This window comes from Rhinolophus sinicus, linkage group LG02 (genome assembly GCF_036562045.2).
Source record: "Rhinolophus sinicus isolate RSC01 linkage group LG02, ASM3656204v1, whole genome shotgun sequence".
In the NCBI taxonomy this organism is placed as follows: domain Eukaryota; kingdom Metazoa; phylum Chordata; class Mammalia; order Chiroptera; family Rhinolophidae; genus Rhinolophus; species Rhinolophus sinicus.
Genome location: NC_133752.1, coordinates 174776194 through 174895742, shown reverse-complemented (window position 1 = coordinate 174895742; position 119549 = coordinate 174776194). Strand labels below are relative to the sequence as shown.

The window sequence follows — 119549 nt, the reverse complement described above, 5'->3', positions numbered from 1 at the left end:
ACTTATTTAATCTAAGTAAGTGTATGAAGAATTATGTTTAACCTTCACAATTCAAAGAATTCATTTTAAGAATTTATTTTTAAAGGCTGGCTTAAACATCAAATATAATACATAATTATGACTTTATTAATTAACAAAAATCTAGAAATAACTGTTCTTTGTCATGATTCCTCTGGGATTTTACCCTAAATGTTTTTATTTTCAAACTCAATTATGTATGTGTATATACACTTGAGTAATTTTCCACAGGCAAGAACTTAAAAGGTTTAAGAAAATTTTTACCCTGAATTACTTAAATAAAGATACCAATGTTCTTTTTTATTAGCTTATTAATTATACCTCAGTTGCATCACATCTAGCATCTGTAATCTCCCACTACATAGGATGAGCCAGTAGAGAGACAGGAGAGTAGAGACACATACCTTCTTTAGGCCTGAAAGGTGAGCATCCTTTCGTGGGAGACCACGTTACTCTTGTAAACAAACAATATCTGTGGTCTTCACAGGCAGCCCAGGGAAAGCTCAGAGTGAAGCAAGGTGGAAAAAGTAGATTTCTCATTAATGTGTCACTTAAAGTTTGAACAGGAAATCCTTACCCTTGGGGTATTATGAAGACAGTTTATCTCTTCACACACCTCCAGAATATAGGATACTTTGGGTTGGTAGTGTGTCATGTAGTTTGCCCATTGGCAAGTGCCTCTGCGAAATTATTTTCTTATTTTAAAAGATTTCTGGGGACAAAAATCTTGACCACCCATGCAGTTAACTTGCTTCCATCTTAATCACAAACACTAACAATTTAGGCCTTATTAAGGGTATCTTAGATATTTAAATTCTGCTCTTCTGCAGGGTTGCCAAATTCTGGCATTACATACTTTTCCTTATACTCTCAGTATAGCCTCCAGTGAGACTATAGTGGTATGACTCCCCTATGGCTCCTTGGGTGTTCCTTTTTGGCCTAGCCACATCCTCCATTCTTATGTGGGGAGCGGAACTAGAGGCCCCGCAGGCCGCCCCGCATGACACACTATCTGACTTTTTTGTAAAATAGTAGACTTTTAAAACACAATAAAATGACACATGAGCAATAAAAGAAAATAAACTTTACAGCATGATGGTTTGATTCACATATATTCTGAAATGATTATCACTATAGATTCAGCTAACATCCTCCTTCTCGTATTGAAACATTAAAAAGAAAACAAAGACAAAAAGAATAAATGAAAAAAAATTCTCGAGGGGAGAACTCAGATTTACTCCCTTTACAACTTGACTATATATAGTTCCCCCTTATCCACAGCTTTGCTTTCCATGGTTTCATTTAAAAAATGATCAAACAGTCCCAAAGTATTAAATGAAAAAAAGAATAAATAATTTATTAATTTTAAATTGTTTGTGTTCTGCGTTACATGATGAAATCTCACACCATCCTACTCAGCTGGACCCAGGACTCGAATCATCTCTTTTTCTAGCATATCCACACTGTGTTTGCTACCCCCCCTGTCCATCACATAGAAGCCGTTTTGGTTATTAAGGAGACTGCTGTGGTTCGCAGTGCTTGTGTTCCAATAACCCTTATTTTATAAAAATCATGGAATAAGATCATTAGATGGAATGCAGGCTTCAAGTCACCTATATAAACACCAAAGGATTACAACCTCTAGAACAATACTTTGATGAGTTTAAAAGACAAAGAAACTTCCACTTACACAATGATTGTCGTGCGGGAGACCCTGCTCGCTGCGCCATTTGTAGTGCGGGAGACCCTGCTCGCTGCGCCATTTGTCGTGTGAGGAGGCCTTCTCGCCGCGCCATCTTTCAGGCGGGGCAGCCTGCGGGGTCTCTGCTCCCGCTCCCCACACAAGAACGCAGGATATGGTGAGGCTGAAAAGGAACACCCACGGAGCCACAGGTAGGGGAGCCATACCACCACGGTCTCACTGGAGGCTGGGCCCACCGGACGCTGACCTGCCATCCGCTTTTCCGCCAACTGACCGACGACTCTTCTCCACTCTCTCCTCTGTTCCTCTCTCTTGGCTCTCCTCTTCCGCTCTCCTCGGCTCTGCTCAGCTCTGTTCAGCTCCTCGGCAATCCTTCGTAGCCACAGCAGTTATACCAGCGGCCAATTGGCTAACCGGCCACAGCTGACGGCCAATCAGCCACAGCCGACGGCCATTCACCACCCGAGCCAGTACCCCTTCACGTGAGGCCGAGAGCCTGTAAACTACTCTCTGGGGCTCTGTCCCCACAATGATCTTCTGAAAACATTCAGCAAAAAAACTTTCAACTATCGAAGATCCCTAACCGTTTACATTGTCTGCTCCTGCCATCCAACCATCGACACGGTCATGGCTTGATGATCCAGCATCATTCTAAGCAGATGATCCTTTTTCTGATGTATGACAGAAGGTCAATAGTAGCCTAATGCTATGTCACAAAACCGACATGGTTCGCCTCACTTCATGTCATCATGTAGGCATTTTATTATCTCCCATCATCACAAGAAATAGGAGAGTGACTAGTGTACAATAAGGTATGTTGAGAGACAGTGCCCACATTCACAAAACTTTAGTACAGTATATTATAATAATTGTTCTATTTTATTATTAGTTATTGCTCTTATTCTCCTACTGTGCCTAATTTATAAGTTAAACTTCATCTTAGGTATGTAATTGTGGGAAAATAATACATAGTATATATAGGGTTCAGCAGTATTCATCGTATCAGGAGTACACTGGGGTCTTGTAAAGTATCTCCTGCAGAAATGGGGAACTACTGTATATAATACATCAATGTCAGCAACAGTCATTATGTTGTACACTACTTTCTAGCATTTACTTATTTTACAGCTGGGATTTGTACTTTTTGACCACCTTCTTCCAATCCCCAACTAATCCTCCACATATGGTAACCACAAGTCTGATTAGTGTTTTATGAGTTTCTTCTTTGTTGTTGCTGTTTTTATTAGGTTGGTGGAAAAGTAATTTCGGTTTTTGCAGCTATTTTTAACCTTTTGAACCGCAATACTTTTGCACCAACCTAATAGATTCTGCATATGAGATCATACGGTATCGATGACTATAGATTTGTAGGATAGCTTGAAATCAAAAAGTGTGATACCACCTGCTTTGTTCTTTATTTCTCAGATTTCTTTGGCTATTAAAGCTCTTTTGTGGTTCCACGTAAGTTTCGGAGTATTTTGTTGTACTTCATTAAATGCCATTGGAATCTTGATAAGGATTGCATTGAATCTATAGATGGCTTTTGGTAGTGTTGACAACTTAGCAATATTAATTCTTCCAATGTGTGAACATGGGATACCTTTCCATTTATTTTTGTCTTCAATTTCTTTCATCAATGTCTTGCAGTTTTCACTGTAGAGAGCTTTCACCTCCTTAGTTAAACTTATTTCTAATGTTTTTGTTCTCCATGCTATAGTAAGAGAATCGATTTCTTTATTTGTTTTTCAGAAGTTCTGTTGTTAGGATATAGAAATGCTACTGGATTTTGTATGTTGATTTTATACCCTGCAACTTTACTGAATGCATTTGTTAGATCTTATATTTCTTGTTGGAGTCTAAGGTTTTCTACATGTAAAATCATGCCATCTGCAAATAGAGACATTTTTACTTCTTCCTTTCCAATTCTGCTATTTTTTACTTTGTTTTCTAGCCTGATTGTTCTAACTGAAAATCCGATACTATTGTGAAAAGAAGTGATGAGAGTGGGCATCCTAGTCATCCTCCTAATCTTAGACAAAACACTCTCATCCTTTTACCTCTGAATATGATGTTAGCTGTGAACTTGTCATTTACTGCCTATATTGACATCTATTTCCTTGATACCATGGCAATTGTTCAATTTTGTCAAACGCTTTTTTTCATTTATTGACATAATCATATATTTTTTCTTTCATTCTATTAATGTGACGTATCATATTGATTGATTTGCATATGTTGAACCATCCTTGTATCTCAAGAATAAATCCCACTTGATCATGGTGAATGAACCCTTTAATGTGCTGCTGAATTGAGTTTGTTAGTGTTTATTGAGACTTTTTTTTTTTTAATTTTATTTTATTAAATTTATTGGGGGGGTGACAATTGTTAGTAAAATTACATAGATTTCAGGTGTACAATTCTGTATTACATCATCTATAAATCCCATTGTGTGTTCATCACCCAGAGTCAGTTCTCCTTCCATCACCATATATTCGATCCCCCTATTGAGACTTTTTTTGCATCTATGTTTATCAGGGATGTTGGTCTGTGGTTTTCTTTTCTAGTAGTGACCTTTTCTGGTTTTGCTGTCAGGATAATGCTGTTCATAAAATGAGTTTGGAAGTGTTCACTTCTCTTCAATTTTTTGGAAGAGTTTGAGAATGATTAGTGTTAATTCTTTAAATATTTGGTAAAATTTTCAGGTGAAGTCATATAGTCTTGGGATTTTCTTCTTTGGTATTTTTGATTTCTGATTCACTCTCCTTACTAGTAATAGTTTTATTCAAAGATTTTATTTCTTCCTGATTAAGTTTTGTAAGCAATCTGTTTTTACAATAGTCCCATTTCTTTTAAGTTGTTTGGCATATATCGTAGTTGTACATAGCAGTCTTTTATGATCTTTAAATTTCTGTGATTTCGGTTGTAGTATCTTTTTCTTATTTATAATTTTGTTGATTTGGGTCCTATCTCTTTCTTCCTTGGTTATTCTAGCTAGCAGTTTCTCAATTTTGTTTATTTTTTTCAAAGAACCAATTTTTACTTCAGCTAATCTTTTCTGTTGTTTTTCAGTGCTCTATTTCATATTCTTCTGCTCTAATCTTATTATTTCCTTTCTTCTGCTAATTTGAGCTCAGTTTGTTCTTCTTTTTCTAGTTCTTTAAGCTATAGATTTAGGTTGTTTATTTGGGATCTTTCTTTCTTCTTAATGTAGGTGTTTATTGCCATAAACTTCCCTTTTACAACTGCTTTTGCTGCATCCCATATATTCTGGTATGTTGTGTTTCCAATTTCATTTATCTCAAGAAACTTATATATTTTCATAAATGAATTTATTAACCTTTTCCATTACCACATTATAGAATTATAACAAGTCATTTGTTAATGATGCTAAATAATGTAAATTTCCCTAATATTGTCTTTTTTAAATTGATACACTTATCCCTATCGCCATCCACTTTGATGTTCTCAGTTAAACAATGTTATATTTATATTATGTCCTTTGTTACATGTAAAAATATGGGATTTTTTCTGGAATTTAACTTACAGGAAAACTATATTAAGACAATATAAACCACAATAAAAATTACTCTAAATAACGAGTTGTTAGAATTTACTGTTTATGATGTAAATATATATCATAAAAATGCATTTTTCTACACACACACATATATTTCTATTAACAGTAATACCTAGTGACCTCAGAGAGATACGCAAATTGGAATTCAATAGCAAGTAAAAGTATCCTTTTGATATGATGGCAAAAGGCAGTCATCTTCCAGGGATTTTTTAAATGGAGAGAATTATTAACTGACTCTAACTAAGGAAAATATTTAAGAGTCTTCTAAAGATAAAACAATTATTCTAGATGAAACTTGAATATACAGAAACAATAAAAGAGTTTTGAGTAAGAAATGTATGTTGTAAAATATAGAACACTAACAGAAGAATATTTAACGCATATTAAATTAACAAGTTTTTATAGAGTAAAGCAAAAATAAAATATTTATTTTGAAAGATAAAAAAAGGAAAGAAAAGGTAGAGTTCAAAGAAACGGTAGTGTTTATTCAAATTGAATGATACCTATATCATACTTAATATTAATTGTAATCATATACTTACACATATAAATTGAATATTTAAATAATACTTATATAATAATTATTATATTAAATGTAAATAGAATAATTTTCTATTTAAATTCCAAGTATGTTTATATTTAAAATAACTGTTTGCTATCTTAATGAGACACTTTTTTAACATAAGCATAAAAGTTAGATGAAAGTAAAATGATGAAAAAATAAGCCACATAACACAAATCTATAGTAAATCCACTATAGTTTATGTACTGTTACAATATAAGGTAAGAACCATTGTTGGAAATGAGGAAGCATGTTTCATAAGAACAGACTGAGTGTCTTAACAATTAGCAATGTCTTTTGAAAACCTCTATATATACCTAATAATATAAGTTCAACATATGTAAAAAAGTGAAGTAAATAATTATAAATGGAGCTTTAAATAATTCTTCCTCACTGATTATCAGAGATGCAGACATATCAGAAATACTACAGAATGTCAAACAAGACAATTAACCAATACACACACATATGCAAACACACACACACACAGTATAGTAGTATAAAATACTCATATTTCTAAGTTCACATGATAGTATTTAAAAATACAGTTTACTCTATTTCCAAGAATATTAATATAAAATATACAGCACTATGGTGTTACTATAGTACCCACCAGCCAAGTTTGGCTGGTGGGCACTTGAAATGTGTCTATTAAAATTAAAATTTTAATTAATACAAAATAAGTAAAATTTTAAGATTGGTCTCTCAGTCACAGTAGCTATATTTAAATAGAGCTATAGATTCCATTTTAACAGAACAATCTCTAACTAGAGTTTACCAAAAATAAGAGTCAATGATCAAAAATATAAAAATCCCTATATGGTTTTAAATTCAGTAATACATTTCTAGATAATATATGGCCCAAAGAAGCAATCACAATGAACAACCACAATTTTTATATGAATTACTAGGAAAATATAACAGCAAAACTCTGTCCTGTAAAATATTAATTGCCTTAAATACATATCTTACAAATAAAGGATAAAAGAAATACAAACATGCATCTCAAGAAACTAAAAATAGAAAAGATAAAATTATGTGAAATTAGATGCAAATGAAGAAGAAAACACAGAAAAAAATACAACATCAAGACAAAGAACAAAATTCCAATAGAGAGGCTCAACAATGTTAAAGTTATTCTCATTGAAAACACTTAATAAAATTGATAAATGACTATTGGAAAAAATTTAGAGGATACAGATCTCTTATACCTAGAATAAACTCAGGAATAGACATCATTTATACAGATATTATGGATATAATAAAGTCATATTATGAATACATTTTAATATCTGTAAGATATAGAAAATTATGAAAATACAGTACAACAAAGAGAAACCTCAGTAAAAGTTGCATGTACTAGAGAAATTGAGTTCACTTTATAAATTTTCCTAAAAAAAAATAATTCTTCAACTTCAGATTGGATCAGTGGTGAAAAATAACATAAAAAATATGTCAGTTCTCTTATTAAAGGCTTCCAGATAATAGGAAAAGGGGGGTGCATCCTCATATAGCCTTGATATTAAAACCAGTCTAGTACATAACAAATAAAAACTCATTATAGTGTCTTTGTGAATATGGATGAAAAAAAACAGGTTAATCTAAGTGTAATATATTCATTGATTTTTAAAGGACAATACAGAATGATCACTGTAGTTTTATTTTAGAAGTGCAAGATTGGTTTAACATTTGAAAGAAATAAGGGTAATTACCTCATGAACATTATACAAAGAAAACATTTATCACTCCAATTGATACACAAACAATAAAAATGAAATACTGATTAATTCTAAACTGTCAGAAAAAATAGCAATATTATGGAGTTGCATTTATATCTGAAAGGTATGATGAAAGAACTTTAAAACAAACCTCAAACCTATAGATGAAATATTTAAATATTTTCTCCTAAAAAAGGGAAGGATAACATAGAACCTTTTTGTCCTTTCTATTCAACACTGGAAATAAAACCCTAGCATGTGAAAATAAGGCAAGGGAAAAAAGTAATTGCCCAGGGAAAAATAAATTAAAATTTGATTATTTACAAATGAAACAGTTGTTTAAAAAATTCAGAAGAATATATATTTGAAATGATAGAATTAATGCAATTAGTGAAGACATTCAATATAAGATCAACATGTAAACCTCAATTGCATTTCTTTGTAAAGCAGTAAAAATTACTAAAGAAAACTCACACATAAGAATGCTATTTACAAAATCATGACTGTGAAAAACCCATGTTTCTGTAAAACTTCAATATAGAAAATTGAAAAAGATTGTAGTGAAATTAAAGGAAACCTAATACATGGAAGGGTAAAGCATGATATTGATTGAAAGAGTCAATATTGTAAAATGACTAATCTTTATAAATAATGTAAAGTTTAAATGCAGTCCAAAACATAAAACCAAGTGTCTTTAACAGTTTTATTGAGGTATAATTTATGCATAAAATGCATCCATTTACAGTGTATAAATCAGCAATCTTTAGTATATTCACAGAGCTTGCAACCATCACCTCTATCAAAATTTTGAAAGTTTTCCAGGGGTTAGGAAGTGGTACAAGAGAATAAAGGGGGTCAAATATATGGTGATGGAGGGAGAACTGACTCTGGGTGATGAACACACAATGCACTATATAGATGATGTATTATAGAATTGTAAACTTGAAACCTATGTCAGTTTACTAACCAATGTCATTCCAATAAATTTAATAAAAATTAATTATTTTTTAAAAAGCAGAAAAAAAGAGACAGTGTACCAATTAGCAGTCATTTCCTATGCTTAACACCCTCAGCCCTTGGCAACCAAGAATCCACTTTCTCCTCATGGATGTCCCTATTCTTGGTATTTACTATAAACTGACTCATACAACTTGACCTTTTAGAAAGATTGAATGCCACAAATATATGTTGAACAATTAAAGTCATACGCTAAAAGTAATGATATCTGTACTTTTGGATATCTATATTATTTTCCAATAATTATTATGAAAAACTATTTCATTATTAGAACAAGTAATATAATTAATTTAAATTGTTTGCAGTCTTTATATTATTTCCATTTTCTGAAAAATAAAGTTACCCAACAGAATCCCAACTGAAGTATTTTAACTCTAAAGCATATATTTGCAAAGATACATGTATGGAGACCCACAAGTATCTGTTATGAGGCCAGATGAGAGTAATGTAACACAGTTATATTTACTAGATGATGATTCTTTTGTCCTGTAATGGAGAAAAATTCATATTCTGTTGTTATATCATATGGACAATCCATGAAACAATATAATTTTCCATGTAGCTATAATATAAGAATATTTTCAAAATGGGTAATGACATTTTTCATATAATACTAAAAAAGAGTTGGTTGTTAGGAAATCTGGACAGTCATTCTTTAACGTTCATATCAACATTTCATTACCTTTGACCATCATTCTTCATGTTTATAATTCAGCTTCAACAAATGCATTAAAGCTACTCTTCTGAATTTTTCTTTTTTTTAATTTTTCTTCTATATAGCATTTAAAAACAACTTACTTTAGTTTGCAAGGTGAACCATTTATCAACATCCAACGACGATCACTGCTGTTACAGAAGACTCCAATCCATGATGCAGGTGATATGGAACTCAGAAATTGCTACCCTCCAAAAAAAGAAACTTTATTTAAATAATCATTATGAAAGTTTATATTATTTTTTAAAAACGCAAGTAGTGTTTTCTGTCATAGGATCCTTCATTGCAGAACAAATTAAGTGTGTTGAATCCTAATCTGACACGAACAATATATGTTAAAGGCAAAACCCACGTTTGTATTGCGAAAATTTTAAGCGATATTTCTACTTTCATGTAAAATTCTGATTCATGTAATTTAGTAGTTACCCGTGTTGACAAAACTAACATAACAAGCCTTTAAATAAGTTTCCAAATACTTATTGAATGTATTTGATACTGTGACAAAATCAATGCAGTTTTCTATGTTTCCAAGAGTTCAGGTTTTAGAAAAAATGAAAGGATTATAATTAATGAACTAAATGACATGGAAGCCAAAAGTTTAGTTTTCTGCGCCCCACACTGTTCTTTACAGATAAGCCCTGTTTCTGTGTTCGTGGAATCCAATGGTCCATACAAGGTGTCACAAACTCATTTCTCTGACACTCCTTGCTAAGTACAACTATAAATTCCACAATTAATGAAAGATACAAGGAAGAAGAACGCAGAAAAGGTGGAAGCAAGGGAAAACTGTTTAGTACCCAGAATTGGGAACAACAGAGTGACAGAGTATCTTATATCCCCACCCAATAGAAGAAAGTGACCTAGCCTGCTGCTGCCTAACACCCAACCTAGCAATAGGGGAGGCTCAAGGAAGGCATTCCTCCTCTGCTTTGAAGAGAGAATCCTGCCCAGCAACTTCCTCAGGCAGGTCTGTGTGGTGATCCATCAGGACACCTGCTAAGAGAAGCAGCCAGAGGAAGTGCTTCTCCTTCCCCCACCAGGGTAGGGGGCTTGGAGGTGGGACCAGCAAAGGGGATCCTATGACTAAAGCACTGGGCCCAGGAAGCCTGTTTATCCTTGAGAGCATGAGACTCACATCCCCGTCCAAAGACATTAGAGAGAATGGATTTAAAAATGTTGCATTTACATAATCAGCATTAGATATGAACAAAATGCAGACAAATACAATAATACGGATAAATTACAAAATTATCATATGGAATTGAAAAAGACAGGATAATAAAAGAGCATATGGTATGATTCCATTTATATGAAGTTCAAAAACAAACTGACATCCCATCATATGAAAAGTCAGGAGAGTGTTTAAATAAGGAGGGAGGAAAAGTGATGAGAGAATAAACAGGAGCATGGCTGCTGAGGGCTGAAAACTACTATTTTGTAAGCTGATTAATAATTACGTGATTCTATTTACTTGATAAGCAATCTGCACAATTATGATATGCTTAGTGTCTTTGATGTATGATAAAATTAAATAGCAAAGTTTATTTCAGAAAAAAGTGTTTATAGAAACCTGGTTTCCTATGATTAGCATGAACTGGAAATTATCAGATGTGCATTAGTGGTATAAAACATAAATAGAATATTAGAGAGTCAAACAATGACTGTTAACAGACTTTAAAATAAAAATAAAAAATATGCACAAACTATGTATGAACTCTGCTAATACAATATCAGCTAAAATAAGCTTTTGATAAATTCTTTAAAACATTTAAAATGTTATCTCTTCTTCATTATCTATAAGAAGTAAATTAGAGTTCTTGGAAGCACAGGCCATCTAACACTCAGTTCATGTTTTACGTTCATTACTAATGTAACAGCAATTGTTGGAATATGTAAACCACTCCTTTGGACGACGACCACAATGATGGGCTGAGAAAGATTATGAATTATTATACAATAAGAATTAACATATTAAAAAGCAAACATTAATCTATATACATGCATAGTTATAACATATATGTGCATATCGTATCTATGCATCCTCAAAGGCTGGCGCATATAAAACAAAACACACTAACACACTCACAGAGAAGGGTCACCTCGCCTTCCCTAATTTACATGCTCATATAGAACAAACATATAAGCAAATATATCCATCTTTAATGTTCTGAAAGTCAATGAATGAATTCACTTGTTTAGAATGACAATGGAATTCTCTCATCTTATTAAAGCAGTAGGAAATTTGAGCGAACTGGCAACAATAGGTATGGTGTTTTTAAATGAAGACTTGTTCATATTTTTGCATAAGAAGGAACACTCAAAATCATTATTTATGAACAATGATTGCCCATTTTATAATTGTGTTCGCCCCCAAAAAATCTGTTATATTTTTGCATTTTTTGAAATAGAGAAAAATGTAAATTGTACTAATATCAGAACTTTGAAAATCATAATGAACCTTTCTCGATCCCTGTTATTGGGGATGAATTGCTCTGCTCTGATATTACAATAGCTAGAAAAAAATAATTCTTATAAAAAATTAATTTTTGTCAAAGTAAATCATAATTTTAGGTTGTTAGTTTGAAGTTTAGTGTATTGTTCAAGTTTAGAAAAATCTGAAACAAAATTGATTTTACCAAGAAAATAACATAATGACCATTTGGGAGAAGAATATTTCAAAAGCCTATAGAATCAAACGTCACCATTTCTTCAGGAATTGAGTTAACTGATATCAAGAATTAGTTTCTATTTCTCCATAAGTTCTTTTAGTCTCTTAAAGAATGTCTTTGAGTTATGATATCTGAATATATAGCTCTAGAATCATTTTGTTATTTACACTTTTGACAAATTCAGAACAACATTCCACATTGAGTCGAAATGCAGACTTTAAAATAAGTGTTCTATTCCATAATATTATGAAATGTTTAGAGGCACTGATGATCATTAAAGTGAAAAGTTCCCTTATAATCTTTCAAAAATGTCCTTACTGGGAATAAAATGTATCATTCTAACTACACTATACAACAAGACAAGACAAAAGACTCCCAGAATCCCACCAATGAGCTTCTCTGGAGGTGATTCTGAATCTGCAGGAAGAGAAATAAAAACAATGAGAAAGAGAGATGGAGACAATTGTTCAGACATTTTAACACAGTGAATTATATACACAGAGGATGCCAAGAGATGTATACACACATTAAGAAAGGAAAAAACTGTATTAAAATTACACTGATGGTAGCCACTTCGAGCACCTCTTGTAATTGCAGAAGTCAAACATAACTTGTATTCATTTTTATTATTTGTATGTACTGAGTATTACAATTTTAATACAGTTTCTTTTCTTTCTTAAAATGTGTATACGTTTTTGGCACCATATTTATATATAAACTTGAACCCCAAACCCATATCTACCGTTGTAATCTTTCCTTCAGAATATGCCATTGCATTTTCAAGAAATACAATGCTCCATGAATTGTTGGTCAAAGACTGAACCCTACCACGATGCCTGTATAACTTAGTCTTCAGATTTCATGTTAGAATATTGTATTCCAACTTCAACCTCTGATCCTTAATAATTAAAAATATGTGAGCTTATTCCCTACTGTTTCTCCACATCTCTACACCCAGCTGCACATCCTAGAACAGTTACACTCAGGGTCTATTTAATGCTTTACCTTTGCAGTTGTCATTCTTGTCATCCCCTTGATGATCCTCAGAAGCTTTTGAAGGTTTAATTCCTCATATGATATTTACTGTCCAGTTAGTAAAATGGAGCTTTTCATGCCCTTACCTTTTGGTTGCTGTCTCCTTGAGTCCTTAGCCAGATTCCGTTCTGAGTAGTTTTCTGATTGGATATCCATCTCTGCAGCTGAGTAATGTCAGGTATGGTGCCTGTGGTAACTTTACTTTAGTTAATAAATGGTGTGAATAATGGCAAGATTCCTAGAATAGTCAATGTGGGTAGAGTGTGAGATAAGTAACAGTGCTCATTTTACAGTGTACCAATGTGAGGTCGTATTCTAGTTGTCTTAGAACTTTAAATATGTGTTTCATGACAGAAGAATAGTTTTTAAAATGACATTCTATGTTTGACATGATATTATTGGTTAAAGCAATGAAAAGTAATAAATTAGGGATAAAGAAATTCATGACTCATATCTTTATTAATCTAAAGACAGATTCTACTTAAACATTTAACACCATAAGAATGTCTGTATGCAAATTAAATTGTTGTATAGAAAAGAAAGTGATACACCAATATTTATGACAATTTTTAAATCCACTTTGGGTTAAAAATTGAGTGTTCTAAAGTTGGGGGAATAGTAGTGCTAACGTATATAGTAATTTCCTGCACTAAATTATTTTCATTTAGTCACTTATATTTATGTACTAAAAAGGCAGATGAGGTATAATCAATGGTATTGTAGTTTGAATAACTGGAATTCTGAGATATTATTAAAATGCTAAAGAAATTTTTATATGGTAAAAACTGTTACACGACATTAAAGTTATCCAAACTTAATAAATAATAAAAATAATACAATATAAAAAGATTTAAAAAACACTTATTTTACACAAATAATTTGTAATTTATTTAATGGCTAAGGTTTGAAATCATAACATGATAAATAATTGTGTAGATCATTGATGGAGGAACAGTTTGGGTGCAAACTTCCGAAAGGTCTTATGGCTGTCAAAGTCAGTGAGGGTAGCTTTAGTCGTGTAAGCAAGTGTAATAAACCAAAAATCATAATATAATAATTCAGTCAATAGGCACTGCCTTGAATGAGATCTAGAATAAATTCAGCTTTGAAACTTACAAGGTATGACCTTTAAAACTTACCTAGCATCTAGCAACCTAGTTTACTACTCTAAATTGGGAATAAAAATATGTAAGATATAATGCATGTATAAAACAATATTCAATCGCATTTATAAACTTCAGTGATATGTTCCATATTTTAATTATTACTTTAATACATTTGCCATGTTACTATTTCTGATTCATGTCAGTTAGACAATGTAACGTAATTAATTAGACATTATGACCACTGTGAATTCTGGTTTTCAATGTTTTGTTCAATTTTTTAAAAGTCTTTCGATTGTTTAAAATAAAATTTAAATAAGGACTTTATGCATGATACCTCATCCTATTTTTATCGCAATTCAAACTGCTTTTATTTAATCAAAGTACATCTATGAGGAATTAAGTTTGACCTTCATGATATGATGAATTCATTTTAAGAATCTACTTTTAAAGGCTGACTAAATATAAAATAACATACAGATATAACTGTGCCTATTAATTACAAAATCCAAAGTAAACTGTTCCACGTCAGCATGCTTATAAGATTTCACATTAAGTTACATTGATTTATAAACCCAATTATGCATGTGTATTAAGTCATTAGTAATTTTCTACAAGCCTATATTTATTTGAAGATTCCTCCAACGAATTTCACATTTTATTCTCATTTTTAGACTGAATTGTACAAATTGGGATACCAATTTTTTCCTCGATTTCATTGTGGATTAATTATATCTTAGTTACATCACATCTAGCATTTGTAATCTCCCACTTCATGAGATGAGGTAACAGAGAGACAGGAGAGTAGAGACACACGTTTTTTAGGCCAGAAAGTCATGGGTTCTTTAGTGGAAGAACATGTTACTCCTGTAACAAACAATATCTGTGGCCTTATAACTTTAAATAGTGTTTAAAGCTCTAAACACTTGTGTGCATGTGAAGACAGAGCAAAGCAAACGTGGACAGAGTAGATATTGCACCACTATGTCACTTAAAGTTTGAATAGGAAATTCTTACACTTTGTCTATTTTGAAGACAGTTTATCTTTTCACACACCTTCACAATATAGAAGACTCTGAGTTTGTGCATTGGTAAACGCCTCTGGGAAGTTGTTTGCATATTCTAAAAGATTTCTGGGGACAACAGACTTGACGACTCATGCTGTTGATTCCATCTTAATCACAAACACTGAAAACTTTGGCTTTGTTAAGAGGATCTTAGATGTTTAAGTTCTACTCTTAGACAACGAGCTAAATACAGGCATTACCCACTTTTTTATATTGTGTCATTTCCATTACAATGAAAAAATCTAAAATCATAACCCAATTAAATGGGTATTTAATAATATTTGTTACTGTTCTGAAGAATTACCACATTTTCAACTTTATTTTAACTGTTGCAATTATCAATACCCGAACCTGTCTTCTCAATTTCTCTGCCCAAGTTTTTTAAATTGTTGCATTTAATTATATTATTTATGTGCAAGTTATTTAGGTTCCCCTTGATAAAAATTAATGTCTCTGTGAAGAACAAAAACATTAAAGAATATTTAACTATATCACAATGTAAGAGATAGAAACATTAAATTACTACTCATTGTATTATTCACTGACTCATCTATCAATCATAATTAGTTGTCAGTATATTAATAGATATATTTGTTGTAAATGAAAAAAACTCAAGTTTAACTATGTAGGGGGAAAATAAAGATAATTTTTAAAAATTTCACTTAACCAAAAATGAGGATATCAGAAAAAGTAGACTTTGAAAACACAAGTTAAATGAGACATTAATATCAAAAGAAATAAAACATCAACTATTTGTCGAATGGAAATCTTTTCATCCTCCCCGTATTATATCAAGAAAAGAGACATTGTTTATCCATCATTCCTAAGTAAATTAAAACCGGAAATAACATGTGACCCAGCAATTCCATTTGTGAGTATATATACAAAGAAAATGACACAAATATCTCAAAGAAATATCTGTATTCCCATGTTTACTGCAGCATTATATACAGTAACTAAGGCATGGAAGCAACTGAAGTTTCTTCAATGGATGACTAGATAAAAAAGTTATATATATTATATATATGAATATACATATACACATACATATTATATTATATTATATTTATTATATATACAGGTGTATATATTCCAATGAGTATATATATATAATAATCCAATGAGTGTATATATGTTATGTATTTTTTTCATTTTAATAATACCAATTTTTAAAAATTATTTTAAAACAATTTTTATTGTTCTATTACAGTTGACATGCAATGTTATATTAGTTTCACGTGTACAACATTGTGATTATCCATTTACATATTTTACCAATCGATCACCCAGGTAAATCTAGTACCCATATGACAGAGTTATTACAATATTATTGACTATATTCTATAGGCTATACTTTACATCCGCATGATTATTTTGTAGCTACCACTTTGTACTTCTTAACTCCTTCAGTTTTTTCCCCCATACCCCTACACCCCTCCCGTTTGTCAACCATTAAAATGTTCTCTCTATGTATGAGTTTGTTTCTGTTTTGTTTGTTTATTCATTTTGTTCTTTAGTTTTCACAAGTAAGTGAAATCATATGGTATTTGTCTTTCTCTGCCTGATCTCCTCCATCAGCAAAATACCCTCCAGGACCATCCATGTTGTACGAGATGGCAAGATTTCATTAATGTTTATGGCTAATATTCCACTGTATATACGTACTACCTCTTTTTTATCTATTCATCCACTGATGGACAGCCAGGTTTCCTCCATACCTTTACTATTGTAAATAATGTTGCAATGAGCAGATGGATGCATATGTCTTTTCAAAGTAGTGTTTTGTGTTTCTTAATATCAATACCCAGAAGTGGGATTACAGGGTCATTTTTTGTCTCTTGTTATAGTGTATGTTTTAAAGTTTATTTTGTCTGGTGTAAGCTTCACATAAACTATGGATTTTAACTGATTATGATGCATCGATGTAGGTTCATTCTCAGTAGCAAATGTATCATTTTGGTGAGTGATGTTGTCATGGGGGAAGCTCTGCATGTGTAGGGATGGGAGGAATATGGGAAATCTCAGTACCTATATTAATTTTGTTGTGAATGTAAAGCTGTCCTCAAAATTGTAGCATAAGAAATAATTCAAAGAAAATTATTGTGTGGTCTTTAAATAAATTAAAAATATGTTCTCTAGCATTACACCAACTTTAGATAAGCCTAAGTTTCTGGTGCTTACAAACATAATGTTTTGTTTGTAAACAGGATTCAGATAAAAGCTGGTGTGACTCAAACAGCACAAATGTACAATTCTCGCTCATCTCTGAAGATATTGGGAACCTGAAATACAGAGAATAATATATCATTAATCTGGTAATACATGACCTAATACTTTGATTAATAAATAATTTACTTAGTCTAATACTTATATACCTATATCTGAACAGTCCTTGTATTATTTTGTATGGAAATACTTAAATAATAGTCTTCATATAATTGTTCACATACTGCTTTATCTTTCTAAGATTAATTACTTCAAGGCATATAATATAAGAGTTCTCATGAAACTTACAGTTTGGAAGAGAAAGTTGAGCCATTTTGCCTCACCCATAAACTGTTATTGGTACTGTTTGAGAGTCCAATCCATGAAAGAAAACAGAAGTGGCTCAAAAAATTCTAGTAGGAAACAAATTTTATGAGATGTCAGATAAAAGCTTTTATAGCACCATGAATTTTTAATAGAATATAGAGTTAATTCTTTCTATTTCATACTGTCTTTCAATTTACATTATATACATTTGTTACATTGTTATATATTTACACTCTGAACACATTAGGAAAATGTATTATTATTACTGAAGAGGTAATTTGACACAAATAATTTCAAGGCTGCGACAATTTACCAAAGACTAACAATAACTTGTGATTTATTATTGGAAAAGCTCCTAGAAATTAAAGTAAGAACAGAGTACATTTCTAGTCTTCTTGTCTAGGACTGCTCCCGCGTCGCCTCCCAGCCCCACCTCAAGTCAGTGAGTAAGAACAATTGTCGTTTTTGTAATTTGGTGAAGGCTGCACAAATCACTTGTGTTGTTGTCACATGAGAAACTTTTTTTTTTAATTAAAGTTTATTGGGGTGACAATTGTTAGTAAAGTTACATAGATTTCAGGTGTACAATTCTGTGTTACATCATCTATAAATCCCATTGTGTGTTCACCACCCAGAGTCAGTTCTTCCATCACCATATATTTGATCTCTTTTACCCTCCTCTACCATCCCCCTATCCCCTTACCCTCTGGTAACCACGAAACTATTGTCTGTGTCTATGAGTTTTTGTTTCTCATTTGTTTGTCTTGTTCTTTTATTGTTTTTGGTTTTATATACCATATATCAGTCAAACCATATGGTTCTCTGCTTTTTCTGACTTATTTCGCGTAGCATTATATCCTCAAGATCCATCCATGTTGTCACAAATGGTCCTATTTCATCTTTTCTTACCGCCGAATAGTATTCCATTCTGTATATATACCACAACGTCTTTATCCATTCATCTATTGAAGGACATTTTGGTTGTTTCCATGTCTTGGCCACCGTAAATAAAGCTGCAATGAACATTGGTGCACAAGTGTCTTTATGGATAAATGTTTTCAGATTTTTTGGGTAGATGCCTAGGAGTGGGATTGCTGGGTCATATGGTAATTCTATTTGTTATTTTTTGAGGAACCTCCACACTGCCTTCCATAACGGCTGCACCAGTCTGCATTCCCACCAATAGTGTATGAGGGTTCGTTTTTCTCCACAGCCTCTCCAACACTTGTTACTATTTGTCTTGTTGATGATAGCCATTCTGACTGGGGTGAGGTGATATCTCATTGTGGGTTTTATTTGCATTTCTCCGATGATTAGTGATGTTGAGCATTTTTTCATATGTCTATTTAGCATTTGTATATCCTCTTTGGAGAAATGTCTCTTCAGGTCCGCTGCCCATTTTTCAATTGGGTTGCTTGTTTGTTTGTTTTTTGTTGAGTTGCATGAGTTCCTTGTATATTTTGGATATTAGCCCCTTATCAGAGGGACTGTTTGCAAAATCTTCTCCCATTCACTTGGTTGCCTCTTTATTTTGTCGATGGTTTTTTTTTTGCTGTGCAGAAACTTTTAAGTTGATATTGTCCCATTCATTTATTTTAGCTTTTACTTCCCTTGCCTTTGGAGTCAAATTCATAAAATGTTCTTTGTACCCAAGGTCCATGAGTTTAGTACCTATGTTTTCTTCTATGCAGCTTATTGTTTCAGGTCTTGTGCTTTAGTCTTTGATCCATTTTGAATTAATTTTGGTACATGGTGACAGATAGCTGTCCAGTTTCATTCTTTTGTACGTGGCTATCCAATTCTCCCAGCACCATTTATTGAAGAGGCTGTCTTTTCTCCATTGCATGTTTTTGGCTTCTTTGTCAAAAATTATCTTTGCATATTTATGGGGGTTTATTTCTGGGTTCTCAATTCTATTCCATTGGTCTGTGTGTCTGTTTTTCTGCCAATACCATGCTGTTTTGATTATTGTTGCCCACATGGGGAAACTTAATTAGCAGTAGGAAAGGTGGTACTAAATTACTCACAACTTTTTCAACTCTGAAGTGTTGAATTTCCAAGGTTAAAAAGATAGAAACCCACCCTTTTTCTAGTGCGAGGTTTTAGTCTCCTTTGTGTCCAGCACAGTGCCAGCCACAAAAATAATAGAGAGGAAATAAAAGGGAGAGTTCCCCTGAAGAGAAGACATTAGCTCTCTACACGTTCTTGGCTAATGAAATAAATATGCATTTGTGCACAGGAGATAAAGATGATCCCAGTAAAAAATAAAGCCGAAGTGGACTTGAAAACGAATTGCAAAGTTATGAACTCTTCCCAGTACACACGTACACATACAAGCACATCAAATAACAGAGGGTGGAAGCCCCATTGACTGGAGGTATTTGAATACATTAAAAATATATAATTGTTTGTTGTCAACTGAGTTATGCATGCACAAGGGGGATCCCTAGGAAGCCAGGCTAAAAAGAAATAAACAATAAGAGTTTTAACTGTTGAAAAGAGATATAAGCATGCACACTCTAAGGAGAAGATTCTGCAGTAAAAATTTCGCTAGTTTCAAAAAATAATAATAAATTAAAGACAGAGGAAGCAGAATCCCTGTTTACTACACAATATTGTCAAACGTGTCTAATCATAAAAGATTAGAAAACATACAAAAAAATGCCTTCTCTACTCAGGGAAAACAATCAGTCAAAGAATCTTTTCTTGAGATAAGATGTTAGATTTATTAGAAAAAAATAGTTTAGAGTAATTACTATAAATATATGTTCAGATAACTATATTTGAATGTGATGGCAGTGAAAAAACATGTACCAAACAGAGAAATAAAAACTACATAAATTAACCGTGGCATTACAAGAATCCATGGCATTACAAGAAGATAAAATAATTATAAACATACGACCACCTAACAGCAGAACTCTCAACACATGAAGTAGAAACTGACAAAATTAAAGGGAGATATAAATAATTCAATGATTATAGTTGGAGATGTAAATGCTCCAATGTTGCTCCAATATCACCGCAATATAAAAATTAAAATTTTTGTTTCTTCATTTATTGTCTTGTTGCTTTGTTGTTTTCAGTTTTGTATACCATATGTCATTGATCATATGGTTCTCAACTTTTTCTGTCTGACTTATTTTGCTTAGCACAATAATCTCAAGATCCATCCATGTTTTCCCAAATAGCACTACTTCATCTTTTCTTATGGCTGAATAGTATCCCATTGTATATACATATATTGGGAATAAGACTTCTTGTTCTGGAAAGATGGAAGTGAATGCTCTTTATTTCTCCTTCTAAATAGTCATAGAACTATTGTCCCTCCTACATAAAAAGATTCAAAAAGGTGATGAAAAAGATGACAGAAGTGGGAACTCAGGACCTGATGAGTGAGATGGCAGTAACCTCTCTGGAATTTCTTTTTACCTCATTTATCTCAGACTGGATGCTGGTGACGCCAGCAAACCACAAACACCCATGGGTACAAACAAAAGTCCCGAGAAAAGCCTTTCTCTCTAGTCAAAGGACCAAGAATGGAACAAGCTAGAAAGACAGCAAACTTTTAGACACTAACTGCCTCATTCCAACCAAAAACCATAGAAAAGTCCAGCGAATATACCACTCAAGAATGAAGGGGAAATAAAGACATTTTCAGATAAAGAAAAACAAAGAAAACACATCACCACCAGGCCCACTCTAATAAATAGCTAAAGGAAATTATCTAAGCAGAAATTAAATGATAAAAGAAGGACTCTTGGATCATCAGGAAGGAAAAGAAAACAAAGAATAAAACTCTTACTAGACATATATACTATGCATCTCCTCTTCTGTTTTCTAAATTGTTCGATAGTTGAGGCAAAATTATAAGTTGAAGCAAATTGTAACGTTCTGTCATGTGATTCTCAATGTATATTGATAAAATATTTAAGACAATTATATTATAAATGGACACAGTAAAGGGACAAAAAAGGAGATAATGTTACACAAATTGCTGTAGACTGTGCAGACTGTGATTTACATACAGTAGTGCCCTCTTATCTGTGGTGTCCATTACCTGCTTTTCAGATACCCACAGTCAGTCTTTCTCCCAAAGCATTAAAAGGAAAATTCCAAAATTAAAAAATTGAAGTGTAAGTTCTGTGTAATTCTAAGTAACGTGATGAAACTCCCCATCCCACTCCCTTCTGCCCGGGATATAAAGCATCCCTGGTCCATCATATATCTACGCTGTATATGCTCCCCATCCCTTAATGTTATCACATGGTTATCAGATGCACTGATGCAGCATCTCAGAGCTTGTGTTCAAGTCACCTTTATTTTACTTAATAATGGTCTAATATGAGACTAATTTTACTGGCAATCAAATTTGCCGGAGAGGCTGTAAAGTGCTTCCTTTAAGTGACATGATGAAAGTTCGCGATTTAATAAGGAAAGACAAAAAATCTTCTGCAGAAATCACTAAAATCTACACTAAGAAATAATGCTGCATCTGTGAAATTGTGAAGGAAGAAGAATCTGTGCTAGTTTTGCTGTCATACCTCAAACTTGACGGGTATAGTAAAATAATGTATTTTGAGAGAGGAATGAGACAGACCACATTTATATAACTTTCATTACAGTATATTTTTATAATTGTTCTATTTTATTATTAGTTAGTGTTCTGAATCTCTCACTGTGCCTAACTTATAAATTAAACTTTATCATAGGTATTGATGTATAAGACAAAACATTGTATATATAAGGTTCAGTACTATCAGTGATTTCAGGCATCCACTGGGGTCTTGGAACATACCCCCCACAGAGAAGGGGAAAACTACTGTGTGTGTGTGTATGTATATGTACATATAATATTATATACATTATCATCTAAATAAATATATACATAATACATATTATCTACATAAAGTATATTTGTGCATATATGTATATAGAGAATTTTACATGCATATATAGTTATTTATGAAAAGATAATCTTTGCTATAAATTATGATCCATTAGTTAGACAATAATAAAGGAAAACAATAAAACATAGAGAGTAATGTAAGAGATTATCTTCATGAATCTTGACTGATTTCACAAGTAGGTCCAAAGTGATCGCTAAAACCCAAAATGATATAGTAGACTCTGCTAACATTAATAAATTCTGGTCATTAAAAGACTCCAACATGAGAATAGGAATGTAAGTCACAGGGTCAAAAAAGCTATTTGTATCTCCTAAATTCAAAAATGAGCTTATATCCAAAATATAACAAGTACTGCTAGGAAGGAAAATGACAGGCAACATATAGGAGAAATGGGCAAGAGACTTGACAGGTACTTGTCATTCTCACAGAAGAGAATGTCATGAGTAGTATTCTAAAAGGACATGTTCAATTTAATAGTAATCAAGAAAAACCTATTAATGTCATCATCATACTTTTCTATAATGACAAGAAATTATAACATTAAAATTCCTCATAGTACTAAGTTTTAGATCAAAGGCCTATTTGGTAAAATGTATCTTTACTCAATAAACCAAAAAGGTGCTATAATAATTTAATATATTTGACATAAACATATATTTATGACCCTGCAATTTTATTCTGAGACATACAAGACAATATATTATAATTATATCCATATACAATTTTAATAATATAATTTTATTTATAAACACATTTATAAACAAGTACATGTTATGTAGAATATGTTGTATTTATACACAATGTACATAAGCACAATTTATATAAATACAATGTATTTAATACATTTAGTACATAAGTACAATTTATATAAATACAATCTGTTTATATAAATACAATATTTATATAAATACAATATAGTCTACATAACATGCATATATAATATGTAAATTATAAATATATTATAATCTTTGGAAAAAGATGTACACAAGGATTTTCATAAAATATTATATATAATACCCGCATTAAAAAAACTGTATTATGAATAGTATAGATTAAAAATGTTATATACATATAATACAGCAGCAAAAATTAACTACAGACAAATGCAATAGTGTGGATGAATTGCAAAAATATCATATGGAAATGAAAGGAGACATAAAATGCGTACTGAATGATCCCTATTATATGAAGCTTAAATTTAAGCAAAGACAATTTGGAATATTAAAAATCAGAAGAGTGGTTAAGTAGGGGGGAGGGAAAGTTGTGAGAGAATGCAGAGGAGTGAGCTATTGTGAACTGAAAATTTCTATTTCATGATCTGATTTGTGATTACATGGGTCCTTTCACTGTATATCAATCTGCACAATCCTGATATGTTTATTTTCCTTGCTACAATTTAAAGTTATGTAGCAAAATTAAATAGCAAAACTTATTTTAGACAAAAAGCATGTATACACGCATGGCTGTCTATGGAAAATAACAACTGGAAACTATTAAATATACATTAATGGCATGAAATATATATAACATATTAAAGAGTTAATAGAATATTAACAGACTTTAAAATAAACTACAAATGTATACAAAAATGTGAATGACTACTACAAATCTAATGCAGACCAAAATAATCTTTCAATAAAATGTTGGAAACATTTAAAATCTTACCATTTCTTCTTCATTATCTCTATAAAACAGGCTAGAGTTCTTGGAAGCACAGGCCGTCTGACTCTCAGTCCATGTTATACTTTTGGTGCTAATGTAATAGCAGTTGTTGGAATATGTAAACCATTCCTTTGGACAACAACCACGACGACATGCTGAGGAAATTATTATTCAAAAACAATTTGAATTATCAAAGTAAAAATAATTTACATATTTGCAATTAAAATACATAATATACATAACTGTAAACATATGTGTGCATAACATGTCTATGTACCCGAACTGACTGGTACATATCAAACAAAACACAATCACACACACTCACAGGAAGGGTCAGCCTCTCACCCCCTAATTTTTGTGCCCAAATAAATAAAACACACAAACATAAATATCCACTTTAACACATGCCATGAAAGTCGATGAACAAAACCATATTTTTGGAATAGCAAAATTATTTGTCTCAAAATATTTTGTCTGATGGTTAAATACATTTTTTAAGGGTGAAATGTAAGCCAATTGGCAATAAAGGATATGATGATTTGAAATGAACATTTCTTCATATTCTTCCATAAAATTATTTAATTATTTTAAAATTATTATTTGTGAACATTTATTGCCCAATGTTATAATTTATATACTGCCCAAAAAAACCCTATTATTATTTTTGCCTACCCTCAGTCACAAACTATAAACTGTATTAATATCAGAACTCTGAAAATTATTCTGTACCTTCCTGGATTCTTGTTGTGAAGGGGGAATTATTCTGCTCTGATTTTTCAGCTAGAAAAAAAAAGTGATTTTTATTAAAAATTAATATTGATCTAAATAAATCATAATACTTTTTGTTTCTTACTTTGAAATTTTGTGTAATGTTTATGATTAGAATAATCTGAAATAAAATTAAATTTACAAGAAAAATTAATGAATTAAAAGATTTGAGGAAAAATATTATAAAAGGCTAAAGTATCAAACTGCACTATAGTATTTGATTTAACCAATCTCAATAATTAGTTTGTATTTCTCAGTAAGCTCTTTTACTCTCCTAAAGCAAGGCTTGAGTTATGAAATCAGAGTTTATATGTACATATATTTGTAAAATGCTCTCTACAATCATTCTGATATTTAGTCTTCGACAAATTCAGTCAACTCTTTCACCTTTAATCTAAAGTCATAAGTTAAAATTAGAGGTCTATTCCATAATATTATGAAACATTACAGGCACTGAAAAATCAATCATCGAAGTGAAAAGTTCCCTTATAATCTTTCAAAAATTGACTTACAGGAAGTAACAGCTATCGTTACCACAGTGGACAGCAAGACAACACAGATGACTCCCAACATCCTAGCAAAGAGCTTCTCTGGAGGTGATGGGAAATCTACAGGGAGAGAAAGGGCAATACTGAGGAATGAGATGGAGATAATTGTTTACACAGTTTACACACAGAGAACGTTCCTGAACAGAGAATCATATACATAAACTTGGAGCCCAGACCCATATCTATCATTGCAATCTTTTTCTCAGAATGTACCATTGCATTGTCAGGAAATACAATGCTCCATGAGGTACTAGTCAAAGACTACAACAATACAATGACACCCAAATAAAATCAGTCCTCACATTTCATATTAGAATGCTGTATTCCAACTTCAAGCTCTGATCCCAACAAATAAAAAGTGTTTCTCCACATATTCTCTACTGCTTCCCCACATCTCTGCACCCCAACTGCATGTCCTAGAACAGTTATACTGTGTATCTATTAAATTTTTTACCTTTGCAGTGGTAGCTCTTGTCATTCCCTTGAAGATCATGAGAAGCATTTTGAAGATTTAATTCTGCATAGTTTATTTCCTGCTCTGTTACTGAAATGGAACTCTTAGTGCCCTTAGGTTTTATTTGCTGTCTCCTGGAGTCCTTAGCCCGATTCAGTTCTGCATAGGTTACTCTTTCGTTATTCATCTCTGCAGCTAAGTGGTGTCAGAGACTGTGCTCTAAGGTAAGTGTACTTAAGAAAGAATGAAAAAAAAAAAAAAGAATGGTATTAATATATGCAATGATGAGATCTCTTACAGTAAAATTGGGTGGGGTAGAGGGTGAGCTAGGCTCATTTTCAGTAAAGGAATCTAAAGATCTTGTTTTAAATACTTTAGAGCATTAAATAAGTGTCAGATGTTTAAATACATTTTTAAGATATTCTATATTTGAAAATGTATTTTTGGTTGAAGCAATGAAAAGTGATGTTAGTGAAGAAAAAAGAAGTTCATAAATAAAAATATCCTCCATTTAAGTCAGATGACAGAGAATTATTTTTAACACTATTATAATGTCTGTATTAAAAGTTAAAATTCTGTATTAGAAAAAAGTGACACAATATTTATGACAATTTTGAAATACAATAAGGTTAAAGGCTAACTGCTCAAAGATGGGGAATTAGTAGTGTTGGCATATATAATAATTCCCTGCACTAAATCAATTTCATTTAGTGACTTACATTTATTTATTAAAGGGAATTAGTTGTTATCAAATGATCTTTTATTTTGAATGATTGTGAAGTTATGAGAAATTATTACCATTTTAAAGAAATATTTCCATCACCTCATATTTGATCCCACAGAATTATACACTTAAGACCTATGAAATTTTACTAACTTTAATTTAACTTTTGAAAAAGAAAAAGAAATATTTTATATGTTGAAAACTGTTACAGACAGAGTAAACCTATTCAAAACCTAATAAATACTGAGAACAAAACAACAACAAACTTTTTAAAATACTTAATGTAACACAATAAATTTGGATTTAATGGTAAAGATACACAATTATAAAATGATAAATATGTGTCTGGATCATTTATAGAAGAACACTGCTGTTTTTAACTTCCAAAAAATTCCTATAGCTATCAAAGTCAATAAGAGTAGCTTTAGTTTTGAAAGCAAAGAAATGAATCAAATTATGTAATTAAAAAATTCAGTCAATGGGCTTTGTGGTCAGTGAATTCTAGAATTAAATCTGGCTCAAAAATTTATGATATATAACCTTTAAATAGTTCCTTAGTGTCTAGCAACCTAGACTACTAATGGAAATTAGATATACAAATATGTAGATACTATGCAGGTAAAACACTTACTATTCAATCTGGCTTTATAAACTCTCAAGAATATGTTAGTTATGCTAATTATTTTAACAGGTTTAACATGTTATTATTTCTAATTTATGTCAGTTAGACTCTAACATAATTGATTAGACAAGCATCTCTTTATCAATGTGATGTCTTTTTTTGCAATGTTTCATTTAATTTTTTTAAAAATATTTTCTTTGTTTATAATTAAGCTTAATTTAGCATTTCACAAGAGCTACCTCATCTATATTTTCATTAAAAGCTAACTGCTTTTATTTAATCTAAGTAAGTGTATGAAGAATTATGTTTAACCTTCACAATTCAAAGAATTCATTTTAAGAATTTTTAAAGGCTGGCTTAAATACCAAATATAACATATAATTATATCTACATATATTAATTACAAAAATCCAAAAATAACTGTCCCTTGTCGTGATTCTCATGGGATTTTACTGTAAATTGTTTTGATTTTCAAATCCAAATATGAATGAGTATACGCACTTGAGTAATTCTCCACAAGAAACAATTTGAGAAGTTTAAGAAATCCTCCAACATATTTCATATTTTACTCTTGATTTTTACAATGAATTACTTAAACAAAGATATCAGTATTCTTTTCTATTAGCTTATTAATTATACCTCAGTTACATCACATCTAGAATCTGTAATCTCCCACTACATAGGATGGGCCAGTAGAGAGACAGGAGAGTAGAGACACATACCTTCTTCAGGCCAGAAAGGTGAGCATCCTTCCGTGGGAGACCACGTTACTCTTTTGAACAAACAATGTCTGTGGTGTTCACAGGCTGCCCAGTGAAAGCTCAGAGTGAAGCAAGAGTGGAAAAAGCAGATTTCTCATTAATGTGTCACTTAAAGTTTGAACAGGAAATCCTTACACTTGGGGTATTTTGAAGACAGTCTATCTCATCACACACCTCCAGAATATAGGATGCTTTGGGTTGTTAGTGTGACATTTAGTTTTCCCATTGGCAAGTGCCTCTGAGAAATCATTTTCTTGTTTTAAAAGATTTCTAGGGACTAAAGTCTTTACCACCCATGCTGTTAACTTGCTGCAATCTTAATCACAAACATTGAAACTTAGGCCTTATTGAGAGTAACTGATCTGTTTAATCCAGTCGGTTACCGAAGGACATTTCTGTTGTTTCCATGTGGCTATTGTGTATAGTGCTGCAATAAAAATAGCGGTGGATAAATTTTTTTGAATTAGAGCTTTGGATTTCTCCAGGTAGATACCTAGGAGAGAAATTGCTGGGTCATAAGGTAGTTCCATTTTCAGATTGTCCATACTGTTTTCCATAGTGTTCGATGTCAGAGGGGTAGTGGATGGGGGGAGGGGGATTGTCACTGTGTAAAGGATATAAATGGTAAATGTCTAACTATTACATTGTTTTGTGCACATGAAACTAACTTAAAAAAAGAGTAACTGAGATGTTTAAATTCTGCTCTTAGGAGGGGCTGCTAAATTCTGGTTTTACACACTTTTCCTTAAATTCTCATTATGTCATTTCCATTCCAATGAAAAAAATCTAAAATCATAGTCCCATCAACAATAGGTATTTAATGATATTTCTCACTAATATTCTGAAGAATTACTATGTTTTCAACTTAAGGTGACTGTCACAATGATCATCAGTTCCCAAAATTATCTACTCAATTTCTCTGCCCTAGTTCTTAAAATTCCTTCATTCATTTTATTATTCTTATATAAGTTATTTATATTTCTTCTGATAAAAATAATATCTCTGTGATGGATAAAACATAAAACAATATTGAACTATATCACCATGGCAGAGATTGAAATATTATATAACTACTAATTATGTTTTTTGTTGATTCATCTTCCAGTCATAATGGTCTTTCTTTTAATAGAAATATTTGTTGTAAATGACAGAATTCCAGGTCACATTATATAGGAGAAAGACAAAGGAAATTAAAAATTTCCCCTGACCAAAAAAATGGGAAGGGCAGAAAAAGTAGATATCTATTTATTTGTGTTTGTTTGTTTGTTTGTTTGTTTTTCAATTACAGTTGACATTCATACTATATTAGTTTCAAGTGTACAGCATAGTGGTTAGACATTTAGATAACTTACAAAGTGATCTCCCAATAAGCTAGTACCCTCTTGACACCATACACAGTTATTAAAATATTATTAACTATGTTCCTTATGCTATACCCTACATCCCCATGACTGCTGTGTAACAACCAATTTGTACTTCTTAATCCCTTCCCCTTTTTTGCCCACTCCAAGCCCCCTCATATGTGGCAACCATCAAAATGTTCTCTGTATCTGTGAGATTTTCTGCTTTGTGTATGTTTTAGATTCCACATATAAGTGAAATCATATGGGATTTGTCTTTCTCTGTCTGACTTTGTTGAGAAATAATAGACTTTCAGAATACAATTAAATGACACATGAGCAATAAAAGAAACTAAACTTTGCAACATCATGGTTTGATTCACACTTATTCTGAAATGATTATAACTATAGGTTCAGCTAACATCCACCGTCTCATTTAGGTATATTAAAAAGAAAATAAAGATGAAAAGAGTAAAGGAATAAAAATTCTCCTTGTGAGAGAACTCTTAGGATTTGCTCTCTTTACAACTTTACAATACAGTAGTTCCCCCTTATCCACAGTTTTGCTTTCCGTGGTTTCAGTTAAAAACGATCAACTACAGTCCCAAAGTATTAAATGAAAAATTCTAGAAGTAAACAATTTATTAGTTTTAAATTGTGTGTGTTCTGCCTTACATGATGAAATCTCACACCATCCTGCTCACTTGGGCCCAGGACTCGAATGATCCCTTTTTCCATCTGTGTTTCCACCTCTGTTTGCTACCTGCCTGTTAGTCACATAGAAGCCGTTTTGGTTATGAGAGAGACTGCTGTGGTTTGCAGTGCTTGTGTTCCAATAACCCTTATTTTATAAAAATAATGGAATAAGATAACCAGATGGAATGCAGCATGCAAGTCACGTGTATAATCACCAAAGGATCACAACCTCTGGCGCAATACTTTGATGAGTTTAAAAGACAGAGAAATTTCCAGTTACAATGCTCTTCCAAAAGCATTCAGCAAAAAACTTTCAACCACTGAGGATCCCTGACCATTGACATTGTCTGCTCCTGCCATCCAACCATCGACATGGTCATGGCTGGATGATCCAGCATCATTCTAAGCAGATGATACTGTTTCTAACGTATTGACAGAAGGTCAGTAGTAGCCTAATGCTGTGTCACAAAATCCACATCCTTCACCTCACTTCATGTCATCATGTAGGCATTTTATTATTTCCCATCATCACATACAAAAAAAGGAGTGTGTGTACTGTACAACAAGGTATGTTGAGAGAGAGAGACCATATTCACAAAACTTTACTACAGTATATTGTTAATATTGTTCTATTTTATTGTTAGTTATTGCTGCTATTCTCCCACTATGCCTAATTTATAAGTTGTATTTCATCTTAGGTATGTAATTATAGGAAAATGATACATAGTATATATAGGGTTCGGCACTATTTATGGTATCAGGAGTCCACTGGGTATCTGGTAAAGTATCTCCTGCAGAAATCACTATATATTATAGGAGTGTCAGTTATAGTCATTATGTTGTACATTACATTATAATATTTATTTTGTAGCTGGACTTTGTACCTTTTGATAACATTTTCCAAATCCCCCCACTAATCCTCCACCTATGGTAACTGCAAGTCTGATTAATTTTTATAATTGTCTTCTTTGTTGTTGTTGTTTTAGATTCTGCATATGAGGTCATACAGTATTTGATGACTATAGTTTTATAAGATAGCTTGAAATAAGAAAGTGTGATACCGTTTTCTTTGTTCTTTGTTTTCTCAGGTTTCTTTGGCTATTCAAGGTCTTTTGTGGTTCCACATAAGTTTAGGAATATTTCTTTCAACTTCCGTAAAATATGCCATTGGAGTCTGGATAAGGATTGCATTGAATCTGTAGATAGCGTTTGGTTGTGTTGACAACTTAAAATATTAATTCTTCCAATATGTGAACATGGGATACCTTTCCGTTTATTTGTGTCTTCAATTACTTTCATCAATGTCTCACAGCTTTCAGTGTAGAGATCTTTCACCTCCTTAGTCAAATTTATTCCTAAGTATATTTTTGTTCTCAATGCTATTGTAACGGAATCGATTTCTTTATTTCTTTTTCAGAAGTTCTGTTGTTAGCATATGGAAATGCTACTGGATTTTTATGTTAATTTTATATCCTGCAACTTTACTGTATTCATTTATTAGATCTTATTTTTCTTGGTGGAGTCTTTAAGATTTTCTACATATAAAATCAGGCCATCTGCAAATAGAGACATTTTTACTTCTTCCTTTCCAATTCTGATACTTATTATTTCTTTCTCTTGCCTAATTGTTCTAAGAATCCAACACTATTGTGAAAAGAAGTGATGAGAGTGGGTTCTCTTGTTGTGCTCCTGATCTTAGACAAAACACTTTCATCCTTTTACCTCTGAGTATGATGCTAGCTGTGAACTTGTCATATTCTGCCTATATTATGTTGAGATCTAATTCCTTGATGCCTAATTCATTGAGGTTTTTACCATGGTAAATATTCAATTTTGTCAAATGCTTTTTTGCATTTATTGACATAATCATATATTTATTTCTATTACCGTGATGTATCATATTGATTGATTTTCATATATTTAAACATCCTTATATCTCAATGATAAATCCCACTTGATCATGGTGAATTACCCTTTTAATGTGCTTCTGAATGGAGGTGCTGGTATTTTATTGAGACTTTTTTGCATCTATATTTATCAGGTATGTTGGTCTGTAGTTTTCTTTTCTAGTAGTGACCTTTTCTGATTTTGCTGTCAGGATAATGCTGTCCACCTAAAATGGATATGGAAGTGTTCACTCCTCTTCAATTTTCTGGAAGAGTTTGAGAATGATTAGTGGTAATTCTTCTTTAAATGTTTGGTAACATTTTCAGGTGGAGTTATATAGTCCTGGGCTTGTCCGTATTGGGAGCTTTGATTTCTGATTCAATCTTCATACTAGTAATTGTTCTATACTGATCAAGTCTTGGTAAGTTGTCTATTTCTACAATATTCCCATTTCTTTTAAGTTGTTTGGCGTATAGTTGTTCATAGTAGTCTCTCATGATCTTTTAAATTTCTGTGATTTCAGTTGTAATATATCTTTTTCATTTATAGTTCTGTAGATCTGGGTCCTATCTCTTTTTTCCTTGATTAGTCTAGCTAGTAGTTTGTCAAATTTGTTTATTTTTTCAAAGAACCAATTCTTACTTTAGTCAATCTTTTCTGTTGTTTTTTCAGCACTCTACTTCATTTATTTTTGCTCTAATCTTTTTATTATTTCCTTTCTTCTGCTAAGTTTGAGCTCAGTTTGTTCTTTTTCTAGTTCCTTAATCTGTAGACTTAGGTTGTTTATTTGGAATTTTTCTTACTTCTTAATGTAGGTATTTGTTGCCATAAACTTACCTCTTAGAATAGCATTTGTTGTATCCCATATGTTCTGGTATATTGTTTTTCCAATTTCATTATCTCAAAACATTCTCATAAACTAATTTAATAATCTTTTTTTTCCATTACCACATTATAGAATTATAACAAATCATTTGTTAATGATGCCAAACAATGCAAAGTTCCTTAATTTTGTCTTTTAAAATTGATACACTTATCCTTATAGCCATTCATTTTGATGTTTTCAATTAAATAATGTTATATATATCACATCTATAGTTACATGTAAAAATATAGGGTTTTTTTCTGGAATTTAACTTTAAGGAAATCTATACTAAGACAGTATAAACCAAAATAAAAACTACTCAAAATCATGAGTTGCTAATATTTACTGTGCATGATATAAATATATATCATAAAAATGCATTTATCTACACACAAACACACACACGCACACATATATACATATACTGGAGGGCCAAAAAAAATGTATGCAAATGAGCAGTAGTTCACCATAATCAGAGGTATCTGGATGCTGATGGTAACACTCTTGTAATTGCAGAAGTCAAGCATAACTTGTGTTCATCTTTTCTTATTAGTACATATTGAGTATTATAATCTTAATACAGTTTTATTTCTTAAAATGTGTATACATTTTTTGACACCCTCTGTATATATGATTATCATTATTTCTGTTAATGGTAATAGCTAGTGACCTCAGAGAGATAGACAAATTGGAATTCAATAACAAGTGAAAATATCCTTTTAATATGATGGCAAAAGGCATTCATTCCCAAGGAATTTTTCAGATGGAGAGAATTATTAACTGACTCTAAATAAAGAAAATATTTAAGAGTCTTTTAAAGATGAAACACTATTGTAGATGAAAACTAGAATATACACAAAGAAATGAAGAGTTGCAGAAAATAAATTATTTTGATATTTCTATCTGGATATTGAGTGAATGAAATATTCATGATAAAGTTTCAGATTTTAAAATAAATATTCATATTAGAATTCAAGGGAGCAAGAACAGCATAAGCAATAAATTAAAGTAGGTGGTAAGTCTTGTCACTGTTTACAAGAGTGTAAAGGTAGTAATTGGTTAGAATTTAATGAGTAAAAAAATGTATGCTTTAAAATATAGGACACTAACATACGAATATTTAAAGCATATTAAATTAACAAGTTTTTATAGAGAAAAGTAAAAGTAAAAATATACATTGAGAAATAAAAAAACAAAGAAAAGGTGGAGTTCAAATAAATGGTAGTGTTTATCCAAATTAAAAGATAATTTATTATACTCAATATTAATTAAAATAATATATTTAAACATAAATTGAATATACAAATAATATATAATAGTTTAATTATTATATTAAATATAAATAGAATAATTTTCCATTTAAATTCCAAGTATATTTATATTTAAAATAACTGTTTGCTGTCTTAATGAGAGACGTTTTTTGACATAAGCATAAAAGACAGATGAAAGTAAGAGCAAAAAATAAACCACACAACACCAACTTATAGAAAACCATTGTAGTTAATGTACTGTCATAATATAAGGCAAGAACCATTGTTGGAAATGAGTAATCATGTTTCATAAGAACAGACTGAGTGTCTAAACCATTAGCAAAGTCTTTAATAAAATCTATATATACCTAATAATACGAGTTCACAATAGGTAAAAAAGTGACAAGTAAATAATTATAAATGGAGCTTTAAACAATTCTCTCTCACTGATTATCAGAGAAGCAGATATATCAGAAATACTATAGTGTTAAACCAGACAATTATCTACTACACACACACACAAACACACAGAGTAGATTAGTATAAAATACTCATATTTTTAAGTTCACATGAAAGAATTACAAAATACAATATATAATCGTATTCCAAGAATATTAAAATGAAATATACAGCACTGTAGTATCACTGCAGTAGCCACTAACCAAGTTTGGCAGGTGAGCACTTGAAATGTGACTATTAACATTTTAATTTTAACTAATTAAAAATAAGTAAAATTTTAAGATGGTCTCTCAGTCACAGGAGCCACATTTAAATAAATCCATAGATTTTCATTTTCGCTGAAAATTCTCTAACTAGATTTTACCAAAAATAAGTCAATAATCAAAAATTTAAAAATCCTTTTTCTTTTCTGTCCATTCATCTTTTTCTTTTCTATTCAGTGCTTCAAATATAGTTTGTATTTAAAGATTTTAAAGTACCAAAACTAAAACTAAGTACAGCGGATGTTTCTGGTATGTTGTTAATATTATACAATGATATGTATAAAATATGGTCAATTTGATTATTGACACATATAATATATTTACAAACAAACTGTGGTGTTGATCAAATAAAAAAAATCCTTAGATGGTTTAAAATTTAGTAATAAATTTCTAAATAACATATGGGCCAATGAAATTATCACAATGATCAATCAGAATTTTATATGAATTACAGGGAAAACATAACAGCAAAACTGTCATGTGAAATATTAATTGCCTTAAATACATATCTTACAATCAAAGGATAAATAAATAAAAACATGCATATCAAAAAATTAAAACTAGAAAAGATAAAATTATGTGAAATTAAATCCAAATGAAGAAGAAAAAAAATACAAAATTAAGACAAAGAATAAATTCCAGTAGGGAGGATCAACAGGTCAAAGTTATTGTCATTGAAAATACTTAATAAAATTGATAAATAGCTATTGAAAAAAGTGAGAAGATACAGATCTTTAAAACCTAGAATAAACTCAGGAATAGCATTATCATTTTTACAGATACTGTGGAGATAATAAAGGCATATTATGAATACATTTTAAAATCTATGTGAAATAGAAAATTATGAAAATGCAGTACAACAAACAGAAAATTCAGTAAAACTTGCATGTATTAAAGAAATTGAGTTCATTTTACAAACATTCCTAAAAAAAAATTATTCACGTTCAGATTGGATCAGTAGTGAAAAATGACATTAAAAATATGACAGTTCTCTTATACAAAGGCTTCCAGGTAATAGAAAAAGAGGAATACATCCTGATTAGCCTTGATATGAAAACCTGCCTAGTTCATAACATAAGTAAGAACTCGTTGTAATCTTTTTGTCAATATGGGTGAAGAAAAACAACTTAATCTATGTGTAATATATTCACTGATTTTTAAAGAGGGACAATACAGAATGATGTATTACAGAACTGTAAACCTGAAACCTATCTCACTTTAAGAACAATTGTCACCCCAATAAACCTTAATTGGAAAAAAAAAAGAAATGCAAGATTGGTTTAACATTTGAAAGAAATAAAGGTAGTTTACTGCATAAACGTTATACAGAGAAAGCATTTATCACTCCGATTGATACAAAAATAATAAAAATGAAACAATGACTAACTATAAACTCTGTCAGAAAAATAGCAATATTATACAATTGCATTTATATGGGGAAGGTATCATGCAAAAAACTTTAAAACAGACCTCATACTTATGGATGAAACATTTAAATATTTTCTCCCAAAATAGGGAAGGATAACATAGAACATTTACTGTCCTTTCTATTCAATACTGGAAATAAAACCCTAGCATGTGAAAATAAGTCAAAGAAAAAAGTAACTGCACCAGGGAAAAATAAATAAAAGTGTGATTATTTACAAATGAAATAGCTGTTTAAAAATTCAGAAGAATGTATATTTGAAATGATAGAATGAATACAAACACTCAGTGAAGACATTGGATGTAAGATCAACATGTAAACCTCAATTGCATTTCTGCGTAAAGCAGCAAAAATTACTAAAGAAAATTCACACAAAAGAATGCTATTTACCAAATCAGGACTGTGAAATACCCATGTTTGTGTAAGACTTCCATATAGAAAAATAAAAAATACAGTAGTGAAATTAAAGAAAACCTAATACAAGGAAGGGTAAAGCATGATATTGATTGAAAGAGTCAATATTGTAAAATGATTAATCTTTATAAATAAAGTTTAAATGCAGCCCCAAATATAAAGCCAGGTGGTGGTGTTGTTTTTTTAACAGTTTTATTGACTCTCTTTGAACCCAAGGTCCATAAATTTAGTACCTATATTTTCTGAAGTTGTTATATATATACACAATGGAACACTATTCTGCCATAAGAAAAGATGAAATAGTGCCATTTGCAACAAAATAGATAGATCTTGAGATTATTATGCTGAGTGAAGTAAGTCAGACAGAAAAAGTCCAGAACCATTTGATTTCACTGATATGTAGGATATGAAACTGAAAACAACAAAGGAACAAGACAAACAAATAAAGAAACAAAAACTGATAGATAAAGACAATAGTTCAGTCGTTACCAGAGTTTGGGAGAGCGGGATGGTAAATGAGAAAAGGGTTCAAATACATGGTGATGGAAAGAGAACTGACTCTGGGTGGTGAACACTTAATGTGATATATTGATGATGTAACACAGAATTGTACACCTGGAACCTATGTAACTTTACTAACAATAATCACCACAATAAACTTTAATTTAAAAAAAAACAGTTTTATTGAGGTGTAGTTTGTATACAATTCATCCATTTACAGTGTAAAAATCAGTAATTTTTAGTATATTCACAGAGTTTGCAACCATCACCTCTATCAAACTTTAGAAAGATTTCCCGAGGATAAATGGGTGACGGGGTGGTAAAAGATGATAAAGGGGATCAAATATATGGTGATGGAGGGAGAACTGATTCTGGTGGTGAACACACAATACAATATACAGATCATGTATTATAGAATTGTAAACTTGAAGCCTGTGTAATTTTAATATCCAATGTTATCCCAATGAATTTAATAAAAATATTTTTAATTAATAAATTTTTTAAAAGTGAAAATAAAAGAGAATGCTTTCCTCCCCAAAATGAAACAGTGTACCAATTAGCAATCATTTACTGTGACCAACAACCTCAGCCCTTGGGAACCATGAATCCACTTTCTCCTTCTACAGGTTTCCCTATTCTTGGTATTTACTATAAATTAACTCATAAAACATGATCTTTTCGAAAGATTGAATGCCGTAAACATAACATTGAACAATAAAAGCCATACACTAAGAGTAATGATATCTGTACTTTTGCATATGTATATAATTTTCCAATAATTATTACAAAAACTCTTTTCATTATTAGAACAAATAATATAATAAATTTTAAGTGTATGCAATCATAATATTATTTCCATTTCTTGAAAAATTAAGTAACACAACTGAAGTATTTTAACTCTGAAGCTTATGCTTGCAAAGATATACTTTTGAAGATCCACAAACACTTGACATGAGGCCAGATGAGGAGAGCACAGCACAGTCATCATTCACTGATGATAGTTCTGTTATCCTGTAATGGAGAAAAATGAATATTCTGTTGTTATAATATATGGGCGCAATCCATGAAACAACATCATTTTCCATGTAACTGTAATAGAACAATATTTTCAAAATGGGTAATGACATTTTTCATATAATTAAAAAGAGTTGGTTATTAGGAAAACTGGATAGTCGTTTTTCAATATTTATATCAACATTTCATTACCATTGACCATTATTCCTCATGTTTATAATTCAACTTAAACAAATGCATTAATACCACTCTTCTGAATTTTTCTTTTTTACATTTTTCTTCATATAGCATTTAGAAAACAACTTACTTTAGTTTGAAAGATGAACCATTTATCAACATCCATTGATGATCACTGCTGTTACGGAAGACTCCAATCCATGATACAGGTGATATGGAACTCAGAAATTGCTACCCCAAAATAAAGAAATTTTATTTGAATAATCACTATGAAAGTTTATATTATTTTTTAAATGCAAGTAGCATATTCTTTCATAGGATCCTTAATTGCAGAACAAATTAAGAGTGTTGAATCCTAATCTAACACTAACCATATGTGTTAAAGACAAAAACCACATTTTATATTTAAAATTAAGTCTTAAACATTTAGGCATAATAGTTCTGTTAATAAGGAAAATTCTGATTTATGTAATTTAGTAGTTACCCATGTTGAAAAAAGTAACATAACAAGGCTTGCAATAAGTTTCCAAATACTTATTGAATGTATTTGATACTGTGACAAAATCAATGTAGTTTTCTATGTTTCTCCGAGTTCAGGTTTCAGAAAAAAATGAAGGTATCACAATTAATGAAATAAATGACATGGAAGCCAAAATTTGGGTTTCTGTGCCCATACCTTTCTTTAACCTGATAAGCACCACATCAACCTATTTCTGTGTTGGTGGAATCCAATGGTCCATACAAGGTGTCAGAGACTCATTTCCTGCCATTCCCTCCTAAGTACAACTATAAATTCTAGGACTAATGAAAGATACAAGTAAAGAAGAACTCTGAAAGTGGAAGAAGAAAAAGGAAATGTTCCCAGGATTGGGACCAACAGAGTGACAGAATATCTTCTACCCCTCTCAACACAGAAAGTGACCTAGGCCTGCTGGTACCCAACACCCACCCTAGCAATAGGGGAGGCTCAAGGAAGGCATTCCTCCTCTGCTTTGGAGAGAGGATCCTGTCCAGCAACTTCCTCAGACAGGTCTGTGTGGTGATCCATCAGGACACCTGCTAAGAGAAGCAGCCAGAGGAAATGTTTCTCCTTCCCCCACCAGGGTAGGGGGCTTGGAGGTGGGACCAGCAAAGGGGATCCTATGACTAAAGTACTGGGCCCAGGAAGCCTGTTTATCCTTGAGGGCATGAGACTCACATCCCCATCCACAGACATCAGAGAGAATGGATTTTAAAATGTTGCGTTTACATAATCAGCAGTAGATATGAACAAAGTGCAAATAAGTACAATAGTATGGATAGACTGCAAAATTATCATTTGGAATTGAAAAAGACAGGATGATTAAAAAAGCACACTGTGTGATTCCATTTACATGAAGTTCAAAAACAAACCGACGTCCCATCATATGAAAAGTCAGGACAGTGGTTGAATAAGAAGGGAGGAAAAGCAATAAGAGAATGAACAGGAGCAGGGCTGCTGAGGGCTGGAAACTTCTATTTGTAATGATTAATAATTATGTGATTCTATTTACTTTATAATCAATCTGCACAATTATGATATGCTTAGTGTCTTTGATGTATGATAAAATTAAATAGCAAAGTTTATTTTAGGGTAAAAGTATTTGTAGAAACCTGGTTTCCTATGAAAAGCATGAACTGGAAATTATCAGATGTGCATTAGTGGTATAACATATAAATAGAATATTACAGAGTCAATGAACTACTAATGGACTTTAAAATAAAAACTAAAAATATGTACAAAACTGTATGAACTCTGGTAATACAACATCAAATAAACAAGCTTTTGATAAATTTTGTAAAACATTTAAAATGTTACCTCTTCTTCTTCATTCTCTATAAGAAGCAGAGTAGAGTTCTTGGAAGCACAGGTGATCACACTCTCAGTCCATGTTTTGTATTCATTACTTATGTAGTAGCAGTTGTTGGAATATGTAAACCACTCCTTTGGACAACGACCACAATGATGGGCTGAGAAAGATTATGAATTATTATACAATAAGAATTAGAATTTTAAAAAGCAAACTTAAATCTATATGTATGCATAGTTATAACATATATGTGCATATCGTATCTATGCATCCTCAAAGGCTGATACATATAAAACAAAACCCACTAACACACTCACAGAGAAGGGTCACCTCGCCTTCCCTCATTTACATGCTCATATAGAGCAAACATATAAGCGAATATATCCATCTTTAATGTCCTGAGTGTCAATGAATGAATCCAGTTTTTTAGAATGGCAATGGTATTTCTCTCATCTTATTAAAGCAGTAGGAAATTTAAGCCAATTTGCAACAATAGATATGGTGATTTTAAATGAAGATTTTTTTCATATTGTTGCATAAGAAGGAACACTCAAAATCATTATTTGTGAACAACGATAACCCCATTTTATAATTGTGTTCACTCCTAAAAAATCTATTATATTTTTGCATTTTTTGAGATAGACAAAAATATAAATTGTACTAATATCAAAACTCTGAAAATCATAATGTACCTTTCTTGATCCTTGTTATTGGGGTGAATTACTCTGCTCTGGTATTACAATAGCTAGAGAAAAAAAAAGTTACTTCCTATAAAAGATTGTTTTATTAAATAAATCATAATTTTAGGTTGTTAATTTGAAGTTCACTATATTGCTTAAGTTTAGAAAAATCTGAAATAAAATTGATTTTAGCAAGAAAATAAAACAAAGAACATTTGGGAGAAGGATCTTTCAAAAGCTTATAGAATCAAACGTCACCATTTCTTCAGGTATTGATTTTACTAATCTCAAGAATTAGTTTGTATTTCTCAATAAGTTCTTTTAGTCTCTTAAAGAATGTCTTTGAGTTATGATATCTGAATATATAGCTCTAGAATCATTTTGTTATTTATACTTTTGACAAATTCAGAACAACATTCCACATTGAGTCTAAATGCATACTTTGAAATAAGTGTTCTGTTCCACAATATTATGAAATGTTTAGAGGCACTAATGATCATTAAAGTAAAAAGTTCCCTTATAATCTTTCAAAAAAGTACTCACTGGGAATGAAATGCATCATTCTTACTACAGTGTACATCAGGATGAGACAAAAGGCTCCCAGGATCCCAGCAATGAGCTTCTCTGGAGGTGATTCTGAATCTGCAGGAAGAGAAATAAAAACAGTGAAAAGAGAGATGGAGACAACAGTTCAGACAGTTTACACACATAGAATTATATACACAGAGGATGCCAAGAAATGTATACACACGTTAAGAAAGGAAAAAACTGTATTAAAATTACACTGATGGTAACCACTTTGAGCACCTCTTGTAATTGCAAAAGTCAAACATAACGTATTCATTTTTTATTATTGGTATATATTGAATATTACAATTTTAATAGTGTTTTCCTTTCTTAAAATGTGCACACATTTTTGGCTATTTATATTTATATTTATATTTATATTTATATTTATATGTATTTGAACCCCAAACCCATATCTACCCTTGTAAACTTTCTTTAAGACTATGTCATTGCATTTTCAAGAAATATAATGCTCCATGAATTGTTGGTCAAAGACTGCACCTTACCATGATACCTGCATAAATTAGTCCTCAGATTTCATGTTAGAATTTTGTATTCCATTCAACCTCTGATCCTCACTAATTAAAAATGTGTGAGCTTATTCCCTACTGTTTCCCCACATCTCTACACCCAGCTGCATAGCCTATAGAACAGTTACACTCTGGGTCTATTTAATGCTTTACCTTTGCAGTTGTCATTCTTGTCATTCCCTTCATGATCCTGAGAAGCATTTTGAAGGTTTAAGTCCTCATAGGATACTTGTCCGGTTAGTAAAATAGAGCTTTTCATGCCCTTACCTTTTGGCTGCTGTCTCATCGAGTCCTTAGCCAGATTCCGTTCTGAGTAGTTTTCTAGTTGGATATCCATCTCTGCAGCTGAGTAATGTCAGATATGGCGCCTGTGATAACTTTACGTTAGTTAATAAACGGTGTGAATAATGGCAAGATTCCTAGACTAGTCAATGTGGGTAGAGTGTGAGATAAGTAACAGTGCTCATTTTACAGTGTACCAATGTGAGGTCGTATTCTAATTGTCTTAGAGCTTTAAATAAGTGTTTAATGACAGAAGAATCGTTCTTAAAATGATATTTTATGTTTGACACGATATATTGGTTAAAGCAATGAAAAGTAATAAATTAGGGATAAAAAAATTCATGACTCTTATATCTTTATTGATCTAAAGTCAGATTCCACTTCAACATTTTAACACTGTAAGAATGTCTGTGTGCAAATTAAATTGTTGTATAGAAAAGAAAATGTTGCACCAATATTTATGACAATTTTTAAATCTACTACGGGTTAAAGATTGAGTGTTCTAAAGTTGGGGGAATAGTAGTGCTAACGTATATAGTAATTTCCTGCACTAAATTACTTTCACTTAGTCACTTATATTTATGTACTAAAAGGGCAGATGAGGTATAACCAAAGATATTGTATTTTGAATATGTGGAATTCTGAGACATCATTAAAATGTTAAAGAAATATTTTATATGTTGAAAAATGTTACACATTAAAGTTATCCAAAACTTAATAAATAATAAGAACAATACAACAAAAAAAGATTTAAAAAATGCTTATTTTACACAAGTTATTTGTAATTTATTTAATGGCTAAGATTTGAAATAATAACATGATAAATAAATGTGTAGATCATTGATGTAGCAACAGTTTGGGTGCAAACTTCCGAAAGGTCTCGTGGCTGTTAAAGTCAGTGACTGTAGCTTTAGTTGTGTAAGCCAGTGTAATAAACCAAAAAACATAATACAATAATTCAGTCAATGGGCTCTGCCTTCAGTGAGATCTAGAATAAATTCTGGCTTGGAAACTTACAAGGTATGACCTTTAAAACTTACCTAGCATCTAGCAACCTAGTTTACTACTCTAAAGTGGGAATACAAATATGTAAAATATAATGCATGTAAAACACAATACTCAAACGCATTTATAAACTCTCCGTATTTTGTTCCATATTTTATTTTTACTTTAATACATTTGTCATGTTCCTATTTCTGATTCATGTCAGTTAGACAATGTAACATAATTAGACATTATGACGACTGTGGAATCTGTTTTTCAATGTTTTGTTCAATTTTTAAAAAGTCTTTAAAAAAAAGTTTAAATAAGGGTTTCTGCATGATACCTCATCTTGATTTTTATCGCAAGTCAAACTGCTTTTATTTAATCAAAGAACATCTATCAGGAATTAAGTTTGACATTCATGACATGATGAATTCATTTCAAGAATCTATTTTTAAAGGCTGAATAAATATAAAATAACATACAGGTATAACTGTATCTGTTAATTACAAAATCCAAAGTAAACTGTTCCACGTCAAGATGCTTATAAGATTTTACTTTAAGTTATATTAATTTATAAAACCAATTATACATGTGTGTACAGTCATCAGTAATTTTCTACAAGCGTACGCTTATCTGAAGATGTCCTCCAACGAATTTCACATTTCATTCTCATTTTTAGACTGAATTGTATAAATTGGGATACCAATGTTTTCTTGGATTTCATTGCATATTAATTATACCTCAGTTGCATCACATCTAGCATTTGTAATCTCCCACTTCATGAGATGAGCTAACAGAGAGGCAGGAGAGTAGAGACACATACCTTGTTTAGGCCAGAAAGTCGTAGATTCTTTAGTGGAAGAACAGGTTACTCCTGGAACACACAATACCTGTGGTCTTCACAGGCTGCATGTGAAGTCTGAGACTGAAGCAAAAGTGGACAAAGTAGATATTGCACCACTATGTCACTTAAAGCTTGAACAGGAAATTCTTACACTTTGGCTATTTTGAAGACAGTTTATCTTATCACACACCTTCACAATATAGGAGACTCTGAGCTTGTGGTATGTCATTTAGTTTGTCCATTGGTAAATGCCTCTGGGAAGTTGTTTGCATATTCTAAAAGATTTCTGGGGACAACAGACTTGATGACTCATGTTGTTGATTCCATCTTAATCACAAGCACTGAAAACTTTGGCGTTATTAAGAATATCATAGATGTTTAAGTTCTACTCCTAGACAGGGTTGCTAAATACTGTCATTACCTAATTTTTTTATCTATATTTATCAGGTCATTTCATTATAATGAAAAAAATCTAAAATCATAACCCGATTAAATAGGTATTTAATAGTATTTGTCCCTGTTGTTCTGAACAATTACTGCATTTTCAACTTTAACTGTTCCCATTATCAATTCCCAAACTTGTCTGAATTTCTCTGCCACACTTTTTTAAATTACTGCATTTAATTATATTATTTATGTGTAAGTTATTTGGATTCCCCCAGATAAAAATTAATGTCCGTTTGGAGAACAAAACATGAAAGAATATTTAACTACATCACAATGTAAGAGATAGAAACATTAAACTACTACTCATTATGTTATTCGATTCATCTTCCAATCATAATTAGTTGTCGGTATATTAATAGATATATTTGTTATAAATGAAAATAAAACTCAAGTTTAACTATGTAGGAGAAAAATAAGGTAATTTTTAAAAATTTTACTTAACCAAAAATGAAGATGTCAGACAAAGTAGACTTTGAAAACATAAGTTAAATTACACATTAATATCAAAAGAAATAAAACATTAAATCTAAATTATCTAATGTATATCAGATGGAATTCTTTCCATCCTTCCCATCTTATATAAAGAAAAGGGGCAATGTTTATTCATCATTCCTAAATAAATTAAAACTGGAAGTTACATGGGACCCAGAAATTCCATTTGTGGGTATATATACAAAGAAAATGACACAAATATCTCAAAGAAATATCTGTATTCCCATGTTTATTGCAGCATTATTTACAATAACTAAGGTATGGAAGCAACCTGTGTCTTCAATGGATAACTGGATAAATAATCTTATATATACATACATGTATATGTATTATATATACTTTTATATACATATATACAGATATATTATATTTCATTGAGTGTACATATAATAATCCAATGAGTGTATATATGAATATATATATTTTAAATATTTTAATACCAACTTTAAAAATTATTTTAAAATAATTTTTATCGCTTACTTACAGTTGACATACAATGTTATATTAGTTTCATGTGTACAACATTGTGATTAGACATTTATATATTTTACCAATTGATCACCCAGGTAAATCTAGTATCCATATGACACCATATATAGTTATTACAATATTATTGATTATATTCTATATGCTATACTTTACATCCCCATAATTATTTTGCAACTACTAATTTGTACTTCTTAATTCCTTCAATTTTTTCGCCCTTCCTCCCTACACCTGTCCCACTTGTCAACCATCAAAATGTTCTCTCTATCTATGAGTGTGCTTCTGTTTTGTTTGTTTATTCATTTTGTTCTTTAGATTTCCCATGTAAGTGAAATCATATGGCATTTGTCCTTCTCTGCCTGACCTACTCCAGCAACACAATATTCTCCAGGACCATCCATGTTGTACGAGATGGCAAGATTTCATTAATGTTTATGGTTGATATTCCATTGCATATAAGTACTACTTCTTTTTTTATCTATTCATCCATTGATGGGCACCCAGGTTGCCTCCATATCTTTACTATTGTAAATAATGCTGCAATGAGCATATGGATGCATATGTCTTCTCAAAATATTGTTTTCGGTTTCCTCATATGAATATCCAGAAGTGGGATTACAGGGTCATTCTTTGTCTCTTGTTATAGCCTATGTTTTAAAGTTCATTTTCTCTGGTGTAAGTATTGGTACCCCAGCCTTCTGTTTGTTTGTTTGTTTGTTTGTTTCCATTTTCATGAAATATCTTTTTCCACCTCTTTACTTTCACTCTCTGTGTGTCTTTTTACTTAAGTGAGTCTCTTCTAGGCAGCACATGCAAGGGTTTTCTTTCCTTATCCACTCAGCAACCCTATGTCTTCTGATTGGCACATAAAATATTTACATTGAAATTAATTGTTGATAGAGATGTAATTTTACCATTTTTTAATTCATAGTTTTTATCTTTTTTTTGTTGTTCTTCTTAAAGAAGTCACTTTAATATTTCTTTTAATACTGACTTGGTGGTGATGATTGCCCTTAGCTAAGGAACAATGGCTCTTGCCAGCACTTCTGTCTGGAAGAAAGATCTCCTTCCAGTACTTGTCCTGAAGCCAGACAATTCAATTCCTCCCCATATGTCCCTGGTGACTTTGGAGCTGCTGCCCCAGCTCTAGAACTCAAAATGAGTAAGTCCATCAGTAAGTCTGTTGTGTGGGCCCTTTAAGAGGACTAGCTGGGACTGTGCAGTCCTCCATCTCACTGAGTCACAATCTCCACTGGTTTGACAGCCGGAAGTTGTGGGGACTTCTTGTCCTGACACTGGAACTCTAGGCTAGGGAGCCTGGTGTGTGGCTGGGTCCCCTCACTGCTCAGGAGGGATATCCATAGTTGAGTTTTCTCTCACAATTTTTAACTGCCACATGTAGGTATGACACAAACCATTCCATGTCACTGCCCTCCTACCAGTTTCTACATGGCTTTTTGTGTATATCCTTAGTTATAGGACTTCTGTTCAGCTAGACTTCAAGTATTCTCAATGATTTTGTTCTGTAATTTTAATGTGGTCGTGAAAGGACGCAAGCACAGTATTTAGCTCCTTCACCGTCTTGACTGAAAATTATACTTTTTGGATTATTATTTATCATTTTGACAAGGATGAGCCCAAAAGACATTATTCAAAGTGAAATAAGCTAAACAGAGAAAGATAAATACAGTACTGCATGGTATCATTTATATGGGGAATTAAAAAGAAATCAAATTCATAGAAACAGAGAGTGAATTGTTTCATAGAACAGAGAGAAACAGAAAAGTGATTGTCTGGGACTGGGGGAAGGGAAAAGAGGAGAGGGTGGTAAATGGTATGAACTTTCAGTTATAAGATGAGTAAGTTCTGAGGATCTAATGTATTACATGGTGACTGTAGTCAATTAAACTGTGTTGCATAATTGAAATTTACTAAGAGTAAAACTTACATGTTTTCACACACACAAAAAAAGAAATCACACATTTAAAATATACCAATTGATATGCACCCTCCTGAATAAAAGAAGTGACAGAAGAACAATACGTAATATATTTTTATCCCATTCTTTAAGGGTAACTTTATGAAGCCCTGTGAACAGCATAATTACTTATACATACCGTTTATATTCTAAGTATAATTGCGGTCAGAAAATTATGGGATGAAAGTATGTGGTCTTAAAACATGTGCTTCATTAACGCAAAAGAAATGAAAAGCCATCAAAAACAACTTTGCCTAAGTGAATGATATGCTTGTTCATCAGAAAAAAACGGTTAGCAAAAGTTTTCCTATCTTCAGAGAAAAGGGCTGAATTACTTCAAATTATAAGCTTGATTTTCATGTCATGAGTTTTTAATTTTGTTAACTAATAAAATGTAGAAATTGTTATTGTATGAAGGAGTTAATTTCCATTACAGCATTGGAGAGACAAATAATAATCTGACTGATGTTTTCACTCTTGAACCAGTTGGCTTGCTTAGCTGGGTAAATTAGTCTAAAATGAGTAATCTGGGATGTATTCATTAAAAAGAAAATTATCTAGTGTCAGACATCATGTTTACTGATCGTGTATTTTACTATTCTTTTTCTAGTTATTTTTCTCTCCTGTGCCTTTTCATTCTGAGTCTAAACTATCAGAATTAATAAATATTACTGTATAGTGGAAATATGGCCTTCTAAATTCTGAAACTTATATAGGTAAAGCATTTCCATTTGGTTTGGTCTCTCCACTTCTGATGTACTTAGTACGAAAAACCAATTTTAAATATATTTTATTGTAGACAAGTGCTGAATGTTATAAAGAAACTAGACAAAATTATTAGACATCTTAAGCAGGTTATAAAACAAATATATTGTATACTATATAAATTGTAGGTTTATGTCTTTTAAAAATGAGATATTTTAAAGATAAGATTAGTCTCTAAATTAAATTAAAATTTTGACAATGTCTAACCTGAGAAGATTCAAGTTAAGGAAGTCAGTCTGGTTAAGGCAATTCATTTTTCATTCTTTTGTATTTACCATTGAACAACTGGAAATCTCTATACAGATGAGAGCCTATGATTTTACATAATCAGACCCATATCTTATGGATTTTTCCACCCTCTCATAGAAGAAATTCTAGTTAACCAGGCTCTATTACCATTCATCTTTTGCAATACTCTTTTGTATTTGTTGGTCATTTAAATTTCATGTACTCTGTCTCATTGACCCCCAAAAGAATAAAACACTTTAATTTGCAGAAAGAAGAAAACACACAACACTGATAAAATAAAGAAGTTTAAGTGTCATTCAAAATGTGACATGTGCATACTGAGTATGAGCTAAGTATTCCCAAATAATTATCAATACTTCTATTAAAACTAGTTTATTTGGTATCTTTTGTTTGCTTGTTTCTTTTTTGATTGTGATAATTTAAAGTGTGAAGAGTGTTTAAAGGTATGAAATCTCATGGTGACATGAATACTAAGTCAACTGTTGCTTCTGATTTTATGCCAGAATGTTTTCTTCCCCTCTCTTCTGAGATCCTTCACATCACTCTGCCAACCTTTAATCTATACATGGTAGGAATCGAGTTTTCACAAACACCGAAACGAATGCGATTTCCAGTTGCAATTATACCCAGATGAAAAGTCAGATATTGATCTGCCTTTTTTGTTCATTTTCTGTATTTTACATTTTATTGAATAGTGTCACACTCCCATGTCCTCCTCCAAATAAATATCCAACCAAGCCTATGAATGTACCTTTTTTGGGAATAGAGTCTTTGCAAATGTACTCAAATTAATATGTGGTCATACTGATGTAGGGTGGGCCCTTAATCAATACAACTGATATTCTATAAGAAGAGGGATATTTAGAAGCAAAGACAGACCCCACGGACAACAATGAGATGACAGAGGCAGAGCTTGAAGTAATGTGTCTGTAAGCGAAGGTCTGGAGGCTACACCAAAAGCTCAGAGAAAGGCATGGAACATAGTCTCCCCAAAAGTCTTCAAAGTGAGGACAGCCCTGTTGGCACCTTCATTTCAGACTTCCAGCCTCCAGAAATGTGATAGAATATTTGTTGTTTAAACCAGAAAAAAAAATTGAAACATGTAATATGTTAGAAAGTAAAAAAAAAAAAACAATGCTGCATGAAAACATTTTAAAAAGAGTAAGTGGAAATGGGAGGGCCAATTGTAAGAGGGAACTGAAATTCCATTGGGATTCTTTGGGAATATAGTATTTGGAAAAAGACATGACTTTGGTAAGAAAATTATGACAGCAGATATATGGAGAAGATCATTTGAAATTGAGCAAACAACTAATGAAATTTCCTATTGAAGAACCACTTCTGATTATTTGAGGATCAGCGAGGAGGCTGACATAGCTGGAACAGAGTGAGTGAAGGGAGCAGTGTTAGCTCATGCATTCTCAACAGGGGTGATATCATTGACAAGTGGACAAAAACTGATTTTTGACAGTAGTGAACAAAATCTCACTTCATGTATAAAGTACAGATATACATACAGTATATAAAGAAAAGTGTAATTATTTGTGGTTTTGACTTTTTATGGTGATGAACTGCGAAAGCTTATCTGTGAAAGCTTCTTAGTGGCTGAAGGCTGAGGGAGAAAATGGGGGGAAAAAGGGTTCAGAAACATTGTATTAGAGAATAAGATGCAAGACGTAACAGGACTCAGATCATCCAGGCTTTGTAAGACTCAAGCTTCTTCATATTGAAGCATGGAGAGCCACTCCTACATTTTAAAAGATGAGGATTTGTATGAGTTCTTTGTATCTGTATTTTAGATATTAGCGCAAAACAATGGCAGGTATTGTTTGCAAATATTTTCTGCCATTCCTTTGGCTGCCTCTTTGTTCTGTTGTTGGCTTCTTTTGCTGTGCAGAAGATTTTTAGCTGGATATTTAGCTGGATATCATTTATTTTTGCTTTTACTTTCCTTACCTTTGAGGTCAAATTCATAAAATCCTTTCTAAACCTAAGGTCCATAAATTTAATACCTATTCTTTCTTCTACGCAATTTATTGTTTCAGATCTTATGTTTAGGACTTTGATCCATTTTGTGTTAGTTTTGGTGTGTGGTGACAGATAGCAGTCCAGTTTCATTGTCTTGCAAGTGGATTTCCAATTTTTCCAGCACCATTTATTGCAAAGGTTTTTTTTCCCACCATTGCATGTTTTTGGCTCCTTTGTTGAAAATTATCTGCCCATATATATGTGGGTTTATTTCTGGGTTTTCAATTCTATCCCATTGGTATGTGTGTGTGTTTTTCTGCAATATCCATGCTGTTTTGATTATTTTCACTTTGTAGTATAAATTGAAGCCAAGTAGTGTGATATCTCCAGCCCTGGTTTTTTGTTTTTTGTGTTCTGGTTTTTTTTAGATTGCTTTGGCTATTGAAGCTCTTTTGTGATTTCATACTAATCTGATGATTATTTGTTCTATTTCTTTAAATATTTGCATTGGGATATTGATGGGAATTGCATCAAATCTGTATAGGACATTGGGTAATATGGCAGTTTTAACAATGTTAATTCTTCCAATCCATGAACACAGAATATCTATCCATTTCTTTGTGCCTTCTTCAATTTTTTTTAATAAAGTCTTATAGTTTTCAGTGTATATGTCCTTCAAATCCTTTGTTAAGTTTATTCTAAGATATTATATTCCTTTTGTTGTAATTGCAAGAAATGGTTTCATGCATTTCTTTTCTGAAATTTCATCATTAGTATGTCAGAATGCATGGATTTTTGAACACTAATTTTGTAAACTGCAACTTTATTGTATTTGTTTATTGTTTTCAATACTTTTTCAGTGGAGTCTTTAGGGTTTTCTATATGAAGAATTATGTCATATAGCAACTTTTTATTTCTTGCACAATAATCTTGAGGGCCAATTAACAATGTATTAATCTCAGCTCCAAACTTGTCCTTCATGGCCCTCTCTGAAATAATGGAACTAGATCCTATAACTTTTTCTCCCTTGTTAGCCCGTGTGATGTTATTTTGCCAGAGAAAGGACTCTTGTTCCTGGTTCCATGGTGCTTTCTCTCCATTGGCTCTGTGGTGAGGTTGCAGTTGCACGCATGCAGGAAGTCCTTGGGATATTCACATCTATCAGTTTTGTGGTCAGTCCCAGTCACAGTTCCCTCTTTTCCAACCTCTGCCTGCGGACTCCAGGGCAGCGAGGTCTTCATGCTTGCCAGTCATAGCTTGAGATTCGTCCTCACCAATAACAGCCAGTGGACTGTGGAACAGCTCGATCCAGGGCAACCCAGTGAATGTGTCAGCCATCAGAATGTCTGCAGCCACACTGTGTTCAGTGAAGTCTGAAACCCATCCTGAGGGAGTAAACCTGGCTTCCAAGTCATTCCACCTTTGGGTACTTTTCTTTAAGCCCAGTGTATTCCTTATAATTTTATTTTATCTCTTGTTGGTGGACTATCTCCTCTACAAAAACTTAATAATACTTTAAATCAAATTCCCTCTCTGTTTTGTGTTTTAACTCTGCTATGACTTATACACTATGCCAGCCTGTGTTGTTGAATCCTCATTTTCAACATTCGTTAGTTAGGACAAATCAACTAATATAGAACTATAAATGGAATTATTCACCATATTGAGGACTTAGTAATAACAGCTCTTAATTTTATAACACATGGTTTATTTTAATAAATAGCAAAAGCTTAAGAAACATATAACATGTACTTGGGTATATATTTTAAAAATATAATAAAAATACAGATTTATATATAATTCTACAACACAAGGGTGAAGTGTCACATACACTATGGATTTTAAGTGAATATGATGCATCGATGTAGATTCATTCTCAGTAGCAAATGACCATTTTGGTGAGTGTTGGTGATCATGGTGGAAGCTCTGCATGTGTAGGGATGGGGGAATATAGGAAATCTCAGTACCTACCTTAATTTTGTCGTGACTGTAAAACTGTACTCAAACTTGTACATAAGAAAAAATTATAAGAAAATTATTGTGTTGTTTTTTTAAAAAAATAAGAATATGTTCTTTGCAGATTAGCATTATACCAACTTCAGATACTACAAAGTGTCTGGTGCTTACAAACATATTGTTTTTTTTCTAAACAGGATTCTGAATAAAGCTGGTGTGAGTTAAGCAACACAAATGCACAATTCTTGCTCATCTCTGAAGATATTGAGAACCTGAAATACAGAGAAGAAGATATCACTAACCTGGTAATATACGACCTAATACTTTGATGAATAAATAATTGAATTAGACTAATATTGATGTATCTATATCTGAATAGTTCTTTTATAATTTTGTATGGAAATACTTAAATAATAGTCTTCATATAATGGTTCGCATATTGCTTTTTCTTGCTATGATTAATTACTTCAAGGCATAAAGTATAAAAGTTCTCATGAAACTTACACTTTGGAAGAGAGAGGTGAGCCATTTTTCGACACCATCAAACTTATATTGGTTCTGTTGGAGAGTTCAATCCACGAATGAGAATGCAATATGTTCAAAAAATTCTATGAGAAACAAATTATATGAGACACCAAAAAAAAATGCTTTATACTAATTTGAATTTCTAATGGAATATAAAGTTAATTTTTTGTGTTTTATTCAGTCTTTCCATTTACATTATATACTTACACACTGAACACATTAAGAAAATGTATTATTAATACTGAAGAGGGAATTTGACACAAATAATTTCAAGGCTGCGACAAGTTACCAAAGACTAACAATAACTTGTGAATTATTTTCGGAGAAGCTCCTAGAAATTCAAGTAAGAATGGACTAAATTTGTAGTCATCTTTCCTAGGACTGCTCTCATGTGACCCCGACTGCTCCCATGTCACCTCAGCTCAGTGAGTAAGAACTCTTGTTTTTGCAATTTGGAGAAGGCTGCCAAAATCAAAGATGTTGTTTCCACAGAGGCAGACTTGATTAGCACTGGGGGAGGGGTGATAAATTGCCCACTATTTTTTCAGTTTAAAGTGCTGAATTCACAAGGTTGAAAAGAGCAAAACCCACCCTTTTTGTAGTCTGAGCTTTTAGTCTCCTTTGTGTCCAGCGCAGTAGTAGCCAAAAATACAATAGAGAGAAAATAAAAGGAGGAGTTCACTAGAAGAGAAGACATTAGCTCTCTACACATTTTTGGCTGATGAAACAAAAGTGTACTTGTGTAGAGGAGATAAAGGTGACTCTAGTAAAAATAAAAGGCAATGTGGACTTGAAAACTAATTGCAAATTTATGACGACTGCCTCTTACACACATACACACACAAGTACAAATAACAGACTATGGAAATCCTATTGACTGGAGGTATTTGAATACTTTAAAAATATATAATCATTGGTTGTCAACCGAGGTATGCATACACAAGGGGAATCCCTAGGAAGCCAGGCTAAAAACAAAAATAAACAAGTAGAATTTTAAAAACTGAGAAGAGATAGAAGCAAGTAAACTCTAAACAGAATATTCTGCATTAAAGTTTCACAAATCACAAAAAATAATAAATGAAACAGAATCCAAGTTTACTACACAATATTATCAAAAATATGTAATTGCAAATGATTGGAAAGCATACAAAAACGATTTTTATATACAAGGAAAAGAGTGAAAAGAATCTTTTATTGAGATAAGTTGTTAGGATTATTATAAAAAATATTTTAGAATAATCACTTTAAATATCTGTTCAAATAATTATATTTGAATATGAGGCAGTGATAAACCATGTGCCAAATACAGAAAGAAAAAGCACATAAATGAATGAAATAGAAAGTGTGAATTGGAAAGTACTACCTGCAATGAAAATTTACTAAATGTACATAAAATTTGAGACACAGGGAGAATTAATGAAATTGAAGATGGTGTTTAAAAAATTATTTATCCCAAAAAACAGAAAGAAAAAAGAGAAAAAGAAGCAGATATTCAGAGACTTTTGGAGCAGTATCAAGAAAACTAACATAGGTGTAAATGTACACTGAGTATAAGAAGAGAGATAGGGACAGACAAACAATTTTGAGACATAATGAATAAACAACTTTTTATATTTAATTTTAAAATTATGGTAGGCATATGCAATGCAGCAAATTCAAATAGATTCAGTAGGTAGAAATCTACTTCTCAAAATATTATAATCAAATGACTGAAAAACATTGAAGTTGCAAGGAAATAATCACAAGGAAAATGCGGGAGCATGATGTACCTTAGGTCAGTGGAAAATTAGGAAATGGGTGAGATATTTCCCTCCTCCAGCAACCCATGGACCACAATATCTCACCCAGAATCCACATTTGTTCTGCACCTTATTCCAGACGAGGGAGATGAGTAGCCAATAGAGGTATATAGAAAATCTCTGTCTTGTCTCAATTTTGCTGTAAACCTAAACTACTCTAAGAAAATCAAGTCTGTGTTTATTTGTTTTTAATTGTTAATGGTAAATTTTATCTTAAGTGTTTATACCACAATATAAAATGTAAAATAGAGAGCAAAAAAATTGTACAAAGAGGTAATCTTGAAATAAGAAAAAGTTACCCATTACTTATAGGAAATAACACAATGATTAATAGATGAGTTCTTATCAGAAAAAAAAATAGAACAGTGACATATTCAAAGAGCAAAAAGTACAGGGGTGGGTGGGGAGAAACACAACGAAAACTGTGAAACAAGAATTCTTAATTTAGCAAAACAGATCTTCAAAAAAGAAGTTGCAATAAGCACCTTACAAAATACACAAAAACAAAACAGAGAATTCTTGTTTGCAGACATTCCCTCCAAAAATGTCCTTCAGGCTAAAAGTAAATGATACTAGACGGTAATTCAGAGCCATAGGAAGGAAGAGCAGTAGAAATAGTAAATATGTGGGTAAACTTAAGCATCTGTGTTTCTGTTCTTATGATTACTTTAAAAAATGGCATTATTTAAGGCAATAATTATGACATTGTATAGTTGGGTCTATTTGGATGTAACTCTGTGATGGAACCTTGTTTAGGGGTGGAGGGAAAAAACCTTATTTGTTAGCATTTGATTATTTTTGTGGTGCAAAAATCCCTAGAATGATTCACTTAGAGTAATCCTTGTGTAAATCATGAATGCCAGGTCACAAACGATGTGCATTATTGTTTGTTCACAAACCAGTCCTGCCTGACTCAGTACAATATTGTTACAAGAAATAGTAAGACCCCAACAGATGGGAGAGGAAACAAAGCTATATTGGTGCTAAGTTTCTATATTTCACTGGAATTTAGTCAGTATTAACTTGAAGTAGGCAGTGATGAGCTAAAAACATTTGTCTAATATCTACAGCAACTACTAAGAAAATAAAAAATATACCCAAACCATCAACATAAGAATAAAATGGAACGCTATAATAATATGTGTATAGACAAAAGATGTCAGGAAATATTGAAGAAAAACCTAAAGACATGGAAATAGAACAAAGAACAAAACAGCAGACCTTAATCCAACTAAATTAAATGTGAATAAAATAAACATTTTAGTCAAAAGACAGAAATTGTCATACTGGGGAAAATGTAAGATCCATCTATATGCAGTCTATCATGAATGTACTTTATAGGCAAAGCCACAAAAAATGAAAGTAAAAGGGTGAAAATGACATACCCTGTAATCTGTAAACATAAGAGAGCTGAACTGGCCATTCTAATATGAGACAAAATAGCTGTTAAAACATGAAATATTATTAGAAATAAAAACATACAGTTCAAAATGTTAATGGTGTCATTACAAGAAGAACATAAAACAATTATAAACATGTGACCACTTAACAACAGAACTCTCAAACACATGAGTACAAACTGACAAAATTAAAAGGAGATATAAATAATTCAATGATTATAGTTGGACATTTAAAAGCTCCAATGTCATTCCAACCACAAAGAGGTATCACTTCACACCTGTTAGAATGACTATTATCAACAACATTAGCAATATCAAGTATTGGAGAGGCCGTGGAGAAAAAGGAACCCTCATACACTTGTTGGGAATGCAGATTGGTGCAGTTGCAATGGGAGGCAATGTGGAAGTTCCTCAAAAAGTTAAGAATAGAATTACCATATGACCCAACAATCCCTCTCCTGGATATATACCCAAAAAACCTTAGAACATTTATCCATAAAGATATATGTGCTCTGAATTTCATTGCAGCTTTATTTATGCTAGCCAAGAGATGGAAACAACCAAAGTTTCCTTCGATAGATGATTGGATAAAGAAGTTGTGGTATATATATGCAATGGAATACTATTCTGCCATAAGAAAAGATAAAATAGTATTATTTGCAACAGCATGGATGGAACTTGAGATTATTATGCTGAGCAAAATAAGTCAGACAGAAAAAGTCGAGAACAATATTTCTTCACTGATATGTGTGATATTAAACTGAAAGGAACAATAGAACAAGACAAACAAATAAAGAAACAAAGACTCATAGACACACATAACAGCTAAGTGGTTACCAGAGGGTAAAAGGGGAGTGTGGATGGCAGAAGAGGTAAAAGGGGTCAAATATATGGTGAAGGAAAGAGAGCTGCTCCTGGTAGTGAACACACAATGTGATATATAGATGATGTATTTACAGAATTGTACACCTGAAACCTATGTAACTTTACTAACCATTGCCACCTCAACAAATTTTATTTTGAAACAAGGAATTTATTGAGTGCCAATGGAAAAAAATAGCTCCAATGTCACTCCAATATATTTAATGAAAATGTTACAAAAGATATAAAACTGACAAATAAGTACATGAAAAGATTCTCAAGACCATTAGTTTTAAATAATTAAATTAAAACTGCTACAGATCAGACTTCTTATTCTGGTAACACGAAGGTGGACATTCTTTATTTCTCCCACTAATTACAGCAAAACTGTGATGAGAATGATGAGAGAGCTGGGAACTCAGGACCTAATGAAACAGATGGCAGTTAGCTCCCTGGAATTACTTTTTACCTCATTTATCCCAGACTGGACGCTGGAAGGCCAGCAAACCACAAACACCCAACGGCAGACAAAAGTCCCAGGAAAAGCCTTTTCTCTCCAGTCAAAGGTAACCATGAAAGCAGCAGGCTAGAAAGACAGGAAACCTTTAGATGCTAACTGCCTTATTCTAACCAAAAAGCATAGAAAAGTGCAGCGAAAGTAAAACTAAGGAATGAAGGAGAAATCAAGACATTTTCAGATAAAGACAAACTAAGAAAACATGTCACCATCAGGCCCTCTGTAATATAATAGTGAAAGGGAAGTATCTAGCAGGAATTAAATGATGAAAGAGGGCTCTTGGATCATCAGAAAGGAAAATAAAACAAGAATAAAAATCTTACTAGATATATAGACTACCCATCTCCTCTTTTGTTATCTAAATTGTTTGATAGTTGAGGCAAAATTATACATTGAAGCAAATTATAACATTCTGCCACGTGAATCTATATGTATATGGATAAAATATTTAAGGCAATTATATTATAAATGGACACAATAAAGGGACAAAAAAGGAGATAAGGTTTCTCCATGTTACTCAAACTGCTGCAGACTGTGCAGACTGTGATTTACATACAGTAGTGCCCCCTTATCTATGGTTTCAGTTACCTGCTCTTTCAGATACCCACGGCCAACCAGTTTCCAAAAGTATTAAAAGGAAAATTCCAAAATTTAAAAATTCAAGTTTAAGTTGTGCGTAGTTCTAAGTATCGTGATGAAACTACTCCTGCCCCACTCCCTTCTGCCCAGGATATGAATCATTCCTTTGTCCAGCGTACCTACACTGTATATGCTCCCATTCCTTAATGTTAGTCGCATGTAGCTCTTGTTTATCAGATCAACTGTTGCGGGATCTTAGTGCTTGTGTTCAAGTCACCTTTATTTTACTTAGTAATGTTCCCAAAGCATGAGACCAGTGGTAGCGATCGAATATGCCAAAGAGAGGCTGTAAAGTAATTCCTGTACTTAAAAACATGAAAGTTCTTGATTTGATAAAGACAAAAAAAATTGCTGCAAAAACCGCTAAACTCTGCCATAAAAAATACCACTCCATCCATGAAATTATTGAGGAAAAAGAAATCTGTGCTAGTTTTGCTGTCGTACCTCAAAGTGGGTGGATGTAGTAAAATGAGATATTTTAATAGAGAAATGAGAGAGCCCACATGTACGTAACTTTTATTGTAATATATTTTTATAATTGTTCCATTTTATTATTACTTACTGCTCTTAATCTCTCACTCTGCGTAATTTATAAATTAAACATTATCATATGTACTTATGTACAAGAAAAACCATTGTATATATAAAGTTCAGAACTATCAGTGATTTCAGGCATCCACTGGGGTCTTGGAACATACTCCCCACAGATAAAAGAACTACTCTGTGTATGTTTATGTATATACACGTAATATTATATATATTATCATGTATACAAAGATATATATAATACCTACTATCTATATAAAGTATATCATCTCATGTATATATATAAAATTATACATGCATATACAGATATTTATGAAAAAATAATCTTTGCTATAAATTATGATCCATCAAATAGATAATAATAATAAAGGAAAACAATGAAGCCTAGAGAGTAATGTAGGAATTTATCTTCACAAACCTTGACTGATTTCACAAGTATGTCCAAAATGATCACTAACACCCAAAATGATATAGTAGACTCTGCTAACGTTAATACTCTCTCGTCAATAAAAGACTCCAATATGAGAATAAAAATGTAAGTTACATGGTCACAAAACCTACTTGTATCTCGTAAATTCAAAAAACAGCTTATATCTAAAATACAACAAGAACTGCGAGGAAGGAAACTATCAGACAATATATAGGAGAAATGGGCAAGACACATGGCAGGTTCTTGTCATTCTCACAGAAGAGAATGTCATGATTAGTAGCCCAGAAGGATGTTTTCAAACTAATAGTAATCAGGAAAATGCCTATTAGTGTCATCATGATACTTTCCTATAAAGATAAAAAATTATAACATTAAATTCCTGATAGTACTATTTTAAATCAAACAACTATTTGGTAAAATGTGTATTTACTCAATAAACCAAAAAAAAAGGATGGAATCATTTAATAAATTTGACATACACATATATTTATGGTCCCACAGTTTTATTCTGAGAAATAGAAGACATTATATTATAATTACACCTATGTGCAATTATAATATAATTTTATCTATAAACTATTATAAATATTGTATTTATATTACATAAAAACAATATATTCTACATAACATGTATGTATGATGCATTAATTCTAAATATATTGTAATATTTGGAAAAAAGATGTACACGAGGATTTTCATAAAATATTATCTATAATACCCACATTAAAACAACTGTATTCTGAATGGTGTAGATTAAAAATGTCACGTACATGTAATACAAGAACAAAAATTAACTACAGGTAAATGCAACAGTGTGGATGAATTGCAAAAATGTCATATGGGAATGAAAGGAGACACATAAAATGCATCCTGAATGCTCCCTGTTACATGAAGCTCAAATTTAAGCAAAGATAATTTGGAGTATTAAAAATTCAAATAGTGATTAAGTATGGGGAGGGAAAGTTGAGAGAATACACAGGAGTGAGCTATTGTGGACTGGAAACTTCCTTTTCATGATCTGATTGGTAATGACATGGGTCTTTCCAATTTACAAACAATCTGCACAACCGTGATGTTTAGTTGATCTTACAGCAAAATTAAATAGCAAGTCTTATTTTAGACAAAAGGTATGTATACAAGCATGGTTGTCTATGGAAAGTAAGAACTGGAAATTATTAAATGTGCATTGATGACATGAAGTATGAAAAAAGATTAAAGGCTTAAACAAGAGAATATTAACAGACTTTAAAAAAACTACAAATATATATAAAAATATTAATGAATACTACAAATCTAATGCAGACCAAAATAATACTTTAATAAAATGTTGGAAACATTTAAAATCTTACCATTTCTTCTTTATTATCTATATATAACAGATTAGAGTTCTTGGAAGCACAGGCCATCTGACTCTCAGTCCTTGTTTTTCTTTCAGTGCTGATGTAATAGCAGTTGTTGGAATATGTAAACCACTCCTTTGGACAACCACCACGATGATATGCTGAAGAAATTATTATGAAAAAAATAATTGAATTAAAAAATAAAAGTAAATATACATATTTGCATAACTACAAACTTATATGTGCATAACATTTCTATGCACCCTCACTGGCTGGTACATGTAAAATAAAATACAATCACACACACTCGCAAAGAAGGGTCAGCCTCTCACCTCCTAATTTGTGTATCCAAATCACAAAAACACACAAACATAAATATCCATTCTAACACATATCATGAAAGTCAATGACAAAACTAATTTTAGAAAACAAAATTATTTGTCTCATAGCATAGCAGGATAAATATAAGCCAATCGGCAACAATGGGTATGGTGATTTAAAATGAACATTTCTTCATATCGTTCTATAAGAAGACGCATTCTCCTAAAATTAGTATTTATGGACATTTATTGCCCAATGGTATAATTTATATATTCCAAAAAAACGTAATATTTTTTTGCATATCCTGAGTTACATACAAACTATAAACTGTATTAACATCAGAACTTTGAAAATTATTATTTACCTTTCTGGGTCCCTGTTGTGACGGGGTAATTATTATGCTCTAATTTTTCAGTAGCTAGAAAAAAGGATGAATTCTTATCAAAAAATTAATATTGATCTGCATAAATCATAATACTTTTTGTTTCTTACTTTGACATTTGGTATAATGTTTAGGATTAGAATAATCTGAAATAAAATTGATTTTACAAGAAAAATTAATGAATTAATGAACAGTTAAGGAAATATATTTCAAAAGCCTAAAGGATCAAATTCCACTACAGTATTTGATTTAATCAATCTCAAGAATTAGTTTGTATTTCTCAGTAAGGTCTTTTAGCCTTCTAAAGCATGTCTTTGAGTTATAAAATCAGAATTTATATGTATATATGTACATGTATTTGTAAAATGCTCTCTGCAATCATTCTGATATTTAATCTTCAAAATTCATCAGCCCATTCACATTTACTCTAACTGCATATGCTAAAATTAGAGGCATAGTCCATAATATTATGAAATATTTAGAGGCACTGGCAATCAATCATTAAAGAGAAAAGTTCCCTTATAATTTTTCAAATGTTTACTTACAGGTTTTAACAGTTATTGCTACCACAGTGGACAATAAGACAACACTGATGATTCCCAGAATCTTAGCAAAGAGCTTCTCTGGAGGTGATGGAAAATCTACAAGGAGAGAAAGGGAAATACTGAGGAATGAGATGGAAACAGTTGTTTAGCTAGTTTGCACACAGGGAACCTTCCTTCACAGGGAATCATATACATAAACTTGGATTCCAGACCCATAACTGCCATTGCAATCTTCCTCTCAGAATGTACCATTGCATTGTCAGGAAATACAATGTTCCATGAGCTGTTGGTCAAAGACTACACATTACAATGATGCCTGAGTAAATTTGGTCCTCAGATTTCACATTAGACTGTATTCCAACTGCAAGCTCTGATCCCCACAAATAAAAAGTGTTTCTCCACATATTCCCTACTGTTTCCCCACAACTCTGCACCTCAACTGCACGTCCCAGAGCAGTTATACTGTGCATCTAGTAAATATTTTACCTTTGCAGTGGTAGTTCTTGTCATTCCCTTGAAGATCGTGGGGAGAATTTTGAAGATTTAATTCTGCATAGGTTATTTCCTGCTCTGTTACTGAAATGGAACTCTTAGTGCCCTTAGGTTTTACTTGCTGTCTCCTGGAGTCCTTAGCCCAATTCAGTTCTGCATAGGTTACTCTTTCGTTATTCATCTCTGCAGTGAGTGGTGTCCGAGACTGTGCTCTAAGGTAAAGGTACTGAAGAATGAATGGTATTAATATATGCAATGACGAGATCCCTTACAGTAAAAGTGGGTGGGGTAGAGGGTGAGCTAGGCTGATTTTTCCACTAGAAGAATCTAACGGTCTTGTTTTAAATGCATTAGAGCTTTAAATAACTGTCTCATGGTTAAATACATTTTTAAGATATTCTGTATTTGACAATATATTTTTGGTCAGTGCAATGAAAAATGATAAATTAGTGAGGAATAAAGAAGTTCATAAATAATAATAGTCTCAATTTAAGTCAGATTACAGAGAAATGTTTTTAACACCATTAGAAAGTGTATTGAAAATTAAAATTCTGTATTAAAAATGACTCACAACATTATTTATGATAATTTTGAAATACAGTAAGGTTAAAGACTGAGTGCTCAAAGATAGCAAATTAGTAGTGTTGGCATATATAGTAATTCCCTGCACTAAATTAATTTCACTTAGTGACTTACAGTTATTTAGCAAAGGGAATGAGTTGTTATCAAATGATCTTTTATTTTGAATGATTGTGAAGTTATGAGAAATTATTACAAATTCAAAGAAATATTTCACATGTTGAAAAATGTTACAGACACAGTAAATTTATTCAAAACCTAAAAAATATTGACAACAAAATGTTTTAAATACTTATGTAACAGAATAAATCGATATTGATTTAATTGTAAAGATATAATACTATAAAATGATAAATACATATGTAGATAATTTATAGAAGAACTATGTTGTTTTAAACTTCCAAAAAGTTCCTATGACTTTCAAAGTCAATGAGGGTAGCTTTAGTTTTGTAAGCAAAGTAATTAATCAAATCAAATAATTTAATAATTCAGTCAATGGCTCTGTGGTCAGTGAGTTCTAGAATTAAATCTGACTCGAAATTTATAATATATGTCCTTTAAATATTTACTTAGCGTCTAGCAACCTACATTACTAATGGAAAGTGGGAATAGAAACATGTAGATACAATGCATGTAAAACACTTGATATTCAATCTGGCTTTTATAAACTCTCATCAATATGTTAGTTATGCTAATTATTATTTTAACATATTTAACATGTTATTGTTTCTTATTTATGTCAGACTCTGAAACATAATTCATTAGACAAGCATTTCTTTATCAGTGTGATGTCACAACTTGTAATGTTTCCTTTAATTTTTTAAATCTTTTCATTGTTTATAATTAAGCTTAAATTAGCTTTTTACAGGAACTACCTCCTCTTAATTTTTACTAAAAGCCAACTGCTTTTATTTAATCTAAGTGTATGTAGAATTATGTTTAACCTTCACAATTCAAAGAATTCATTTTAAGAATCTGTTTTTGAAGGCTGGTTTAAACATCAAATATAGCATATAATTATATCTTTATTAATTACAAAAATCCAAAAATAACCGTTCCTTCTCATGATTCCTCTGGGATTTTACCCTAAATGTTTTTATGTTCAAACCCATTTATGCATGTGTATGTACACTTGAGTAATTCTCCATAGGCAAGAACTTAAGAAGTTTAAGGAAATGTTTTACCCTGAATTACTTAAATAAAGATAGCAATATTATTTTTTATTAGCTTATTAATAAGTTGCATCACATCTAGCATCTGTAATCTCCCACTACATAGGATGGGCCAGTAGAGAGACAGGAGAGTAGAGACACATACCTTCTTTAGGCCAGAAAGGTGAGCATCTTCAGTGGGAGACCACGTTACTCTTGTAAACAAACAATATCTGTGGTCTTCACAGGCTGCCCAGTGAAAGCTCAGAGTGAAGCAAGAGTGGAAAAAGCAGATTTCTCATTAATGTGTCACTTAAAGTTTGAACAGGAAATCCTTACTCTTGGGGTATTTTGAAGACTGTTTATCTCTTCACACACCAGAATATAGATACTTTGGGTTGGTAGTGTGTCATTTAGTTTGCCCATTGTCAAGTGCCGCTGATAAATTATTTTCTTATTTTAAAAGATTTCTGGGGACAAAAGTCTTGACCACATATGCAGTTAACTTGCTTCCATCTTAATCACAAACACTGACAACTTAGGCCTTATTAAGAGTATCTTAGATGTTTAAATTCTGCTCTTAGGGTTGCTAAATTCTGGCATTACATAGTTTTCCATATGCTCTCAATATGAAAAAATATTAAACTATATGACCAAGGCAGAGATAGAAATATTATATAACTACTAATTATATTTTTTGTTGGTTCATCTTCCAGTCATAACTATCTGTATCTTAATAGAAATATTTGTTGTAAATGACAAAAGTCGAAGTCTTACTATGTAGGAGTAAAACAAATTAGTTCAAGTTTTTTCCCGTACCAAAAACTGGGAAGAGCAGTTTTTGGTAAACATTTATTTATTTAGTTAGTTTTCAATTACAGTTGACATTCAATATTATATTAGTTACAGGTGTACAGGTTAGTGGTTAGACATTTATGTAAGTTACTCAGTGATCCCCCAATAATGGTACACCCTTGACATCATACATAGTTATTACAATATTATTTACTGTATTGCTTGCTGTACTCTACATCCCTGTGACTAGTTTGTAACTGCCAATTTGTAGTTCCTAATCCCTTTATCTTTTTTACCAACCCCCACCCACAACACCTCTCTTCAGGCAAACATCAGTTCATTCCCTGTATCGATGAGATTTTCTGGATTTCTTTGTTTGTTTGTTTATTTGTTTTTTAGATTCCACATGTAAGTGAAATCATATGGTATTTGTCTTTCTCTGACTTAACTGAAAAATAGTGGACTTTCAGAACACAATTAAATGATACATGAGCAATAAAAGAAACTAAACTTACAGCATATTGGTTTGATTCACATATATTCTGAAATGATTACCACTATAGGTTCAGCTAACATCCACCTTTTCATATAGGTACGTTAAAAAAAAAATAAAGATGAAAAGAGTAAAGAAAAATGATTATCCTCGTGATGAGAACTAAGGATTTAATCTCTTCACAACTTTAATATACAATAGTTTCCTGTTATCCTCTGCTGTACTTTTCATGGTTTCAGTTAAAAATGATCAACCGCAGTCCCAAAGTATTAACTGAAAAATGCTAGAAATAATTTGTTTTAAATTGTGTGTGTTCTATGTTACATGATGAAATCTCACACCATCCTGCTCAGCTGGACCCAGGACTCGATCATCCCTTTTTCTAGCATATTCACACTTTGTTTGCTACCACCTGTTAGTCACATAGAAGCCGTTTTGGTTATGAGAGAGACTGCTGTGGTTCACAGTGCTTGTGTTCCAATAACCCTTATTTTATAAAAATTATGGAATAAGTTCATCAGATGGAATGCAGCATTCAAGTCACCTGTATAATCACCAAAAGATCACAACCACTGCAACAATACTTTGATGAGTTTAAAAGACAAAGAAACGTCCACTTACAATTCTCTTCCAAAAGCATTTGGCAAAAAATCTTTTAACTATTAAGGATCCCTAGCCATTGCCATTGTCTGCTCTTGCTATTCAACTAGCGACATTGTCTTGTCTTGATGATCCAGCATCGTAATAAGCACATGATCCTCTTTATGACGTATTGACAGACGGTCAATAGTAGCCTACTGCTACTATGTCACAAAACCAACATGGTTCACCTCATATCATGTAGGCATTTTATTATTTCCCTTCATCACAAGAAACAGGAGAGTGAGGACTGTACAATAAGATATTTTGAGAGAGACCATATTCACAAAACTTTAATTACACTATATTGTTATAATTGTTCTATTTTATTGTTAGTTATTGCTGTTAATCTCCTACTGTGTTAATTTATAAGTCAAACTTCATCTTAGGTAGGTAATTATAGGAAAATAATACACAGTATATATAGGGTTCGGCACCATTCATGGTATCAGAAGTCCATTGCGGGTCTTGTAAAGTATCCCCTGCATAAATGAGGGAGCTACTGCATATAATGCATCAATGTCAGCTATAACCGTTATGTTGTACCCTACATTCTAGTACTCAATTATCTTGTAGCCGGACTTTGTACCTTTTGATGACCTTTTCCAATCATCCCACCAATCTTCCACCTTTGGTAACCACAAGTCTGATTAGTCTTTTATGAGTTTCTTTTTTGTTGTTCTTGTTTTTAGATTCTGCATATTAGATCATACCGTATTTGATGACAATAGCTTTAGAGGATAGCTTGAAATCAGAAAGTGTGATGCCAACTGCTTTGTTCTTTGTTTCTCAGATTTTTTTTTGATTTTTTTTTTTTTTTTTGGCTATTCAAGTTCTTTTGTGGTTTCATATAAGTTTAGGAGCATGTTTTTCTACTTCCATAAAATATGCCATTGTAGTCTTGATAAGGATTGCATTGAATCTATAGATGGCTTTTGGTAGTGTTGACAAATTAGCAATATTAATTATTTCAATATGTGAACATGGGATACATTTCCATTTATTTCTGTCTTCAATTTCTTTCATCAATATCTTGCAGTTTTCAGTGTAGAGAGCTTTCACCTCCTTAGTTAAACTTTTTTCTAATGTGTTTTTGTTCTCCATGCTTTTGTAAGAGAATCAATCTCTTTATTCCCTTTCCAGAAGTTCTGTTGTTAGCATATAGAAGTGCTACTTGTTTTTGTAAAGTTTATATCCTACAACTTTACTGAATTCATTTATTAGATATTACATTTCTTGGTGGAACCTTTAAGATTTTCTACCTGCAAAATTATGCTGTCTACAAATAGAGACATTTTTACTTCTTCCTTTCCAATTCTGATACTTATTTTTTTCTTCCCTAATTGTTCTAACTAAGAATCTGATACTATTGTGAAAAGAAGTGATGAAAGTGGGTACCCTGGTTGTGCTCCTGATCTTAGACAAAAAACTTTCATCCTTTTACCACTGAGTATGATGTTAGCTGTGAACTTGTCATATACTGCCTATATTATGTTGAGATCTGTGTCCTCTGTTCCTAATTTGTTGAGTTTTTTATCATGGCAAATGTTCAATTGTGTCAATTTTTTTTGGCATTTATTGAGATAATCGTATATTTTTTCTTTCATTCTATTAATGTGGTGTATCGTATTGATTGATTTGCATATGTTGAACCATCCTTGTATCCCAAGGATAAATCTCACATGATCATGGTAAATGATACCTTTAGTGTGCTGCTGAATTGAGTTTGCTAGTGTTTTATTGAAACGTTTTTGCATCTATATTTATCAGGGATGTTGGCCTATAGTTTTCTTTTCTACTAGTGACCTTTTCTGGTTTGGTGTCAGGATAATGCTGTCCACATAAAATCAGTTTGGAAGTGTTCACTTCTCTTCAGTTTTTTGGAGAAAGTGGGCAACCTTGCCTTGTTCCTGATCTTAAGGGGGATGGTTTTAGCTTTTCCCCATTGAGTCTGATGTTAGCGATGGGTTTATCATATATGGCCTTTATTATGTGGAGATATAGTCTCTCTATTCCCACTTTCGTAAGAGTTGTTATCATAAATAGCTGCTGAATTTAGTCAAATGCTTTTTCTGCATCTATTGATATGATCAAATGATTTTTATTTTTTTATTTTGTTAATGTGGTGCATCACATTAATTGATTTGTGGATGTTGGACCAACCTTGCATACCAGGAATGAATCCCACTTGATCATGGTGTATAATCTTTTTAATGTATTGCTGAATTCTGTTTGCTAATATTTTGTTAAGGATTTTTGCATCTATGTTCATTAGCGATATCAGCTTATAATTTTCTTTTTTTTTTTTTTGTAATGTCTTTGTCTGATTTTGGGATCAGGGTGACAGTGGCCTCATAAAGAGTGTTTGGGAGCCTTCCCTCCTTCTGGATTTTTTGGAATAGTTTGCGGAAAATAGGTGATAATTCTTTTTTGAATGTTGACAAAGACTGACTTTTGATGGTAGTGAAAAGTCACATTTTATGTATAAAGTACAGATATATATAAAGAAAAACGTAATATATTTGTGGTTTTCAATTTTCTTGGAGATGGATTAAGAAAATGTCTCTCTGAAAGCTCCTTAGTGCCTTTAGGTTGAGGAAGAAAATATAAAAAAAAAAAATTGTTGAGAAATATTGCATTACAGGATAAGAGGTAACAGGGCTCAGATCATTCAAGCTTTCTAAGGCTCCAGCTTCCTCATGGTGAATCATGGAACACAACCCCTACATTTTAAAGGTGAGGAGTTGTATGAGATCTTTACATATGTATTCTAGATATTAGCACAAACCAATCACAGGTATTGTTTACAAATATCTTCTCCCATTCTGTTGTTTGCCACTTTGTTCTGTTGATGGTTTCTTTTGCAGAAGATTTCTGGTTGCATATTTAGTTGGATATCATTTATTTTTGTTTTTACTTCTCTTGACTTTGAGGTAAGATTCATAAAATCTTCTCTAAACCTCAGGTCCATCAGTTTAGTACCTATGCTTTCTCCTATGCAGTTTATGTTTCAAGTCTTATGTTTAGGTCTTTGATTCATTTTGTTTTAGTTTTGGTGTATGGTGACAGAGAGAAATCTAGTTGCATTGTCTAGCACGTGGCTTCCCAATTTTCCTGCACCATTTATTGTAAAGGCTTTCTTTTCTCCATTGTATGTTTTTGGTTTCTTTGTCAAAAATTATCTGCCCATATATATGTGGATTACTTTCTGGTTCTCAATTCTATCTTATTGGTCTTTCTGTCGGTTTTTGTGTCAAATGCATGCTGTTTTGATTATTGTCACTTTGTAGTAAAAATTGAAGCCTAGTAATGTGATACCTCCAGCCTTGTATTTTATTTTTGTTTGTTTGTTTGCTTAGGATTGCTTTGGCTATTCAGGCTCATTTATGATTCCAGACAAATCTGATGATTACTTGTTCTATTTCTTTAAAATTTTTCACTGGGAATTTGATGGGAATTGCACTACATCTGCATGGTGCTTTGGATAATACGGCAATTTTTACAATGTTAATTCTTCCAATCCATGAACACAGAAATCTATCCATTTCTTTGTGTCTACTTCAATTTCTTTTAATAAAGTCTTATAGTTTTCACTGTATAGGTCTTTCACATCCTTTGCTAAGTTTATTGCTAGATATTATATTCTTTTTTGTCGCAATTGCAAAGAAATGTTTTCCATTTCTTTTCTGAAATTTCATTGTTAGTATGCAGCAATGCAGGGATTTTTACACATTGATTTTGTATCCTGCAACTTTACTGTATTTGTTTATTATTTGTAATAGGTTTCTTGGTGGAGTCTTTACTGTTTTCTGTGTAAAGAATTATGTCATATAGCAACTTTGTAATTCTTGCACAGTAATTTCGAGGGCCAATTAACAATTTATTAATCTCAGCTCCAAATCTGTCCTTCATTGACCTCTCTGAGATAATGGATCTAGATCTTATAACTTTTTCTCCATTATCAAGTCTCATGACGTTCTTTCACCAGGAAAAGTCACTGGAGAGACATTGCCAGGGAAAGGACTCTTGTACCCGGTTTCATGGTGTTTTCTCTCCTTTGGCTTCTGTGGTGAGGTTGCCAGTTTCATGCATGGAGGAAGGCCTGTGGTGTTCACTCTCCAGCAGTTTTGGGGGCCAGTCCAGTCATAGTTCCTTCTTTGCCTGCCTCTGCCTGAGGACACCGTGGTAGGGAGGTCTTCCTGCTTGCCAGTCACAGCCTGAGATCTGTCCTCATCAGTAACAGCCAGCAGACTGTGGAACTGCTCTCTCCCAGAGCCCAGCAAATATGTCTGCTGTCGCTGTGTTCAGTGAAGTCTAAAACCCACCCAGAGGGAGTAGATTGGCTTCCAAGTCATTCCACGTTGGGTACTCTTCTTGAATCCTAGGGTATTCTTTGTTTGTGTGTTTGTTTGTTTTAGTTTCAGGTGTACAAAGCAATGTAACAGTTAGACATTTACACCCCTCACAAAGCGATAACCCCTCTCCCCAATCTACTACCTCTCTGACAGCATACATAGCTGTTACAATTCCACTGACTCTGTTCCCTATACTGTACTCCACATCCTGTGACTACATATATATTTAATTATAGTTGACATTTAGTATTATTCAGCTTCAGCTTCAGGTGTAAACTTCAGTGGTCAGTCATGTGCTCCGTCCATGAAGTGGTCTCCCTAATAAGACAAGTGCCCTTCTGACACCCTACTGATTATTTACATTATTGGTTATATTTCCCACATTGTCTTTCATATCCCTATGGCAATATTGTGGTTACCAATTTGTGCTTTCTAATCCCCTCACCTTCTCCCTCATCCCCACCCCACTCCCATCTAGGAAACATCAGATTTTTCTCTATATTTCTGAGAGTATTTCTGTTTAGTTTGCTCATTTATTCTGTTCTTTTTACATTCCACATGTAAGTGATATCGTATGGTATTTGTCTTTCTCCGTCAGACTTATTTCACTTAGCATAATGTTCTCTAGGTCCTAGGGTATTCTTTATGATTTTCTCTTATCTTCTGTTTGTAGGCTATCTCCCCTACAAAAACTCAGTAATTCTTTAAACCAAATTTCTTCTCCTTTTCATCTTTTGACTCCACTAGGACTTACACATATGTCTACCTGTGTTGCTGAATCCTCATTTGTAACATTCAAGGGCTAGGACAAATCAACTAATTTGAAAACATAAATGGAATTATTCACCATATTGAGGAATTACAAATAACAGCTCTTGATGTTACAGTTTCTAATTTACATATGATTTATTTTAATAAACAGCAAAAGCTCAAGAACACATTATTTGCTTAGGTATATATCCTAAATGAATATAAATATAGATTTAAAAATAATTGTGCAACACCAAGGATGAAGCCTCACATGAACTATGGATTTTAAGTGATTATGATGCCTCAATGTAGACTCATTCTCAGCAGCAAATGTACCATTGTGGCACGTGATGTTGATCATGGGGGAAGCTCTGCAGGTGTAGGGATGTGGGGAAACATGGGAAATCTCAGTACCTATCTTAATTTTGTTGAGAACATAAAACTGTACTCAAAATAGTACCATAAGAACTTATTCTAAGGAAATAATTGTATGATTTTTGAATGAATTAGAAATATGTTCTTTGTAGAAAGTATTACACTACCTTTAGATAAGCCAAAGTGCCTGGTGCTTACAAACATATTGTTTTGTTTCTAAACAGGATTCAGAATAAAAGTTGTGTGTAGGAAACGTCACATATGCACAATTCTTTCCCATCTCTGAAGTAATTGAAAACCTGAAATACAGAGCATAATATATTATTAATCTGGTATTATATAATCTAATACTTGATGAATAAATAATTCACTTTGATTAATACTTATATATCTATATCTGAATAGTCCTTGTATAAGTTTTGTATGGAAACACTTAAATAATTGTCTTCATGTAGTTGTTCACATAGTGGTTTTTCTTTCTAAGATTAATTACTTCAAGACATAAAATATCAAGGTTCTCATGAAACTTACAGTTTGGAAGAGAAAGTTGAGCCATTTGGCCACACCCACACATTATTATTGGCTCTGTACAAGAGTCCAATCCATGAAAAATAAATGAAGGCGTTCAAAAAATTCTATGAGAAAACAAATTTTATGAGACGTCAAATAAAAGCTTTTGTACTAATATGAATTTTTAATGGAATATAGTGTTAATTCTATTTTATACAGTCTTTCAATTTACATTATATACTTATACACTGAACACAGTAGGAAAATGTATTAGTTTGATTGTGTGAAGAGGAAAATTGACGCAAATAATTTCAAGGCTGCAAAAATTGATCAAAGACTAGTAATACCTTGTGACGTATTTATTATTGGAAGAGCTCCTAGAAATTCAAGTAAGAATGGAGCAAAATTGTAGTCTTCTTGCCTAGGACCACTCCCATGTTGTCCCCCATCCCCACTTCAGCTCAGTGAGTATGAAGAACTGCAGTTTTTACAATTTGGAAAAGGCTGACAAAATCAATGGTATTGTTGCCACAGGGGCACACTTGATTAGCAGTGGGGGAGGAGGTGCTAAATTGTCCACTATTTTTTCAGCTCAAAGTGCTGAATTTACAAGGTTAGAAAGAGGAAAGCCCATCCTTTTTCTCATCTGAGTTTATATCCTCCTTGGTGTCCAGCACAATGCCAGCCACAATCATAACAGAGAGGAACTAAAGGGAGGGTTCACTAGAAGAGAACTCTACACATTCTTGCCTGATGAAACCCATGTGCCCTTGTGTAGTGGAGATAAAGATCGTCCCAGGAAAAAATAAAAACCAAAGGGGACTTGAAAACTACTTGCAAAGTTATGAGCACTCATCAGTACACACATATACACACACAAGTACATCAAATACAGGGTGTGGAAGCTCTATTGACTGAAGTTATTTGAATACATTAAAAATATATAATCATTTGTTGTCAACTAAGTTTTGCATGCACAAGGGAAATTCCTAGGAAGTCAGGCTAAAAATAAAAAGAAACAGTAAGAATTTTAAAATCTGAGAAGCAATACAAGCAAGCACACTCTATAGGAGAAGATTCAGCAGTAAAAGTTTTCCAAGTTACAAAAAAGAATAAATATAAGAAAATTGAAACAAAATCAGCGTTTCCTACATGATATTATGAAAAATGTCTTATCATAAAGATTAGAAAACACACAAAGAAAGCCTTCTGTACTCAGGGAGAACAATCTGTGAAAAGAATCTTTTACTGAGATAAGATGGTAGAGTTTTTAGAAAAAAAACTTTACAGTAATGACATATATATACATATATATAAATTCTAAAGAAAACTATGTTCAAATGACTATAGTTGAATATGATGGCAATGACAAAATGTACAAAATACAGAAAAAAAACTACATAATTAAATCAAATAGAAATGTGAATTTAAAAACATTATCTGTAATGCAAAATTTACTAAATTTACATAAAATTTGAAACACAGAGAGAGAATTAATGAAACTGAAGATAAAGTTTAAAAAATTATTTATCCCAAAAAAAGGAGAAAAAGAAGGTGAAAAATAATCAGATCCTCAGAGACCTCTGAAGCAGTATCAAGAAAACTAACAAAGGTGTAAATATACACTGAGAATAAGAAAAGAGACAGAGAGAAAAAAACAATTTGAGACATAATGAATAAACAACTTTTTAAATTTAATTTTAAAAATATTGAAGGCATATGAGGCTCAACAAACTACAAACAGAAATCCACTTAGCAAAATATTATACTTAATCAAATCACTGACAAACATTGAAGACAGAAAAATCATCCCGAGGGAAAGTGCAGGATTATGACAAGGCTTGAGTCAGTGTGAAAATGAGGAAATGGGTGAGATATTTCCCTCCTGCAGCAGGCTATGGACCACATTATCTCACACAGAATCCACATTTGTCCTGAACGCTATTCCAGGAAGGGAGATTAAGAGCCAAAAAGGGGTATATAGAAAATATGCGTCTTGTCTCAATTTTGCTGAACCTAAACTGCTCTAAAAAATCAAGCCTGTGTCTTTTTTTTTTTTTAATTGATAGCAGTAAGTTTTATATTAAGGGCTTTTTACCACAATGTAAAATGTAAAATAGAAAGCCAACAAATGAAAAAGAAGTAACCTTGAAATAAGCAAAACAAAATTTACCCATTACATATATGAAAATAACAATGTGATTAATAGATGAGTTGTTAACAGAAATAATGAATAGTAGGCAGGGAGTGACATAGTCAAAGAGCTGAAAGCACTGGGGTGGGGTCCGGCACCAGGGTACACAATAAAACAGTCAAACAAGAATTCTAACTTCAGCAAAACAGTCCTTCAAAAAGAAGTTGCAAAAAGAACCTTACAACATACAGAAAAACAGAGAATTTCTTGTTAGCAGATCTGCCAATCTTCCAAAAATTCTTCAAGCTAAAAGTAAATGACATGGGGTGGTAACTCATATCCACAGGAAGGAAGGAAGAGCAGTGGGAATGGTAAATATGTGGGTAAACTTAGGTATCTGTGTTTCTCTTCTTGGAATTTATTTTAAAAAGTCAGATTGTTTAAGGCAATAATTATAACACTGTATGGTTGGGTCTGTATCATATCTGGATGCAACTTTGTGCCGGTAAATGGGCACCGTGTTCGGGGGAAGAAAACCTTATCTGTTAGCATTTGTTTATTTTTGTGGCATAGAAATCCCTACAATGATTCATTTCGAGTCATCCTTGTGTAAAACATGAATGCCACGACACAAAGGATGTGCATTATTGTTGTTTGTTCACAAACCAGTGCTGGTTGGCTCGGTACCACATTGGTAGAAGGAATAACAAGATCCCAACAGATGGGAGAGGAAATGGAGATATATTGGGGCTAAGTTTCTAGATTTCACTGGAATTTAGTCAGAATTAACTTGAAGAAGACAGTGATGAGTTAAGGATATATTTGTAATATCTACAGCAACCACTAAGAAAATAAAAAACAAAATCAGCAACAGAGAATTACAATGGAACTCTATAATAATATGTGTTTAACAAAAGATGTCAGGAAATATGGAAGAAAAAAACCTAAAGACATGGACATAGAACAAAGAGCAAAACAGCAAACCTAAATCCAACTATATACCAATAATTAGATTAAATGTGAATAAAATAAACATTTTAGCAAAAGATATAAATTGTCATACTGAGTGAAAATATAAGATCCATCTAGATCTAGTGTATCATAAATACACTTTATATTCAAAGGCACTAAAAATGAAAGTAAACAGATGAAAAATAATATACCCTACAAACTGTAACCATAAGGGAGCTGAATTGGCCATTCTAATATCAAACAAAATAGCTGTACTACAAGAAATATTATTAGAAATAAAAAGAAACAACGTTAACGATAGCATTGCAAGAAGAAGATAAAACATTTATAAACATACAACCACGTACAAACAGAACTCTCAAACACAAGAAGTAGAAACTGACAAACTTAAAAGGAGATATAAACAATTCAATATTAGTTGGATATTTAAAAGCTCCAATGTCACCCCAATGAATTTAATAAAAAAATTTTAAAAGACATAAGGGTGACAAATAAGTACATGAAAAGATTCTCAAGACAATCAGTCTTAAAAAAAATTAGGTTAAAACTGCTACAGATCAGACTTCTTGTTCTGGAAAGATGGAGGTGGATGTTCTTTATTTCTCCCGCTAAATACTCGTACAGCTAACATCCCTTCTACATAAAAAGATTCAAAAAGGTGATGAGAAAGATGACAGAGCTGGGAACTCAGGACCTGATGAAAGAGATGGCAGTAAGCTTCCTGGAATTACTAATTTTAGCTCATTTATCCCAGACTGGATGCTGCAGAGGCCAACAAACCACACCCAGGAGTACAGACAAAAGTCCCAAGAAAACCCTTTTCTCTCTAGTCAAAGGGTCACAAAAGGAGCAGGCTAGAAAGAAAGAAAACTTTTAGATACTAACTGCCTCATTTCAACCAAAAACCATAGAAAACTGCAGTGAAAATGCTACTCAGGAATGAAGGGGAAATCAAGACATTCTCAGATAAAGGAAAACTTGTCACCACCAGGTCCACTCTAATATAATAGTGAAAGGGAATCATCTAAGCAGGAATTAAATGATAAAAGAGGGACTCTTGGATCATCAGGAAGGTAAAGAAAACAAAGAATAAAAAGCTTACTAGACATATAGACTATGCATCTCCTCTTCTGTTTTCTAAATTGTTTGATACATGAAACAAAATTATAAAATGAAGTAAATTATAACATTCTGCCATGTGATTCTCAATGTATGCTGATAAAATATTTAAGACAATTATGTTATAAATGGACACAGCAAAGGGACCAAAAGGGAGATAAGTTTGCTCCATGTTACACAATCTGCTGTAGACTGTACAGACCGTGATTTACATACAGTAGTGCCCCCTTATCTGTGGTTTCAGCTATCTGCTGTTTCAGAAACCCACGGTCAACCAGTCTTCAAAAGTATTAAAAGGAAAATAACAAAATTAAAATATTGAAGTTTAAATTCTGTGTAATTGTAAGTAACGTGATGAAACGACCCCTGCCCCCCTCCCTTCTGCCCAGAATAGGAATCATTCCTTTGTCCAGCATATCTACGCTCTATATGCTCCTCACTTCTTAATGTTAGTCACATGTAACTCTCTTGGTTATCATATCAACTGTCACTGTATCTCAGTGCTTGTGTTCAAGTCACCATTATTTTATTTAAAATGGTCCTAAAGCATGAGACTAGTGATACTGGCAATCAAATATGCCAAGGAGAGGCTGTAAAGTGCTTCCTGTAAGTGAAAGGTAAAAGTTCTCAATTTAACAAGACAAAAAAATCTTCTGCAGAAATTGCTAAAATCTACAGTAAGAAATAATGTTCCATCTGTGAAATTTGAAGAAAAGGAAATTTGTGCTAGTTTTGTTGTCACACCTCAAAGTGGGTTGGTATATAAAATACAATTTTTTGAGAGAAAAATGAGACAGACCATATTCTGTAACTTTCATTACAGTATATTTTTATAATTGTTTTATTTATTATTAGTTGGTGTTCTGAATCTCTCACTGTGCCTAACTTGTAAATTAAACTTTATCATAGGTACTTACGTAAAAGAAAAACCATTGTATATATAAAATTCAGTACTATCAGTGACTTCAGGCATCCACTGGGGTTTTGCAACGTAACCCCCACAGATAAAGGGAGATCTACTGTGTGTATTTTTAGGTATATACATATAATATTATATATATTATCTATATAAAGGTATGTATAATACATACTATCTATATGAAGCATATTAATGCATATATGTATATATAGAATTATATGTGCATATATAGTTATTTATGAAAAGATAATCTTTACTATAAATTATGATCCATTAGTTAGACAATGATAATAAAGCAAAACAATAAAACATAGAGAGTAATGTAAAAGATTATCTTCATGAACATTGACTGATTTCACAAGTAGGCCCAAAGTGATCGCTAAAACCCAAAATGATATAGTAGACTCTGCTAACGTTAATAAATTCTGGTCATTAAAAGACTCCAATATGAGCATAAAAAATGAAAGCCACAGGGTCAAAAAAGCTATTTGCATCATAAAGTCAAACAAGAGTTCATATCCAAAATATAACAAGAACTGCGAGGAAGGAAAATGACAGGCAATGTATAGGAGAAATGGACAAGAGACATGGCAGGTCCTTGTCATTCTCACGGCATGATTAGTAGCCCAGAAGAATGTGTTCAACCTAATAGTAATCAGGAAAAGACCTATTAATATCATCATGATATTTTCTATAATGACAAAAAATTATAACATTAAAATTCCTGATAGTACTAAGTTTTGAATCTAAGCATTATTTGGTAATATGTGTATTTACTCAATAAACCAAAACATGGTGGAATAAAATAATAAATTTGACATACACATATATTTATGCCCCTGCAATTTTACTCTGAGACATAGAGGACAATATATTATAATTATACACATATACAATTATAATAATAGAATTTTATTTATAAACTATTATAAATATAGTACTTATACAAATACAATATATTCTACATAACATGTATATATAACATATAAATTATAAATACAATACTTTATAACAATTGGAAAGAACATGTCAATAGGATTTTCATAAAATGTTATTCATGATACCCAATTTTAAAAAACTATATTCTATTAGAAAATCTAAATAGACTGATCAACAATAAGGAAATTGAATCAGTCATCCAAAACCTTCCCAAAGCAAAACTCCGGGACCAGATGGCTTCACTACTGAATTCTACCAAACATTCAAAGAGGATATAATTCCTGTCCTACTCAAACTCTTCCAAAAAATTGAAGAAGACACAATACGCCCTAACTCATTTTATGAAGCCAACATTACCCTGATTCCAAAACTTGGTCGGGTAACACAAAAAAAGAAAATTACAGACCAATATCTCTGATGAATACAGATGCAAAATTCCTAAACAAAATTCTAGTAAATCAAATGCAGCAATGCATTAAAAAGATTATAGGTCACAACCAAGTGGGGTTCATCTAAGGCGCACACAAATGGTTCAACATACGAAAATCCATCAATGTGATACAAAATAAAGGACAAAAATAATATGATTATATCAATAGATACAGAAAAATGTTTGACAAGATATAAACATCCACTTCTGATAAAACACTTAAGAAAATGGGTATAGAGGGAAAATACCTTAACATAGTAAGGGCCATATATGAGAAAGCCTCAGCTAAGACTACAATTAATGATGAAAAACCGAAGCCCTTTGCTCTACATTCAGGAACATGACAGGCTCTCCCCTATCACCTCTGCTTTTCAACATAATGTTGGAAGTCCTAAGCCAGAGCAATCAGGCAAGAGAAAGAAATAAAAGGCATCCAAATTGGGAATGAAGAAGTTAAATTGTCACTTTTTGCAGATGACATGATGTTATATATATATATATATATATATATATATATATATATATATATATATATATATATAAGACCCTAAAGATTCCACAAAAAAGCTATTAGAAACAATAAATGAATACAGTAAATTTGCTGGCTACAAAATCAATGTACAGGGCAGCTGGATGGCTCAAATGGTTAGAGCGTGAACTCTCAACAAGGTTACCGGTTCAATTCCAGCTTGGGATGGTGGGCTGCACCTCCTGTAACTAAAGATTGAAAACGGTGACTGGACTTGGAGCTGAACTGCACCCTCCACAACTAGATTGAAGGACGACTTGGAGCTGATGGGCCCTGGAAAAACATATTGTTTCCCAATATTCCCCAATAAAATTCATATTTTAAAAAATCAATGTACAATACTAACAATGAAACCTCAGAAAAAAAATGTAAAAAATTCCTTTTGCAATAGCAACAAAAAGAAAAAAATACCTAGGAATAAACTTAACCAAGGATGTGAAAGACCTATATACTGAAAATTATAAGACATTTTTTAAAGAAATTGAAGAAGACACAAAGAAATGGAAAGACATTCCGTGCTCATGGATTGGAAGAATCAACATAGTTAAAATGGCCATATTACCCAAAGCAATATACAGATTTAATGCAATCCCCATCAAAATCCCAACGGCATCTTTTTAAAAATATAGAACAAAAAAGTATCAGGTTTGTATGGAACCACAAAAGACCCGGAACAGCCATAGCAATCCTAAGAAAAAAAGAACAATGTTGGAGGTATCATACTCCCTCACTTCAGCTTGTACTACAGGGCTACAATAATCAAAACAGTATGGTATTGGCAGAAAAACAGACACACAGACCAATGGAAGAGAATTGAGAACCCAGAAATAAACCCACATAAATAAGGACAGATATTTTCTAACAAAAAAGCCAAAAACATATAATGGAGAAGAGACAGCCTCTTCGGTAAATGGTGCTGGGAGAATTGGAAAGCCACATGAAAAAGAATGAAACTAGACTGCTCTCTGTCACCATGTACCAAAATTAACTCCAAAAGGATCAAAGACCTAAACATCAGACGTAAAACAATAAGCTGCATAGAAGTAAACATAGGTACTAAACTTACTGACCTTGGGTTCAAAGAGCGTTTTACGAATTTGACCCTAAAGGCAAGTGAAGTAAATGCAAAAATAAATGACTGGAACTAAATCAAACTGAAAAGCTTCTGCACATTGACAAAATAAAGAGACAACAAACCTAATGGGAGAAGTTTTTGGATACAATGTCTCTGGTAAGGGGCTACTATCCAAAATATACAAGGAACTCATAAAACTCAACAACAAAAAAACAAGCAACCCAATAAAAAAATGGGCGGAGGACCTAATAGACATTTCTCCAAACAGGACATAGAGATGGCCAACAGACATATAAAAAAATGTTTGACATCACTAATCATCAGAGAAATGCAAGTAAAAACCGCAATGAGATATCACCTCACCCCACTTAGAATGGCTATCATCAACAAGAAAAATAGTAACAAGTGTTGGCGAGGCTGTGGAGAAAAAGAAACCCGCATACACTGTTGGTGGGAATGCAGATTGGTGCAGGCGCTATGGAAGGCAATGTGAAGGTTCTTCAAAAAATTAATAATAGAATTACCTACCATATGACCCAGCAATCCCTCTCCTGGGCATCTACCCAAAAAATCTGAAAACATTTATCCGAAAAGATATATGTGCTCCGATGTTCATTGCAGCTTTATTTACGGTGGCCATGACATGGAAACAACCAGTGTCCTTTGATAGATGATTGAATAAAGAAGATGTGATATAATATACAAATGGAATACTATTCTGCCATAACAAATGATGTAATAGTACCATTTGTGACAACATGATGGATCTTGAGATTATTATGCTAAGCAAAATAAGTCGCACCAAAAGAGTCAAGAACCATATGATTTCACTGATATGTGGTATATAAAACTGAAAACAGCAAAAGAACAAGACAAACAAATAAAGAAGAAAAAACTTATAGACACGGGAAAAGGGGATCAAATATATGGTGATGGAAGGAGAACTGACTCTGAGTGGTGAACACACAATGTGATATATAGATGATGTATTATAGAATTGTACACTTGAAACCTATGTAACTTTACTAACAATTGTCACCCCAATAAACATTAATTAAAAACAAAACAAAACAAAAAAACTATTTTTCTGAATAGTATAGACTAAAACTGTCATGTACATGTATTACAGTAGCAAAAACTAACTACAGATAAATGCAACAGTGTGGATGAATTGCAAAAATATCATATGGGAACGAAAGGAGACACATCAAATGCATCCTGAATGATCCCTGTTACAAGAGCTCAAATTTAAGCAATGATAATTTGGAATATTAAAAATCAAAATAGTTGCTAAATGGGGGGAGGGAAAGTGGTGAGAGAATACACAGGAGTGAGCTATTGTGGACTGGAAACTTCCTTTTCATGATCTGATTGGTAATGACATGGGTCCTTTCAGTTTATAATCAATCTGCACAATCATGATGTTTAGTGTCCTTGATATGATATAAAATTGTACAGCAAATTTAAATAGCAAAACTTATTTTAGACAAAAAGCACGTATACAAGCATGGTTGTCTATGGAAAATAAGAACTGGAAATTATTAAATGTGCATTAATGGCATGAAATATAAATAAAATATTAAAGAGTTAAACAATAGAATATTAACAGATTTTAAGCAACAAATGTATACAAAAATATGAATGAATACTACAAATATAATGTAGACAAAAATAATCTTTTAACAAAATGTTGGAAACTTTTAAAATCTTACCACTTCTTCTTTATTATCTATATAAAGCAGGTGTGAGTTCTTGGAAGCACAGGCCGTCTGACTCTCAGTCCATGTTTTTCTTTCAGTGCTGATGTAATAGCAGTTGTTGGAATATGTAAACCACTCCTTTGGGCAACGACCACAATGATATGCTGAAGAAATTATCATCCAAAAACAATTTGAATTAAAGAAATAAAAATTAATTTACATATTGGCATAAGTAAATCATATATGTGCATAACATTTCTATGCACCTTCATTGACTGGTACATATCAAACAAAACACAATCACACACTCACAGAGAAGGGTCAGCCTCTCACCCCCTAATTTTTGTGCCCAAATAAGGAAAACACACAAACATAAATATCCACTTTAACACATGAAAGTCAATGAACAAAACCACGTTTTTGGAACAGCAAAATTATTTGTCTCATAGCAGAGCAGGGGAAATGTAAGCCAATTGGCAACAATGGGTATGGTGATTTAAAATGCATATTTCTTCATATGGTTCCCTAAGAAAGACCATTCTCCTAAAATTATTATTTATGAACACTAATTGCCCAATGTTATAATTTATATATTCCCAATAAAACCCTATTATTATTTTTGCCTACCCTGAGTTACAGACAAACTGTAAACTGTAGTAATATCAGAACTTTGAAATGTATTCTGTACCTTCCTGGATCCCTGTTGTCAAGGGGGTATTAGTCTGCTCTGGCATTACAGTAGCTAGAAAAAAGGAATAAATCTTATTAAAGATTCATATTCATCTAGGTAAATCATAACACTTTTTTTTCCCTACTTTCACATTTGGTATAATGTTTAGGATTAGAATAATCTGAAATAAAATTGATTTTACAAAGAAAAATTAATGAATTAATGAAGATTTGGGGAAATTTATTTCAAAAGCCTAAAAGATCAAACTGCACTAGAGTATTTGATTTTACCAATCTCAATTAGTTTGTATTTCTCAACAAGGTCTTTTACTCTACTAAAACATGTCGTTGAACTATGAAATCAGGATATATATGTATTAGGTTGGTGCAAAAGGAATTGTGATTTCAAAGGTTAAAAATAATAGCAAAAACTGCAATTACTTTTGCACCAACCTAATATATATGTACATGTATTTGTAAAATGCTCTCTACATTCTGATATTTAATCTTTGACAAATTTAGTTAAGCCTTTCACATTTAGTCTAAATGTATATGTTGAAATTAGAGGCCTATTCCATAATATTAGGAAATATTTAGAGGCAATGACAATCAATCATTAAAGTGAAAAGTTCCTTCATTATCTTTCAAAAATTGACTTACGACGAATAACAGTTATCGTTACCACACTGGACAACAAGACAACACAGATGAACCCCAGCATCCCAGCAATGAGCTTCTCTGGACGTGATGGAAAATCTACAGGGAAAGAAAGGGAAACACTGAGGAAGTGAGATGGAGATAATTGTCTACACAGTTTACACACAAACCACACTCGTGCACAGGGAATCACATATATAAACTTTCCCAGCCCCATATCTACCATTGCAATCTTCCTCCCAGAATGTACCATTGCATTGTCAGGAAATACAATGCTCCATGAGGTACTAGTCAAAGACTACACATTACAACAGCACCTGAGCAAAATTAGTCCTCAGATTTCACATTAGAATGCTGTATTCCAACTTCAAGCTCTGATCCCCACAAATAAAAAGTGTTTCTCCACATATTCCCTACTGTTTCCGCACATCTCTGCACCCGAACTGTATATCCTAGAACAGTTATAACATGTATCTATTAAATATTTTACCTTTGCAGTGGTAGTTCTTGTCATTCCCTTGAAGATCATATAAAGAATTCTGAAGATTTAATTCTGCATAGGTTATTTCCTGCTCTGTTACTGAAATGGAACTCTTAGTGCCCTTAGGTTTTATTTGCTGTCTCCTGGAGTCCTTAGCCTGATTCAGTTCTGCATAGGTTACTCTTTCCTTATTCATCTCTGCAGCTGAGTGGTGTCCGAGACTGTGCTCTAAGGTAAGGGTACTGAAGAATGAATGGTATTAATATATGCAATGACGAGATCCCTTGCAGTAAAAGTGGGTGGGGTAGAGGGTGAATTCGGCTCATTTTGCAGTAGAAGAATGTAAAGGTCTTGATTTAAATACTTAGAGTTTTAAATAAGAGTCTCACGGTTAAATACATTTTTAATGTATTTTACATTTGTTGATATATTATTTGTTGGAGCATAAAAAGAGATAATTAGCAAGGAATATAGTTCATGAATAACATCCCCATTATTTTAAAGTCAGAGTCCACAGAAACATTTTAACACCAATGCCTGTACTAAAAATTTAAATGTTTTATTAGAAAAAGGAGATATGATATTTATGATAGGTTGAAATCCAAAAGCAGTTAAAGACTAAGTGCTCTAAAGATGAAGAACAGTAGTGTTGGCATATATAGTGATTTCCTGCACTAAATTCCATTTATTTACTGACTTACATTTATTTGTTGAAGGGGTTACCAAATGGCCCTTTGTTTTGAGTGGTTGAGGAGTTCTGAGAAATAAGTAAAAATTTAAAGAAATGTTTCATATGTTGGAAAGTGTTTCACAACACACTATAACTTATCCATAACCTAAACAATATTGAAAATTAAACAACAAAATATGTATTAAATAGTTATTTTATAAAATAGTTGATAATTGATTTAATGAACCTATAAAATGATAAAGTATAGGTCATTTGGGAGATCACTGTTGATTAAAGCTTTTAGAAAAAACCTTCTCAAAGTCAGTGATGATCTCTTTAGCTGTGTGAGCAATTGTAATAATCCAGAAAATGTAATTTAATAATTCAGTCAATGGGCTCTGTAATCAGAGAGACAGGACATAACTCTGGCTTTGAAACTTACAATGTGTGGTCTTTAAAAAGTTATTTACTGTCAGGTAACCTACTGTACTAATCTGAACTGGAAATACTATTATGCAAGATAAAATGCATATAAAACTCAACACTCAACCTGGCACTTAGAAGCAATCAATAAATGATAGATATTTTAGGCACAATTTCCATGTTATTTTTTCTAAATAACATGAGTTATACCTTGACAAAGAATTCATTAAGCAGGAGTATAATCAGTATACTGCATCTTTATTCCAATTTTGTTCAATTTTTTAAAAGTTCTTTGATTGTTTATAATTAAGTTTAGTTACATTGACAGAAGCTACCTCATCCTGATTTTATTAAAAATCAAGCTGCTTTAAATCCATGTAAATGGTATATAAGGATAGTGTTTGGCCTTCATCGTGCAATGAATTCTTTTTTAAGAATCAGCAATGTTCCATTTTGACTTTGGTGTATATTAATTGTACCTCAGATGATTCACATTCACCCTTGGAATCACCCACTGCCTGAGATGGGCTACGAGAGACAGGAGAGTAGTGACACATACCTTCTGTCAGCCAGAAAGTCGGGCATCCTTTAGTGGTAGGCCAGGTGACTCTCATAATAGAGGCCTGCTATAGTTGCATCATAACAGGAGAAATTTAAAAACATAAATTCAGGACCAAGAATAAACAACATCTGTGACCTTCACAGACTGCCCTGTGAAGGCTCAGAGTGAAGCAAGAGTGGAAAAAGTAAATATCTCATCAATGTGTCACTTAAGGTCTGGACAGGAAATTCTCACACTCTGGCTATTTTGAAATCAGTTCATCTCAGCACACACCTCCAGAATACAGGGGACTTTGGGCTCCAACTGAAAGGACAAACAGACTTCTAAGTGTGTCATTTAGATTGCCCATTTTTAAATGCTTCTGAGAAATTGTTTTCATATTCTACAGATATGGGGAAACAGAAGCTTAACCACCCATGCAGTTAATTTGTTTCCATCTCAATCACAAACACTGCAAATTTATGTCTGTTAAGTATCTCAACTATTACTTTTAGAACTAGGTTATTAAATGTTGGCATTAAATACTTCTTTTCATATTTTTACTTGTATTCATATTATTTCATTTGTATTACCGTGGAAATAAAATTCTGCAAATCACAATCCTACTATCAACAGATATTGAATAATATTACTCACTAATTACTCTGATAAATTACTATATTCCTAACTATATTGTACCTGGCACAAAGTCCATCGTTTACAAAATTGCATACCTATTTGTCTGTTCTAGTACTTGCCTTCAATTTTATTCTTTTTAAATAACTAATTTAATCTGCAGACTTCCTCTGATAAAAATAAATATCCCTAGGATAAAATGTATATAATATTGAACTATGCCTGACATGGAAATATTAAATAACTACTCATAATAGTATTCATTAATTCATCTTCCAATCATGACTAGTTGTCTATATTTACTAGGAATATTCGGTGTAAATGACAACCCCATCTCAAACTATGTGGCACAAGATGATGTAATGCAGTAGCATGTAGTCCTTCATAGTATTGTACAATCCTTCGTATTTCTGTGGTATTTGTGGTAACTTCTCCTCTTTCATTTGTGATTTTGTTTATTGTGTCTTTTCTCTTTTTATCTTAGTGAGTCTAGCCAAGGGTTTGTCAATTTTATTAATATTTTCAAAGAACCAGCTCTTTGTGGCATTAATTTTTTTCTATTGTCTTTTTGTTCTCTATTTCATTTAGTTCTGCTCTGACTTTTATTATTTCCTTCCTTCTGCTCACTTTGAGTTTCATTTGTCTTCTTTTTCTAGTTCTTTGAGGTGTAATGTTAAATCTGGGATTTTTTTTCTTTTGAGATACGCCTGTAATGACACAAATTTCCCTCTTATTACTGCTTTTGCAGCATCCCAATAATTTTGATAGGATGTATTTTCATTCTCATTTGTTTCTATGTATCTTTTGATGTCTCCTTTTATTTCTTCTTTGACCCACTCGTTCTTTAATAGTCATTCATTTAATCTCCACATATTTGTGCTTTTCCTGCTTTCTTTTTCCAGTTGATATCCAATTTCAAAGGCTTGTGATTAGAGAATATGTTATTCAATAGCTGATTGGATAAACAAGATGTGGTATATAAACATAATGGAGTACTACTCTGCCATAAGAAAAGATGAAATACTGCCATTTGTGATAACATGGACAGATCTTGAGATTATCACGCTAAGTGAAATGCGTTGACAGAAAAAGTTGAGAACCATACGACTTCACTCATATGTGGGATATAAAATTGGGGATATAAAACTGAAAGCAACAGAGGAACAAGACAAATAAAGATACAAAAACTCATAGACACATACAACCATTTAGTGGTTACCAGAGGGTAAGGGGGAGGGTGGGTGGTAAAAGAGGGTAAAGGGGGTCAAATAAATGGTGATGGAAGGATAACTGACTCTGGCTGGTGGGCACACGATGTGATATATAGATGATGTAGTACAGAATTGTACACTTGAAACCTATGAAATGTTATTAACCACTGTCACTCCAATAAAGTTAATTAAAAAAAGAAAAGATAGTTTAAAAAATATGTCGCCTAATTAATGTGGAGGGCTGAAACAGAAGACTTGAACCACAGGATAAATGACAAGGGAACCTCAAAAAACAAATTTTTAAATTCAAAATATCTATAGTGTAGAAAAAGTAATTTTTAAATCATTCCTCATCTTGTGTCAAGAAAAGGGAGAATGTTTATTCCCCATCATTACTAAGGATATTCACTTCCATGCAGCCTTTGCCTAGTGTTCTGCAAATTATTAGCTCTATATAATCCTAAAATGTGCTCCCTTTGCTTGTAAACCGCAAGACTAAATACACCTAGAAAAAAATGGCCATTTAAATAAAAATATGCCATGCAAATAAAAATACTGATTCCTAAATTCCATATGAACATTAATACTCATTAATCAATCTATCAGTCAATCAATTTATTAGTCTATAGGGAAGTAAAACACATTTTTCTTTATGTTGATATAATAAATAATTGTCACAAATTTTACCAAAGAAATACGGGTATGTTTGCCTAGTTTTAACCTATACATATAAGAATAAGACATGTTTCTATGAAAAAGGACATTGCACTGAAATTGGAGAAAAGTAAGAATTAATTATTTTTTGAAACATGTGAGACACTAAAGAAGGTCTTCCACTCAGCAAGGCAACAACTATAAAGGCTCGTAGGTGACAACAACTAGGTGTATCCATGGAACTGAAATTATAGTCAGACTGAACTTAGAGAGCAAAGAAGGAACTGGAGGTGGATAGATGGGCAAGAGTCATGTCCTGTAGTACTATAGAACAATTTTTTTTCGATTTTAAGGCCAATAGGAAACCTTTCCAAAGACTTATTTTAAAAAGCCATGATTGTTTTGCTTGTAACATGAGGAAAAGATTGCAAAAGGTCTAGAGTGGTAGATGAGAGACCTTCTGGGAGTCTCTTGCAGTAATCTGAAAAAAAAACAGATGGATCTCAATTAAAAAGTACATAAAAATAGCTTTGCAATAAGCAATGCTATTCACAATAGCCAAGACATGGAAACAACCAAAATGCCCATCGGTAGACAACTGGATTAAGAAACAATGGTATGTTCATACAAAGAAGAAGAAACTCACCATTTGCAACGATTTGGGTGGACCTAGAGAACATTATGCTAAGTGAAATAAGTCTGATGGAGAAAGACAAATACCAGATGATCTCACTTACATGTGGAATCTAAAGAACAGAACAAATGAGCAAACTAATCAGAAACAGTCTCAGAGATATAGAGAAAAAACTGAGGGTTTGCTAGATGGGAGGGGATGAGGATGAGGGAGAAGGTGAGGGGATTAGAAAGCACAATTGGTAACCACAATATTGCCACAAGGACACGAAAGACAGTTTAGGGAATATAATCAATGATGTTGTAAAGATTTGGTAGGGTGTCACATGGGCACTTGTCTTATTAGGGAGACCACTTCATGGACGATGTAGATGTCTGACCACTACAGTGTACACTTGAAACTGAAGCTGAATAATACTGAATGTCAACTATAATTTAACATATATATATATAGTCACAGGATGTGGAGTAGAGCATAGGGAATAGAGTCAAATGGAATTATAACAGCTATATACGATGTCAGAGGAGTAGTAGATTGGGGGAAGGGGGTTATCACTTTGTGAGGGTGTAAATGTCTATTAAATTGTTTTGTACACCTGAAACTAATAATAAAAAAAGGACAGAGAAAGTTGGTTAGAACATATTATGCTTGGCGATTATTTGAATGTGTTAAAATGGGAAAGCAAGAGGATTTAAACTTTACCTTCAGATTTTAAGATTTGACAATGTGGCTAAACACTAGCATGTTCAATCTTTTTCATTTTGGTCAACATACTTCTGCCCAAAGTTCCTCCTTGACTATAAAAAATAGATAGATAGATAAACAGGTATAGATATAGATATGGGTATGACTATAAGTATAGATAGATGATATAGATATAGACATAGATATAAATATAAATAGATACAGACATAGAGATGGATATAGACATATGAGGCCTGACAATTAAGTTCGTGAACTCATCCTAGAAAAATGCTACATACCTCATTGCTGAATATCACTATGGTCACCTTTGAAGTAATCCCCTTGGGAAGCTATGCACCAATATTAGAGCCTAGTCCACCCTTCAAAGAAATTTTGGAATTCTTTCTCTGGAATGGCCATCAGAACTGTCGTCGTATTACTCTTGATGTCCTAAATGTCACCAAAATGTCTTCCTTTCAATATTTCTTTAACTTTGGGTAAAGAAAGAAGTCATTGGGGAGCAGATCAGGTTATTAGAGAGGGTGTTCCAATACACTTATGTTTACTGGTTAAACATTCCCTCACAGACAGTGAGTGCCTTGATAGCTGGTGCATTGTCGTGATGCAAAAGCCATGAATTGTTGGCAAAAATTCAGGTCATTTTCATCTAACTTTATCATACAGCCTTTTCAGCACTTCCAAATAGTAAACTTGGTTAATTTTTTGTCCAATTGGTACAAATTCATAATGAATAATCCTTCTGATATCAAAAACGGTTATCAACATCGTTTTAACTCTTGATTTGGACTAATGGAACTTTTTTGGTCGTGGAGAATTAATTGGCTTACTTCCGTTGTGCACTTTGACGCTTTGTTTTAGGGCCTTAGTGGTGTTTCATCACCAGTGATAACATGGTCCGAAACATCATCTTGCCAAGCCAAAATGTCTCGGCAAACTTCCACCCTTCTTTGCTTTTGTTCATCGGTGAACTCTTTCGGGAACATTTTTGCACACACCTTTCTCATGCCAAGATTTTCAATTAAGATTTTCCTGTTTCTCTATTGATGTTTACTTGGCCTGCTATGCTTCTCAAGATTTTGACATGCAATTTGGTGAATTTTGCTATGTTTTGGTCAGTTCTGCTCATCACTGGACGCCCTGATCTCTCTCATCAGTGATGCATTCTCTCCCCTCAGAAAAACGTTTAATCCGTTTTACACTGCCATTTTCTTTATGGCATGAGCTCCATAAACTTGGACTAACATGTTCCTGATTTCACTTCCACTCTTGCCAAGTTTAACAAGAAATTTAATGTTTGTTCGGTGCTCTAATTCAAGCTCAGACATCCTTGCGACGGCAAACAAAAAGCACGCAACAGTAATGAATGCCACTCAGTGAGACACCACCATACGTCGACATGACCACAGCTGTGAGACACTGATATACCAAGGTTATGAAACCACACCAAGCTGTTTGTACAGTGCTGCCAATGTAAGCGCATGGTGGCAAGTTTGTGGACGTAAAGCTCAGACCTCATATACCTGAGTATGAGCTAATTATTCCCAAATAATTATCATTATTTTCTTTGAAAAATAGTTTGTTTTTTTATTGTGATATTTTAAAGTGTAAAGAGTGTTTAAAGATTTGAAATGTCTTGTCGATATAAATACTAAGTGAACTGTTGCTTCTCATTTTATGCCAGGATGATTTCTTCCCCTCTTTTCCAAGATTTTCACATCACTCTGCCAACCTTTAATTTATACATGGTTGGAATCGAGTTTTCACTAACATCAAGCCAAATACTATTCCCAATTACAACGATACAAAAGAGAGTTACTTAGATACAAAGAGAAAGACACACAAGAAGAGCAATGCGATGACAGAGGCAGAGCTTGGATTAATGTGTCTGTAAGCCAAGGCCTGGGGGCTACACCAAAAGCTCAGAGAAAGGCATGGACCATAGTCTATCCTAGAGTCTTCAAAGTGAGGACAGCCCTGTTGGCACCGTCATTTCAGACTTCTAGCCTCCAGAATAGTGATAGAAAATTGGTTGTTTAAACCAGAAAAAAATGAAATATATAATATGTTAAAAGGTAAAACAAAATATTCTATAAAAGCATTTAAAACAGAGTAAGTGGAATTGGGAGTGTCATTTGTGAGGGGGAACTTAAATTCCATTGGGATTCTTTGGGAATGTAGTGTTTGGACAAAAACATAAATTTGGTGAGAAAATTAGAATAGCAGATAAATGGAGAAGACCTTTTGAAATTGAGCAAACAACTGATGAAATTTCCTATTGAAGAAACATGTCTGAATATTTGAGGATCAGCGAGGAGGCTGACATAGCTGGAGCAGAGTGCGTGAAGGGAGCAGCCTTAGCTCATGCATTCTCAACAGGGGTGATCGTGTCAACAAGTGGACAAAAACTGATTTTTAACAGTAGTGAAAAAAATCTCACTTTATGTATAAAGTGCAGATACACATAAAGTACATAAAGAAAAGTGTAATACTTTGGTCGTTTTGAATTTTCAGGGAGATGGACCAAAAAAGCATATCTGTGAAAGCTCCTTAGTACTTGAGGGAGAAAATGGAAAAAAGTGTGTGTGTGGGGGGGGGTGTTGAGAAACACTCTATTAGAGGATAAGATGCAAGAGGTAACAGGGCTCAGATCATCCAGGTTTTGTAAGGCTCAAGCTTCTTCATATTGAAGCATGGAGAGCCATGCCTAGATTTAAAAGGAAGTGGAGTTGTGTGATTTCTTTATATATTTTGGATATTAGCCCAAAATAATTGCAGGTATTGTTTGCAAACATCTTCTCCCATTCCACTGGATGCCTTTTTGTTCTGTTGGTTTCTTTTGCTGTGCAGAAGCTTTTAGGTTTGATATATGGTATCGTCATTTATTTTTGCTTTTACTTCCCTGCCTTTGAGGTCAAATTCATAAAATCCTCTCTCTTGAGGTCAAATTCATAAAACCCATAAATTTGGTACCTATACTTTCTTGTATACAATTTATTGTTTCAGGTCTTATGTTTGGACTTTGATCCATTTTGTGTCAATTTTGGTACATGGTGACAGACAGCAGTCTACTTTCATTCTTTTGCACATGGCCTTCCAATTTTCCCAGCACCATTTATTGATGAGTCTTTCTTTCCTCCATTTTATGTTTTTGGATCTTTTGTTGAAAATTATCTGCCCATATGTATGTGGGTGTATTTCTGGGTTCTCAATTCTTTCCATTGGTCTGTGTGTCTTTTTTTCACCCATATCCATGCTGCTTCGATTATTGACACTTTGTAGTGTAAATTGAGGTAAAGGATTGTTATATTTCTTGACTTGTTCTATTTTTTTTTAGGATCCTTTGGACTATTCAGGTAATTTGTGATTCCATACACATTTGATGATTTCCCCTCTCCTGAATATACACCCTCCAAATCTGAAAACATTTATCCATAAAGATATATGTACTCCATGTTCATTGCAGCATTATTTACGGTGGCCAAGACATGGAAACAACCAAAGTGTCCTTTGATAGATGATTAGATAAAGGAGATGTGGTATGTATAACAATGGAATGATACCCTGCCATAAGAAAAGATGAAATAATGCAATTTGCAACAACTTGGATCAATCTTAAAATTATTATGGTAACAAAATAAGTCATACAGAGAAAGTGGACAATCATATGACTTCACTGATGTGTGGGATATAAAACTGGAAGCAATGAAGGAACAAGACAAACAAATAAAGAAACAAAAACTCATAGACACAGACAACAGTTTAGTGGTTACCAGAGGGTAAGGGGTGTGGTAGTAGAAGAGGGTAAAGGGGATCAAATATAAGGTGATAGAAGGAGAATTGACTCTGGGTGGTGAGCACAAATTGTGATATCTATGATGTATTATAAAATTACATTAAATCAATAGAATGCTTTGGGAAATGGGCAATTTTTTTTTTAATTTTATTTTATTAAATTTATTGGGGTGACAATTTTAACTATGTTGATTATTCCAATCCATGAAGACACAATATCTTTCCTTTGTGTCTTCTTCAATTTCTTTTAATAATGTCTTATAGTTTTAAGTATATAGGTCGTTCACAACCTTTGTTATGTTTATTCCTAGGTATTTTATTCTTCTTTGTTGCAATTTCAAAAGAAATGTGTGTTGCTTTTTCTTTTCTTTTTCCCTTAAATTTCATTGTTAGCATGTAGAAATGCATGGATTTTGTACACTGATTTTGTATCCTGCATCTTTACTGTATTTGTTTATTGCTTCTAATAGTTTTTTGGTGGAGTATTTAGGGTATTCTATAAAAAGAATTATGTCATGTACCAACTTTATAGTTCTTGCACAGTAATCTCGAGGGCCAATTAACAATTTATTAATCTCAGCTCCAAATCTGTCCTTCATTGCCCTCTCTGAGATAATGGAGCTAGATCCTATAACTTTTTCTTCATTATCAACTCGCATGATGTTGTTTTGCCAGAAAAAGTCACTGAAGAGATACTGCCAGGGAAAGAACTCTTGTTCCTGGTTTCGTGGTGCTTTCTCCCCATTGGCTCTGTGGTGAGGTTGCCAGTTGCATGTATGCAGAACGTCCTGTGGTGTTCACCCTCCAGCAGTTTTTGTGGCCAGTCCCAGTCATAGTTCCCTCTTTTCCAACCTCTACTTGAGGACACTGTGGCAGGGAGGTGTTCCTGCTTGCTAGTCATAGCTTGAGAGTTGTCCTCACCAATAACAGCCAGCGGACTGTTGAGATGCTCGATCCAGGGCAACCCAGTGAACGTGTCAGCCATCAGAATGTCTGCAGCCACATTGTGTTCAGTGAAGTCTGAAACCCATCCTGAGAGAGTAGACCTGGCTTCCAAGTCATTCCACCTTTGGGTACTTATCTTTAACCCTAGGATATTCTGTATAATTTTGTTTTATCTCCTGTTTGTAGGCTATCTCCCCTACAAAAATTTAACATTTATTTAAATGAAATTTTTTTTTTTTTGTCTTTTAACCCCACTATGACTTATACACTATGCTAGCCTGTATTGTGGAATCCTCATTTTCAACATTCAAGGGCAGGGACAAATCAACTAATTTGAAAATATAAATGGAATTATTCACCATATTGAGGACTAAGAAATAACAGCTCTTGATATTAAAATTTGTAATTTATACTTGATTTATTGTAATAAATAGGGAAAGCTTAAGAAATATATAACATGTACTTGGATATATATTTTCAATAAAAATATAGATTTAAAAATAATTCTACAAGACCAAGGTGAAGGCTCATATGAACTATGGATTTTAAGTGAATATGATGCATCAATGTAGAATCATTCTCAGTAGCAAATGTGTCATCTTGGTGAGTGATGTTGACCATGGGGGAAGCTCTGCATGTGTAGGGATGGGAGGAATATGGGAAATCTCAGTACCTGTCTTAATTTTGTTGTGAATGTAAAGCTGTCCTCAAAATTGTATCATAAGAAATAATTCAAAGAAAATTATTGTGTGGTCTTTAAATAAATTAAAAATATGTTCTCTAGCATTACACCAACTTTAGATAAGCCTAAGTTTCTGGTGCTTACAAACATACTGTTTTGTTTGCAAACAGGATTCAGATAAAAGCTGGTGTGATTCAAACAGCACAAATGTACAATTCTTGCTCATCTCTGAAGATATTGGGAACCTGAAATACAGAGAATAATATATCATTAATCTGGTAATACATGACCTAATACTTTGATTAATAAATAATTTACTTAGTCTAATACTTATATACCTATATCTGAACAGTCCTTGTATTATTTTGTATGGAAATACTTAAATAATAGTCTTCATATAATTGTTCACATATAGCTTTTTCTTTCTAAGATTAATTACTTCAAGGCATAAAATATAAGAGTTCTCATGAAACTTACAGTTTGGAAGAGAAAGTTGAGCCATTTTGCCTCACCCATAAACTATTATTGGTACTGTTTGAGAGTCCAATCCATGAAAGAAAACGAAAGGAGCTCAAAAAATTCTAGTAGGAAACAAATTTTATGAGATGTCAGATAAAAGTTTTTATAGCAACATGAATTTTTAATGGAATATTGAGTTAATTCTTTCTATTTCACACTGTCTTTAAATTTACATTATATACTTACATTCTGAACACATTAGGAAAATGTATCATTATTACTGAAGAGGGAATTTGACACAAATAATTTCAAGGCTGCAACAATTTACCAAAGACTAACAATAATTTGTGACTTATTATTGGAAAAGCTCCTAGAAATTCAAATAAGAATGGAGTAAATTTGTAGTCTTCTTGCCTAGGACTGCTCCCGTGTGGCCCCCTACCCCCACCTCAGCTCAGTGAGTAAGAGTTGTAGTTTTTGTAACTTGGAGCAGGCTGCACAAATCACTGTGTTGTTGCCACATGGGGACACTTGATTAGCAATAGGAAAGGTGGTACTAAATTACCCACTACTTTTTCAGCTCTGAAGTGCTGAATTTGCAAGGTTAAAAAGAGGAAAACCCACCCTTTTTCTAGTCAGAGCTTTTAGTTTCCTTTGTGTCCAGCGCAGTGCCAGCCACAAAAATAATGGAGAGGAAATAAAAGGGAGATTTCACTACAAGAGAGACATTAGCTCTCTACACGTTCTTGGCTGATGAAACAAAGGTGTACTTGTGTAGAGGAGATAAAGATGGTACCAGTGAAAGTGAAAACCAAAGGGGATTTGAAAACTAATTGCAAAGTTATGAACTCTCCCCAGTACACACATACACACACAAGTACATGGAAGTCCCATTGACTGGAGGTATTTGAATACATTAAAAATATATAATTGTTTGTTGTCAACTGAGTTATGCATGCACAAGGGGAATCCCTAGGAAGCCAGGCTAAAAAAAAACAAAACACTAAGAGTTTTAACAGCTGAGAAGAAATATAAGCAAGCACACTCTAAAGAGAAGATTCTGCAGTAAAAGTTTTGCAAGTTTAAAAAAAACAATAAAGCGAAAACACAGGAAACAGAATCCCTGTTTACTACACGATATTATCAAACATGTCTAATCACAAAAGATTAGAAAACATACAAAAAAATGCCTTCTCTACTCAGGGAAAATAATCAGTCAAAGAATCTTTTATTGAGATAAGATGTTAGATTTATTAGAAAAAAATATTTTAGAGTAATTACTATAAACATATGCTCAGATAACTATATCTGAATATGATAGCAGTGAAAAAACATGTACCAAACAGAGAAATAAAAACTACATAAATGAATCTAATAGAAATTACAAATTGAAAAACATACCTAAAATGCAAAATTTACTAAATTTACATAAAATATGGGACACAGAGAGAGAATTAAAGAAATTGAACATGGTGTTTAAAGGATTATTTGGGCAGGTCCAGTGGCTCAGGCAGTTGGAGCTCCGTGCTTCTAACTCCGAAGGCTGCCAGTTCGATTCCCACATGGGCCAGTGGGCTCTCAACCACAAGGTTGCAGGTTCAACTCCTCGACTCCCACAAGGGATGTTGGGCTGCGCCCCCTGCAACTAGCAACAGCAACTGGACCTGGAGCTGAGCTGCACCCTCCACAACTAAGACTGAAAGGACAACAACTTGACTTGGAAAAAATCCTGGAAGTAGACACTGTTCCAATCAAGTCCTGTTCCCCTTCCCCAATAAAATCTTAAAAAAAAAAAAAAAAAAAAAGGATTATTTACCCTAAAATATAGAGAGAAAGATAAGCAGGTCCTCAAAACCTTTCAAGCAGTACCAAGAAAACTAACGTAGGTGTAAATGTATACTGAAAATACAAATAGAGACAAAGACAAAAATAACAATTTTGAGACATAATGAATGAACAACTTTTTAAATTTAATTTTAAAAATATTGCAGGCATATGAAGCTCAGCAAACTACAGAGAGAATCAGCACAAAGAAATCCACTTCTCAAAACATTATAATCAAATGACTGAAAAACATTGTAGACACAGACAAAGAAATAATCCTGAGGGAAAATGTGGGAGCATGACAGATTGAGTCAGTATAAAAATGTGAAAATGAGGGAATAGGTGAGATATTTCCCTCCTCCAGCAGCACGTAGACCCAATTATCTCATCCAGAATCTACATTTGTTCTGAACACTATTCCAGATGAGGGACATGAGGAGCCCAAAAGGGGTATATGGAAAATCTCTGTCTTGTCTCAATTTTGCTGAACCTAAACTGCTCTAAGAAAATCAAGTCTGTGTCTTTGTTTTTAATTCATAATGGTGAATTTTATTTTAACTGTTTTTACCACAATGTAAAATGTAAAATAGAAAGCAAACAAATAAAAAGATTAGGTAACGAAATAAGCAAAAGAAAACTTACCCATTACATATAAGAAAATAACAATATGTTTAATAGATGAACTCTTATCAGAAATAATGAAGAATAGTAAGCAGGGAGTGATATATTTAAAGAGCTGAAAGTACTGGGGGCTGGGGGGATACACAACAAAACCTGTCAAACAAGAATTCTAAATTCAGCAAACAATCCTTCAAAAAAGAAGTTGCAATAAGGACCTTACAACATACAGAAAAACAGAGAATTTCTTTTTTTTTTTTTTTTAATTTTTTTTTTTTTTAAATTTATTGGGGTGACAATTGTTAGTAAAATTACATAGAGAATTTCTTGTTATCAGACCTGCCCTCCAAAAATATTCTTCAACCTAAAAGTAAATGACACTGGATGGTAACTCATAGCCGCAGGAAGGAAGGAAGAGCAGTGAAATGGTAAATATGGGAGTAAACTGAAGCGTCTGTGTTTCTCTTCTTGTGACTTCTTTGGAAACTGAGATTTTTAAGGCAATAATTATAACATTGCGTGATTGGGTCTGTATCATATCTGGATGCAACTTTGTACTGGTAAATAGGAACCTTGTTCTGGGGAAGAAAAACTTATCTGTTAATATTTGTTTATTTTTGTGGTGTAGAAATCCCTACAATGATTCATTTCGAGTCATCCTTGTGTAAAACATGAATGTCAGGTCACAAAGGATGTGCATTATTGTTGTTTGTTCACAAACCAGTGCTGGCTGGCTCAGTACCACATTGTTAGAAGGAATAGTAAGACCCCAAAACAGGGGGGAGGAAATGGAGCTATATTGGTGCTAAGTTTCTATATTTCACTGGAATTTAGTCAGAATTAACTTGAGCTAGACTGTGATGAGTTGAGGATATATTTGTAATATCTACAGCAACTACTAAGAAAATAAAAAACAAAACGAAACCATCAACAGAGAATTAAAATGGAACACTATAATAATATGTGTTTAACAAAGATGCAGGAAATATGGAAGAAAAAAACCTAAAGGCATGGACATAGAACGAAGAACAAAACAGCAGACCTAAATCCAACTATACCAATAATTATATTAAATGTGAATAAAATAAATATTTTAGTCAAAAGATATAAATTGTCATACTGAGTGAAAATATAAGATCCATCTAGATCTTGTCTATCATAAATACACTTTATATTCAAAGGTACGAAAAATGAAAGTAAACAGATGAAAAATGATATACCCTATAAACTGTAACCATAAGGGGGCTGAAAAGGCCATTCTAACATCAGACAAAATAGCTGTTAAAACAAAAAATATGATTAGAAATAAAAATAAACATTTCAAAATATTAACCGTGACATTATAAGAAGATAAAATAATTATAAACATACGTCCACCTAACAGCAGAACTCTCAAACATATGAAGTAGTAACTGACAAAATTAAAGGGAGATATAAATAATTCAATGATTATAGTTGGAGATTTAAATGCTCCAATGTCACTCCAATATCACCCCAATATAAAAATAAAAATTTTTGTTTCTTCATTTATTGTCCTGTTGCTTTGTTATTTTCAGTTTTATATACCATATGTCATTGATCATATGGTTCTCAACTTTTTCTGTCTGACTTATTTCGCGTAGCACAATAATCTCAAGATCCATCCATGTTTTCCCAAATAGCACTATTTCATCTTTTCTTATGGCTGAATAGTATTCCATCGTATATACATATATTGGGGATATATATATATATATATCTCACATCTTCTCTATCCAATCATCTATTAGTGGGAATGCAGATTGGTGCAGCCCTATGGAAGGCAGTGTGAAGATTCCTCAAAAAATTTAAAATAGAATTATCATATGACCTAGCAATCCCTTTTCTGGGTATCAACCAAAAAAAAATCTGAAAACATTTATCCGTAAAGATATATGTGCACCTATGTTCAATAAAAATTTTTTAAAAGATATAAAGGTGACAAACAAGTACATGAAAAGATTATCAAGACAATTAGTCTTAAAATTAAATTAAAGCTGCTACAGATCAGACTTCTTGTTCTGGAAAGATGGAGTTGGATGCTCTTTATTTCTCCCTCTAAATACTCATAGAACTATCATCCCTTCTACATAAAAAAATTCAAAAAGGTGATAAGAAAGATGACAAAACTAGGAACTCAGGACCTGATGAATGAGATGGCAGTAACCTCTCTGGAATTTCTTTTTACCTTGTTTATCTCAGACTGGATGCTGGTGACGCCAGCAAACCACAAACACCCATGGGTACAAACAAAAGTCCCGAGAAAAGCCTTTCTCTCTAGTCAAAGGACCAAGAATGGAGCTGGCTAGAAAGACAGAAAACTTTTAGACACTAACTGCCTCATTCCAACCAAAAACCATAGAAAAGTCCAGCGAATATACCGCTCAAGAACGAAGGGGAAATCAAGACATTTTCAGAAAAAGAAAAACTAAGAAAACACGTCACCACCAGGCCCACTCTAATAAAACAGCTAAAGGAAATATTCTAAGCAGAAATTAAATGATAAAAGAGGGACTCTCAGATCATCAGGAAGGAAAATAAAACAAAGAATAAAAACTTACTAGACATATAGACTATGCATCTCCTCTTCTGTTTTGTAAATTGAGAGTTGAGGCAAAATTATAAGTTGAAGCAAATTGTAACAGAGTGTCATGTGATTCTCAATTTACATTGATAAAATATTTTAGACAATTATATTATAAATGGATACAGTAAAGGGACAAAAAAGGAGATAAGGTATCTCCATGTTACATAAACTGCTGTAGGCTGTGTAGACTGTGATTTACACACAGTAGTGCCCTCTTATCTGTGGTTTCCATTACCTGCTGTTTCAGATACCCACAGTCAGTCATTCTCCCAAAATATTAACAGGAAAATTCCAAAATTAAAAAATTGAAGTGTAAGTTCTGTGCAATTCTAAGTAACGTGATGAAACTCCCAGTCCCACTCCCTTCTGCGCTGGATATGAAGCATCTCTTGTCATCATATCTACGCTGTATATGCTCCCCATCCCTTAATGTTATCACATGGTTGTCAGATCCACTGATGCAGCATCTCAGAGCTTGTGTTCAAGTCACCTTTATTTTACTTAATAATGGTCCTAAATATGAGACTAATTTTACTGGCAATCAAATTGCCGAAGAGAGGCTATAAAGTGTTTCCTTTAAGTGAAATGATGAAAGTTTGCAATTTAATAAGGAAAGACAAAAAATCTTCTTCAGAAATCACTAAAATCTACAGTAAGAAATAATGCTGCATCTGTGAAATTGTGAAGGAAGAAGAATCTGTGCTAGTTTTGCTGTCATACCTCAAACTTGACGGGTATAGTAAAATAATGTATTTTGAGAGAGAAATGAGACAGACCACATTTACATAACTTTCATTACAGTATATTTTTATAATTTTCTATTTTATTATTAGTTAGTGTTCTGAATCTCTCACTGTGCCTAACTTATAAATTAAACTTTATCATAGGTATTTATGTATAAGAAAAACTTTTGTATATACAAGTTTCAGTAGTATCAGTGATTTCAGGCATCCACTGGGTCTCCCCCACAGATAAAGGGAGAATTACTGTGTTTATGTATATACATATAATACTATACACATTATCATCTATGTAAAGATATATATAATACATACTATCTATATAAAGGCGATTAGTGCATGTATGTATATATAGAATTATACATACCTATATAGTTATTTATGAAAAGATAATCTTTGCTATAATTTATGATCCATTACTTAGACAATGATAATAAAGGAAAACAATGAAACATAGAGAGTAATAATGTAAGAGATTATCTTCATGAACCTTGACTGATTTCACAAGTAGGTCCAAAGTGGTCACTGAAACACAAAATGATATAGTAGACTCTGCTAACATTAATAAATTCTGGTCATTAAAAGACTCCAACATGAGAAAAAGCTACTTGTATCTCCTAAATTCAAAAACGAGCTTATATCCAAAATATAACAAGTACTGCTAGGAAGGAAAATGACAGGCAACATATAGGAGAAATGGGCAAGAGACATGACAGGTACTTGTCATTCTCACAGAAGAGAATGTCATGAGTAGTATTCTAGAAGGATATGTTCAATCTAATAGTAATCAAGAAAAGACCTATTAATGTCATCATGATACTTTTCTATAATGACAAGAAATTATAACATTAAAATTCCTCGTAGTACTAAGTTTTAGATCAAAGGCCTATTTGGTAAAATGTGTCTTTACTCAATAAACCAAAAAGGTGCTATAATAATTCAATATATTTGACATACACATACATTTATGACCCTGCAATTTTATTCTGAGACATACAAGACAATATATTATAATTACATCATATACAATTATAATAATAGAATTTTATTTATAAACACCTTTATAAACAGTACATGTTATGTAGAATATATTGTATTTACATAAATATTTACATAAATACAATATATTCCACATAACATGCATATATAATATATAAATTATAAATATATTATAATATTTGGAAAAATATGTACACAAAGATTTTCATAAAATATTATTTATAACACCCACATTTAAAAAACTATATTCTGAATAGTATAGATTAAAAATGTTATGTACATATAATACAGCAGCAAAAATTAACTGCAGATAAATGCAATAGTGTGGATAAATTGCAAAAATATCATACGGGAATCAAAGGAGACACGTAAAATGCATCCTGAATGCTCCCTGTTACATGGAGCTCGAATTTAAGCAAAGATAATTTGGAATATTAAAAATCATAATAGTGGTTAAGTGGGGGAGGGAAGGTTGTGAGAGAATACAAAGGAGTGAGCTATTGTAAACTGAAAATTTCTACTTCATGATCTGATTTGTGATTACATGGGTCCTTTCACTTTATATCAATCTGCACAATCCTGATATGTTTATTTTCCTTGCTACAATTTAAAATTATATAGCAAAATTAAATAGCAAAACTTATTTTAGACAAAAAGCATGTATACATGCATGGTAGCCTATGAAAAATAAGAACTGGAAACTATTAAATATACATTAATGGCATGAAATATAAATAACATATTAAAGAGTTAAACAATAGAATATTAACAAACTTTAAAATAAACTACAAATGTATGTAAAAATGTGAATGACTACTACAAATCTAATGCAGACCAAAATAATCTTTCAATAAAATGTTGGAAACATTTAAAATCTTACCATTTCTTCTTCATTATCTATATAAAACAGACTAGAGTTCTTGGAAGCACAGGCCGTCTGACTCTCAGTCCATGTTATTCTTTCGGTGCTAATGTAATAGCAGTTGCTGGAATATGTAAACCATTCCTTTGGACAACCACCACGACAACATGCTGAGGAAATTATTATTCAAAAACAATTTGAATTATAAAAGTTAAGAAAAAATTTACATATTTGCAATTAAAATACATAATTTACATAACTGTAAACATATATGCACATAACATGTCTATGCACCCGAACTGACTGGTACATATCAAACAAAACACAATCACACACACTCACAGGAAGGGTCAGCCTCTCATCCTCTAATTTATGTGCCCAAATAAATAAAACACACAAACATAAATATCCACTTTAACATACATCATGAAAGTCAATGAACAAAACCACGCTTTTGGAATAGTAAAATTGTTTGTCTCATAGTATAGCAGGGGGAAATGTAAGCAAATTGGAAAAGAAAGGGTATTGTGATTTAAAATGACCATTTCTTCATATTCTTCCACAAGAAGGAGCATTCTCCTAAAATTATTATTTTTGAACATTTATTGCCCAATGTTATAATTTATATACTCAAAAAAAACCCTATTATTATTTTTGCCTACCCTCAGTTACAAACTATAAACTGTACTAATATCAGAACTCTGAAAATCATCCTGTACCTTCTTGGATCCTTGTTGTCAAGGGGGAATTATTCTGCTCTGGTTTTTCAGCTAGAAAAAAAAAAGTGATTCTTATTAAAAAGTTAATATTGATCTAAATAAGTCATAATACTTTCTGTTTCTTACTTTGAAATTTTGTGTAATGTTTAGGATTAGAATAATCTGAAATAAAATTAAATATACAGGAAAAATTAATGAATTAAAAGATTTGAGGAAAAATATTATAAAAGGCTAAAGTATCAAACTGCACTATTGTATTTGATTTAACCAATCTCAAGAATTAGTTTGTATTTCTCAATAAACTCTTTTACTCTCTTTTTTTTATTTTATTAAATTTATTGGGGTGACAATTGTTAGTAAAATTACATAGATTTCAGGTGTACAATTCTGTATTACATCATCTATAAATCCCATTGTGTGTTCATCACCCTCTTAAAGTATGGCTTTGAGTTATGAAATCAGGGTTTATATGTACATATATTTGTAAAATGCTCTCTATAATCATCCTGATATTTAGTCTTCGATAAATTCAGTCAACTCTTTCACATTTAATCTAAATTCATATGTTAAAATTAGAGGCCTGTTCCATAATATTATGAAACATTTAGAGGCACTGAAAAATCAATCATCGAAGTGAAAAGTTCCCTTAATCTTTAAAACTTGACTTACAAGTAGTAACAGCTATCGTTACCACAGTGGACAGCAAGACAACACAGATGACTCCCAGGATCCCTGCAAAGAGCTTCTCTGGAGGTGATGGAAAATCTACAGGGAGAGAAAGGGAAACACTGAGGAATGAGGTGGAGATAATTGTTTACACAGTTTACACACAGAGAACGTTCCTGAACAGAGAATCATATACATAAACTTGGACCCCAGACCCATATCTGCCGTTGCAATCTTCCTCTCAGAATGTACCATTGCATTGTACTCCATGGAAATACAATGCTCCATGAGTTGCTGGTCAAAGACTACACACTACAATGATGCCTGAGTAACAGTAGTCCTCAGATTTCACATTAGAATGCTGTATTCCAACTTCAAACTCTGATCCCCACAAATAAAAAGTGTTTCTCCACATATTTCCTACTGTTCCCCACATCTGCACCCTAACTGCACGTTCTAGAACAGTTATCCTGTGTATCTATTAAATATTTTACCTTTGCAGTGGTAGCTCTTGTCATTCCCTTGAAGATCCTGAGAAGCATTTTGAAGATTTAATTCTGCATAGGCTATTTCCTGCTCAATTGCTGAAATGGAACTCTTAGTGCCCTTAGGTTTTACTTGCTGTCTCCTGGAGTCCTTAGCCCGACTCAGTTCTGCATAGGTTACTCTTTCGTTATTCATCTCTGCAGCTGAGTGGTGTCAGAGACCATGCTCTAAGTGTACTTAAGAAAGAATGGTATTAATATATGCGATGATGAGATCTCTTACAGTAAAAGTGGGTGGGGTAGAGGGTGAGCTAGGCTCATTTTCAGTAGAAGAATCTAAAGGTCTTGTTTTAAATACTTTACAGCATTAAATAAGTGTCTCATGGTTAAATACATTTTTAAGATATTCTATATTTGAAAATGTATTTTTGGTTGGAGCAATGAAAAGTGATAAATTAGTGAGGAAAAAAGAAGTTCATAAATAAAAATATCTTCCATTTAAGTGAGATGACAGAGAATTATTTTTAACACTATTATAATTTCTGTATTAAAAATTAAAATTATGTATTAGAAAAAAGTGACTCATAATATTTATGACAATTTTGAAATACAATAAGGTTAAAGACTGAGTGCTCAAAGATGGCGAATTAGTAGTGTTGGCATTTATAGTAATTCCCTGCACTAAATTAATTTCATTTAGTCATTTACATTTATTTATTAAAGGTAATTAGTTGTTATCAAATGATCTGTTATTTGAATGATTGTGAAGTTATGAGAAATTATTACCATTTTAAAGAAATATTTCCATCACCTTATATTTGATCCCGCAGAATTGTACACTTAAGACCTATAAAACTTTACTAACCATTGTTACCCCAATAAACTTTAATTTAATTTAAAAAAAAGAAAAAAAAATATTTCATATGTTGAAAACTGTTAGACTAAACTTATTCAAAACCTAAAAGATATTGAGAACAAAATAACAACAATTTTTTAAAATACTTATGTAACACAATAAATTGTGATTTAATGGTAAAGATATACAATTATAAAATGATAAATACATGTCTGGATCATTTATAGAAGAACACTGCTGTTTTAAACTTCAAAAAAATTCCTATAACTATGAAAGTCAATAAAAGTAGCTTTAGTTTTGAAAGCAAAGAAATGAATCAAATTATGTAATTGAAAAATTCAGTCAATGGGCTCTGTGGTCAGTAAATTCTAGAATTAAATTTGCCTCAAAATTTATGATATATGACCTTTAAATAGTTCCTTAGTGTCTAGCAACCTAGATTACTAATGGAAATTAGATATACAAATATTTAGATACTTTGCAGGTGAAACACTCGACATTCAATCTGGCTTCATAAATTCTCAAGAATATGTTACTTATGCTAATTATTTTAACAGATTTAACATGTTATTATTTCTAATTTATGTCAGTTAGACCCTAACATAATTCATTAGACAACCATCTCTTTATCAATGTGATGTCTTTTCTTGTTTCATTTAATTTTTTAAAAAATATTTTCGTTGTTTATAATTAAGCTTAATTTAGCATTTCACAAGAGCTACCTCATCTATATTTTTATTAAAAGCCAACTGCTTTTATTTAATCTAAGTAAGTTTATGAAGAATTATGTTTAACTTTTACAATTCAAAGAATTCATTTTAAGAAATTTTAAAGGCTGGCTTAAATACCAAATATAACATATAATTATATCTACATATATTAATTACAAAAATCCAAAAATAACAGTTCCTTGTCGTGATTTTCATGGGATTTTACTTTAAATTATATTGATTTTCAAATCCAAATTCTCCACAAGAAACAATTTGAGAAGTTTAAGAAATCCTCCAACATATTTCATATTTTATTCTTGATTTTTGCAATGAATTACTGAAACAAAGATAGCAATGTTCTTTTTTATTTGCTTATTAATTATACCTCAGTTGCATCACATCTAGCATCTGTAATCTCCCACTACATAAGATGGGCCAGGAGAGAGACAGGAGAGTAGAGACACATACCTTCTTTAGGCCAGGAAGGTGAGCATCCTTCCGTGGGAGACCACGTTACTCTTGTAAACAAACAATGTCTGTGGTGTTCACAGGCTGCCCAGTGAAAGCTCAGAGTGAGACAAGGTGGAAAAAGCAGATTTCTCATTAATGTGTCACTTAAGTTTGAACAGGAAATCCTTACACTTGGGGTATTTTGAAGATGGTTTATCTCATCACACACCTCCAGAATATAGGATACTTTGGGTTGTTAGTGTGTCATTTAGCTTCCCCATTGGCAAGTGCCTCTGAGAAATTATTTTCTTATTTTAAAACATTTCTAGGGACAAAAGTCTTGACCACCCATGCTGTTAACTTGCTGCAGTCTTAATCACAAACATTGAAATTTAGGCCTTATTGAGAGTAACTGAGATGTTTAATCTGGTCGTCTACCGATGGGCATTTCGGTTGTTTCCATGTGGCTATTGTGTATAGTACTGTAATAAACATAGCAGTGGATAAATTTTTTTAATTAGAGTTTCGGATTTCTCCGGGTAGATATCTAGGATCGAAATTGCTGGGTCATAAGGTAGTTCCATTTTCAGATTTTCCATACTGTTTTCCATAGTGTGCGATGTCAGAGGGGTAGTGGATGGGGGAAGGGGGATTGTCACTGTGTGAGGGATATAAATGGTAAATGTCTAACTATTACATTGTTTTGTTCACATGAAACTAATTTTAAAAAAAGAGTAACTGAGATGTTTAAATTCTGCTCTTAGGAGGGGCTGCTAAATTCTGGTTTTACACACTTTTTCTTAAATTCTCATTACGTCATTTCCATTATAACGAAAAAAATCTAAAATCATAATCCCATCAACAATAGGTATTTAATGATATTTGTCACTAATATTCTGAAGAATTACTATGTTTTCAACTTATGGTGACTGTCACAATAATCATCAGTTCCCAAAATTATCTTCTGAATTCCTCTGCCCTAGTTTTTAGAAATTCTTTATTCATTTTATTATTCTTATGTAAGTTATTTAGATTTCCCTGATAAAAATAATATCTCTGTGAAGGATAAAACATGAAACAATATTGAACTATATCACCATGGCAGAGATTGAGATATTCTATAACTACTAATTATATTTTTTGTTGATTCATCTTCCAGTCATAATGGTCTTTCTTTTAATAGAAATATTTGTTGTAAATGACAGAATTTCAAGTCTTATTATGTAGGAGTAAGACAAAGGCAATTAAAAAATTTTCCCTTACCAAAAAAATGGGAAGGGCAGAAAAAGTAGTTAGTTAGTTAGTTAGTTAGTTAGTTAGTTAGTTAGTTAGTTAGTTAGTTATTTTTCAATTACAGTTGACATTCAGTACTATATTAGTTTCAAGTGTACAGCATAGTGGTTAGACATTTATGTAACTTACAAAGTGATCTCCCAATAAGCTAGTACCCTCTTGACACCATACACAGTTATTAAAATATTATTAACTATGTTCCTTATGCTATACCCTACATCCCCATGACTGCTGTGTAACAACCAATTTGTACTTCTTAATCCATTCCCCTTTTTTGCCCACCCCAAACCCCCTCACATGTGGCAACCATCAAAATGTTCTCTGTATCTGTGAGATTTTCTGCTTTGTTTATTTTTCAGATTCCTCATATAAGTCAAATTGTTTGGTATTTGTCTTTCTCTGTCTGACTTTGTTGAGAAATAATAGACTTTAAGAATACAATTAAATGACACATGAGCAATAAAAGAAACTAAACTTTACAACATCGTGGTTTGATTCACATGTATTCTGAAATGATTATAACTATAGGTTCAGCTAACATCCACCTTCTCATATAGGTATATTAAAAAGAAAATACAGATGAAAAGAGTAAAGGAATAAAAATTCTCCTTGTGAGAGAACTCTTAGGATTTACTCTCTTTACAACTTTACAATACAGTAGTTCCCCCTTATCCACAGCTTTGCTTTCCATGGTTTCAGTTAAAAACGATCAACTGCAGTCCCAAAGTATTAAATGAAAAATTCTAGAAGTAGATAATTTATTAGTTTTAAATTGTGTGTGTTCTGCCTTACATGATGAAATCTCACACCATCCTGCTCACTTGGGCCCAGGACTCGAATCAACCCTTTTTCCATATGTGTTCCCACACTGTGTTTGCTACCTGCCTGTTTGTCATATAGTAGGCGTTTTGGTTATGAGAGAGACTGCTGTGGTTTGCAGTGCTTGTGTTCAATAACCCTTATTTTATAACAATCATGGAATAAGATAACCAGATGGAATGCAGCATTCAAGTCACCTGTCTTTTATATTCAGTGCTTCAAATATAGTTTGTATTTAAAGATTTTAAAGTACCAAAACTAAAACTAAGTACAGTGGATGTTTCTGGTATGTTGTTAATATTATACAATGAAATGTATAAAATGTGGTCAATTTGATTATTGACACATATAACCTGTTTACAAACAAAGTGTGGTGTTGATCAAATAAAAAAAATCCTTAGATGGTTTAAAATTTAGTAATAAATTTGTAAATAACATATGGGCCAACGAAATTATCACAATGATCAACCACAATTTTTATGTGAATTACAGGGAAAACATGACAGCAAAACTGTCATGTGAAATATTAATTGCCTTAGTACATATCTAACAAATAAAGTATAAATAAATAAAATCATGCATATCAAAAAATTTAAACTAAAAAGATAAAATTATGTGAAATTAAATCCAAATGAAGAAGAAAAAAATACAAAATTAAGACAAAGAATAAATTCCAGTAGAGAGGATCAACAGGTCAAAGTTATTGTCATTGAAAATACTTAATAAAATTGATAAATAGCTATTGAAAAAAGTGAGAAGATACAGATCTTTAATACCTGGAATAAACTCAGGAATAGCATTATCATTTTTACAGATACTATGGAGATAATAAAGACATATTATGAATACATTTTAAAATCTATATGAAATAGAAAATTATGAAAATGCAGTACAACAAATAGAAAATTCAGTAAAACTTGCATGTATTAAAGAAATTGAGTTCATTTTACAAACTTTCCTACAAAAAATTTCTTCATATTCAGATTGGATCAGTAGTGAAAAATGACATTAAAAATATGACAGTTCTCTTATACAAAGGCTTCCAGGTAATAGAAAAAGAGGAATACATCCTGATTAGCTTTGATATTAAAACCTGTCATAACATAAGTAAAAATTCATTATAATCTCTTTGTCAATATGGATGAAGAAAAACAACTTAATCTATGTGCAACACCTTCACTGATTTTTAAAGAGGGACAATACAGAATGATGTATTACAGAACTGTGAACCTGAAACCAATGTCACTTTAAGAACAATTGTCACCCCAATAAACCTTAATTTGAAAAAAAAAAGAAATGCAAGATTGGTTTAACATCTGAGAGAAATAAAGGTAGTTTACTGCATAAACGTTATACAGAGGAAACATTTATCACTCTGATTGATACAAAAATAATAAAAATGAAACAATGATTAATTATAAACTCTGTCAGAAATATAGCAATATTATGGAATTGCATTTATATGGGGAAGGTATGATGCAAAAAATTTTAAAACGAACCTCATACTTATGGATGAAACATTTAAATATTTTCTCCAAAAATGGGGAAGGATAACATAGAACATTTACGGTCCTTTCTATTCAACACTGGAAATAAAATTCTAGCATGTGAAAATAAGTCATGGAAAAAAGTAACTGCACCAGGGAAAAATAAATAAAAGTGTGATTATTTACAAATGAAATAACTGTTTAAAAATTCAGAATATATATTTGAAATGATAGAATGAATACAAAAAATCAGTGATGACATTGGATATAAGATCAACATGTAAACCTCAATTGCATTTCTGCGTAAAGCAGCAAAAATTACTAAAGAAAATTCACATATAAGAATGCTATTTACAAAATCAGGACTGTGAAATACCCATGTTTGTGTAAGACTTCCATATAGAAAAATAAAAAATATAGTAGTGAAACTAAAGAAAATCTAATATAAGGAAGGGTAAAGCACGATATTGATTGAAAGAGTCAATACTGTAAAATTATTAATCTTTATAAATAAAGTATAGTTAAAATGCAGCCCCAAACGTAAAGCCAGGTGGTTGTTGTTTTTTAACAGTTTTATTAACTCTCTTTGAACCCAAGGTCCATAAGTTTAGTACCTATATTTTCTAAAGTTGTGATATATATATACACAATGGAACACTATTCTGCCATAAGAAAAGGTGAAATAGTGCCATTTGCAACAAAATGGATAGATCTTGAGATTATTATGCTGAGTGAAATAAGTCAGACAGAAAAAGTCCAGAACCATTTGATTTCACTGATATGTAGGATATGAAACTGAAAACAACAAAGGAACAAGACAAACAAAGAAACAAAAACTGATAAAGACAATAGTTTAGTGGTTACAAGAGTTTGGGGGAGGGGGAAGGTAGATGAGAAAGGGTTCAAATACATGGTGATGGAAGGAGAACTGACTCTGGGTGGTGAACACCCAATGTAATAATATAGATGACGTATTACAGAATTGTACACCTGGAGCCTATGTAACTTCACTAACAATAGTCACCACAATAAGCTTTAATTTAAAAAAAGAACAGTTTTATTGAGGTATACTTTATATACAATTTATCCATTTACAGTGTAAAAATCTGTAGTATATTCACAGAGTTTGCAATCATCACCTCTATCAAAATTTAGAAAGATTTCCCGAGAATAAATGGGTGATGGGGTGGTAAAAGATGACAAAGGGGGTCAAATATATGGTGATGGAGGCAGAACTGACTCTGGGTGGTGAACACACAATACAATCTACAGATGATGTATTGTAGAATTGTAAACTTGAAGCCTATGTAATTTTAATATCCAATGTTATCACAATGAATTTAATAAAAATATTTTTTAATTAATAAATTTTTAAAAAGTGGAAAAAAAAGAGAATGTTTTCCTCCCCCAAATGAAACAGTGTACCAATTAGCAATCATTTACTGTGACCAACACCCTCAGCCCTTGGGAACCATGAATCCACTTTCTCCTTCTACAGGTTTGCCTATTCTTGGTATTTACTATAAATTAACTCATACAACATGATCTTTTCGAAAGATTGAATGCCGTAAACATAACATTGAACAATAATAGCCATACACTAAGAGTAATGATATCTGTACTTTTGCATATGTATATAATTTTCCAATAATTATTACAAAAACTTTTTTCATTATTAGAACCAATAATATAATAAATTTTAAGTGTATGCAATTATAATATTACTTCCATTTCTTGAAAAATTAACACAACTGATGTATTTTAACTCTGAAGCTTATGCTTGCAAAGATATATTTTTGGAGACCCACAAACACTTGATATGAGGCCAAATGAGAATAGCACAGCACAGTCATCATTGACTGATGATGATTCTGCTACCCTGTAATGGAGAAAAATGAATATTCTGTTGTTGTATCATATGGGCGCAATCCATGAAACAATATCATTTTCCATGTAACTGTAATAGAACAATATTTTCAAAATGGGTAATGACATTTTTCATATAATATTAAAAAGAGCTGGTTATTAGGAAAACTGGATAGTCATTTTTTTAATATTTATATCAACATTTCATTACCATTGACCATTATTCCTCATGTTTATAATTCAACTTAAACAAATGCATTAATACCACTCTTCTGAATTTTTCTTTTTTACATTTTTCTTCATATAGCATTTAGAAAACAACTTACTTTAGTTTGAAAGGTGAACCATTTATCAACATCCATTTATGATCACTGCTGTTACGGAAGACTCCAATCCATGATACAGGTGATATGGAACTCAGAAATTGCTACCCAAAATAAATTTTATTTGAATAATCACTAAGAAATTTTATATTATTTTCTAAATGCAAATAGCGTATTCTTTCATAGGATCCTTAATTGCAGAACAAATTAAGAGTGTTGAATCCTAATCTAACACTAACCATATGTGTTAAAGACAAAAACCACATTTTACATTTGAAATTAAGTCTTAAACATTTAGGCTTAATAGTTCTGTTAATAAGGAAAATTCTGATTTATGTAATTTAGTAGTTACCCATGTTGAAAAAACTAACAAAACAAGGCTTTAAATAAGTTTCCAAATACTTACTGAATGTATTTGATACTGTGACAAAATCATTGTAGTTTTCTATGTTTCTCAGAGTTCAGGTTTTAGAAAAAAATGAAGGGATTACAATTAATGAAATAAATGACATGGTAGCCAAAATTTGGGTTTCTGTGCCCATACCTTTCTTTAACCTGATAAGCACCACATCAACCTATTTCTGTGTTGGTGGAATCCAATGGTCCATACAAGGTGTCAGAGACTCATTTCCTGCCACTCCCTCCTAAGTACAACTATAAATCCTAGAACAAATGAAAGATACAAGAAGAACTCTGAAAGTGGAAGAAGAAAAGGGAAATGTTCCCAGGATTGGGACCAACAGAGTGACAGAATATCTTCTACCCCTCTCAACACAGAAAGTGACCTAGGCCTGCTGGTACCCAACACCCACCCTAGCAATAGGGGAGGCTCAAGGAAGGCATTCCTCCTCTGCTTTGGAGAGAGGATCCTGTCCAGCAACTTTCTCAGGCAGGTCTGTGTGGTGATCCATCAGGACACCTGCTAAGAGAAGCAGCCAGAGGAAGTGCTTCTCCTTCCTCCACCAGGGTAGGGGGCTTGGAGGTGGGACCAGCAAAGGGGTTCCTATGACTAAAGTACTGGACCCAGGAAGCCTGTTTATCCTTGAGGGCATGAGACTCACATCCCCATCCAGAGACATCAGAGAAAATGGATTTTAAAATGTTGCGTTTACATAGTCAGCAGCAGATATGAACAAAGTGCGAATAAGTACAATAGTATGGATAAACTGCAAAATTATCATTTGGAATTGAAAAAGACAGGAAGATAAAAGAGCACACTGTATGATTCCATGTACATGAAGTTCAAAAACAAACCAACGTCCCATCATATGAAAAGTCAGGACAGTGGTTGAATAAGAAGGGAGGAAAAGCAATAAGAGAATAAACAGGAGCAGGGCTGCTGAGGGCTGGAAACTTCTATTTGTAATCTGATTAATAATTATGTGATTCTATTTACTTGATAATCAATCTGCACAATTATGATATGCTTAGTGGCTTTGATGTATGATAAAATTAAATAGCAAAGTTTATTTCAGAAAAAAAGATTTGTGAAAATCTGGTTTTCTATGAAAAGCATGAACTGGAAATTATCAGATGTGCATTAGTGGTATAAAATATAAATAAAATATTATAGAGTCAATGAACTACTAATGGACTTTAAAATAAAAACTAAAAATATGTACAAAACTGTATGAACTCTGGTAATACAACATCAAATAAACAAGCTTTTGATAAATTTTTTAAAACATTTAAAACGTTACCTTTTCTTCTTCATTATCTATAAGAAGCAGAGTAGAGTTCTTGGAAGCACAGGTGATCATACTCTCAGTCCATGTTTTATGTTCGTTACTAATGTAATAGCAATTGTTGGAATATGTAAACCACTCCTTTGGACAACGACCACAATGATGGACTGAGAAAGATTATGAATTATTTTCCAATAAGAATTAGAATTTTTAAAAAGCAAACTTTAATCTATATGTATGCATAGTTATAACATATATGTGCATATCGTATCCATGCACCCTCAAAGGCTGGCACATATAAAACAAAACACACTAACACACTCACAGAGAAGGGTCACCTCGCCTTCCCTAATTTATGTGCTCATATAGAGCAAACATATAAGCAAATATATCCATCTTTAATGTCCTGAGCGTCAATGAATGAGTCTACTTTTTTAGAATAGCAATGATATTTGTCTCATCTTATTAAAGCAGCAGGAAATTTGAGCCAATTGGCAATAATCGGTATGGTGATTCTAAATGAAGATTTCTTCATATTGTTGCATAAAAAGAAACACTTATAATCATTATTTATGAACATTTGTTGCCAAAGTTTATAATTGTGTTCTCCCCAAAAAATATATTTTGCATTCTTTGAGATAGAGAAAAATGTAAACTGTACCAATATCAGAACTTTGAAAATCATAATGTACCTTTCTCATTTCCTGTTACTGGGGATGAATTGCTCTGCTCTGATATTCCAGGAGCTAGAAAAAAATAATTCTTATAAAAAACTTAATTTTGATATAAATAAATCATAATAATTTTAGGTTGTTAGTTTGAAGTTTGGTGTATTGTTTAAGTTGAGAAACATTTGAAATAAAATTGATTTTACCAACAAATAAAATAATGAAGATTTGGGGGAAGTCTATTTCAAAAGATTATAGACTCAAACATCACCATTTCTTCCAGTATTGGTTTAACGGATCTCAAGAATTAGTCTGTATTTCTCAATAAGTTCTTTTAGTCTCTTAAAGAATGTCTGAGTTATGAAATCTGAATATATATATATATATATATATATATATATATAGAACCATTTTCTTTATACCTTTGACAAATTCTGTAAAACATCCACGTTTAGTCTAAATGATACTTAAAATGAGAGTTCTAGTCCATAATATTATGAAATGTTTAGAGGCACTGATGATCACTGAAATAAAAGGCTTCCTTATAATCTTTCAAAAACTGACTTACGGGGATTAACAGCTATCTTTACCACAGTGGACAGTAAGACAACACAGGTGACTCCTAGAATCCCAGCACTGAGCTTCTCTGAACATGATGGAAAATCTACAGGGAGAGAAAGGGAAACACTGAGGAATGAGATGGAAACAGTTTTTTAGACAGTTTACACACAGAGAACCTTCCTGAACAGGGAATCATATACATAAACTTGGATCCCAGACCCACACCTACCATTGCAGTCTTCCTCTCAGAATATACCATTGCATTGTACTCCATGGAAATACAATGCTCCATGAGTCGTGGGTCAAAGACTACACAATACAATGATGCCCTAGTAAAATCAGTCCTCAGATTTCACATTAGAATGCTGTATTCCAACTTCAAACTCTGATCCCCACAAATAAAAAGTGTTTCTCCACATATTTCCTACTGTTCCCCACATCTGCACCCTAACTGCACGTTCTAGAACAGTTATCCTGTGTATCTATTAAATATTTTACCTTTGCAGTGGTAGCTCTTGTCATTCCCTTGAAGATCCTGAGAAGCATTTTGAAGATTTAATTCTGCATAGGTTATTTCCTGCTCAGTTACTGAAATGGAACTCTTAGTGCCCTTAGGTTTTATTTGCTGTCTCCTTGAGTCCTTAGCCAGATTCAGTTCTGCATAGGTTACTCTTTCGTTATTCATCTCTTCAGTGAGTGGTGTCAGAGACTGTGCTCTAAGGTAAGGGTACTGAAGAATAATGGCACATGCAAATGACGAGATCCTTGCAGTAAAAGAGGGGTGGGGTAGAGGGTGAGTTGGGCTCATTTCCCTGTAGAAGAATCTAAAGGTCTTGTTTTAAATGCTGTAATGTTTTAGAACTGTAAATAGGTGTTATGGTTAAATAGATTTTTAATATATTCTACATTTGTCGATATATCATTTGTTGCAGCAGAATTAGTAAGGAACATAGTTCTTGAACAATAACACCCTCATTAATTTAAAGTCAGAGTCCACAGAAATATTTTAACACCATTACAATGATTGTAATAAAAATTTAAATGTTTTATTAGAAAAAGGAGACATGATGTTTATGATAGTTTTGAAATCCAAAGGTAAAAACTAAGTGCTCCAAAGATGGGTAATTGTAGTGTTGGTTTATATAGTAATTTCCTGCACTAAATTCAATTTATTTACTAAGCTACCTTTATTTATTGAAGCGGTTACCAAATGGTCTTTTATTTTGAATGGTTGAGGCGTTCTGAGAAATAAGTAAAAATTTAAAGAAATATTTTATATGTTGGAAAATGTTTCACAACACACTATAACTTTTTCATAACTCAAACAATATTGAACATAAAACAACAAAAAATGTTATTAAAAAGTTATTAAAAAGTTAACAAGAAAGTATTAAAAAGTTATGTTACAAAATAATAATTGATATAATGAGTGTGATATGAACATATAAAGTGATAAATAAAGTATAGGTCATTATGGAAGAACACTGTTGATTCAAGCTTTCAGAAACAATCTTCGGTTGTCAAAGTCAGTGATGACCTCTTTAGTTGTGTAAGCATTTGTAATAATCCAGAAAATGTAATTTAATAATTCAGTCAATGGGCTCTATAGTCAGACAGGAATAACTTTGGCCTTTAAATTTACAATGTGTGGTCTTTAAAAAGTTACTTACTGTCAGGTAACCTACTGAAGTAATTTAAAATGGAAATAATAATATGCAAGATCTGATGCATGTAAAACTCTTAACACTCAACCTGGCACTTACAAGCTCTCGATAAATATTAGATATTTTAATTATTATTTTAGTGACAATTTCCATGGTTTTTTTCTGATTCATATGAGTTATACCTTGTAAAAAAAGTCATTAAGCAGGAGTATAATCAGTATAGTGCATCTTTTTTGTAACTTTGTTCAGTTTTTTAAAAGATCTTTTTTGTTTATAATGAAGTTTAGTTTAGCATTTTACAGAAGCTACCTCATCCTGAATTTTATTTAAAATCCAGCTGCTTTTACTCCATCTAAATAAGAATGTAAGGAATTGTGTTTGGCCTTCATCATGCAATGAATTCTTTTTTAAGAATCTATTCATAAAAGTTGGGCAAAATATAAATTAACATTTATTGTAAAACAAAGCACCTTGCACTGATTCTAAAATCCAAAAGTAATTATTCCTTGTCTTGATATCTGTGGGTTTCAGTCTAAATTATATTGATATACAAACCCAAATAGGATGTGTATATGCACTTGATTATTTTCTGCAGGCAATAACTTGAATGTTTTAAGAAATCTTTCAACATATTTCATATTTTAACGTTGCTTTTTACTCTGAATTATTCAAATGAAAACAGCAATGTTCCACTTTGACTTTGATATATATTAATTGTACCTCAGATGCTTCACATACAGTCTTTGGAATCTCCCACTACCTGAGATGGGCTAGTAGAGACAGGAGAGTAGTGACACATACCTTCTGTCGGCCAGAAAGTCGGGCATCCTTTAGTGGGAGGCTAGGTGACTCTCATAAAAAAAGGCCTGCTATAGCTGGGTCATAAAAGGAGAAATTTAAAAACAGAAATTCAGGACCAAGTACAAACAACATCTGTGACCTTCATAGACTGCCCTGTGAAGGCTCAGAGTGAAGCCAGAGTGGAAAAAGTAAATATTTCATCAATGTGTCACTTAAGGTCTGAACAGGAAATTCTCACACTCTGGCTATTTTGAAATCAGTTCATCTCATCACACACCTCCAGAATATAGGAAACTTTGGGCTACAGCTGAAAGAACAAATAGACTTCTAAGTCTATTTAAATTGCCATTTTCAAATGCTTCTGAGAAATTGTTTTCATGTTCTACAGATATGGGGAAACAGAGCTTAACTACCCAGGCAGTTAATTTGTTTCCATTTCAATCACAAACACTGCAAATTTATGCCTGTTAAATATCTCAACCATTACTTTTAGAACTAGGTTGCTAAATGTTGGCATTAAATACTTCTTTTCATATTATTATTTATATTCATATTATTTCATTTGTATTATCGTGGAAAAAAATCTGCAAGTCATAATCACATTATCAACAAGTATTTAATAATATTCTTAACTAATTATTCTGATAAATTACTATATTCCTAACTATATTGTACCTGGCACAAAGTCCATCATTCCCAAAATTGCATACCTATTTGTCTGTTCTAGTACTTGCCTTCAATTTTATTCTTTTTAAATAACTAATTTAATCTGCAGACTTCCTCTGATAAAAATAAATATCCCTTGGAAGGATAAAATGTATATAATATTGAACTATGCCTGACATGGAAATACTAAATAACTACTCATAATATTATTCATTAATTCATCTTCCAATCATGACTATTTGTCTGTATTTTATTAGGAATATTTGGCATAAATGACAAACTCCAAGTCAAACTATGTGGCACAAGAAGATGTAATTTAGTAGCATATAGTCCATCATAGTATTGTTGTATAATCCCTGTATTTCTGTGGTATTCGTGGTAACTTCTCCTCTCTCATTTCTGATTTTGTTTATTTGTTTTCACTCTCTTTATCTTAGTGAGTCTAGCCAAGGGTTTGTCAATTTTATTAATCTTTTCATAGAACCAGCTCTTTGTGGTATTAATTTTTTCTATTGCCTTTTTCTTCTCTATTTCATTTGGTTTTGCTCTGCTTTTTATTATTTCCTTCCTTCTGCTGACTTTGGGTTTCATTTGTTCTTCTTTTTCTAGTTCTTTAAGGTGTAATGCTAGATTGTCTATCTGGGATTTTTTTTTTTTTGTTTGAGATAGGCCTGTAACTATATAAATTTCCCTCTTACTACTGCTTTTGCTGCATCCCAATAATTTTGATAGGATGTATTTTCATTCTCATTTGTTTCTATGGATCTTTTGATCTCTCCTTTTATTTCTTTTTTGACCCAGTTGTTCTTTAATAGAATGTTGTTTAACCTCCACATATTTGTGGCTTTTCCAGCTTTCTTTTTTCAGTGGATACCCAATTTAAAAGCCTTGTGTTTAGAGAATATGTCCTTCAATAGATGATTGGATAAAGAAGATGTGGTATACATACACAATGGAATATTACTTTGCCATGAGAAATATGAAATACTGCCATTTGCAACAACAAGAATGGATCTCAAGATTATTATGCTAAGTAAAATAAGTCAAACAGAGAAAGTCAAGAACCATATGATTTCACTCATATGTGGGATATAAAACTAAAAGCAACAAAGGAATATGACAATCTAAGAAACAAAAACTCATAGACACATACAACCATTTAGTGGTTACCAGAGGATGAGGGGGGGGATGGTAGAAAAGGGTAAAGAGAGTCAAATATATGGTAATGGAAGGAGAACTGACTCTG

General features: G+C 32.4%; 5 protein-coding genes and 1 non-coding gene across 8 annotated transcripts; all 6 read right to left on the bottom strand.

The window, feature by feature from the left end:
- Positions 1-16630: 16630 nt before the first annotated feature.
- On the bottom strand, positions 16631-28233 carry LOC109454229 (NKG2-A/NKG2-B type II integral membrane protein). Of its 2 annotated transcripts, XM_019744678.2 has the most exons (7): positions 28126-28233; positions 26058-26290; positions 25568-25663; positions 25017-25067; positions 24291-24442; positions 17698-17801; positions 16631-17465 (listed from the first exon to the last, which is right to left on the bottom strand). In XM_019744678.2, exons 2-7 carry the CDS (start codon positions 26242-26244, stop codon positions 17336-17338), a joined length of 720 nt encoding a protein of 239 aa, XP_019600237.2. In that variant the 5' UTR covers positions 26245-26290; positions 28126-28233; the 3' UTR covers positions 16631-17335. The 2 variants fall into 2 exon arrangements, with proteins under 2 accessions (XP_019600237.2, XP_074182111.1); XM_074326010.1 differs by lacking the exon at positions 25017-25067.
- Positions 28234-37457: 9224 nt separating this feature from the next.
- LOC109454232 (NKG2-A/NKG2-B type II integral membrane protein) lies at positions 37458-118125 on the bottom strand. 2 transcript variants are annotated; one of them, XM_074326008.1, is made up of 6 exons: positions 115671-118125; positions 115180-115275; positions 114636-114689; positions 113959-114110; positions 112262-112362; positions 37458-38276 (listed from the first exon to the last, which is right to left on the bottom strand). In XM_074326008.1, the coding sequence occupies exons 1-6, from the start codon at positions 115978-115980 to the stop codon at positions 38159-38161; spliced, it is 831 nt and encodes a 276-aa protein (XP_074182109.1). In that variant the 5' UTR covers positions 115981-118125; the 3' UTR covers positions 37458-38158. The 2 variants fall into 2 exon arrangements, with proteins under 2 accessions (XP_074182109.1, XP_074182110.1); XM_074326009.1 differs by lacking the exon at positions 112262-112362.
- Positions 40282-44388, bottom strand: LOC109454308 (NKG2-A/NKG2-B type II integral membrane protein). Its single transcript, XM_074319390.1, has 4 exons — positions 44155-44388; positions 42330-42481; positions 41509-41607; positions 40282-40445 (listed from the first exon to the last, which is right to left on the bottom strand). Exons 2-4 carry the CDS (start codon positions 42397-42399, stop codon positions 40282-40284), a joined length of 333 nt encoding a protein of 110 aa, XP_074175491.1. The 5' UTR covers positions 42400-42481; positions 44155-44388.
- LOC109454230 (NKG2-A/NKG2-B type II integral membrane protein) lies at positions 59721-62874 on the bottom strand. The gene is made up of 5 exons (XM_074319347.1): positions 62308-62874; positions 61822-61917; positions 61259-61312; positions 60583-60734; positions 59721-59741 (listed from the first exon to the last, which is right to left on the bottom strand). Exons 1-5 carry the CDS (start codon positions 62492-62494, stop codon positions 59721-59723), a joined length of 510 nt encoding a protein of 169 aa, XP_074175448.1. The 5' UTR covers positions 62495-62874.
- On the bottom strand, positions 68878-82619 carry LOC109439736 (uncharacterized). Its single transcript, XR_012494042.1, has 3 exons — positions 81790-82619; positions 71982-72085; positions 68878-71749 (listed from the first exon to the last, which is right to left on the bottom strand). It is a non-coding gene; the product is annotated as an uncharacterized LOC109439736 (transcript).
- Positions 94199-104711, bottom strand: LOC109454231 (NKG2-A/NKG2-B type II integral membrane protein). The gene is made up of 6 exons (XM_074319330.1): positions 104464-104711; positions 103952-104068; positions 103304-103354; positions 102603-102763; positions 94955-95058; positions 94199-94722 (listed from the first exon to the last, which is right to left on the bottom strand). Exons 1-6 carry the CDS (start codon positions 104648-104650, stop codon positions 94593-94595), a joined length of 750 nt encoding a protein of 249 aa, XP_074175431.1. The 5' UTR covers positions 104651-104711; the 3' UTR covers positions 94199-94592.
- Positions 118126-119549: the final 1424 nt, after the last annotated feature.

What these genes read in the sequence shown, in the direction of transcription:
- LOC109454229 (XM_019744678.2), bottom strand. Translation starts at nt 26,244, where the DNA reads ATGAATAACGAAAGAGTAACCTATGCAGAACTGAATCGGGCTAAGGAC. An exon ending in AACGATAGCTGTTACTTCCT is followed by an intron (nt 25,068 to 25,567) that starts GTAAGTCAATTT and finishes TTTTTTTTCTAG; the next exon opens with CTGAAAAATCAGAGCAGAAT. An exon ending in TCAACTTTCTCTTCCAAACT is followed by an intron (nt 17,466 to 17,697) that starts GTAAGTTTCATG and finishes TCTGTATTTCAG; the next exon opens with GTTCCCAATATCTTCAGAGA.
- LOC109454308 (XM_074319390.1), bottom strand. Translation starts at nt 42,399, where the DNA reads ATGGATATCCAACTAGAAAACTACTCAGAACGGAATCTGGCTAAGGAC. An exon ending in GATGAGACAGCAGCCAAAAG is followed by an intron (nt 41,608 to 42,329) that starts GTAAGGGCATGA and finishes CTCTTCCTGCAG; the next exon opens with ATTCAGAATCACCTCCAGAG. An exon ending in AATGATGCATTTCATTCCCA is followed by an intron (nt 40,446 to 41,508) that starts GTGAGTACTTTT and finishes AATCTTTCTCAG; the next exon opens with CCCATCATTGTGGTCGTTGT.
- LOC109454230 (XM_074319347.1), bottom strand. Translation starts at nt 62,494, where the DNA reads ATGAATAACGAAAGAGTAACCTATGCAGAACTGAATTGGGCTAAGGAC. An exon ending in CACAACAGGGACCCAGAAAG is followed by an intron (nt 60,735 to 61,258) that starts GTAAATAATAAT and finishes TAATTTCTTCAG; the next exon opens with CATATCATCGTGGTGGTTGT. An exon ending in TAGATAATAAAGAAGAAATG is followed by an intron (nt 59,742 to 60,582) that starts GTAAGATTTTAA and finishes TCTATTTCTCAG; the next exon opens with AATAAAACTGTGGGACCATA.
- LOC109454231 (XM_074319330.1), bottom strand. Translation starts at nt 104,650, where the DNA reads ATGAATAACGAAAGAGTAACCTATGCAGAACTGAGTCGGGCTAAGGAC. An exon ending in CAAGAGCTACCACTGCAAAG is followed by an intron (nt 104,069 to 104,463) that starts GTAAAATATTTA and finishes CTCTCCCTGTAG; the next exon opens with ATTTTCCATCACCTCCAGAG. An exon ending in TAAGTCAAGTTTTAAAGATT is followed by an intron (nt 103,355 to 103,951) that starts AAGGGAACTTTT and finishes TTTTTTTTCTAG; the next exon opens with CTGAAAAACCAGAGCAGAAT.
- LOC109454232 (XM_074326008.1), bottom strand. Translation starts at nt 115,980, where the DNA reads ATGAGCCCAACTCACCCTCTACCCCACCCCTCTTTTACTGCAAGGATC. An exon ending in AGTAACAGGAAATGAGAAAG is followed by an intron (nt 114,111 to 114,635) that starts GTACATTATGAT and finishes AATCTTTCTCAG; the next exon opens with TCCATCATTGTGGTCGTTGT. An exon ending in GGTTCACCTTTCAAACTAAA is followed by an intron (nt 38,277 to 112,261) that starts GTAAGTTGTTTT and finishes TCTCCATTACAG; the next exon opens with GATAACAGAACTATCATCAG.